This window comes from Vicugna pacos, chromosome 11 (assembly GCF_048564905.1).
Source record: "Vicugna pacos chromosome 11, VicPac4, whole genome shotgun sequence".
Classification (NCBI taxonomy): domain Eukaryota; kingdom Metazoa; phylum Chordata; class Mammalia; order Artiodactyla; family Camelidae; genus Vicugna; species Vicugna pacos.
The window spans coordinates 95,958,168-96,064,789 of record NC_132997.1 but is presented as its reverse complement, the minus strand read 5'-3'; the positions used below and the strand labels follow the sequence as shown (position 1 = coordinate 96,064,789).

The window sequence follows — 106,622 nt, the reverse complement described above, 5'->3', positions numbered from 1 at the left end:
GCTACACAATATCCCACAAACCTTCCTCTTCTAAGTTTTCCCCAGGACGAGGCCAATACAAATCCCACAGGAGCACCTCCCCGAGGCAACTGAAGACGTGGATCCAAGCATCTCAGGGTGGACGCTGATGGATACTGGGATACTGGGAGTGCCGTTGGCTGGAGCACCCCGTCCGTAACAGAGCAGCGGGAACCCAGCTCCGGGTTTCCCTGCAGCCTCTCTGGATCTTTCACTGGCAGAGACCCTTTCACTCCCCAGGAGAGCAGGAGCTTGTGTCCCTGGCCCAGCTGCCAAACAGCCTATTGTCCTTGTGACTCCATCAGGAAGCCATTTCTCTGATGAATAGCACTGCAGTTCCTGCTCCTGAGCGGGACAGTCAGCCTCTTCCCTCCCCGCCCAGGTTTTGGCCCCTAGGTCTCCACCTGAGATCCTGTAGTATCCGCATACCCCATGTCCACCTGTGGTTGTCATAGCAACAAGTGACAACTACAAGCATGACTGAGATGTGATACTTTTAAATATAACTATTCAGCAACAATAACAATATATAATAATTGATTATTACTTTATACTCCAAGAAAAGCTCCATTTCTATTATCTCGTCATTTAACAACAGCTAAGTGATCTGCACACAGCTACATGGTCAGGGAACAGCAGAGCCAAGTTCAAAGCCCAGATTGCCCCGTAGGTCTTGTAATAGTGTTTTCCAAGCTGTGGTGAAATTTGTGCACCATTTGTCCTCTTAATTAATTGATTATTTTTCTTTAAATCAATTACCATTTGTAAAATAATACGTTAATTTTAAAATTTCATGTCACTTCTGTAAATGGAAAATAAGTATCATTTGTCACCAACAGGAAAAAATAACTATAAAAGCAAATGCAGTCGGCACACAACAGGGTTATTAACATTCAGCTTGAAGCTGTTGTCGGCAGAAGGCTCTGAGCCTGGGGCATTGGAAGGGTATTGAAGACTAACACCCAACTGGGCCTTTGTTCCTGGCTGGAGCCAGAGTGATTCAAAGGGAATTGGAAAGGGAATAACTTCGTCACTATGTGAGTCCAGTGAAGTTATTGCCTATCTCGGTGCTGCCTAAAACCATCTCGGGCTTTGCACATGAGGCTCAGCCACCCTCTAGTCCTCTCAGAGCCCTGTGAGGAGGTGGGGGAGACCATCCTGTTGTGAATATTGCCATCTTACCGGCTCTGGGGCAGCGTGGCCAGATCAGAAGAGTACTGGCTTTGTGTTTCAAAGACCCAGGTCTGAGCCCTGACTCTTAGAACTAGTCCGATGGCCCCAGCCCTCTGTGTTAGTCAAGTTCTCCAGGGAAACAGAACAAGCAAGAGGAGCTGGCTTATATGACTGTGGAGGCTGAGAAATCCCACGATCGGCAGGGCCTGGGTGAGCAAGCTGGAGACCCAGGGAAGACGGTGACGTAGTTCCAGTCCAAGCTCCGAAGTCTGAGAACCAGAGGAGCCAATGGTGTAAATCCCAGTGCAAGAGCAGAAGAAGATGAATATCCCGGTTCAGTCAGTGAGCAGGAAGCAGAGGGGGTGAATTCCGCCTTCTCCCCCATTTTGTTCTTCTTCCCAGGCCCTCAATGGATTGGAAGACGCCCACCCACACTGGGACAGGCCATGTGCTTTACTGAGTCCACTGATACGCATGCTCATCCAGAAACACCTGCACAGATACATCCAGCAATAATATTTAATGTGGGCCCTCCGTGGCCCAGTCAACTTGACACATGAAAATAGCCATCTCATCCTCCGAGCCTCAGCTGGAGTCTCTAACAGGTGCCTCAGCTGAGGAAGCCCTGTGGCAGCCGCCCTGGTGCTGGCACATCTAGACCATGGGTGATGCTCACCTCGCGTAAGACATGCCTGAGGCCACACGCTGGCAGTGAGTGGGACCCCGTACTGGCACCCACCTATGACCCACTGAGACTGTTTTCCTGGTAGAAGTCCCACTTCAGCACCCAAAGTGTCCTGCATTGTGTGGGGTGAGGCCGGGACAAGCCCGTAACAGGCAAAATACGGTGCTCCCTCGGAGTCTCTGCAGTGGCCCTGGTGGTTTGGTTTCTGCTTGACAGGTACACGTGCCCTGATTGGGCGTCCTGCTCACGTGGCCTCAAGCAGTTTGCAGAGCTAGTGGGGAAGCACACAGGGGCACGCACTTCCACCCCCTGGCCAGCCTAGAGCCCCCGGGACATGCCTTCCGTCTCAGGTAGGGAGCGGGTTTCATTTGCTGCAGAGCTTTCCAGCACAAAGGCTGAACAACCAGTGCTCCCTCTTCGCCGTGAGTAGACTTCACCTCCTGAAGCTCAGATAAACAGCAGAGAAAAATATTTTCATGCATTTTCAAGGTCAGAGAAGAAATTGAAGAGCATAAATATGGAGCAGGCATTGCTGGAGTCAAAAGGACACTGGCATCAGATACCCAAGAGCGGAGATTAGCTGCACACAGCTGGTCGCCACCCGAATGCAGCTCCTTTTGCGGTTCTTGGAGGTTTTTTTTTCTCTGTGGAGCTCTCTGGATCTGGCTGGCATCCTCATACTTCTTGGCTGGGGCCAGGGGAAAGATATGATTTCTTAAGGATTTTGTTTTCTATGAGATGCTATCCGGCCCCCAGTTTATATTCTTAGACCCTCAACAAAATCTCAGAGAAAGTCACTTGTCCTCCCCAAGCTGAAGGTCAAGGAACCCCGCCCCCCCCTCCGAGGACGGCATGGCCTCTTTTCATGGGTCACTTTCCCTCGCAAAGCCTGCTCCTCCCCTCTGGTCATCCCCAGTTCCTCTGGGATCAGCAGTAAAGGATTCACTCCTAGGGCTTCAAACCCACCTGTTGTGTGAAGACACTGCCCTGAACGATGAGGTTTGGGAAGTCTGGGATGCAACACTTTTCATTCTATCTTAATGAAGTTACTGTCCAGCTCTCTGGGTTAGTGGGTAGGAGTTGGTTTGTGTTGATGAAAGAGCTGGGTTGGGTAACGGGGAGTCTGGCCAGCTGGGTCCTGGTCACACTCACCCCCATGGCCCCGAGCAAGTGGTTTATCTTCTCAGTGGCTTGGTTTCCCTTCAGTAAAATGAGGGTGAATTGTCCCAGCATCACTGCTGTTAATTCTAAAGTATAAGATACTATATTGAGAAGAGATTGGTAGCTCTTCCAAAAATGATGGCCATATAACAGCTTAGGATGGTGACGGGGAGGGATAGAGCTCCCAGCCACTGGAGCCTCCAGCCAGGTTAATGTGTGATGCTGGCCGAGCCAGCCCTCCCCAGGAAAATGGGACACTAACATGCACCCATCCGCACAGTCAGATCCTCAGCATATCCACAGCCCTCAGTGAACCAGAATTCATTTGCATTCAGTTTTTCAAACAAAACACCTTGGTGTCAGTCCTTTTCATTGAAAAGGAATAAAAATCAATGTCCCTTGACTCCCTGTGCCCGGTGCTCCCTTAGCAGATCACTCCCCTCTCAAGCCTCCATTCCCAGGGCTGCCCGCTGGCCTCTGATGCTCCCCGTGACAACTGGAACACCCACATGAGACCCAGCACTTCTCAGACTGCACGCCTGCGACCCTGAGATTGCTATCCATTTTTAAGGGCAAGTGCATGTGTCTGTTTGCTTTAGGAAGAGGAAGGGAAGCAGCCTGCACCTGATTTTCCAAGGGAACAATGGCCCAGACAAGGCTGAGAGCCACTTTTGCTCCCTTTGCTATGTTTTCTGAAGGAACTGGTGCTGGGATCCCCTCTCCCAAGGTGGAAGGGTCCTCCTGTGAAAAGCTGCTCTCTGTCATTAGAGGATGTGGTTGCACTGGGGAATGCATGTCATAGAGGGGAGCTTCCATGGCAAACGAGGGAGACTTCTACCAGCAGCAGTTGTACAGGCTGCTCCGCCAGGGAGAGAAGCGTGAGTCTCACAGGAGGTTCGAGTGGCTTCTGGATAATTATTTGTCGGAATGTTTGTTCTATAAGAAACTCCTGCCTCGAGGGGCACCTGAGCCACACAATCTCGGAGATCCCGCCTACTCTAGCATTTTAAGGCTTTGAAATTAACAGACAAAAAAATATTTGTTGAAAATGTGGCTAAGTTACAACTGTTGTCTCCAACATTCATCAGTGAAAAGCAAAATCTTTCTTCAGAATATAGATGACTGGTTTGTTCATCTTTTTCAATTTTTTAACTTGTTTTTTTCTCTACAACTTATTTTTTCAGAAGATTTTGCCCCGCCTCCCTGATAAATATTCCTCTGCACATTCACAAATGCATATGGTAGCCGAGAGTATCATTTCCCTGAATATAACAAAATTATGGACACTGTATATTCTCATGGCCTTTCTCTTTTAAACTTGAGAAAATACGCTCAAATACTGGAGTGCACAGAGTACAAAGAAACTTAAGGTCACTTTATCTACTTGGTGGTGACAGGTACCATTTTTACCTGTCAGTTAGTCTCATAGAGCCCATTGATAACCACGTGAGAGCTGACTTCATGAATAATTTTATTTCTTCTGTTTTCCCAGAGAAGCATAAATTGTAGTTATTTGGTATTATGTGTAATCATTTTCATAGAAAGTGAGCTTTAAAATTTTTATGCTGCACGTTTTATACATGTTATCTCAAAATGCTTAAATGTTTGGAAGGCAGGCATTACACAGGACTAGTGGCAAAATTATTCCAAGCCCAAATTTTCAGCTCTGACCTGATTTGTATTCATATCTAATGGCAAAAGGTGAAATTCCACCCTGGAAAGATAAAGCACAGTTCACTCCTAAACAGAAAACATACCTAAATTGACCTTCTACCCAGGTTTCTCAGCCTAACCCATCGAAGAGATTAGGGTTGGAGATGGTATTGATTGCTGAGGCTTTCTCTTTGCACAGTTTGAACAATGCTTCTTTGTTTTTCACTTTGACGAACATTCTTTCGGCAGCACAACCAGGAAGAAAACAGTCCTCGGGCCAGCTTCCCGCAAAAGTCTTCTTTCCAGAAGGGAGCCTCTGCTGGGGACAGCCCCTCCCCGTAGTGTCTCAGGAGAGGGGCTTCGCTCCTCAGCATCTGACAAATAAGGCCAACGTGATAGATCTCTCGGCTTAAGGACATCTTACATATTTATGGAATGACATCTTTCTCCATCAAGATTCATGATCTAGACTTTTAGCTACCAAGAGGGACCTCAGCCATTGTCCTAGCGAATGTCACATTAATAAGGCCTTTTCATTGTTCACTTTCAGAGGTGAGAGTGGATCAAAGTCAGAGGCATGCAAATATATAGTTAGAAGACACTGAAAACAACAAAATCTTTGTCTTTCGGATTTCAGAGGCAGCAAAGCATAGAACCTGTTTCATAAAACCAAGCTAACACAATTCAGGGAGAGTTGTAGAAACAGCACTTCAAATTATGACCCAATATGTTTCTTGAAGCCTGCATTTACAATTTCTATTCTTCTAATTATTGGGTAAACTTCTTCAAAAGGATCAATCTGTACTGTGTTACATAGTAAATTTTAAAAACATCATTTCCATGGTAGGTTGAAAGCTGAGAGACTAAATTTTGAGGTTAAAATGTTTAATATATAAGAATTCTGTGATAAGCCTTAATTGTGCACTTAGGTGCCTTATAGTATAGCACACGTTGTGTAAGTAACCAACCCATATCTCTTACATAAAAGTTAGGAGTTAGTACGGTCTCAGGATTTGTATCACGAGATGGCTATTTTTAACGCAAATTATAGCTTACACACAACTGTTGAGTTGCTGAGCCTGGGAGATTTGTTCGGTCTTATAACTGTTATTAGTAATTCATGGAAATTGATTACCTGAACAGCAGTCAGATCTTTACTATTTCGTGGCAAAGATGATAAATACAACTGTTTGTTGTCAGGGTGATTTTTTTTTTTCTCTTAAAAAAAAACATTCATTAAAACTGCTGGAAGTCCTGCTGGTTAGAACAGGAGTTTGCAATTTTCCGAGTACTTTATGCCTCTTGGAGGAGAATTCATTATAATAACAGAGTACTGGGCTGACTCTATTTGTGAGAAACAATGGCCTGTTTGGAAATGCTAGATGTGCAGCAAAGCGACTGTACACTGCCCTCACAGAGATAAAAATATTGATTGTCGGAGCACCACAGCCTAGAGACTACAGGTTATGGGAAAATAATGAAACCGCGTCTTTCTGTTCCAGCATCGTAACGCCCCTCATTATCACCAGGGTACTTATTTATCCAGTGAGCACATCTTCAGTAATGGGCAGCGTTCTAAAGAGGAACAATCAGAAACTTCTTATTTTATTTTTTTACTTGTTTTTTTCCCCGAAGAGGTTGAAATTAAGTGGCTTCCTCCCTCCTGTAATAAATTCTTGGATCAAGAATGTGAAGAAAACATGAAACTAGAGGTTAAGAAATAGCTTAGGAAATTCAGGCCACCTGGATAATTGGATTTAAAATATTCTTCCTTTCATATTAACCAGACACCTTCTTGGTTACTAAAACAATTCTCACTTTCCTACTAGTTTCCTGGTCCCATCTTGGTGTAATGTATTCTCTACTCCCAGTTGACTTTATTTAGCCTAATTCCACTGGATTAAAAGGAAAAAAAAAATAAGACCTAACTATTTGCTCTTTGTAAGAGTTTCACTTTAAATATAAAGGTTATAAAAGCATTTGTAGGTTAAAAGTAAAAGGATACAAAAAGATGTATTAAAATCTTGACCACTTATTATAAATTATAGGAAAGCTGGTGTGGCTCTCTTAATACTAGACATAGAATTAAAGACAAGGAGTACTACAAGAAATAAAGAGAGAGATTTTTGATAATAAAAGGATCCACTAATCAGGATGACCTAACAACCCTAAATGTGTGCTCACCAGATCACAGAGCATGAGAGCACATTAAAAAAACAAAATAACAAGTGAAAAGTAGGGGAAAAAATATAGTTCATGATTTTAACACTTCACCCTCAGTAATTGATGGACCAGTAAACAGAAATTGGACGAATAGAGACTAGCATTATCAACAAGCTTAAGTTAATGGATGTTTATGACAAAATTCACACAACAACTACAATACAAGTTCTTTGAAGTGCACACAAAGGACTAAACAAGTCTTGCTAAATTTGAAATTACACATAGTATGCTCTAACCACTATAAAATTGTATTAGAAATCAATACAAATGATATCTTTAAAATGCTCAAATATTTTGAAGTTAAACAATACACTTCTAAATAAACGCAAAAGTCACAGGGGAATGATAATGAAAATGCAACATATCAAATTTGAGGATTGACAGTGATTTAATAGTCAAGTTCATCCAGACATGCTACAGGTTACCCTCAAGTCCATGGTCTCTTAAGCTTGATGTTGAACTGAGAAAGCTACAGGAAGAGTGTTATATATTGGACTTCTGTTTCCTTTTTCAAAAAAAAATTTTTATACAATTTTTAAAGATTACAGTTATTAAAAAATCCTGGCTATATTCCCCCATGTTGTACAATATTTGTTTCCTTTACGTGTTTGGATAATGCCACTTACTCTGGCAAATCTCACGAAGCTTTTTGCTATGAAGATTAATGGTATACCTCCAACTTTTAGAACGTTTTACTGGGATGCTTTCCTGTGTGGTGTGCCAGCAGCTAGACTAGATGCATTCTTGATTCATATAATTTTAACAGTCATGTGAGTTTACCTATCATGTAAATATATGTGCTGTACAGATGGGAAAACTGAGAACCAGCTGTTAAGTAACATGGCCAATAAATGGTGAAGCTAGAAAAAAAAAAGTTGCAGGGGTTGAAGTTAAAGTAGGAGTCAGAGGAAAATGGATAACTTTAAATGCTTGTTTTAGAAAGGCGTAATAATCTAATCTTAATGATCTATGCTTCCCCTTTAAAAATATAGGACAGAAAAAAATTAAACACAAAGTAAATGGAAGGAAATAATAAAGATATAAATGGAAATCAATAAAGTGTTAAACGAATAGTAGAAATAAATCAATGAATCCAAAAGTTAGTTCTTTGAAAACATCAATAATATGATTAAAAAAAAAAAAGAAAACTCTAGCTGGATTGATCAAGTGAAATGAGAAGAGGCATATATTGTCAATATCAGAAATGAAAGAAAGGACATCACCGCAGATTCTACAGGTATTAGAAAGATAATAAGGGATGATTTTAAACAATTTTAAGCCAATAATTTTGAAAATTTAGAAAAAATGGACAAACAGTTGAAAGACAAAAATTACCAAAAGTATAGCCAAAAAAAAATAGAAAGTCTGCACAGTTCTACATCAAATTTTAAAATGGAATTTGTAATAAAAAATTTCACAAATAAAACTCCCAAGTTTAGATGGCTTCCCTCGTGAGTTTTATCAAGCTGTTTAAAAAGGAGTAATACCAATTTTGCACAAAGAAAATTAAAAAAGGAAAAATACTTGTGAACTTGTTGTATAATGCCAAATTACACTGATACCAAAGTCAGGCAAAAAGACTTACCAAAACAAAGAAAATAATAAAACAGCATACCTCATTAATATAGATGCAGAAATTCTTAACAAGATATTAGTAAATGAATCCAGCAATATTCACTTAACAAACCAGTAATAAATAAACAAACTAAGGACTTAATCTCAGGAATACAAGGTTGATATAACACTCAAAAATTAATGTAGTCACCACATCAAATCAAATAAAGAAGAAAACCAGATGATCACCTCAATATATTTAGAAAAATCATTTAAGGAAATTGAAGGCCCATTCATGAGGAGAACTTTCAGCAAACTATGAGTTAAAGGGAATTTTATCAACCTGATAAAGAGCATTTACAAAACCCCACAGCTAATATCATATTTAGTGCTGAAATATCAAGCATTGTTCTCACCACTTCTACTCTACTCAGCATTATGCTGGATGTCTTAGCCAGGAAGATAAAGTAATAGGATTACAATAGGCATATAGTTCAGAATAAAAGAAGTGAAGCTGTCTTTTTGCACCAGCGACATGATCATCTATATAGAAAACAATAAAAAGGGTTATTAAAATGAATCAGCAAATTTAGCAAGCTTGTGAGATACATCGTCAAGATTTTAATGATCAATTTATTTCTATATATCCGTAATGAAAAATTGTAAAGTAAAAAATTTAAAATACCATTTGCAATAACGTCAAAATTCATAAAATACTTAGCATAAATGTAACAAAATATAAACAAGACACATACACTAAAATCTACAAGACATTGCTGAGAGAAATTTAACAAGACCTAAATAAATGGACAAATATATTCCTGGATTGAAAGACTAAACGTTGTTAAGACTCCTTAAATTGATCTACAGATTTGATTGATTCTCGTTCAGATTCTTAGCCAGTGAGAGTTCATGCACACATGTATGTGTGTATAAATTGTCAAGCTGATTCTAAAGTTTATATGGAAATTCAGAGTACCTAAGATGGCCAAAACAAGGTTGAAAGGTGTACACTCACTTACTTCAAGACTCATTATAAAGTTACAGTCATCAAAGCAATGCGGTTTTAGTGTAAAGACATAGATCAGTGGAACAGAGTGAGTTCAGAGGCACGCATTTTATGGTTAATTGAATTTTGACAAGGCATCAAAGCAATTCAGGGAGAAAAAAAGTCTTTCTAACAAATGATCCTGGAACAACTGGATAACATAGATCTCCCTCGTCTTGTGCTTGGGTTTAAGTTGAAGATAATACATGAAAATGCATTTAATATGACTAACCTACCAAACATTGTCACTTAGCTTAGCGTACTTTAAATGTGCTCAGAACACCTACGTTAGCCTGCAGTTGGACAGAATTATCTAAAATAAACCCTATTTTATGATAAAGTGTTGAATAGCTCACGTAGTTTATTGAATACTGTACTGAAAGTGAACAACAGAATGGTTGTCTGGGTACAGAATGGTTGTATGTGCATGAGTCACTTCCCCTCACGATCAAGTGGCTGACCAGAAGCTGTGGCTTGCTGCGCTGCCCAGGATCTCAAGAGAGGAGTCTACTGCATATGACTAGCCCAGGAGAAGATCAAAATTCAAAGCATGGTTTCTACCAGATATATATCGCTTTTGTACCATTGTAAAATCAAAAAATTGCAAGTTGAAACATTGTAAGTCAGGGACTATTTATATATGAGGAAAACAATGCTCATCCTATACAAAAATTAATTTTAAGAAAATTCAGGGGAATATCTTACCAGATATTTGCTAGCAAGTACCCAGAAAAAGAACTAAACTATGAAAAAAAATTGATAAACTGCACTTCATCAAAATTTAAAATTTCTGGTCATCAAAAGATACTATCAAGAAAAAGAAAAGGCAGGTCATCAAAAGATTTTGGACTTGCCTTTTTGTTCTGATTGATTAAGAAAATAATCCTAGTACCCCCATCTCACTAAAGAGTTGGATCCAGGCTGTGCAAATAATTTCCACAATTCAGTAATAAAGAGATAATTAATCCAATTAAAAATAAGCTAAAGACAAAACAAATAATAAAAGAAGATATATGAATGGTCAATAAACACATAAGGTGTTTACATTGTTAATCATGAGGGAAATACAGATTAAAACCACAATAAGAAACCACTTTACACTCACTAGCTTAGCTAAAATTGAAAAGACCAACAACATTAAATGCCAGCAAGGATACAGAGCAACTGAAATTCTCCTACATTGGTGGTGGGAGTGTCAAATGGTATAAATACTTTGGAAAACACATTGGTAGTTTCTTATAAATTAAACATGAATCTGACTTCTGATTCAGTAATTTCACTTTTAGGGATTTACCCAAGAAAAATGAAAACATACGTCTCCAAAAAGACTTGTGAAAAAATGTTCTTGGAAGATTTGTTCATGATTATCTGGGAAAGGGGGAGAACCCTAAATGTCCATTAGCAAGTGAATGAATAAGCAAATCATGGTTTTAATTATACAATGAATATTTTTTGGTAATAAAAAGATGGATCTCAAAACACACTGAGTGAAAGAAGCCAAACACAGGAGTACATACTGCATGATTTCACTTACATAATGTTGAAGAAAATGCAAAAGTGATATATGGTGGTGGAAATCATAGTAGTGTTTGCCTCTCAGGGGGCTGGTGAAGACTGAGTGGAAACAAGTGGGAGGAAATTTCAGGGATCACAGAAATGCTCTATGTGTAGAGCGGGGTTTGGGGTACATAGGAGTATACAGCTGTCAATATTCATCACCCTGTACGCAAACATCATTCATTGCACTGCATGTCAATTATGTCTCAATAAAAACAAGTTTTAAAGATAAAACACAAAGTAAAGTAAAGCTAAGGTAAGAAATTGGAAAACAAGCTTACAGAGCAATCCAAACCAAATAAGAGGGTAAGAAATAATAAATAGAACATAATTTAATATAATAAAGAAAAATAAATAATGGAGAAGATTTGAAAAAGAAAACTACTTCTTTCAAAAGATTAATAAGTTTGATGGGCCTTGGCAATATTGATCAAGAGAAAAACAGAAATGAAAAAAGTTATTAAATAAATATTAGGGACAAAATTACTACTGGCACAATACATAGTTTTTAATGTAATAAAAAGTTTTTGTCTCAAAGTATTTTTTAATTTCTTCTTTGATTTTATCATGGACCCATTGGGTTTTTAGTAGCATGTTGTTTAATCTCCATGCTGTCATTTTTTCTCTCCTTTGTTTTTCTGTAATTGATTTCTAGTTTCATGGCATTGCGGTTAGAAAAGATGCTTGAAATAATTTCTATCTTCTTAAAATCATTGAGGCTTTTTTTGTGCCCAAGTGTATGATCTATCCTAAAAAATATTCCATGTGCACTTGAAAAGGATGTATATTCTATTTGGGGGGGAATGTAATGTTCTGAAAATACCAGCCAAGCCTAATTGTTCTATTGTATCATTTAATTTCTCTACTGCCTTATTAATTTTCTCTCTGGAAGATCTGTCCAGTGATGTTAATGGGGTGTTAAAGTCTCCTACAAAGATTGTATTCCCATCAATTTCTCCCTTTATATCTGTTAGTATTTCTTTTATATATTTAGGTGCTCCTATATATTGGGTGCGTATATATTAACAAGTGTAATAGCCTCATCTTGTATTGCAACTTTAATCATTATAAAATGTCCTTCTTTATCTTTCTTTATGGCCTTTGTTTTAAAGTCTATTTTGTCTGAAATCAGTATGGCTACTCCTGCTTTTTTGTCATCTCCATTTGCGTGGAATATCTTTTTCCATTCTCTCACTCTCAATCTATGTATGTCCTTCTCCCTAAAGTGGGTCTCTTGTATGCAGCATATTGTAGGTTCTTGTCTTATTATCCAGTCTGCCACTCTGTGTCTTTCGATTGAAGCATTTAGTCCATTGACATTTACAGTAATTATGGATAGATGTGTGTTTATTGCCATTTTGGACTTAGCTTTGCAGTTGATTTGGTATTTCCTCTTTGTTCCTTTCTTTTTCTTTTGTGGTTTGAAAGTTTTAAACAACGGTATGCAATTATATCTTAAAACGTCAATGAAATAAATGTTAAATTAATTGAAAAGATGTTATCTTCCCACTCCCCCCCAAAAAAAGTATCCTGATGGTTTTTATAAGTGTATTATACTAATCTTTTACAGACTCATTCATTCCTTTTTGTTTTTAATACACTATTTTTTGTTTGGTTTTGGGGGGTAGTAATTAGGTTGATTTACTTATCTTTCACTGGAGGCACTTGGGACTGAACCCAGGACCTCATGCATACTAGGCATTTACTCTGCCACTGAGCTATATATACCCTTCCCCTGAATAATTCATTCTTTTCTTAAATAAGTTGTTTCAGAAGTCAGAAAAAAAAAACTGCCTACATTATTTGATAAGGCTAGTGTATTCTGAGTTTTTTTCCAGAAACAGTACTTGGTAATGTTTAACTTTTTTTTAATTAAAATATACTCAGTTTACAATGTTGTGATAATATCTGGTGTACAGCATAGTGAGATATATATATATATATATATATATATTCCTTTTCATATTCTATTTCATTACAGGCCATTACAAGCCATTACAAGTTGTTGAATATAGTTCCCTGTGCTATACAGTAGGATCTTGTTGTTTATTTATTTTATATATAGTAATTAATATCTGCAAATCCCCAACTCCCAATTTATCCCTCCCCATCCTCTTTCCCCCCTGGTAACCATAAGTTTGTTTTCTATGTCTATGAGTCTGTCTCTCTTCTGTAAATAAGTTCATTTATGTCTTTTCTTTTATTAGATTCTACATATAAGTGATTTCGTATAGTATTTTTCTTTCTGTCTGACTCAACTCACTTAGAATGACAATCTCCAGGTCCATCCATGTTGCTGCAGATGGCATTATTATAATGTTATTTATGGCTGAGTAATTTTCCATTGTATATATATACCACAATTTCTTTATCCAGTCATCTGTCGATGGACACAGGTTGCTTCCATGTCTTGGCTATTGTAAATAGTGCTGCTATGAACATTGGGGTGCATGTATCTTTTCGAGTTAGAGTTTCCTCCAGATATATGCCCAGGACTCCTCCTGGGACCCCTGAATTGTATGGTAACTCTATTTTTAGTTTTTTAAGGAATCTCTATGCTGTTTTCCATAACTACATTCCCACCAACAGTGTAGGAGGGTTCCCTTCTCTCCACACCCTCTCCAGCATTTGTCGTTTGTGGACTTTTTAATGATGGCCAGTCTGACTAGTGTGAGATGATGTCTCGTAGTTTTTTCATTTGCATTTCTCGATAATTAGTGATACTGAGCATTTTTTCATGTGCTTATTGGCCATTTGCATGTCTTCATTGGAGAGATGTTTGTTTAGGTCTTTTGCCTGTTTTTAGATTGGGCTATTTGCTTTTTAGCTATTGAGTTGTATGAGCTATTTTTATATTCTGGAAATTAAGCCCTTGTAAGTCACATTGTTTGCAAATATTTTCTCCGATCCTGTAGGTTGTCTTTTCATTTTATTTATGGTTTCTTTTGCTGTATAGAAGCTTATGTTTAATTAAGCCCTATTTGTTTATTTTTGCTTTTATTTCTCTTTCCTGGGTAGACTGCCCTAGGAGAACATTGCTATGATTTATATCAGAGTGTTTTGAGGCTACTATATTCTTGATTCCCAAACTAGATTAAAAAACACACACAAGAAAAGAAAATTACATGTTCATTTCACTTATAAAGATAAATAGACAAGTGAAATATTAACTGAACCAAATCTAATAAATACATTATCATCATGTAGACTTTATATCAGGACTTCAAGGATGGTTCATCCTCAGAATATCTATCAGTGTAATTCATTGTATTCATGGATTAAAGGAGAAACTGCAAATGATTATTGAAGTTGATGGCTAAAAATTATATGATAAAAACAACACTTATTTGTGGTTTTTGCAATAGTTCTTAGCAAAGCAGGAATAGGAGTGCATTTTAACTTAGTAGAGGTTATGTATCAAAAACCCACAGCTGGGGGAGGGTATAGCTCAGTGGCAGAGTGCCTACTTAGTAAGCACAGGTCCTGGGTTCAATCCCCAGCACCTCCATTAATAAATAAATAAATAAACCTAATTACCCCCTCCCAAAAAAACCCTACACCAAAACTTATACTCAATTAAATAACTTTACAATCATGCTCTTTAAGAAAGAAGCAAAACAAGAATGCTAATTCTCACTGGTATTGTCTCACATAGCAATAGAGACATAGAATTAGAAGAGAAGGGATTAACCCGTCATTATCTAGAATGATTATCTATTCATCTATTTAAGAAAAGAGCAAAATCAGTGAGCAAAATATCGAATGTATAGGGCAAAATTACTACTTTCATAATAGAAATTTGAAATGTAATAAGAAAATTATGAATAACTATGCAACTAAATTTTAAAACTTTGATGAAATAATATTTTTATTTAAAAGTAATCAATAAAAGAACTAATAAAAGAGTTTGCTAGATTAGGCAACAGCAGCAATGACAACTAGAAGATACCATTAAAAAAAATATATTTTTTTGCAATAGAAAAAATGCAATGTATGCAGGAATTAACGGAGACTATTCAAGAGTTTTCTGGAGGAAACTTTAAAACTCAAGTGAAGTGTATAGATCGTAAATTGCATAAATGGAGTGACTTTCATGCTCTCGGGTAGGATGATTCAATATTATAAAGATGTCATCTGTCCCAAATTACTGTATAAATTCAAAGTAGTATCAGCTAGAGTTCCCTCTGGAAGTTTTTAGGAACTCAGTACACTTATTCTGACATATAAATAGGAAAAAAAAATCCATGATTAACTAGATTAATTGTGAAAAAGAAGAGTTAACATTTGTTTGAACATACTACAAAGAAATAAAGTGTGATGTAACACAATAGGGACAGATTTATGTATATATAAGAACCTAATACATGACAGAGGTGACACTGCAAATCAATATGAACAGGACAGATTATCTTATTGGATAAGATTGGGAAAACTTGCTCCCTATATGGAGGGAAAAAATCAAATTCCTACCTATCACCATATTCAAAAGTGAACTACAGATGAATCAAACCTGCTTGGAAATACAAAATCATAAAGCCCATACAATAAAGTACAGGACAGTGCATTTATGATCTAGGAGAGGGGAACGACTTTCTAAATGAAACTCCAGTAGCACAAATCATAAAGCATAAAGCAAATGAATTTAATTATATCAAAAGTAAGGATTTCTGGTCCATTAAAGACACTATAGACAAAGATTAAAGTAAGATGATAAAATATAAGTTATTTGCAGCGTCTCAAACCAACAAAGGTATCTGGGATAGTGAAGGAAGTCCTGCAAATCAAAAGAAAAGGACAACCCCAGTAGAAAAATGGGAGAAAGATATGGAAAGGCAAATTACAGATGGGGACTCCCAAAAGGCTAGCCGGTCAATTTAAAGATACTCAAATGTATTAATAATCAGAGAGTGACAAGCCAGCAATGAGACATCACTTTATATCTATGAGACTGGCTACAATTAGAAAGTGAGATGACTTCAAGTGTCAGAAGGGACATGGAGGTATGAAATTTTCATATACTACTGGTAAGAACTTAAGAAGTTACAACCGTTCTGAAAACAACCTCAGGTGTTCTTGGTCAAGGTTAGTATTACAAGCCTTATGATCCAGCAATCTCACCCTGGATATACCTCCCCAAGAAATTCTCAAAGAGATCCAAAAAGGGACACATACAAGTATGTTCCTAAAAGGGACAGGATTAAGGACAAGGTTATTCGTAGCAGAGGGGAGTCAGAGGTAACCCAGGATCCCAGCACTGGGAGAGTGGAGAGTCTACAACGTGTGGGGTGATTGCACAGCGTGGAATGTTTACTGCAGCCAAAGCAAGGACATAGATATACCTACAGCAATGTGGATGGATCCTAAACTTAGGGCTCAGTGAAGAAAGTAAGAAATGGGGAAGTGAGAATTAGAGATAAAAGAAAACAAAGATGAAACACCAGGAAAGAGAAAGAAAAAAAAGGGAAAGCAATATGCATGAAGATATTGTACACACACACACACACTCACACACACACGATTTAGACACAACATGCACTTATAGTCAAAAGGGAATAATCAGTTATGGTTCATCCACTAATTAATTATTAAAATTATATAAGACCTTTGTGAATGCTAATGATACTAAATGCTAAATTTTAAAAAAACAAGATACAAATTATATCACAATATAATGTGACCATTTTTTTTTTTTAAAAGAGCATGTACTTACATAGGCACATAGGGAAGATCAGCAGGGAAAAAATTAAAATGCTACAAATCGTCAAGTTAAAATGGTGAGATTATGGATAACTGTTTCCCCTGTTTCTATTCACTCTGTTACCGTTATGTTTATATGTATTTGTTTTCGTGTGCTCTGTTTCTTTGTAGGCTGTACTGTTACTTCTCTTTCTTTCAGCAGTGTACCGATCATTTACAAATAAAGAAAGAAAGAAAAAGAACAAATGTTCACCTGAAACTTGAGTGTATCTAGAAAATTCCCAGATCTCCAAACGGACTGAAACGCTGGTCAGTTCGTCAGTCACGACCAGCATGAACCCCCACTTCGATGCTGCACTGTGGCAGGCTTATGTCGTAGTGAGCTTGATGGCCAGGGGTGTCTTACTTCTCCTGCTTGCCTGGGGTGAAGGTCTTCGGAGTACTCTGAGATTTGGAATTGTGTTTATGCGAACCTTAAGGTTAGATCTTGAAATAATTCCATTAAAAAGTTGAATCTGCCTGCAGTTACTCGCAGTCGCTTATAAAGGACTCCAGTGCTCTCGCGGCCAGGTCAGAGTGGGCAGGGTGGGCAGAGTCCTTTGCGTTTTCTTCCTTTTTTCCTTTCTCTTTTAAATGTTTATGGTGATTTTCTGCCTATTTCCATATGGATGATGTTAGCATAGAGACTTATTTTGAGAAATTGTGCTGTAGCATCTTTGTTTTCATTCTTCACTGTTGATAATTCTGAAAGCGAGAAAGAATCATTTCAATGGGAAAAGCTTAGTCTGGTGTTAAGAAGAAAGTGATCAGGGATGACTTCAGAATAGTCAACTGTTCCAATTTTGTTTAGATCCACAGCCAAGATGATTTTGTCACTTTCTCGTTTAAATTCCAATGGTTATTTGCAGAGATGTATAAAGTATGTATTATGAATGAAGACAAAACCGTGGAATTTAATTTGCCAAGGGATCCTTTCACAGAAGCTATACATAGCTCCAGACATCAACTTTAGCCCAGCAAGGAATCCCCAGAGAGCAGAAATAAATCTCAGATACTGTCTGCAGATGTGCAGTAATCAGAAACCACCCATATAATATGAGACTGTTCCGTTTTTTCCTTTATCCTCCTAATTTTCCCCTATGTCTCTTTCTCCTCTACTCTCACTTATTCCTGTCTCCTAAGACACATAATGAAAGGATGTCTCTTGGTCTTATCAGACATCTGTGGTTTTCCTTTCCCTCCATAACTGTCAGAAAAAAGAAAGTGGATAGTAGTTATCTGCAAAGTATCCTGTATTTCACCTTTATTATCTGTATGCTACACTATCCTAGATCTAACCCCTGACAGTAATAAAGAGAAAATCTTTTTAAGAAATTGATCTACCACTGCTGCCTATTCTTCATGAGCGGATGTGATCCTTTCCTTTATTACAGAATAATCGTCCTCACGCCAGAGCGTGTGATGCAATATGCTAAAAGCGTGTTCTGAGACATTCGTCAGAATTGACGGCAGCGAAGCACGTGGAGGAGCTTTGGTTGCCCTGCATAGACAGTGGCCAGGGAAGGGCTTAGGTCAGCTTAGGTCCTGGCCACACAAAGAACCGTAATAGCGTGTTGCATTGGAACAGAGCACTCAAGGAGGAGATCAAAGGAATTGCTGTCATTTAATTCACCTTAGCACAGTGCTTTTAATGAAATATGTTGAGAGACAGGGATGGTGGAAAGAGTTTGAGCTTTGAAGTCAGATAGACTTGGGTTTGAATTTGGTACCATTACCAGCCAGTATGTGTGTTTGGGGAAATGGTTGAGTCTCTGGGTCTCAGTTTGCTCATCTCTAAATTGGGGGGGGCACGAGGTAATAATGCCAGCCCTGAAAGATTTAAGTCTGAAGACTTTAAGAGAGGGTCTAGCATAATGTAGACATTCAACAAACAGTAGAATTCCATTAAAAATTATGTTTGATAGCCTGTGTAAATAATATTAATAATAGTGGTAATGAGCAGTGGACCTCAATGTGTGTTTTGGGGACCCCTGGAGGTTCCTGAGAGCATGATAATAACATAAAGATGTTACTTGATTTTTTTCACTCTCATTGTTTTACTAATATATAGTACAGGTTTCCAGAGGCTACATGATACGTGACAATACCGTAGACTGAATGCAGAAGCAGCCAAGAGAGTCAAGGCATCTTGCATTAAGCCAAACATCAAAGAGATTTGCAAAAATATAAAACAAAGCCACTTTATTTACTATAATATTTTTGGAAAATACAGTTATTTTTCATAATATTATGTTATTTATATTACCGTGTAGGTTGCCAATTAAAATTAATATACAGATAACTTTTAATATAAAGCCAACAATCAGTTTCAAAATATGATTTAAAGAAACATAATGGAAAATCCACACTAATATCAAAAATATAATTCACCTAAGAATAAAGCTAGTGAAGAAAGCATAGGATGTACATGAATAAAATTATAAAACTCCACTGAGGGACATAAAAATGATTTTTAAGATAGAGAAACATATTTTACTCTTAGATAGACATACTCAATAATTCTTTCTAAATCGAACTAGAATTCAGTAGCGTCTCAGTCATAATGCCAGCAGAGCTTGTTTTGGAACTTGACAAAATAATTCTGCAGCTCATCTGGAAGAACTAACTTGTGAGAATAACAAGAAAAAACACTGAAGTCCTAGAAGAATGGAGCATTTGCTCTGACAAATATTAGAACTGATAATGCTGGTTTCTAAAACAATATGTGCTGGAATAGCAGTGACTAGACAAGTGGAATCAACACCAGCAAACCCGAGGTTACAAGAAAATAGTGTTTAAGGGTGATGCCTGAAACCAACGAGCAAAAGATGAATTACTTATTCGATGGAGATGGGAAAACTTACCTTACCTTTGTCCTTACACCACAATAAATTACAGGTGGTTCAGAGGGTTCAATGCAAAATTGTAACTATAACTATAAAACTGTTAGAAAAAAACAGTGGAGAATATTTTCATGCTCTTGGAAGAGATCCTTTCTCCATAAAAACACAAAGGCCAGAAAACTTCAGAGATGATTTAACATTTTATTCTATAAAAACACTTAAATTTCTTCATGTCAGAAAAATGTCAACATCAAGATTAAAGACAAACAAAAATATTTGTAAGCTATGTGACAAAGGGTTAATAGTGTTAATTTACAAATGAAACAATATCAAAGAATATCAAACAAAAAAGTGGGGAAAGGACTTGAATAGTTTATTCATAAAAGCCATTCACAAAACGGCTTTTAAACATGTAAAAATTCAGCTTACTAACACTTAAGGAAATGATCACTAACTCTACTGTAAACTATTATTTTCTACATCATGTTGACAAAGATTTAAAAGAGTGATAACACAGTATAGACAAGAGTAGGTTAACAGGCACTTTCATACTCAGTTGATGGAAGTATAAACTGCTTAAACCTTACTGCATGGGAATTTGGTGATAACTCTCAAATTGTAATATAGTAATAACCAGCACTCTTGTCTTTTATTGACTGTAGTGGCCATTGCTTCTAGAGTTCTATTAGCAAGCAGGATATTGGCTATTGTTTTGTGTTATAAAATACACACACATACCATACGCACACCTAAAATTGTATCTAAGAAGTATCCGTTTATTTCTGTTTTACCCTGGGCTTTTTAAAAGTAAGGAGTAGCTACTGGAATGCATCAAATGAATTTCTGGTATCTATTGCTAATATATGGTGGAATATATTAATGGAATAATTTCATCGTATTAACCATTTTTACTCTTGCGCTAAAAACTCCTCTCGCTCATAATTCCTTTAATATCCCATAGATTCTACACTTCAATAGCAGATTCTGATTTTGACCCAGGTGTTGAGTGAAATCATCCTGCTGCTTGTCTGTCAGCAGGTTGGTTGGTTTGTCGCATGCTCCCTCTTACAAATTGTGGCTTTCTAACCAGATTTTAGAGGCTTTTCTTGTTTCTCTGGGCTCTGACAGCGCTCACAGAGCCTAGGAATTATCTGCCCCTTGAAGGTCTGAATGAACTGCCCGTGCAGCCCTCTGGGTCTCGAGCCTTGTAGGCTAAGACTTCTTAAACTGCTTCCTCAGCCCTTTCTTTGGTCATCAGCCATCTAGATTTTCTAATTTTCTTTCAATTGATTATGGTCTTGGGTATTTTCCTTGGAAATCATTTGTTTCATTCTTATACTTCAGTAGATTAACATAAAATTAAGCCAAGTGCTGTCTTAGAATCCTTCAAATCTTATCAGCCTCTATGCTGAGTTTCCCTGTGTGATTCCTAGTTTTGTAAATTTGGTCTTTCTCTCTGAGCTCTTGACTAAGCAAAGTAGTAGATGAATGTAGTGCATCAAACCCCACCTCCTAAGAACTCTCTTGTGCTTATTTATTAGTTACACCATTTTATAATTCGTCAACATTAATTTTATGTCTCAGTTTTTTACTTGCATTTTCCTAAGAGTTATGGAATCTTTATTGAACAGATTTATTTTTTAGAGCAGTTTCAGATTCACAGCAAAACTGAGCAGAAAGTACAGATTATTTGTATTACTCGACTTGGATACTTGGGTTATGTATTTTTTCTTTTTTATTTAATACAATACTTAATAGAAAATGTCCTTAGAGTCCAACTTCCGCTATATCTCAAAGGTTTTAAAGTCACATTTTTATTGCAGTTATTTCCCAGATATTCTATAGTTACAAATTTTATTTCCTTTTTTATTGAAGAAATGCTTTAGAAAGCAGGGCCCTTGTTTGGTTCAGAGGCCTGGAAAACTGTTTTCTTGTCCACCTTTTGTTATTAGCTCCTGGAATATCTGGAAGAGACTGCGGTCCTTTCTCTCCTTTAGGGAACATAATTAAGTTTTGTTTTGGTTTAATTGGAAAAGTCTGTAACTGTACCATTGGCACCTGCAAAAGTATACTGTGTAAAGTTAATGCATCTAATAGACCTGCCTTGTTAACTATATTATTCATATTTCCGCATGCTCACTTTTGTTTCCTATTTGGTCCCTAAAGAGGAGTTGTGAAGTCTTCCAGTACAATTGTATTCCTCCCACATTTCTTGAGTTTTTCTTTACATATTTCAATAATTAGGTTTTATTTAGTTAATAAAGATTATGACAATTTTATCTTAATTGTGTACTATACTCTTTGTAGGTATATATATAACTCTTTATGTTGCAAGTGATCGAAAATCCAACTTGAACTTGCTTAAACAATAAACAGAATATACTGGTTTTTGTAACTAACAAAGAAGTGAGGCTCGATTTAGCAGCCCCAGATGATGCTAAAACAGCAGGTAAAACATTGACTGGCTTAAACTGGTTTTTCTTCCTTAAAACACGTTGTTGATTAATCAAACATGGAGTTATTTCCAGAGCCAGCACTGTACATGTGCAAGATGGGACTCCTGTCTCCAGGGTGACCCTGGAACCAAGAATCCTCAGTCTACGGAACTCAGAGAACAGAAACATTGCCATCAGAGCCCTTTATGAGGAGAGAACGCCTTCAGAAAGGAAAAGCTGGCTTCCAGCAGCCTGAGTAGCTTGTTTGGACCATTTCGAGACCAGCCAATCAGCTTCTGCCCCTAACCCCTTAAATTTCACCCCAATGCTTGGATCAGGGAGACAGGTAGGAGAGCCTTGCCACCTGTCCCCTTGTCGGTCAACCTGGCAATAAAGCTCTTTCTTTTTTCTGAAGCCGGTACCGTTGCACTGGCGTCTTTGAGCATCAGGCAGGGAGCCTTTGCTCAGTAACAATGCTGCTAGAATCTGGTTTCTCTCCTTTCTACTTTCTTTGGGGAATCTGTTTTCTTTTGGGGCCTGTCCCAGAGTTGAAAGTGGGTCCTTGCCACCTTAAGACACGTGGCTAATAATGGAAGACTGATACATTCCTCAGGGGGGAGGGAACCGGGGTAACAGTGGGCGGGTGGGTTCCAGAAAAACAGCCAGCCCATGTCCATTCACGACCTCCCTAACGGTCGCCTCACTCAGCGCCTCTTCCCTTGAATTCTCTGCTTCATAATCATCCTGTAGTCTGTTTTATTCTGCTTGCCTCATCAGTGCCTATCTCAGTATATATATGTCCTGTGGAAATGAAACTACAGCCATTGAGTCACCCTTAAGGATGACATGCCTGTCACCTCTCTTCACATCTGCCCTGCAGGAGAAGGTTGACCTTTTTCTCGTGGTAACTCCGCTGCTCACTGCTGGTCTTTTACCCTTGCCGTACGTAGAATGCTCACGCTTGTAAAGCCCCTAAGTCTCTACGTCTGTGTTCAGACAAGCCCCAGTTACGGTCACAGCCGTCACTGTCCGAGCTGCGTCAGCGCACCTCTGTGCCCCGCCTGCCGCGGAGGCCATCACCTTACTGCAGTTGCCCCACCACCACCCTTTTATCCCATTTGACTATCTCAAGGCTTCTTTTCTCTAACTTGATTCCCCAAAGCTAAATTCCGCCACTCCTGCCCACGCACCCACATCTCAGCTTTCTACCCAGAAGGACTCCAGTGTTCTGGCAGATGCTGTAGGTGTCCTGCCCACGTTCCCCCAGTTTTCCCCTCTGCAAGCCGAAGGAGGCTTACTGCAAACACCACAGCTCTCTGCCAGGGGGCTTTATCTCCAGCCAGAGAGAGGGCTGGGCTGTGCACAGGACAAGTCAGAAATTTGGAAGGGGGTCCTCGGGAAGCAGCCTCACCTGGTGACAGGGGACTGCCAAGCCCGGTGGTTGGGCTAACTCTGAGGCACATGTGAGCTTTCTGCTAGAGGCCACACAGGGACTGAGCCCAGCTCAGTGAAAAGCTGGCTGCGTAATTCCTCCTTTTGGGCTTCCCTCCCTTCCCTGTCTCACTTCCCCACACCCCTGCCAGTATTTCCTGGGATTACCTTGCAAATAAACTACTTATCCCTTCAATCCTTATCTCTGGATCTGCTTCCAGGAGAACCCAAATCAAGACAGCCCCCTAAAGAGATGAAAGACACTATTTAAGCTTTGCTATGAAAAGCATTAAATAACGTGAATAAGAGTGTCCCTTTAACTTAAGTACAGTCATCCTACTGATAGTTACAGCTTCTTTTATCTTAATTCAAACACAATAGCATGTGTTTAACGTCTTCTATAAACTACGTGCTAAGTGAGGTGCTGGTGGAGCCAAGAGGATTGTAGCAGCCCACAGATGGTTTAGGAGAGGGAGTTGAGCCATTTACACAAATCTCTCTGACTCTTGAGAGTTACTAGTGTTTACAAAAAATAAAGTGTTGGGGAGTATTTTTTCCTTTTCTTTTGAAAATCTTTTTTTTTTTTTGTAATCTAATTTGAGTCAATACAAAAGATTGAGCTACATTTAAGTTGTAAGTAACAACAGTTCAGTGATCATGTACCCATCACTCGGTTTAAGAAAAACTTTCAGTTACGTTTGAAGTCAATCCCCTTCGTGTTCCTCCCTGATCTGATTCCTTCCACTTCCTGCTGAGTAACTGTGATCCGCACTTCTGTTTATCTTCCTTATTTTTTAAACGTTTTATCATGCGTTTGTATCCCTAAACAAAATATTTGTAGTTTTGTTTTTAAAGTTTTTATACATGAGTCCTTCCCTTTTCCCTCTGTTAGTTAAGAATGAATCTCATTTTTACTGTTTTAATTGTTACCCTAGAGACTTCAAGACACACACTTAATTTACCAAAATATGTAACGAATGACTATCTTTGCTCTCCTCCCAGACAATACAAGACCTAATGACACTTTAATTCTGATCACACCCTCCAGACGTTAGTGCTATTTTGTAAGTGTTCTTATTTATCTTTTTCACCCCGGGGGAGTTGTTAATGTTGCTTTATTCAGTTCATATTTGTTAAGCTGCACATTCTTTCTTCACTCTTTGTTCCTTCTTGCATCTCAGACCTTCCATCTGGATCACTTTCCTTCTGCCTAAAGTCCGTCTCGTAGAATTTCCTTTACTTAGAGCTCTACAGACACCAAAGTCTGCTTTGGGGGGAAGATATTTTACTGGGTACATTACTCTAGATTGATAGTTATTTTCTCTTAGGATGATGACAATACCATTCAGTCCTGCTTGGGCTTCTGTGGTTCCTACTGAGAAGTCAGCAATCAGCCTAATTGTCATTCTTTTGAAGTGAATTTAACTCACTCTGGATTTTTTTTTCAAGATTGTTTCTGTCTCAGTTTCACTGTGATGGGTCTATGTGTAGGATTTTCTTTTATTTATCCATCTTGCTTGGGGTTCACTGGGATTGCTCCATCTCTGGGTTGGCATCTTTCATAAGTTGTGGAAAATGACTGGTCATTATCTCTTCAAATATTGCACTGGCACCATTTTCTCTTTTTCAGAAATCCCCAATTAGACATAAGTTGGACCTTCTTATTCCATCCTCTGCACCTTTTCATCACTCTTCTTTTCTGCATCTTAATCTCTCTGTGCTTCACTGTGAAACTGTTTCGCCCTACCTTTTATTTTACTAACTCTCATCTGCTGTGTCTGATTGTGTTCCCTTGAATTTTTGATAGTAGTCATTCTGTTTTTCATTTAGTAATAATTCTGTTTTTTATTTTTTAATTCTATTTTTCAAATATGCTTGGTCATTATTTATAATCTTTTTCTTCAATCATATTTCCTTTTACTCATTTTTTTCTTTAAATATTTACCTATCCTTATTTTGTATCCTCTGTGTTTTAATTTCAACAACCAAAGTCTTGGGGAGGCTAGTTCTCTTCTCTTTCTGCTGGCATTCACTATTGATACATTATTTTCTTGTCTTTTACTATGTGTGTGTGTTTCTCCAAAATGTATATGTATGGGGCATCTGAGGCTCAAGTTAAGGTGGATCTGCCCAGAGATGAGAGAGGTGGTTTGCTTCTGCAAAGTACCTGGGAGGACAGCAGGCATGTAACCACTTTAAATTAGCCTGAGGTAAATGAGCTAAATCAGTATCAGCTGGAAGGAATTTGAGGTGCAAATCTGTATAGGGGCAGCTTGTGCTTATGAATTCTCATGGAGACACACCACCCCAGCACCATGGTTCAAACACATAATTTTGCTAGCATTTGCGGGGATGAGAGAAAGGTGGTTTAATTTCTAGTTCACTCTTATACTGGTGATGTAAGCCTTTGGAGCAGGGTTTCTCAACCTCATCACTATTGACCTTTGAACCAGATAATTCTTTGTCCTGGGAGGCTGTCCTGTGCACTGCAGGGTGTTTAGCAGCAGCTCTGGTCTCTCTCCAGTAGGCACCAGTAGCAGCTCTCCGGCCATAACAATCAAAAATGTCTCCAGACATTGTGAAGTGTGCCCTGGTTGGCAAAATCACCCTCGATTAAGGAAAAAACATTGCTTTAGGGTACCAGCATGGGTTCTCCATTTAGACTCCATCCTTACATAGACCTTGAGTTTTGTCTCCTATTCCCATGGAGCTATGAAAATCAAAGTTCAAGGTTATCCTGTTCATCAGATGCTCTCAAGAAGAAAAGCAGCTTACCCGGTGCCCTGTTTTTTGTCACTGACACTCTTAAAAGGGATTTGTGTGTGTTGGAGTGTGTCTCAGGGTTCCTAGTCTTCCACATTACCAGGAATGGGAGCTCTTTTTAACACCGTTTATATTATGTCCTTTTTTATCTAGTCCTTTCTCCATATATTTTTTAAATTCTCATCTTTAACAAGAAAATAAGAGCAAAATGAAAAAAGAGCAAAATGAATAAAGAACAAAATGAAAATTATCTGTAATTCACTTTAATCAACATTTTTAAACCTCCTGCCGTTGTCAACCCTTCTAGGAATAGTTTTCAAAATACCAAAATTGAGCTTCAGTTTCTTCCTCTTTACTTCTCTGTCTTGGTCCCTGTATCAGTGGTGGTTTGGGAGCCAGCCTACACCTGCTCATGAGAGCGAGCTGCGGGTTTCCTCTCTACTCTGTTCAGTGACGTCATTTTGGTATGTTGAAAATGCGCCATCTTGGGAATATTTACACCAGGGAAATCAGCAAATGCTAAAAATCAGGTTTTTTATTTCTCAGTGTTTTGGCCAGACTTTACCAGCACACCACTGACAGACATGGACAAAAATACAGAGGAAAAGATAAGATTTGCTCATTTAGTCCTTTGTTATTGACTCAACCATGTGTCTGCCTCAGTTTTCTCTTCTTTTATGGGTTGAATTGTGTCCCCCTAAATTCATGGGTTGTGGTACTAAACCCAGGACCTCAGAATATGACTGTTTTTGAAGACAGAGTCTTTAAAGAGGTCATTAAGTTAAAGGGAGGTCATTGGGGCGGGCCCTAATCCAATATGACCGGTCTCCGTATAAGAGATTAGGATGCAGACACAGACAGAGGACCATGTGAAGTCACAGGGAGAACATGGCCACCTGCAAGCCAAGGAAAGATGCCTTAGAAGAAACCAACGCTGCAGGCACCTTGATCCCAGACTCCCAGCCTCCAGAATTGTGAGAACAGTCTGTGCTACTTGTTAAGGCAACCCTAGCAAACTCATTTTCTACTTTGATTTTCTTACATTCTTAGTGTACTTCATACTGCATGCAAATCTAGGTCATTGGTACCTATGATTAGAATATAATGCTGATGAGGCCAAAGTCATGGATTCAGTCATAGGGTGGAAAACATCTCCATCACTGCAGAACGCCCCTAATGCCAAGTGACCGCTAGACGTAAATGTTTGCCGAATCACAAGACCAACCTATCAGCCCATCAGTACTTCTTTAAAAACGCGCTTTTAAAATACAGGCCCTGCTGGTGATAATTCTATCTCCTTGGAGTCAGTATATTCCATCTTTCATAACTGTTACCCTAACATTTCCTGGCTAGGATCTCAAAAGCCAATTCTCTTGCTACTTTCTTTCTCAAACCAGCTTGATATCCCATTGAGGATGAGATTCTGGTCTATCACAATGATGAGGAGAATTTCTCAAAACCTTTATTTTCCACGAGAAATTTGGAACTCTTAATGTTAGTGCTCACTTAACAGCTAATTTGAATAAATCCTCCCTTGACCCAACTAGATAGGAAGCCTACACCTTGACTTCACTCATCTCAATGGGGGACCAAAGAGGGCAGGAAAAGGAGGTGTAAGAGGAGCTTCCTCATGGCGAGCTCTCCTTGGGCTTACTTCCATTTGACGCTCTTTTGCTGCTGTGTTTTTTCTTTTATTTTTCCTTTCTTTAGTCTTTCTGTTCTGATCGATAACTCACAGAGCACAAAAGGAGACTTGCACTGGCTCCTTGATTTGCTGTGTACATCACTTAAAGTGTTACATTTTAGAACCCAATTTTTAAAAATCATTTATACTTCAGAGTAGAAAAATAGCAACATTACTAGAAGATTCAATTAAATTATCCCAGGTTAATGTGTTCACTGTCAGCAATGAATAACCACAAGTGTATAGCCAATGAATAGACTATAAAGCTCTATTTCTTTCACAGATCTCATAGTCTATTTTGTGAGCATATTAAAATATATTTTCTAATAGAAAAAAAATGAGATGCCCTTTTGTTTACTCCTTTTTACAGCAAGTGAGTGCCTGTCATTCCCAGGACAATGGTTTCCTTAAAACTACAACAATAGCTTTTATCTCTTCAAGCCACAGAGGACACTGGGAAAATCTCTCACTTGGGTTAACTTTGCTGAATATATTTAACCAGTAAATTATTTGCCTTCCCAACTGGAAGAGCCAATATACATTTATGTTCTAGGAATGGTTTGTTTTACTAACTTTATGAGTGAAGACCTCAAGGGTAGCAAAGCCAAGGGACATTTAATTAAGTTATATTTGCTTTTTCATGATCTTTAGCTCTAGCTTATAAATCAAGAATCAATGAGTACTTAATTTCCTCTTATAGCATTAAAAGTAATTGCTTCATAAATTCACTTTAGTAATCCAAATATTTGCACACAGTACAGCACAAAGAGAAGTTGTTTCACTGATGAGATCCTAACTTTTATTTTATTAGTATAAAATGGAGCTTGCTCACTTTATAGCTTATGATTTTCCTGGCTGCCTCAAATCCCTTTTTGAAGCAGACAGGATATAAATTTAAAATAAATACAATTATGACTTTGCTTGAGAAAAAACAGCCAGTCTACTTACTTAAAATATAAAAAGAACTCAAAGTTGTAGATATATTTCTGCTTAGTGGAGTATAACTGTAATGAGTAAATTCTTTACCCCAAATTGTGTATGCTCAAAAAGCAACATGGATATTTTCAAGGCTGGTTTAACCTTTATTTTACCTGTGTATTTTACTGTGGGGCAGGAGAGGAAGCGGATAAGGCATTAGTACAATAGTTACCTGGACTGCTAGGCTACCGACCGCTGCTCTGCTCCGGAGGCTGGAATTCTTTACCTGCTGTGTTCACAGTATTTCCCTATACATAGATATGACATTGACATTCACAAAAATAATTTACAGTCGCTGAGTCATGCAAGTCTCCATGAACCAGGGACTGCCTCCCTGATGGTACAGATGAGCGCTGAAGTGAGGCGGAACGAGAGCCCAGGGTGTGTGGCCGAGCTGGGCGGGGAAGAAACCCAGGTCTTCTCAGGGCAAGTCCGGATCCCTGGCTGCCCCACCGCCACTGAAATTGTTTCATTCAGCATTTGTGTTTTAGCACCGACTGTGTGTCAGGTACTTAAGGAGCTTACAACTACAACATGAACGAACCTAGAAAACGTTATGCTGAGTGGAAGATGCCAGTACAAAGACCACAAGTTATGATTCTACTTGACTGTGCAAAATGGGCAAGGCTATAGAGACAGAAGGAGTAGTGGTTGCCTATGGCTGGGAGAACGGAGAAATGGAGAGCGATGGGGTGGGGAGTGACAGGTCAGGGGTGTGGGTTTTCTTTTGGGGGTAATGAAAATATTCTAAAGTTGACTGCGGCATTGGTACACAATTCTGTGAATATATAAGAATTGAATTTGTGCACTTTTTTTAAGGTCAGCATTTTTTTTTATTTGCATTCCTTTTTATTGATGTATAGTCAGTTTACAATGTTGTGTCAGTTTCTGGTGTACAGCACAATGCTTCAGTCATACATGAACATACATGTATTTGTTTTCATTGAATTGTGCACCTTAAGTGGGCATATTGTACAGTGTATAGATTATATTTCAATAAAGTTATTTTTTAAGGGAATAGTCTCAGTGGCTTGAGAAGCCACACCTCCTGCCTCAGAGCGAGTGGGTGCTAACCTCCTCTTCCCCAGCTGTGCCCTGTGCACTGGCCACCAAATTCCCCGAAGTCAGGACCCACCCTGGCTCTAGGAACAGCCCTGGAGACAATGTGAAGCCACCACGTTGTTCCCCCCTCCTGCCTCTGCCACCCCGCAGCATCCACCACTCCAGCCTTGAGACTGTAGGGCACACTGGGACATGCGTGCATCAGTTAAGCCTGAGCATCACTTCAGTGTCCTTTCATTGTCAGATGTCAGCGTCCTTTAGGACCAGCGATAGCAACCCCAGACAAAGGGTGTGTAGCCCTGGGCCCTTGGAAGAGTGCCCCTACTTGGACAGATGTCCTTCAGTCCCCCAGGATCCCGATATGTGCTGACCTCAACCCCATTGCTCCTGGCTGCGCCCAGCTTCAGGAAGTTCCTGGAGGTCTTCTGCAAGGCATGCTCAGAGCCATGCAGATGTACTTGGCTGATCCATAGTTTAAATGACTTCATTCCAGATACTTAGTAGAAGAATGGCTGTTACAATTTGTCTTGCCTTAATGAGCCGCCCTCTCTCCTCCCCATCTTTGTGCAGTCAGATCAGATCCTTCTGCCAGCAACCTGGCTCCTGCGCCTTCCCTTGATGAAATCATATGTACATCTTTGCAGATGCCACTCAGGGTCACCTCCTCTGCAAACCAATCAATGATTCTCTTCTGTGTTCTCAGAGTCCAGGGGCACTGGTTTTGTGATGTGATTGGTCTTTTACGAGTCTGGGGCTCCAGGTCCAGGGGTGCCTGCTTTTACTTCCTGTGGCCCCAGCCCAGGGCCCCGTGCCCGTGGAGGCACTATCCCACTGGGTTTATTCAACTTGAATTGAGTTCAGTCATTTAACAAGCAGAGACTTGGATGGGGAGCATGTAGGCAGAAGCATCAGAGTGCTACTTCCAAAAGCCTGAAAAGAAAAACAAGCATGTTTCTTTAGTGATATCAAATGAGACAAAGGAAGGAAGAAACTGCCTGAGGTCACAGACAACCGTCAGAGTGGAAGACTTCCATTGGAGCGCGATGGAATAATCAAGATTTATTTTTAAAATATTGTTATTAAATAAACATTACAGAAACTTTTGCATATCCAACTTATTTATAGCTTAAGGCATGAAAACCCACATTAGTATGTTGAATTATAAGAATTCACTGCAGCCTGCTAGCTGACAGCACGTCAAATTATTTGCAAATATTTTTCTGGAACAGTAACCTTGAAGGATGCCAGCCCCATTCAATGTAACCTTATCACAAGACAGGATCCGAGCGTGGAGATGAGTTCCAAAGCAAAGGATGCTTTGGTTCCTGCAACCACTGCTGGCTGTTTGAACAAGGAGTTTATCCCTCATCTCAGCCAAAAGCCTCGCTTCTATCTCTTGGGCATTTACATCTCTCTCCGCTGCACTTTAAAAAGATAAGTATGCAGGAGGCTCCCTTGAGAAATTCTGCTCTGGGCAGGAATTTGTGAGTACATTAGTCACATTTAAGAGGCTTTATATCCTCCAGTCCGCAATAACACAGTTCTGCGAAAATTATGTAATCATTCTAACAAAGAGTCTCTAATTGACATGAAAAGGCAAAATCAAAATAAAAATGAATTTCAGGGTGGGCAGTACAGGCTCTTTGTTTCCCTTGCAACCCCACAGAGCGTGGTCCGGGAAGGCAGTACCCCAGGACCTCGTCCCTAGCTCCTGGCCTTGTGAAAACTACCATGGCAGGTTCCTCCAGGGAGTGATTTTTCTTTAATATCCAATATCTCTACCTTTCAAATGCCTCAAATGTGTTCCCTTTTTTTCTAATATTCAACATTATCTTCAGTACTTTAAATATCTATCTTTCCACCAAAGAAAATATCGTTCTTTTGATGAAAAGCTATTACGGCCCATTTAAACAATTGTGAAGTGGTTGGGTGATTTAAAAATTATATCTACATCATTTAGCAAGGCTGACACAACATCTGACTTATAAAATCAGCATTTTGCCAAATATTTTAGCCATATCACAGTTGCTAAGCTAACGAGAAAATGCTAATCACTTGGCATAAATGTGGCCATGTTAAAATTAAACAAAATTGATTGCCTTCAAAGTAACCTTTTGTTTTTGTCTCCAAAAAGCTGCTTTGCACATTTGGTGTAGGTAAGAACTCATTGCTCATCCTGACACGAGCATCTTTCATGTCTTAAACAGGTTCTGTGTTTTTCTTTGTTCTCTCATCAATAACAATTCCATATCACACCATTACTCAGTGCATTCAGCAATTGTGTGAGCACCTACTGTGTGCTCAGTGCCGTTCTGTTCACTGCACTGTACTCTGCGGTGTGCAGGCACTATCACTGCAATACACTGTGCCACCAGGGAAGAGGGAACAGTGTTTCTAATGTGTCTAGTGCATTGTTACTAGATTATAACAACAGTTCCAAATGACATTACAAATCGAAATAAGAGCAGAATTGTTTCATTTAGTTTATCAATTTTAATATGGTCTCAACAATATCTATTTTAAAAAGCATGACCCTGTGGTGAGCATAAAAGTGACAAAAGCCATGGGTCCCTCCTCTGAAGGAGTTCATGAGCTAGTTCAGTAGACAAAGCATACAGCTCATAGCAATGTGAATAATAATGAGCTTCATAAAAATCATACCAGAGGCACAAGAAATGTATCAAGAGAAAAGGAACTAAAATTAATTGAACACCTGTGTGCCAGGAGGTTTCACACCTATTAGTACCAATCCCAGCACATGTGGCTCCCAGTGACATCCAGGGCACACACGCAGGAGGTGGGGGGAAACGTCCACGCCATAGAAAATGTCTGAATCTGTTCAACACCGGGGAGAGGACTTTTATCATCAGGGCTTTGTAATTTTAACATACACTCGTATTTTCTTTTCAGTTAAAGCTTCTTAGTCAAATGCACATGCACATGCACACACCTGATCTACTGCATCGGAATCTCCCACATTCTTCAGTAAGCGTTACTAGCATACATTGACTATGCTAGATATGTTAACTGATTTAATTCTTTACCACCGAGGAAACTAAGGCTCAGAGCTGTCAAGGAATTTGCTCAAGACAAAAATCAGTGAGTGGCTGAGACAGGATTTGGACACAAGGTTTCTCTTCATCTATTGAGATAATCATGTGGGGTTTGTCCTTTAGTCCATTAATACGGTGTTATTACACTGGTCTTTCATATGTTGAACCAACCCTGCATTCCTAGGCTAAGTTCCATTTGGTCATGGAATATAATCCTTTTCATATGTTGCTGGATTCAGTTTACTAGTATTTTGTTGAGGACTTTTGTACCTATATTCATAGAAGGTACTGGAGTGTAGCTTTCTTGTGAAGTCTTTGTCTGGTTTTGATATTAGGGTGATATTGACCTCTAGAATGCTTTGGGCAGTGGTTTCCTCCCCTTTTGTGTTAGAAAGAGTCAATGAAGAACTGATCGATCTTCTTTAAGTTCTGGTAGAAATTACCAGTGAAGCCATCTGGTCCTGGGCTTTGCTTTGCTTTGCTTTGCTTTGTGGGAAGTTTTTTGATTGCTAATTCAGTTTCTTTCCTTTGATTCAAATTTTCTATTTCTTAAGTCAGTTTTGGCAATTTCTGTCTTTACAGGAATTTGTCCATTTCATGTAGGTTATCTAATGTATTGGTGTGCAATTATCCATAGTGCTACACTGGCATCCTTTGTATTTAGTGCTAATATCCCCTCTTTCAGTTCTGCTTTTAGTAATTTGTGTCTTCTCTCTTTTTTTCTGATCAGTCTGAAGATTTTTCAATTTTTTATCTTGTTGGTTTTCACTGATTTTGTCTATTTTATTTATTTCAACTTAAATCTTAGGTATTTAGAGCTGTGAGTTTCATCTAAGCACTGTTTTTGCTGTGTGCTGTAAGTTTTTGGTACATGTGTTTTCATTTCATTCAAAAGATTTTCTGATTTCACTTGTGATTTCTGCTTTGACCCCGTTGGTTCCTTAGTAATATGTTGTTTAATTTTCACCTATTTGTGAATTTCTCAAATTTCGCTCTGTTAACTGATTTCTAGTTTCATTCCATTTTCGTTGGAGATCATGCTTTATATGACTTCAGCCCTTGTAAACTTACTGAGATTTGTTTTGTGACTTTACGTACGGTCTGTCTCAGAGGATGTTCCGTTTGTACTTGGAAGACTGTATTCTGTTGTTAGGTGGGGTGTTCTTGCAGATGTCTGTTAGGTCTGGTTGGTTTATGACATTCCTCAAGTCTTCTATTTCCTTGTTCATTTTCTGTCTGGTTGTCTTTATTATTGAAAGTCAGGTGTTAAAGTCCCCAACTATTTTTGAATTGGCTATTTCTCCCCTTTATTCTGTCAGTTTTTACTTTATGCCTTTTGGAACTCTGTTTTAGATGCATAAGTGTTTATTATTGCTATATATTCTTGATGTCTTATCATTATATCCTTCTTTGTCTCTAGTAACAATTTTTGCCTTAAGGTCTGTTTTGTCTGATATTAATATAGCCACTCCAGCTCTTTTCTGATTACTATTTGCATGGTATGTCTTTTCCATGCCTTGATTTTCAGCCTATTTTTGTCTTTGAATCTGAAACATGTTTCTTATGGAGAGCATATAGTTTTTAAAATCCACTTTACCAATATCTTCCTTTTAATTGAAGTTTTAATCTGTTTACATTTCAGGTCATTACTGATAGGAAAGATTTATGTGTGCTGTTTTTATTTGCGTTGTATGTCTTATGTCCTTTTTGTTCCTCTGTCCCTTCTTTACTGTCTATTTTGTGTTAAATGTTTTCTAATGTACCATTTTAATTCACTGTCACTTCTTATGCTTTTTTTTAATGTAGCTGTTTTCTCAGGGGTTGCCCTAGAGATCACAATTAACATCTTAATTTACAACAATACAATTCCGATTAATACCAACTTAATTTCAGTATTATACCAATCTATGTTTTTCATTTTCTCTCTCATTCTTTGTGCTCTTACTGGAATACAAATTACATTTTTATACATTGTATGTCATCCAGCACAAATTTATAAGTATTGCTATCTGCACTTGGCTCTTAAATTAGATAGAAAGGAAGAATTACAAATAAAAGTACATTAATATTGTCTTTTATATTTACGTATGTAAATGCCTTTATTGGTTTTCTTTATTTCTTCATATGGATTCCAGTTGCTGTTCAATGTTCCTTCATTTCAGCATTAAGGACTCCCTTTAGTATTTCTTGTAGGGTAGATCTGTTAGCAACAAAATCACTCAGTTTTTATTTTTCTGGAAATATTTTAACTTTTTTATTTTCAAAGGACAATTTGCTGGATTTAATTCTTGCTTGACAGCCTTTTAGCACTTTGAATATGTCACCACACTGTCTTCTGGCCCCCATAGCTTCTGATGAGAACTCAGGTGTTAATCCTATTGAGGATCCCTTGTATGTGATGAGTTCTTCTTTCTTTCTGCTTTCAAGAGTCTTTCTTTGTCTTCGTCTGTCAACAGTTGCATTATGACGTATTTAGATGTGAATCTCTGTTTATTCTACTCGAAATTTGTTGAGCTTCTTGAATGTGTAGATGAATGTGTTTCATCAAATTTGGGAAGTTTTTGGTCATTATTTCTTCAAATATTTATTCTGCCCTTTCTCACTCTCCTCCATGTCTAGGGCTCTGAGTGTACACATGTTAGTATATTTTATGGAGTTTCACAGATCTCTGTTTATCTTTCTTCATTCTTTTCTCTTTCTGTCCTCAGGCTGGAAGAACTTAGTTGACTTATCTTCGAGTATTCTGATTCTTTCTTCTGCCTGTTCAAGGCTGTGATGGAGCCCCTGTAGTAAATTCTTCATTTCAATCATTGTACTTTTCAAATCCAGAATTTCTACTTGGTTCTTTCTCATAATCTCTGTCCCTCTATTGATACTCTCTTTTTGGTGAGACATCATTCTCATACTTTCATTTGGTTCTTTGTACGTGGTGTCCTTTAGTTTTTGAACATATTTAAAATCTTTGTCTAGTAAATCCAGTGTCTGGGTTTCCTCAGGAAGAGTTTCTATTGAAATTTTTCCCACTGTGTGTGGACCATACTTGTTTATTTGCAAGTCTTGTGGTTTGTTTTTGTGTTTTTGTTTTGCTGAAAACTGTATTTAAAATAATGTGGCAATTCTGGAAATCAGAGTCTCCCTCCATCACTGGTTCCTTGAGGGCAGACACTGTATCACCAGAAGGCTCTGTGTCCTGGCCCAGCAGGTAACTGGACAGCCCCTGGGACATAGTAGCCACTCAATAAATATTTGTTCAGTGAATGAATTCACAAATGACTGAATGGATAAAGAAGGAGGGGAAGAGATGTGGAGAAAATCAAGAAAATAAGCATTTACTTTTGATATTAGTTTTGCCAGTCTTTGTACCTTTACAACACAATTGACCATTAAAAGTGACCTTAATTTGTCACTATCTTTAAAATTAGAAATTAGCTTATTGCACCTATTGGAAAGCCAAAATTGGACACCTTTCAAGCATGCCACTACCAAAACAAATATGTGTATTTAACAACCAGAGAAATGCAATAAGACTTTTCAGGCAATTAAAAAACTTCTAACCCAACCTCTCACCAACAGATGGTCTTGTGAGCAGAACAAACATTGAGATTAGTCAATGAAATTTGCTCAACAAAGGAGAAAAAAACAAAAACATGTCTTTAAAATCCTTGTGTGCACAAAACACATGTATCATTTACTCAACCTAAAGAGGTAGTCCTCTGTGAAATAATTGGATAATTGTATGTTTTTAGCAGCTTTGAAAATCCACTTTGGGGATCAAAAGACCTTAAAATATTTGTTTGCAACAGTGATTTTATCTGTTTTGCATTTATTAGAGAGAGAAATTAATACTTTTATTACTTGGAAGTGTTATAAAGCACCTGTTAATCTGGCATCGGACAAGGGAAATATACTCACCCCCAAGTTATCCAACAAGATACACTACAGAGAGATGGAAAAGAGGACCAAGCACTGGAAAAAGAAGAAACACAGAGAGAAAACTAAGTGATTTCTATAATAAGCCTCCCGAGGATAGGCGACTGTGGGGAGTGGAAATTTGTTTTCAATCCACACATAACAGGTCTCTTAAGTTTAGGACACAGGATTCAAACAGAGATGGTCTCTAGGCTAATGAGGGCAGCAGGTCATCCAATATTCATCATAGAGCCCAATTTGAGACCAAAGAGGCAAAGCTGATATACTAAAAAACCCAAGTTGGGGAACCGGAGGATTGGAGTTTTAGAATGGCAGTGCTCTTACTCCCTGGGAAGCCCCTGTTTTGTCTGTACAGTAAGTCTATATGGTCAAACGTTCCAAAGTAGATAGGAGTGTTTGGGTAAACTGTATTTCAGCAATGCATTTGCCTGAAGGTACAATTTTGAAACATTATTCAACATATCTTTCCTTCTGGATGGTTGCTGTGCTTCCCCTTGAGTTTCCAACAGACTTTCAAAAGTCCATGCCTCGCCGCTGTTTGACAGCCAGCCTTGCGTTTGGTTTGCACACGCCAGGCCCTGGAGAGAAAAGTGGCTTTGGGGATTTCTAAAATCTTGGCTAGCCCATCAAAACTGAAGCCTGGTGAACTGGACATGAACTGCAGTGGAGGGAAGAATGTGTCCCCAGCACCCTGGTTCTCCTGCCACTCCAGGAGGCTGAGGAAAAGGCTAGTAGAACCAGAAGAGGAGGCTGGGGTCCAAACGCCAGCAAGGCGGCCCTCTTCTATCCTGGTGCCCAGGCATCTGAGATGCTCCTGATGGGTCAGGAGACCCAAAACTGGTCCCCATTGGAACTCTGAGAGGAAAGAGCCTTCAAGAGAATCAGAGGACAGTGATGACTATGGCAACCGTAGGCAGAGGGGACCAGCCTGTGCTTTCTCAGGGCATCAGAGGAGATGGGGAAGTCACCTCATGCCTGAGTAGAGGCCAAAGGTGGCCAAGGTTCAAGGACGTGCACACTGCCTGGGGCCCAGCAAGGGGCTTCGGGGCGAGGCTGTGAGGTTGGCTTCCCAGCCTGGTTGCAGGCAGGACACAACCCTTCCCAGGAGGAGCACCCCAAGAAAGCTGGATGGAGCGGACGCACGTCGGGAGACTGACGCTTCTCCACCCAGCCCAGCCACAGAGGACGCAGCAGGCCGGAGGCTGGCCCCCTGGAGTCAGCCATGGGGCGGGGGGAAATGCTGTGTTTCCTTGTATTGCCAGGATGGATTGCTCTGTCCTAAGGTGGAACGAGGGGTTTGGAAACAAGTGAACTCCCAGTATACATAAAGTGATCATCTTTGCACATCTGAATCTGTGACTGAGAAATGTGCCTGCAACACAGGAAAATATATGAGTATTATGGGTCTTTTTGTAAATTGTAATACAGGTGTGTATTACTATTATTATTCATTGCTGCAATCAAGTTCTATTCACTTATTCAGTAAATATTTATTGCCTACCATGTGCCAGACACCGATGAAGGTACTGAAGAGTCTGGAGAGAACAAAGCAGCAGAATTCTTACCCTCAAGGAGGTCACAGTCTGTTCTGGGGAGATGCCATGAACAAACCCACAGGCCGGGTCCCCAGCACGTCAGCTGGTGTAAGTGCTATGGAGGGAATAAGGCAGGGGTGCCAAGGACAATCAGGGAAGCCCTCCCGGAGAGGGTGACATCTGAGCCGAGCACAGGAGGTGAAGGACCATGTGGCTTTGTGAAACAGCAAGTGCGCAGTCAGAGGTGTAGGAACAGATGTCTGTAAGGAGGGGTCATGCCGGTGTGGATGGGGGCATGGGGAGACGGGTGGCTGGAGCAGGATAAGAGGGAACATACGGGGCAAGGAGGCCACACTGTAAGAGACAGGAAGAGGGGTGAATCTGTGCAGGGCCCCAGGCCACTCTGGGGACCCATTTGGACTCTGTGTAAGATGGGGGCCATTGGAGAGTTTCAGCAGAGGGACAGAAGTGAAGCGTGCTCAGGGAGTCGGTGGGGAGTGTGGACACCTTCGCAGAGGCTGGCCTTTCGGCAAGGATGCAGATGAACAGGAAAGCGTAGAAATGTCCCCTTCTTCAGAACACAGTGAATTTTCTTCTTGATTATCCTAAAGTCTCTCCACTTTATTACATTCGGGAACAACAAAAGATCTGGCCTGACATCGCTGTGAGGGGAAAAGGGGACACCATAATTGGTCCATTTTATAGCTCAGGACACACAGAAGAGCCTGAGAGATTTGTCCACTGTCATAAAATGAAACAGTGGGGAGAGAAGCCAGGTGCCAGGCCCCGTATTTCACCTGACAGGTGCCACCTCCAAAGGTGGGAGGGCCCTTCCAAGGGAAGCCAGTCCCCCAGCCTACGCAGGAGGCGTCTTGCGGAGGCAGCAGCCTGGGACAGAGTCCTTCCCTCCCTCTCTCCTCCTGTCCTCTCCTGTCCTCTCCTCTCCTCAACACAGCGGAGAGAACAGCGAACCTCAGGAGAGTGAGAAATAACAAACAAACAGCAGGGAAGTGCTTTATGGATGGCAGAAGGATGCTAAATAACGGTAATGCAGCGGGAAGGTGCGGCATAAATGATGATGGAAAGAATTCTGTCACCATGACTCAAGTTTTACAAGGCCAGTGGGGAGCCCTCACCGGCGCCCCGCCCGCCTGCCGCCGCCGGGTGATGGAGCGCATCCCTCCTCACCCAGCCTGCAGAGAGGTGCAGGGCTCGGCCACCACACCCCTCAGAACCACATAGCATCAGCAGCAGCCGCTCAGAGCAGAATTACAGATTAGGAGACAATCACACTGGGGAAATGGATGCCCACTGGCCCCCTTTCCGCCGTGTCTGCCTCTCCCAAGGCTAAGCAGCGCTAAGGAAGATCAGCTGGTTTATACTTCACAGGGAAGGGGCAGCTTTTCCTTTCCTTTCATCTTGTTACCGTTTGTAAATTGCTTTTCATGCCCACCCCCCACCCCGCCTCCAACCCTTGATTCTTCATCGCCACCCTGTTTTTACACAGATCCCTCGCCTGACCCTTATTCTCTCTCCCTTCACGTCTCTGCCCTCAGCCAAAGCCAACTAATTTATTGATTGGCTCCTACCTAAGGCCAAATGAAGTTCTCCTTTATTGAGACAATTTCTCAAAGTCTGTAAGTTGCAGACAACGGCTTCACCTCACGTTCCCTTTAATTAGAGAACCGCCACTCACCAAGCTGGTCCACCCGCTACGTGCACCGCGCATCTGAATTCCCTTTTTACCTGCCGGCTGCCTGGTGCGAGTTCTGCCCAAAGGCTAGAGACACAGAGCGCCGGCCACGCAGTTGTTCGCGCAGCAAGTCCGTATTGCGTGAATAAGCACAGCTCCCCTCGCGCTGAGAGAGGGTCAGTGGAACGCGGACACGGCTGGGTCGTGGATTTTGAGCCATCCTTCTCTGTGTTGCACACAATAAAATATGAAATCATGTTACTTGTCCAGAATTATTTTTACCTCGTGTTTGAAATATCCAGGTAATTGAGTAGAATTGGAGCACGCTGAATTTTTCGCCCGACCATGCATCTAAATATCCCTCCTCTGTCTCTGCCTTCGGAGCTATGAATGCGTGATCCCAAAACACTTCTGTGGTTGTACTTCCTCAGTTCTGCCCTTCCAAACCTGTTTTTTAAGATGAAATCTCAAAAGTAGGTTGGGCCACACATTTAAATCCCTTTTACTTCACTAAAAACCATTGTAAGAAAACATGAGTCCTCGATTAGTGCGTATCTGCTGTTTGCTCTTCTATTCATGGAAAGACTCAAACCACAAAAGGACATAAATTCTCTCTCGCTAATCTTACTTTGCCAAGTCATCAGTTTAAGAAGGAGGCAGGGCATTCTACCCAAAACTCTACCCGTGCAGGCTGAGATGTGATACTTCATTTCTTGGTTTTAAATTATTTGAATAGCTAATATATTCACCAAGATCAAACACCTCTTAATATGCAACTGTCATCAGGGAAAAGTCCGCTGCCTACTCAGCCTGCACCCGCCTCCGCCTCCCTATGCAGGTACCTGTTTTGAGACTCTGTAGTTAGTCCTCCAAGCTTCTTTACACAAATCAAGCAGGTACAGATAGAGATTCTTCTCGTGCCCCCACCTGCCACTCATGCCTTTACGTAAAAAGTAGCATCTCCTGTACACTGTTCTCCCTTGCTTTTTTTTTTTTTCTGCATAACGGTGTATCTTGGAGATCTTTCTTTATCTAAATAGATTGTGTGGTTGCATCAGCCGTTTTACCAGTCATCTGTTGATGCATTATCTCCAGTCTTCCCCCGTTACAGTGTTGCAGTGAGTAACCTGGTACAGACGTCACTTTGCATGTGGGCTAGTGAATCTACAGTATGAATTCCCAGAGCTGGAATTCAGAGTCAAAGGGGCATACCTTTTAAATTGTACCAAATAGCCTTCCAGAAGGGCTGCACCAATTTACATAGCCAATAGCAAAGTGTAAACACGCCAGTTTCCCCACGACTTCACCAACAGAGTATTAGCAAACCTGTTTTTGAGTGAACAAAAAGTCTCATTTTGATTTGCCTTTCTCTTGTTCTGAGAGAAGTTAAAGCATCTTTTCGTATGTTTAAGAACACTCTGTATTTCCTTTTCCATAAACCATGTTTATATCATTTGCCTGTTTTTCTCTTGAATTTTCGGTTTAGGGTTTTTTTCTTACCAGTTTTTAGGAGCTCTGTACATATTTGGAGTGTTAGCCCTCTTACTATGATGTGAATTAGAATTTATCTGTTCAGTTTTCATTTGTCTTTTGGCTTTGCTTTGTAAATTTGTTTGTTTGCTGTCTTTTGTGTGTATGATGTGGCTGTGGGTGTTTTGCCATACAAGAGACTATTATCAAATTTATCAGTCTTTTTCTTGGCTTTTGTCACAGAAAGTTCTTCTCCGCTGCAAGATTAAAAAAGAATTCTTTCATTTCTCTTGTGGTAAACTTATGGTTTTCTGTTTTGCATATAAATCTTTGATGTGTTTAGAATCCATCCTGATGTACAGCGTGAAGTTTAGATTATTTATTTTTGCAGATGGCTACTCTCCGGTCTTATCTGGTGACAAGCCTTTCGCTATGTCATCCAGAAAAGAAAACAAGTCATTACTGTCAGAGACTTTGTTTTTCATCCCTAGATACACATAGACACTTGAAAATACATTCTTGATGGTTCCCTGCTTCCCTGCGTCTCTGCTGCGTATTCAAATATTGTGAATTCCTAGTCACTCTGTTTGTCAAATCCATCCTTCCAATCACCCAGCCAGTTGTGTCTCTTGTCTTTTTAATGAAGCTTTTTATTCAAGTGTGACATCATGCAGAAAAGCTCACAGGTCACAAATAGCTTTATGAAATTTTACAAAGTGAGCTACCCAGAGAACCACCGGGTTCAAATCTAGAACATCGCAGCACCCAGGACCCCTTCAGATCCCTCCCAGTGTCTACCCCGCAATGATGACCGCTCACAGTTTCTCTCACCACGGGGTAGTTTGTTATTGTTGAAATTTATCTCAATCAGAAACACTACCTGTGCCCTTTTGCATCTGGCTTTTCTCCCTTACGTTGTGCTGATGAGATTCAACCATGTTTTTCCTGTTGCGTTTCTGCGTCCGTTCCCCGTGCTGTGTAGTGTTCTGCGTGGATGTAACACCATGCACTCGCCTCTTCTGAGGCTGACATTTGGATTGTTTTCGATTTGAGACTGTCATAACTACAGATGCTATCAACATTCTTGTCATGTCTTTTGATGCATCTGTGTGAGCTTTTCTAGTGGGTGAATACCTAGGAGTGGGATTCCTGCGCCTTAGGATATGCATGTGGTTGGCTCTGGTGTTTGCAGCTCTACAGTTTCTGACTACTTTTAAACTCAATTTAACAGACATGTAGCCAGGTAATTTCTTGGGTCTCTGCTGCATTCAGGTACCTTACATACGTGATCTGTCTAAATACTTCCCATCTCTCTGAGATGTCATTTCTGTTATTGCCCCATTTTACAGCTGAGGAGCACATGTTGCCTCAGTGAAGAAGTTTGACTGATGGATCTGTAAAATTCTGAAGCTATCAAGTCTAACAAAGCTATTTGTTCAACAATTTGAGTTTCACTCTTCTGTTTTTAAAACAAGGATGGGCTTTATTTATGAATACAAGAAGAAACTGCAAAGCACTAAGAAAGTGCGTGATATAATTCAAGACAACGTATATTATACCTAAGTTATTTAAATTGCAGTGGGTCTTTATGTCTACAGGTGGTTGAATAAGAAGAATCAAAAAGATAAGAGGTCACCAGTGTGCATTCATTCATTCATATTTTTCAACAATGTTCCTGAGCCCATTCCAGGTGTCAGGACTGGAACAAAGCTATGGTAAAGCGGTGCAGTAAAATGTGGTGAAAGATTGTAAAGGTCCTAGACACTGAAAGCTAAGATTCTATAGGATCCACAAAGCAAAAAAAGAAAAAAAAATCCAAAGCAATCTGACAAGTACTATCAAAGACCACACAAAAAGAGCTGTTAGAATAAAGGAGGGAGTTGGGGAAGGCTTCCCAGAGATGGGGCGTTTGGGCTGGGTTGTGAAGAATAAATAGGGATCTCTACATGAATAACTAGAAGAAAGAACTCATTTCTAAAAAGGTGCACATTGCAGAAAACAGGAAATGTAATTCATGTGTGATTCAAGGGACATGAAGGGAAGAAGTAAGAAGTGACAGGGAATGAGAGACAGAGTCGATCAGGTCAGAGAGAGGCCTTGAATGCCACACCAAGGATTTAGATTTTATTCTGTGCGTACTTGGGGGTAGGGCAGTGACTCACATTTATTGGCAGCAATGTTTAAAATGTACAATTTGTGCAATTTTAAACACTACACTGACATTTAATAGCAAAATACTGTTTAGGACATTGAGGGATCCTCATTGGAATTCCTGGTCTCCAGGTTCTCACCTGGGGAAGTTCATAGTGGAGGCCAGGGAAATTCTCTCATTCAGTTGGATCAGTTGATCACAGTAATTCAACCAGAGAATCAGAAAAATTCATAAGTACCTTAAACTTTATATTTGAATTAAGACGAATACGTTTAGATGTATTTGACAATGTTCTAATGTGGGTGCAAGACCTCTTTGAGTGTAAAATGCTCAAGGGCGTTTCAGGTGTCCTTTTTACACCAATCACACTGTTAATATATTGATGTACATTTTTATTTTGAGATACTGTATATGGAGCAAGAACTAAAGGATATTTGCAAGTAATCTCTTGAATAATCTAGATTATTGTGGTTTTCAATTTTCAGTGACTGTGACTCTTGAACTGTTGTCTTGACCACTTCTAATTCTATAGCAATTTTTCAATAACTCTTCTATATTGAATCTTTTCAATGGCATTCAACTTGTATTTTATAGACACATGTATTTTTCTTCACCTCCTCATATTTCATCAGTTCATTCAACATTTAATTAAATTACCTGATTGCAGTAAAACTACAACAGACATAAGCAGGTTTGGGAACCAACACAATAGACTCTGGGTAAACACACAACCCAGATGGTGGGGAAGATGCCCAGATGTTCTGAGCGAGGGATCTCTAGGCCAGCAACATGATTCCACATCACCTGAGAACTTGTTAGAAATGCAAATTCTCCAGCCCACCCCAGACCTATTGAATTAGAAACTCTTGCGGTGGAGCCCAGAAATCTATGTCTTAACATGCCCTCCAGGTGATCCTGGTGTCCCTAGCATTTGAGAACCGTCACTGTAGAGAGCAAACTGCTAGTCCCAAGTGTTCTGCACAAGCATGGACCACATTTCATCAAGGGAATGGAGGGCATCAGTTAACTTGATCACAGTAAAGAGAGTTTCTCATGCATATCTCTCTGTATATAGGTAAACTATTTCTTTTAACCAGATGGAATCATTCTATTGTGGACTCCTATGGTACCTCAGATCACATCCCCTGGACCACCCCTGGTTTCAGCACTGACTCGGGTAGGCAGGTCTGTGTGAGAGACAACTCCTCTCACCTGTGTTGTCCCTCTTTTTACCCTCTGTCCCAGAGGCTCTGTCTCCTGTCCTGCAATCAGGGGACAATTCTGGAGCCCTTCCATACTCTTCTCAGAAGATCCCAGTTGAATCACACCCCTGCTGCCCACGTTATGTGATGATACGTCACCTTTACTTTTCCTTCTTCCCCGTCTCATTCTCCCTGCTTCCGCACTCCGGGATCTCATCCCAAATGTGGGCGTGTGCTTGCACCCACATCCTTGTCTCAGGCTCTGCTTCCAGGGAAACCCACACTAAGACATACCTTTCTTCTCTTAATCATATGTCTTTGATACCTTTTCATCTCAGCACATGTGTTCTACCTCATTTTATAAGGGTGATTGATACTGCTTTTCATCATATGCATCTACTGCAATTTCTTTAACTAGTCATCTACCAGCAGACATTTAGAGTATTTCAAGTTCTATGTGGTGAAAATTGTTTTTAAGAAGTCTTTTGTACTCCTAAACAAATACATCTATAGGGAAATTTTCAAAAGTAAAATTCCTGGGTTTATATATTTAAATTTTAATTAGTGATGCTCGATTTCCCTCCAGAAAAGCTGTGCCATTGAACTCACACCCAAAGCGTGTGATACTTCCTGTTTCATTATATCTTTATATCTATATATAGATAGATAGGTAGATAGATAGATATAGATATATATACACACACACGTATCTTTATATCATTATATCTTTGCCATCACTTAGGGTTCTCAGTCTTTGTAATCTCATAAGTAAAAATTGGTATCGTCTGGTAAAATCTGGTCTCATTTTATATGACTTCATGAGCTTGTCTGAGTATGAAAAATTTACGTTTGTACAATAGCCCGTCCAATGAATGGATCCCATTTTATCTTTTTGTATTTTATTTTTGTTTCCAGTCTTGTGCTATTAGAAATAATGATATTGTTATAGACTTTGACCCTATCCCTAATTGTTTTTAGCATGGATAAAAAGTTGGGTTACATGGTCAAAAATTTTGAGCACTTTAAATGCTCTTGATACAAACTAACACATTGCTTCCCAGAAATGCTGAATTATTCTACACACACCCAGATTCGGTAGATAAGAATGACTGTATATCATTTAATTGTAATCATCCTTGTAATCTTTGGAAATGGAAGAAATGTTACCTCATCATTTTTATTTTAATTTGTTTGATTGCTAGTACACTGAAACATTTTTATGTTTATTTTCCAGATGTATTTTTCTTTCATCAAGTTCTTAACCTTATCCTATTTTTCTGTTGTGTTGAGTACTTTTCTTATTAAGTAGTAAGAACTATTTCTATATTAATTATTTTAACATTTGGTCTCTTTTTATTTTATATCTTTAAATGGAAATCTACCAGAAATACATGAGAGCTACAATGAAAAACATTAAAAAGCCTTTTAAAAAGAGATATTAAAGAATACCCACATGAAGAGAAAGCTTAGTTCATAGCTAAGACAATTTCTCTTTTAATTTGCTCTTTTACTTTCATAATATCTTTAGAATGTGAATTTTATTACATAAGTAAAACAGTTTTGCTAGGAAAATATAAAAACATGCTTCTACTGTGTTCTATTGCGTTGGTTATCTTTTTTAAGGATTAATAGGAGTTTTTCATATTTTTTTGACACACGTACTTTATCACTTGTCTCTTTTGCAGATACCTTCCAGTTTGTTGGCTTTCCATTTCACTTTTTTAAAAGCGTTTTTTTTTTTGATTAAGAAAAAAAGAGAATTTTATTTTCATTTAATCAAATTCAGCCATCTTTCCCATTATGATGAACTTGTTGGTGTTTTATTTAAGAAGTCCGTCCCGGCTCAAGATCAGAATGATAGTCAGCTGTATTTTAAAGTTTTATTTTTGACGGTTAAGACTTTTAATTCTTCTGGAGTTTACAGAGACCCAGTTTGATGTTTCTCATGGATACCCAATTTCTCAGCTACTGAGTAGCCTCTCTCTCCCCAGTGCTTTTCTCACGCCACTGCTGATGTAGTTCAAAGCTCCACATGTGCAAGGATGTGTTCTTGGTCTCTCTGTTCTGTTCCAATCAGTTTGCCTCTCCCTGTACCAATGCCACTATCTTAATCACCATATGTTTAAAACAAGACTTTAAATCTGATAGGGGAAGTGTTCCTTACTTTTTTTCTTTTCTGAAATGTCCTAACTGTTAATTCTCTTGGTGCTTTTACTGCTCCATAGAAATGGAATAAGCTTGTCATGTTTCACAGAGACACAGAATAGAGTTGCGCTGAAATCCTAACGTGAACATTGAATTTCTCTCTATTTAGGTCTTCCAAATATCTCACTGAAGGATTTTATAGTTTTAAGATTTTGTCTTGCATCTTTTTACAAGTTTAATTGTGGGTGTTGTGTAGTAGTGTTTTGCTATTATAATAATGACCTTCTTAATATTACATTTTTTGTTTATTGCTGGTGTAGAGAAGCGCCATTGCCATTTGTCTGTTGATTTCATACTCAACCACCTTGCTGAAGTCACCATTAATTCTAAAAATTTACAGGTTGTTTGAGGTTTTCTATATATTCAGTAATATCATCCACAAATAACAATGGTCATATATTTCTTCCTTTCAAGTCCTAATGTCTTTAATTTATTTTTCATGTCTTTATTAATCTTTGACAGGGACCCCAGGACAGTATTGAATAGCAGCGGCATTAGCGAACATCCTTGTCTTATTCCTACAAATCACTATGACAAAAACAAACAGTTGAAAAATGGAAAAGACCTAAGCCCATAAATTCATAGAGGAACAAGATATCGTCTGTAACTATATGAAGATTTTTCAGTATTATTAGTACTGAGGAAATGCAAATCAAGACCTCAATAAAATGCCATTTTATTTCCATCCAATTGGCAAAAATTAAGAAGCCTGACATACTAAATGTTGGATAGGATTTGGCGTAGGCTCTGCTGGTAGGACCCAGGAGATGGTGGGGGCAGGGCTCAGCACACAGGAAATGTACACGAACGTGGTTGTTGAAGAGCCTGGGTTGGGTGGTGGGCATAGACGCTGACTGCAATCATCTAGCAAATATTCAAATAAGCAAATAAGAGGGACCAATTGGGTGTGTGTCATAAACTAAGGCACATAATTAATCCTATTCTGGGCATCAAAAGTGCAAAAAGTAAAAACAAAAACGGAAATGAAACATAAAAAAGAAAGTAAAATTCACTCATAATCCCACAACCGAGGGACACCTACCATCAGCATTTTCTGGACACTCTTTGCATCCATTTCTATGCACGTTTGTAGGTGGAATAGATCGGCAGCTGAGAGACAGAGGCACAAACAACACAACAAGAACAAAACTGGGGTCACACTGTATACGCTGCCTTACAAGCTAATGGGTTTCTTTTATTTACTTACAGGTTTTTAAAATTGCTGTTGTCTTTTGTGACTTAATGCTTTTCTGCACAGAAATATTTTGAAAGAAGAGTCAGAAATGGCAAGAGCAATCACTTACATGTGGGACCTAAAAAAAAAGACACAAATGAACTTATTTACAAGACAGAAACAGACTCACAGACATAGAAAACAAACTTAAAGTTACCAGTGGGGGAAAGGGGTGGGAAGGGATAAAATGGGAGTTCAAGATTTGCAGATACACACTACTATAAATAAAATAGGTAAACAACAAGGTCCTACTGTATACTGCAGGGAACTATATTCAATATCTTGTAGCAACCTGTAATGAAAAAGAATATGAAAAGGAGTGTGTACATTTGTATGTATGATTGAAACATTTTGCTGTACACCAGAAACTGACATAACATTGTAAGCGAACTCTACTTCAATTAAATAAATAAATAAAAATGGTAAGAACAAATGAAAAGGCAGTTAAAGAAAATTACACTTGACTTTAATATTTCCTTTGTAGATAATTGAGAAAATGGTGCTATGGATGGAGGCAGGGGAGGGGGAAGAAACTTCTAGTAGGGGAGCTGGTTTGGGGGAAAGATGATACATACCACATTAGAGATTTTGAGTTGAAGGTGAACATCCAAGTTGGCTATTTGGTTGAAAATTCAAGCTAGAGGTTTGGATACGAAAATAACAAAGATGTCAGTTTGGGAGTCATCAGAGTGAGGATGTGATTGAAGCCAGGAAAATAGATCTGCGTGATGCCTAAACAGCAAGAAGGACTTGAAGAGACGGTTGATGCATAAAGAGCAATATTCTGAGGAGATAAATGAGCAGAGATTTTGTGAAAATCCATTGTTGGAGAAAGAGAAGAGACAGAGCAAGGGCTCCAGGAGAGAGGAGCTGAGAGAGATAAGAGGACAGGACGGTGTTGAGGGGAAGGCAGGCAAGACTTTGAGGGCTCTTAAGGTCTAATGCAGCAGCAAAAGCGGAGGAGGATAAGAAAGCAGCACTGGTAGAGTGTACGGAATAGAAATCAAATTGAAAGGGGTCGAGGGGCGCAAAAGAAAGAGAAATAAGCCAGGAGCGTCCTGAGGGCTGCAGGAGCGTCCTGTGCCTCGAGCCAGCAGTGCGTAAACCAGTTAATCTCCCAGCTCCTTGGGGTGTATATTTCCATCCCTGCCAAAGAAGGGCTTAGGGAGGTTAAGGCCGCGCCCCTTGCAGGCAAGCCCGGGAATTCTGGCCGCGCCCTTTCTGCTCTGCCATTTTACCTGCCATCCTGCCGGCCTGGAGAACCTCCAGCACACACACTTCCTGTTTCCCCAGGGCTGAGCGCGGACCTGGCACCAGCAGGTGCTTACTCACTGTTTGCTGAGCAAGTGGAAGAATGAAGACGTTTTAAGAAAAGTTCTCAGAGGCTCCTGGTTACACCCTGGGGAACGGTGTGTCTTTCTCCAGCGTGTATTAGCATACTGTCAAAGCTTAAACACCAGGCTGCTCTGGCTCTGCTTAGAAAGTAAATAAATGTGTTTTGGCATTTAGGGAGCAAACCACGAGTGGCTAAGTTTTTTTAATTTTTAATAAGTACTGGGGGACTTGAGGGATGAAGGACGAAGGCTTTTACTCTGAACTTTAGCATCTTCATATCTGTTATTTTCTGCAATATATGGTACAAAAATACTGAGTGCATATGTATCTGCTCATGTTCCTGAAATGACTTGAAAATGAAAAGCCTGAAGAAATCACATTTGCTATTTTCCAAAAGAAATAGAAAAAATGTGATATCTGTAGCTTAGATTACACGAGAGACTTATGTTTTCTTCTTTCTTTTTTTAATGTGTTTACTGACAGGAAGGAAAAAATAACAATAATGGGGGGAAAAAATCTGCTTTCCGCCTAACACATGACATGGCTGACAGCACAAAGAATCAGATAATTCTGCAGAAAACTGACAAGCTAGATAGTGATTGGGATGAAACTGTAGAGTTCTTCTCTAAATATCCACAAATATTACTGTCTGATTCTTATTATTCACAAACCATTAGATCCAACATGTATATGTACGGCTTGATAATCAGCTGTCATTAACAAATGAATAAACAACATAATGTTCATGTTTAGAAGGAATATACAACCAGGAGAAACAGTGCCAACAACCCAAGAACATTTACCTGGTTCCCCTCCGTGAAAAATAAAGAGAAATGAATCTCTATAATTTTAATAGTTATACCATATCTGATACTCTGTCTTAGTTGGCAGAGCTTCAGACAGATATCTTTTTTTCACATGAAGTTTACGACATCAGCCTATCTCATCATTTAGGAAAAGTTGCATTAAATTTACTAGATTAGAGATAATCATTCTATGGCCATGTCTACATAGTCAACCCACAATACAGTCTATGCAAATAAAACTGTTCAACAATGTCTTTCAGGATGACAGAATTATTTAGTAGTTTTAGTTGTATCATCTACTAGCTTAGGCAAGTCACTTCACCTCTCGGTAGCTCTAAATCTTTGACTGTAATGCAGAAATTATGCCATCTGCTTTTGCTACCTTGTGAGTTATGATAATGAACCCAGAAGAGGTATGTCAAGTAAAACTCTATACACTGGGGTATCACATAGGTGACAATTGGGTGATGAGGATGACTTCATCCCAACACAATGGGAAGGCTGCACACAAATTCATCTGTTTGACTGGCTGTGGATCCCCTGCATAGCAGCCCTTTCAAAACTCAGCAGTGTTTGTGCACCCATGTTCATAGCGGCATTCTCCACAATAGCCAAAAAGGACCCATGTTCATAGCGGCACTCCTCACAATAGCCACAAAGGTAGAAGCAACCCAAGTATCTGCTGATGGATAAATGGATAAATAAAATGCGGTATGTGCATGAAATGGAGTATTATTCAGCCTTAAAAGGGAAGGCAGTTCTGACATATGCTACATCATGGGCGAATCTTGAGAACATTATGCTAAGTGGAATAAACCTGTTACAAAAATACAAATACTGTGTGATTCCACTCACATGAGGTATCTAGAGTAGTCATATACAGATAGACAGAAAGTAGGATGGTGGTTTCCAGGGAGTGGGAGGAGGGATGGGGAGCTGTTTAATGCATATGAAGTTGCAGTTTTGTAAGATGAAAAGAGGTCTGGAGATGGATGGTGGTGATGGTTGCACAGCAGTGTAAATGTACTTCGAACTGCACACTTAAAAATGCTATGTGTATTTTACCACAATTTGAAATTTAAAGAAGAATTTAAGCAATGATGCTATCAAAAAAGAAAAAACCCTCACAGTAGCTTTCCAGGTCCTGATTGAGCCCCAGCATTCTCCTTTCTCCTGTGACCCCATTAAAATAATTAAGATATTGTAAAATGTAGGAGCCCACACCAATAAAGGGAGCCAAAGAGAGCTGGAAGGACCCAGAGAGTCTCTAGACTTGAAAACAGTAGGTCTCCAGTGGGCAGCGGTGAGAGGTGGGGCTGAAAACAGGCATTTGTGAAAAGGCTCTGTTCTGAATGGTCAAGTCCCCACACACGCTCACACAGCCCTTTCTCTGCAGACTCATCAGGAGTCAGCCAGGCATTACTACCTAAGGGGGAGAAAACACAGTTCTTCCCTAAATCAACTGATTTAACAAAAGTCTAGGGTGAACAGGGGCAGCTGGTGCGGGCGCCCTTGGCCCAGAACAAAGCGCTCATTCTGGAGCCCATGGGGCTGGGGCAGTCCTGTCGCGCTGACTCTCGGGCCCCTGCACCCTAAGGAATCCTACACCTTCGGGTCAACAAGCCCCAACTCAGCCTCAGGCCCCCAGGCAGGCATTTCTAGCGCCTCTTCTTTAAGTGCATCAGACATTTGAGGAGAATCTGCAACATGAAAGACAAACACGAATAACAGCAGCAGCAAAAATGACTCTGCAAGGAACAGGCGGCTCGAGAAGTAGAAGAGGACTTTCTGAAAAAGCTCTGTAATATCCTCAGAGAGATTTGAGATTATATTGCATCACTAAAATAAGAATAAGATGCTGAAAAAAACCGGGAGCAGAGAACAAGAATTGAAATATATAAACGTAATCAATCTGAAACACATAATAAGTAAAATAAAATTAAAAGGGTTGGAAGATGATGTCAAGGAAATCTTACAAAACAAAGGCAAAAGGACAAAGAAACAGGGCATTTAGCAGAAAAGTTAATAAATGTGGTAGATTAATCCAGTAGGTCCAATTTTCATTTAAAAGGATTCTGGAAAAAAAAAAAAAACGAAAGAAACTATCAGATAATGGGGGGAAAACTTTCCCAGAGTAAAAGGAAAAGTGAGGCTGTAAATTAAAAACCTGGAAGTAGAAGGGCCGCATCTAGACACAGGAAGCAGACGTCTTCTGCAGCCTAGCCCCGAGCAGCTTCCTCTTTCGTCCCCGACAACAGTTCTCCGATTTGGGGGCCGAGGTAGCAGGCAAAGATCCTGTGACATCAGGAAAGAGGGACTGAATTCTGATCGGTCTTAATCAACTAAAATTACATTCGTTCTCTTTCACCAGTGAGTGTTGTCTGAGTCCGTTCGGGGTGCTATAACAAGGTATCACAGTCTGGGCTGGGTGGCGTATAAGCAAGCATTTATTCTGCACAGTTCTGGAGGCTGGAAGTCCAAGGTCAGGGTGGCAGCTTGTTCGGGTTCTGGTGGAGGCCCTCTTCCAGCTTGCTGACCGCTGACGTGTTGCTGTGTCCTCAGGGGTGGAAGGGGCGTAGGAGCTCCGCGGGGTCTCTTTTATAAGAGCGCTAGTCCCATCCATGAGGGCTCCACCCTCATGACTGAATCGCCTCCCAAAGGTCCCGTCTGCTGATCCCTAATCACCTCCTAATCATCTTGGGGGGTGGGACTCAACACAGGAATTTGTGGGAACACAAACATTCAGCTCATAGCGGGTGTCCAGGGGGCCCCATGTGGCCAGGCTCTGGACAATGAGTCGCTGAGGAGATGTCATGGGGTGGCGGTGGAGCTGGGGCTGCTCTTTCGCAATAAAACTCAGAGCCTCATAAAGAGAAGTGATTTGTCCCTGCTGAGTTTCAGGGTGTGGTGTGGAAGCGTCTTTCAACCCTGAGTCAGCAGGCAGGGGTGAGAAGAGTCCTTTCCATCCACACCCTTGGTAAGGCAGGACAGATAGAAAGGGCCCTTGAAGGTACCGCTGAATTGGTTCCTCTAGCCTGGCACCATCTATTTCTTAAGTGTATTGCTTAAGCCACTGTTAATTGGATTTTTTTGGTGTGGGAAGCAGGGAGATTTGTTTTTCCACTTACAGCTAAACATATTCTCACCAATATAACATATTTTAGTAAACTTTTCTTAGCAGCAAGAATTAATAAAAGAGCCTAATGTCTTCCAGAGAGAAAAAAAAAATTACCTGTAGATGAACAAGAACTGGATTGACATCAGACTTATCATCGCCAAAACTGATGCTAGAAGGCAGCAGAGCAAGGTCTTCAGAGTTCTGCAGGAGTATTATTTCAAACCTAGTGCACCGATCAGGGTCCCAGCCAGGAACAGATGGCACACTCAGAAGGGATCATTGAAAAGGGTCCAACAAAGTTGTTTGAATACAAGGTGGAGAGAATTTATTCCTAATCCACCCTTCTGAGAAGATTACTTGAAGATGTAATTTCAGAAGAAAAAATAGAGGAGGTAGTTAAAACCAAAAATCAGAAAGGAGTGAGATATCGTCATTAATGGAACTAATCAAGAAATTTCAGAGGGACGCTACCTGGCAGGTTTGGAAAGCAGTCAGTCTAGATTATATCTTAAATCAACATTCTCCAAGAAGAATGCTTTAAAGGAGGAAGATTGAAATAAAATTCCAAACAGTAAGTTAGAGTGGAGGTGTGGAGTTACAGTAGAAGAAGGAAAGGCAATCAGAAACTTAAAGAAAACAAACAAAACTACACAAGAAAATCACAATTCAAATATGAAGCAAAGTGATTATCCTCCTTTTAATGTCTCAGGGGTCATGACATTGGACACTTAGAGAAGGGAATGTCATCTCAACTCACTATCTGATCAGGCATTGGACAATAGTTACATCATCTTAACAATGTAAATGTTGTCTACAGATTTTGATAATTTGAATCAATCTATAGTCAAAGAATAGAAGACTTCCTTATGTAAGCAAGTACATATTTTTAAATCTTGACATTGGAAAAGACACAATGTAGAGAAGTTCAACAGTAAAATCAGGAGCATGTGTTAGGTCGGATTCCCGGGAAGTTGACTCTGAGCAAGACTTTGAACGCAGGACTCTGGGATGAGACCTTGCTGGGAGTAACACCTGCAAGAAAGTGGGGGAAGCAGGTTTGGACGGAAGAAGAAGATGCAGTCAAAACTAAAGCCTCAGCTGGCCTCACAAAGAAGCTCTGGAGCTGGGGCAGCCCTTCGGAGTTGAGGCAAGAGGCCAGACTTATCATCGCCTTCCTACCCCGACAGTGACCGCACACTGGACATGGGTTACGCTTAAGAGCGTCCTGGGAAAGACAATACCTTTTCACCAAGGATAGGCTTGAGAGGGACAGAGCTGAGCCATCAGCAGCCAACTCATCCTGCAGCTGCAAGGATGAATGCTTTGCTCCTCACGGGAAGCTGGGCATTGCACCACTGTATCCCCTGCACTCCATCCCTTGACTGCTTCCTTCTCATACTGCTTAGAAATCTGTCTGGCACACAACATGCTGTTGGTAACTACTTTTGTTGAATGAATGAATGAATGAGTGAATGAGTGAATGAACCAACAAATGGCAAAAGAGGAGATGGGTAGCCCCCCTCCATGCCTCTGCACTTCAGGGTTCTTGCAGGTCCATGAGGATGGGAAGACTGAAAATACTGCAAAATTTCTTAGTGTCTTTGCCGCTAAGAAAATCTCAGAGACTTAAGGAAGGGAGTGGTCCTCAATCATTACTAACATGGAGCTTCCTGCCAGCCTAGCAGGAAGAGGGGCTAGAATTCAATTTAAGGAGGAAAAAGAAAGTAATAAATATCAAGTGCTCATCTAGATTTGTCATCTGACTTAATACTTAGAGATTGTGAAACAGGTGTACATTCCCATTTGACTTATAGGAAAGTTGAGGCTCAGAGTTATCAACTAACTTGCCCAAGGTCATAGTGAGTGACAGAGCTGGGCTTGGAACTTGCACCTGACTCCAAACTCCACTGCCTCTTGCCTAACACTCTGGGAAGTTCTGTTCTGGACTCAACTCCACCAATGTTTATTAAACAAGCTCTTAGAGGCACCCTGGGGATATCTTACAAAGACAACATTGTTTTGCCGGAAAAATGAATTAGAAGCACTGAGTTTTTTTAGTGTTTTGGCTCCCAAGACAGGGGTGGCCTGTACAAAATTTGGAGAAGCTGGTTCTGTGGGGTCCTGAGATCTGGCTCGAGGTCCTGTGTCTTCTGACCCAGGTCTGCAGGGAACAGAAACTAAGGACAGCAGGGACTCGGAGAGCAGGACATTCACACTATGGAACAAAAATTCCCAAACGTCACCAAAAAGGACAGGAAAAGAAATGCCCTTTCTTTTGCTGACCAGGGCACTTCCTTTGCCAAGATGGCAAGTCCTCATCTGCTGGTCCCAGGCACAAGGAGTCCAAAGTTCCCCGGCAACAGCCTCAGCTTCTCGTTCAGTGAGACCCTTGCTGTGTCCCTGAGCAAGCGTGGACTCCCTTTGAGAGCAAAACCTTTCTTTTAATACTTTATTTTAGCACAGTTTCAGGTTTACAACAGTTGTGAAGATGGTACAGAGAGCTCCCGTATACCCACACCCAGTTCTCCCCATTGTCAACATCTCTCATTTGGGGGGCACGTTTGTCACGATTAACAAACCAATATTTATACATTATTATTAACTAAATAAGAATGCATTATTTCTTGACTGATAATTAAAATATAGTTAAATTATAACACATACCATTATTCAGATTTCCTTAGTTTTCCCCTAACGATGTCCTTTCTCTGGTCCAGGCTCCCATCCAGGATACCACATTTTGTCAGCATGTTTCCTTAGGCTCCGGTGACAGTTTCTTGAACTTTCCTTATTTCGGATGATCTTGACATTTTTGAGAAGTACTAGGTCAAGGAGACTGTAGGATTTCCCTCTGCTGGAATTTGCCTAATGTTTTCCTCATATTCGACTGGGGTATGTATTTTGACAGAGATGAAGTTCCACCCTCATCACATCTTCTCAAGGGTACATGCTATCAGTGTGGCATCATGGTGAGGTTAACCCTGATCACCTGACTGAGGTAGTATTTGTCAGGTTGGAACTTTTTTTTTTCCAGAGTCCAGAGCTGTGGAGACAGGAAGTACAAAATCCCCCAGTCAGTCCCTGGGCATGATGGTTAACAGGGACACACCTGCGTCCACACCTTAGATCCTGGGACCATGCATTCTCCCTCCTGGGGAGACAGGGCCGGCTGTAGAGAGGGCTCTGATTTAGTGCTGAATAGGTGACTGATTTATTGCCTGAGGCAGCTGACCAGCCAACACTGTCTAGGGTAGGAGTCTGCAAACTACAGCAGAGGGCCAAATCCTGCCCGCTTCCTGTTTTTATAAATAAAGTTTTATTGAAACACAGGTGCACCCATTTGTTTACATACTGTCTATGGCTACTTTCACTCAGTAATATCAGAGTTGAGCAGGTGCTACGAGACTAGATGGCCCACAAAACTGAAAATACTTACTATCTGGCCCTTTCCAGGAAAAGTCTGACATCATTTCTGGTTGTAGGACTGGGCACCAGGGAGGCAATAAGGAGCCAGTGACCAGGAGCTATTGAATCTCAAGATCGGAGCAGCGCACAATGGGGAACAACTTCTGAGCCCAAACTCTGTTTAGTGCACTGCCCCTGCACGGACCCCAGATGATCCTGAAGAAGCAAGTTTTATTCAGAAGGAAACTCCTTCACAAGGACACCTTATCCATGGGTGAGGATAATGATGCCATCGGTGGGTAGACGTTTTATCTGAGGAGCTTCAGGGGTTTCTCAGCTCATTAATCCTGGTGACTTACATGGTAAAGAGGTGCCTGAAGATACTTATACCCAAAGAGGTTCCATTTGCCAGACTTCCTGGGTGGAGCAGAGGAGGACCGTGGCCGTCCTGTGCTCCCACATGCCCTCTGCTCACCAGCACCCTCTTCTTCTGGAGTGACCTCGGGCCGCAAGCTCAACCATGAACCACATTCTTTCCCCTCAGTTTTGGACCTAGAACCACAACCTTCAGCTAAAGTATTTAATGTTTAGGTCTAGCAAGCTGAGGAATATGGAGTGTAAGGGAGTTTAAACTTCCAAAGAACCTTCAACATGGCAGGATGAGGCAGGGGAAGCTCCTCACTGCTTGAAGCCAGCAAAGCCCGTAGAAGTGGCTGCTTCTACACTCCTCATGCCCCTGCTGGTCCTTCATCAATCATGCTTAGTCTCCCTCCCCGAAAGGCATCTGTAGTCATCACTTTCTGTAATGAACTGGATGCTCCTGTCCCCTTGGAACCCACATGTTGAAGCCCTAACCTTTGGTGGGGGGGTTGGAGGTGGAGCTTTGGGAAAATGAGTCCTGATGGCGGAGCCCCCCTGATTGGGATCAGTGCTGTAAGACTATATGGCCCATAAAACTGAAGACACATACTGTATATTCTCCGCCACGTACAGATACAAGAAAGTGGCTGCCAACAAGCCAGGAAGAGGACACTCACCAGAACCCAGCCATGCTAGAACACTTACAGCCTCCAGAACTTTTAAGAAATAAATGGCTGCTGTTTAAGCCCCCTGCCCCTGATTCTATGGCATATTTATTATAGCAACTCGCGCTGACTAATCCTTCCCATCTCGGTGGGGTTCCTCCCGCCTCTAAAATCCAATACTACGTGGCTCTCCTCTCTACAGAACCCATCAGAGCAACCATAGACATCAGCCACACCGAAACTGGAAGCACTCAGAGACACATTCTTTGCACCCATACAGTGGCTTATTTATACCCCTTGACTGCCTGGACACCGGCAGCCAGTCATTTGCATCTGGGATCATGCAGCCAAAATGAATAACTGAGTCCATACCAATGGGAGCAAGGCTTTGCTGATACAGCACTTTATTCACATCTCCAGGTGAGCCTTCATTGGGGTGAATAAATTATCCTCAAGGATTTCAGTACCCCCCTGATCAATTTATGTGCCTGGGGAATGCACACATATCATGCCGTGTAAATTGTGGTTCTGCTTACCTGCAATCAATACAAACATGTTTGTAAGCACAACTTACTAGTGGAAGCTTCTTTATATGGCCAAATATAGCCCTAGTAATATTATTAATACTTCATTTGGAGGAGCCAAAGCTGGGAACAGAGAACTCATTCTACCCACCACTTCTCAGCACACACTTCCAGAAAATATGAAATAGTTCAGACAGATAACTTGGGGTGACTTTATTGTAACCTCCACTAGTCTAGCTTCATTTCAAAACATTCTATTTTTGATAACCTTTGAAGTACAAGGCCTGTGAAAAGGTATTTCCGGCACTGGGGGGGCTGTCTGGTTGGTTGTTGTAGTAAGTGTTTTAAGACACTTGGAATGAAAGCTTAAATACTTACATAATCGAGGGAAATGTACTCACATCTGTGTGTAAAATAGGCAGATAAAATGGTGCTCAAATTAGATCTGATTTACCCCCTAGAATTGGCAATGTGTAAATGAGGCTGGCAAGTGCCGGCAGGCATCAGATGACAGCCGGGGGAGAATGGCAAAACTGCAACGCCAGCTTCGTCCCCGCGGCCACTGTCAGGTGATGTGCCCATCCACGAAGAAGCAAATGGAAAAGATGGAAAGAGCTGGGATGCTGAGATGGCAGAACAGTGATCTGAGGAGTGCCAGCCAATCAGTGTTCAATCAACATAGGCGTTTGAAGTTCAGTAGAACTGCAAGTCCAACATTTAATTCACGCACGCCAACTCCACCCACCATCCCAGACAGGCTAGCTATAAATAAGATTGCCCTGTTGAGACGTGTCTCTCATAAAAGACAATGACCGTTCCTATGGGTTCCATTTTACCAGTCACGGAGGAAACTGATACTGGTACCATTTTGGAAAGTTGAATCCAACATTGGCCACACTGGAATGAAAACAGAGGTGACTTCTTGAAGCTACCACTTGAGGGAAAATAAAATAAAAAATGTCAGGAAAAAGGAAAAAGCCTGGCTACTCTGTGGGTGTCAGCTAACACGTGTAGTCAGCCTTGCTCAGATTTGGACTTACGGTTGGTTTGTTTGTTTGTTTTAACACTGACATCTTGGCCCTGAGGACAAATGTTTGTTCACTTGTTTAGAATAAGACATGGATTGTGCTGGTTTGGAAACTCAGAATGCAGTGGGATTTTTTTAAAATTCAGAATGTCTCATTTACCAATGCAGTTTGAAGGGAGAGGGTCTGGTTGAAAGCAGAAACAAGCGTCTTCCAAGGTCAGCTCAACGGCCTTCTTATGCACACATGAAAAAATAAGAGAATTGAAAAGAAGTAGGTCTGTTTAGGTTTCTCACTGTTCAGAAAACAAAGCATAGTTTCCTCTTCAGTTTTCTCTTTCGTAAACAATTTGGTTCAATAATATTGCCTCGCGTTTTCATTTGACTGACTCACAGTATGAGGTCAAATTGAAAAGCTAAAAGGAAGTTTTTAGGAGGGATGGCAGTGAAAAAAGTTCAGCATTCAAGATTCCCCCAGGAGGGGTTGAGGGGGGCAGGAAGGGTTTGCTGACCACGGGCTTGGAGCACAGGCAGAGCGGGGAGCCGTCCGTGGTCAGGCTCCTCTCTGGCAAAGCACTGGGATGACTGGTCCTCGGTGGTTACTGAAAGCAGACCCTGGCCGAAGGAGGAGGCCCTTCCGAAGGCACTGGTCAGGGGGGCCGTCAGCCTGCCGGAGAAGCTGGGCCTCTGAGCACAGCGTTTGATTCTGAAGCAAGAGTGACAGGGAACCAAGAGCCAGAAGCTGGGGACCCTCTCTCTTGCCAAAGTCATTTCTGTGGCAGTGCCTCAGTTCTGCTGATACCTGCGTCCAGATGGACACTTTGACCTTGGCCGCAGCCACTCAGGATCTCTTTTGTCCGTGCCGGGCCTGGGCTTGGCTGGACTGCACGGAGGGCAGGAGGGGGCGGCCATCTGGTGTGGGAGGTGTTGGCTGACAGGTGGCGCAGCGGCGGGAGAACTTAGCAGGCTGAAACGAATCTGAGGACGGCTGGGAAGCTCTCAGAACCTCACAGGTCAAGGTGGATGGTGGAAAGGGAAGGTCAGCGACCAGGAAATGGGTCACCCCCCCCCCCCACTGCTGCCTTGATGCGACCCTGAATGAAGTCCCTGGACCACAAGCTTGCTAACACCCCAAGGGGAGACGAGAAGACTGGGGCCATGAGGAAGAGAAGGGGCCCTGTGGGTGGGGCCCCATATGTGGACCACTGCCCACAAGCTCTTGTGTCCCAAGTCATGTTCAAGGTGGCCTTGTTGACCATTCCATTGGCTTCTTTTGGAAGATGACTAATCCAAAGTGACTCTTGGTGTTGAGGATGCCATAAAGCGGGGACAGTGGCACAAGGGTTTCTATCCCTGGTGCTTGGGGACCTGCCTGCACCAGCCTGGCCTCACCCAGAGCCGGATGCGTTGCCAGTGGACGCCAGCTGGCCACATCCCAGCATGGAAGACACCCGGGGCAGGAGTAGCCCCAGCTGCTCAACACACTCTTGACCTTGGCAAAGCCATTGAGCTCACATTTACTCACCTGTCAAGTGAGGGAAACAAGTCTGGGAGGTCGTCTCTAGATTCCAACGAGGACTTCGGAGCCTTAATTCTGAGGTTGGGTCCTGGCTCTGTAACTTACAGGTCACATGATCTTGGGAAAATTACCTTCCTCACCTGAGCCTTCATTCTCTTATTGGAGAAGTGGTATAATAGTGTCTCATTTAATCTGAGGATTGAGTGAAATAAAGCCCTCAGAAGAATGGGTGGGACATAGTGGATTAGTCTCTTTCCAGTTGTCCTCTCTCCTAAGGCCCCTTCAATTTAAAAATTCTGTGATTCCATGTATACTGGAAAACCCCATCTTCATCTGCAACAACTTTGGGATCCTATTCTGGCAGGGCTGCCTTCACTGGTACAGGTAGGGGAGTCCCTAAGGAGAAGGTGCAGGCGCCATGCAATCACCGGGACTGGATATGCCTGGGGACATCACCTGTCCGTCCACAGCCACAGATGAACCCCACCAGCAATTTCCCTTCCGGCTGTGAAGCCTCTAATCACCTCCCCACAGGCCTGGGGTCCTTCCTAGCTCTGGGCTTCTGCCAGGGAGGCCAGCCTTCTCGGAGGTTCGCATGGCCTTCACATCAGTGGCTCTTGACCACGGGAGCGCACCAGGACCACCCCAGAAGCTCTGCCAAGGAGAGGGTGGCCAGCCCGCCGGGGGCTCTCGTACCAAAGGTCTGCAGACGGGTCTGGGGGGTTTGCTTTTCCAAAAGCTAAGTTTTCATGGGAAAAAGAAACTGAAAACTAGGGCACAAACAGCATCAAAGGAAAATGTTAGACAACAATGGAGAATTCGCTCAGAAAAAGGACGAACCTGTCTAAGGCTTTGTTCTGAGGTTATCTTGGCAAAAAAGGCCAGATGAGTCATTCATGCTGTAGTTCAACAGCAGTTTTTGACAACCTAGTAGTCACACCATATGCTGGAGGCTCAAAGTCCTAAAGCTGAACCATTCTTTGAAGATAAAATCTCCCAGACTCATGACTCTCCAGATGAGGAAAATGAGGCCAAGAAGGGACATGACTTGGCCAATGTCACACGGTCAGTGGCTTGAGAGAACTAGAAGCCAAAAGTCCACCCCTCCCCCAGCTCCCGCCCAGTGGGGAATGCCGACAAGTTTTGTTTCATCTATCAACATTCTTTTGCCTGTTTCAAGGAAAAATCCAGATGTCCATCTTCTCCTGTTAAGACCTGACCACCGCAGGCCCCTGGGCCTGTTTTCCAGGGCCAGGAGTCTGCTGAGTCCTACCTCCCTTCAAAGGGAGCCAGGGCCTCACTTGGTCACAGGCCTGCCTGCCACTTGGCCTCCCCTGAGCCCGCGAGTCCGCATCCCTGCCTGAGGGAGCAGAGGCCAGAGCGAGACAAAGCCCGCTGAGCCCCCAGACCCACGAATGGGGAGGGGCGGCCAGCCAGGTCCCCAGGGAACCCTGAGGGGCCAAACCTCAGTGAGATGTTCCAACACAGGAGAAGAATGGTGATGTCAACATGAAAATTAAGAACTATGATTGACATATGGACATTTACATTGTGAACATGTCCGATCCGTCGGGTTTTCCCTGAGTTGGAAGCCACGAGCCCCAAAACACGGGGATTCTTTCTCGGAGGTCCTGGAGGGCCCCAGCAGACCACAAAGGTTTAAAGGGGCTTTTGGACCCATGGCGTTGTCCCACTCCCCATCCTGAGCCAACTGCTCACCACCCTCCCCTCCCCTGCCACCTCCTGCCCTCACAAGGGAGCCCATTGCAGGGAAGGGCCTGGAGCGAGCATTCAGGTGCATTCGTTGGAAGCTCAAGCAGGAATTTACCCTGAGCTCCACCAGGAAAGGGGGTTCATTCTGCAAATTAACCATGTTAGCCAAGCAGAAGGTAAATGTTTAACCTACAGAGAAGAGCGCTCTGAAAGCACTTAGCCGCCCGTCACTGCAGACGGTCCGCAAGCTGAGTGTAAAGCATTGCACTGGTGGGAGACAGCGCCAGGGCCCTGATCTCAGGCAGGCTTCAGTGTTTACTCTGAATGGGTCGGGTTTTATAGAACATCTGCAGATAGGAGCAACAGCATCAAGACCGTTTAGGTCATTTTCTTCTTAAAGGATGATAGAGCTAGACTAGGGGTGATGGTGACCTCACAGGCAGCCATTGACTGGAACCCAGCACTGTCCCACCCAGAAAGGCAGAGGCCCGGACCCAATCTGAAGGACCACTGAAGCAGGACCTCTTAGACACCATTTTCATCTGATCCTTCAGAGGGGATGGGTAAGGGGCTGAAACAAGAGAACAAAAGGACAAAGGGCAATGTCCCCTTGCCCTTTGAGTATCTCGAATGACAAGGTCATGGCTGTACATGAGGTGTTCTCTCTGTCCTGTCCCCTCATTGTTGCTGGTCAGAACCCCTTATCCTTCAGGCTTGCACAAACTGGCCCCCTCCACAGTTTTCTCCTAACCCCTGAGTTCAAACATTACAGCCCCCAGCCCCTTCGGCAGCCCCACCTCCCACGGCGCGGGCTCCCATCCATCCCACGCCCAGAACCTGCTCTCTGCTACCTCACTGTCCACAGAGGGCTGCCCTGCCCTTTGCTCAGCTCCTGGAAGGCAGGGACCACATCCTGCTCATCTGACTCCCCCGCCCTCTCCCCACAACTCCCTGAGCACCCTGGACAGTGCTGAGCCCAAAGGAGATGCTCAAAAACATTTGCTGAAGTGGAGAAAATGTCAGAGTTTAGAACCACAGGGAAAGACGTGTGGGAAATGTACAAGAATAATGTGTCAAAGAAATTTCCATACAAAATATTCCGGGGCCAGGGATTCCTATGGAAATTACCTTATTTGGAAGTTGTGAATTGTACCTTAATTGATTCAGTAACTGTGGGTCCCTAAGCTCCGTGCTGGGCACCACAGGTGATTCAATTCTATAGTGCTGGGTAAAAACTACCCAAATCGAATGGCTGAGAACTAGGATCCAGGACTAAGGGAGGCCCCGAGGGCACCAGGCTCAAGGAGGCATTCACTCTCCAGGTCCAGTAAGCACAGGTGGGCACCTCCTTATACTTTGTGCTCTTGGTGACTTCCTCCTCACCCCAGTCCCCACCCTCCTTAAAACAACAGCCGTTTCATCTCTCCTGGTGCTGTGGGCTAAGAGGCTCAGCGGGGAGATCCTTCTGCAGCTCTCACCTGAGATCCCGTGAAAAATGCAGCTGACTGGCAGCTGGGACTGGAGTCGTCTGGGGGTTCTACTGAAATGCTGGGACAGCTAGGCCGCTCTCCCTCCCAATGTGATACTGCCATGTGAGCTCTCCAGGAGGGTCGTCAGTCTCACATGGCACCCCAAGAGTAAGTGTTCCAAGGGGGAGGAATTCAGAGTCACCAGGCCCCTGGGAGGCTGAGCCTGGACCTGGTCCAGCATCACTTCTGCAGCACCCTTGTCAGGACCAGCCCGGATGGGAGGAGTGGGACGTATGCACCACCTCGCAACGTGACAAAGAATTGGGGGCCATTTTAACCCACCAGGATGAATCAGAGAATGAGCTGTTCCATGATTCCAAGAAAGATTATGGAAATAGAAGGGTGGGTGACCTGGGCTGGAATCCAGGCTTTGCCACTTTCTCCAGGTTTCATTTTTGTCATTTATAAAATGGAGATACTATCACCTGCCCGACAAGTTAGATGCCTGCTGCACGCCAAGCACTATGACTGATGCCGGAAACATGGTGGTGAACAAGCAGGTGATGCTGCTTCTAGTGAAACAATGTTCTAGTCAGAGAAAATGATCATTTAAAAAGGAAACGTATCAATAAATTGGTTACATTTGAGTAAGTTCTATGAAGGAAAAGCAGAGGGTGCTGAAATAAAGAACAGATTGGGGAGGAGAATAGGGGATCACCCAGGACGATGGCATTAAGCTGAGACCTGGATGCTCAGAAGGGCTTGGGACGGAAGGCAGCCAAGCACCAGGGGAGATGGGGCAGGGGAGGAGGTGAGGGGTAGCAATACTTCAAACTGAAGGAGTGGGAGAAGGCTCTGTGAAGGGAATGGGTTTGTTCATCAGCTTAACCATTAACCCTGATACGTTAAGTAAAACAAAACACTGAATAATCAATTTGTGAAAACGTTATGAGCACAGAATGCTAAGCAGTAACAGCTCTGGGACTGAAAAGTATTTGGTATTGACTATTTTTGTTGAAGGCTTGAACGATGGAGCAGAAATAATTCCCCTAATTTTTTTAAGAGTAATAAAGCTGAAGCCTTGTTCTCCCCAAAGCCCTGATCTTGCGGGAATGTTGATTCCCCACATGCCAACACCACAAGGACAAGGATGCTGGAGGAAGACCTCAAAACAATCACTCCCTTGGAAATGTTAGCTGTCTCGATTGTGGTAGTGGTTTCATTGGTGTATACATCTATCAAAATTCATCAAATTGTACGTCTGAAATATGTGTAGTTTACTATACAGGAACCATAGCACAATAAAGATGTTAAAATTTTTAAAATAAAAGTATAAAAGCTTTTTAAAAAAACCGTCACTCACTTACCTTCATGTAACCCCCATTCTCACGGGGCTCTTACCATCCAGCGCAGTCCTTGGTCTTCTCCCCTGTGTCCACACTCACTGTCTCGATCATCTCATGACTTTAAATTTGTATGCTGACAGTCTCAAAAATATGCATGTTTCCAGCCCAGCTATATCTCCCAAACTCGGACCTCGCGTATCCAGTGGCCTACTCGGCAAGAATCTCAAACTCAACATGTCCCAAAGCGAACTTCTGATCTTGCCTCCAGAATCTGCATCATGCCCTGTCTTCCCCAATTCAACTGGTACTAACGCTGTCTCTACAAATTTCCAGTTAAAGCTCCTTGGAGAAAAACCAATTTCTCTCAAGCCCCACATTCTGACTTCAAAATATATCCAGTTATGGTTATTGCTGAGAAGTTCCAATCAAATAGATTCAAGTACAGATAATAAAGTATAAAGTATAACTACCTAAATGCACCAGAGAGCAACCCACAGCAGACAGATTCTGGAGGGGAATGAAGACCTGGGAGAAGGGAAGGACTCTGGACAAGTTTCCCATTTTTACTGGGTGTCATATAAGGAAAGGCTCAAATGAGGAGAGGAAGGTAGGAAAGAAAAGAACAATAAAAATGAAGCTCCATATTCTGGGTGTAAACTCAACCCGAGTCTCTGGCTGACGCCAAACCACACATGAGAAGGCAGATTCCAGAGACCCAGCTGAGGCTAGAACTGAACTGATACTCGAGCAGCTACCACCTGCAGGGCAGACAGTTTACACTTGGAACCCAACCAGGTTAAGTGCCTGATTAAAACAATAAGCATTCTTCAGAGGAATATAATGGAACCCAGTGTCTCACAACATAGCATTCACAGTATATATGATCCAAAATTACTCAATGTACCAAGAAATGAGAAAATGTGACCCATGTTTCAAGAGAAAAGACAATGTTAAAAAGACTACTTTTTTCTGAATTTTAAAAATGTTTGTAATAACATATGGAAAATATAAAAAATGGACATTTCCAGAATTTGATCACATTTTACCACCTCCATTATTATTCCCCTGTTAAAGTGGCAGATGAGAACACTGCACTAAGCCTCCAAATGGATCAGTTTTCATCTGTGTCCCACTAGAGGCTACTCCCAACACAGCACCAAAGAAAACCTCTCAAAATATAAGTCAAATCATAATGACATCCTGCTCAAATTCCTTCAATGACTACGATCTCACTCAGAGTAAAATCCAAAGCCCTTACAATGGCAAATACAAATGTCTCAGTCCATTCCAGCCTCTGTAACAAATCATAGACTTGGTGGCTTATAAACATCAGACATATATTCCTCACAGTTCTGGAGGCTGGGAAGTCCAAGGTCAAGGTGCCGGTAGATTCTGTGTGGTCATCTGCTCACTCTGTCCTCAGGTGGCGAAAGGGCTGCAGGAGCTCTCTGGGGTCTCTCATTTAAGGGCACTGATCCCATTCATGGGGGCTCCACCCTCATGACCTAATCACCTCCTGGAGGCTCCACCTCCACAATTAGTCATACCACATGAGGTTCAGAATTTCAACACATAAATTTAAGGGGACACACACTCAGTCTCCCACAATAACCTTGTATGCTCTGGCCCCCTGCCCCGTCCTTAACCTCTTTGGCTGTATCTCTCCCCTTCATTTACTCTGTGCCCATCACAGCCACCCCCTTGCTGTTCCTCAAACACTCAGGCAGCCTCCAACCTTAGTGTCTAGTATTCCTTCTGCCTGGACACTCTTCTCCTGGACACCTACTTGGATAAATCTCTCCTCTGTCAAGTCTTGCTCAGACTTCACCTTTTCACCTTCCCTGGCACCCCTACCAAATACTGCACCTACCTCCACACCCACCACCTGGGACCCCCTCAGCCCACTCTAAGCCTTTTCTCCATGTGACTTATCACCATCTCACTTACTATACAATTTTTCTCTCATTATGTTAATTATTTATTGTGGGCCTTCCCAGCTGCAAGGACAGGAGTCTTTGTCTGTTCTGTTCACTGGTATCTCCCAAGTGCCCAGCACAGGGCCTGACTCAGTAACTAGTGAAATAGATAAATACCTTAAGTATTGCCAAAGAAACCCATACAGCTGTGAGAACTGATGTCACCAAAATCATGGCCAGGCTAAGTACACAGACCTGTCTGTTTCCTTTCAAGATTCTGTTGAAATGAAAAAGAGGAAATTTTTAAAAAGATTTTAAAAAGCAATCTTGAAGCCAAGCAGAGAGTTTGAGGGAACTCTGAAAGATAAGCTGCAGGTAGGTAGGGCTAGATGGATGGTTACTCAAAGCAGGTTCTCAACAGACATGTCCCCACGCCCTCTATGATCAGGCACTGTCCTGAGTGCTGGGTACGGCAGGCAGCTACGCCCAGCCCTCAGGGAGTCAGGGGGAGCCATGCAGTCTGTGTCACAACCACTAAACCCTGCCCTTGTAGCCCAAAGCAGCCAGAGACAATACGTAAATGAGTGGGCGGGCTGTGCTGCAGTAAAACTTTATTTATGAACATGGAAATTTGGTAAATGCATTCTCTTAGCCAATGATCAGTTAGGGGTGGGTGTGTGATTAATTTATGGCTTGTGAGATACTGAGGGAAACTTCTAGAAAGCTCTAGAGCAAGCTCGCCCCTGCTGATAAAAGGAAACATGTGAGAGAAGGCTCTCCCTCTGCCGCTCACATCGTATGTCTGCCTGAGTTGCTGGGCACTGAACACCTGCTTGTAATGTTAGGTAACAAGGCTGAGAACAGCAGACGACAGGAGGGTAGGACAGAGCGGAGAGCAGAAAGCAACTGGGTCTCTGAGGGTATCTGAGCTGCTTAGCTAACCCAGCCTGACCAGTCTACCGCCAGAATTCCCAGTTCATGGGATAATAAATGTTCTTTTGTTAAATCATTCCTACTTGAGTTTTCTGTTATTTCCAACCAAGAACATCCAATGTGTATAAAGTGATGAAATGAGACTGGGCAGTGTTTACCCGTCTGCAAAACTGTGCCTCTGGGACCTAGACGAGGCTGCCCACGGAAGGGCCAGAGAAATGATGCTGGAGCGGCTGAGGAGGACAGGCTGCAAGCTCTGGGCCTCTTTGGTCTAGAAGAGCAAAATCTGAGTGAATGTGGTCAAAATCCATTAAGGAAAAAGCATCCTTGATAAGATCAGGGTGGACTTGGATTCCAGATCCCAAAAAGCTGGGGCAGCTGAAGCATCAGCGTGCACGCCAGCCCTGCGTGAGGGGGCTGAGGGCGCTGGCTGCCTGAGCTCTGGGGACGCAGTCTCTCTGCATCCCTGGGACCTCTCAGGACTTAGGAGCGTTTCCATCCAGCCGGGACTTGGAGGACAACACGCATCTCTGCACACCGTCCTGTAAGCCCCTGGGGGACTTCCATGCGCCTCACAGGAGCTACGCGTTCTTGGACCCTGCAGAACTGGCGTCAGGTGAGTGCCAGCCCGGTGGCCTCAGGCCACTCCTCTGGGCCGCCCACGAGCAAGGGTATGCGTAGGCCCGTGGATCAACATCAAAGCCATTTCCTCAAGGGTCTTCTAGTGACCACTGACGTCATTAGAAGCATTTTCTTGACAGATGAGCTTTGATTTTTCAGTGATGCCCCTTGAAGACTCACCACAAGGCATGACTCATCCATCACCATGAAGTCATCTTGTGTTTGTACCCGAACTCCAGCAGAGATTCTCAGCTCTGGAGGCACATTAGAATCATAAGGAGATTTTTATTTAACTCATCTAGAATGAGGTCTGGGCAAGGCCCATCTGGTGAAACTGATGTGTTTCACAAGAGAAAATCCCTTTGCTAGGAAATAGGTCGTGTGCGTTAAGCGTGTGGGCCCCGGGTACACTGAGGTTAGGTCTTGCCGGGAAGGCTGGGCCCGTTGGAATTCCTGCGGTTGCGTGGTGAGAGTGGAGACCGGGTCTCAGGTCTGTTGGTTGTGGAGGCCGTGGGCTCAACAAGCAGGTTACACTTGGTCCTTGCATCTTCTTCAAATCCTCTCTGTTTTGTCATTGTTTTTGTTATTGTCTTTATGTTTTACTTGGATTTGGAAACAACCCCCCAAAATCAGGCATAGCTGAAAAATATAAGCAGTCTCCCTCTTAGGAGCAGCTGTTTTCCGGTATTTCATTTGTAAGCTGGTTATCTGTTGTGCACAAAGGGTCAGCTCGCGAAGACCGCTTTTTCTTCTGCTTGTTTGTCGCTCTCTTTTTCTGCTACTCACAGCTCGACCGTGGAGCAAGCCTCCCACACTTACCTTGTCCGTCGTTACTCGTTGTGCAGTTCACACGGGGTGTGCTGGGTGTGGCTTGTACCAGCTCACCGGAGCCAAGTGTGTGTCTCTTCCCAGCTCTGCGCTCGGTGACATTACATAGGGAAACCGAAAGTGGCCATGGTGGCCGTATTTGCACAGTGGACATCAGCAAATCCTGACACGCCGGGGCTTCTTCCCCAGAATGCCAGGTGTTCGGCATTCCCCGGCACACCGCCAAGTTCACGTCTTCATATTTCAAGAAGCACAGAAGGCAAATGACGAGGACACCCACCATCCGTGGTGTGTAGCCACCACTCGGATTGACTGCGAGCATTCGGCTTCTGTCTCTCCTGTTGCTGCATCTAAATCACAGTAAACAACACAGAAGAACAAGGTTTAAGTCAAGGGTGACAAGAGAATGAAAGGCAGACCATCGGCCAGAGCCGCGGGTGGGATACTTTGTAAGCTGGTTATCTGTTGTGCACAAAGGGTGCACAGGCCCCCTTGTTCCAGCCACAGTGGCACCAGCCGGTGCGGGGAGGGCGTAGGCCAACTCCCTGCAGACGCCGCCGGACCGAATCTCGCCTCTGCCTCCGTCTTCCCTATGGATGCTGAGCATGCGATCCTGCCAGGCCCCTCGGGCTCTCCCACCCCGGCAACCTGGGAGTCTCATGGGATAAACCTTTGGCCAACGGGAGATGGGAGCCACTAGACCCTCACTGGATGGTCCTGCGAGACCAGTCAGTCCATTGTACTTACCTGTCACCACGCCCTCCTCCCCTGTGTCACTCTCCTTGTACGTGGGGTTGCACTTCCCTGTAAAGGGGTACCCTTTAGCCTCTGCTGAGCCTAGACTAACACAGAACTCATGGAGGGGAGAGAACAAATGGCGAGGTGGTCGCTGCTGGGGCCCAGCTGAGAGCTACAGCGAAGAGCCAGCGGCCAGAGTGAGAGCCTGCGGGGAGAAGGGCTGGCCCACCCCCGCGGGCCCTGGATGCCCAGGAACAGAAATGTGCATGATGGCGGCTGGGACAGAGAAACCGTCACCAAAAAATAGACCCAAAGCTTTGACCCAAAGTCGGCGCTCTGCTCCAGGCAACTCTGGAGATAAACACGTGGTCAAAGGAGGCCAGGGAAGTTTAGCCCGGGCTCTGCAGAGACGTTCAACTGAACAGCTAGCCGGGTCTCTTCCGGAGGTCAGGGTAGCGGGGAAAATCTAGAAATGAAGAACCCGATAAACCTACGAGCCTAACACAGTTGGCCATCGTCTCTGGGTCTTTGCAGCAGACAGAGCGAGGGAACGAACGACCGAGCACACCAACACGCCCGGCTGTGGAAGTAAACTGTCTCACGGACTCATGTGAAATCACGGAAACCCCTGGTCTTCAAGGCCATCGGGAATGAGAAAATTAGGGTGCCCTAGAATTGATCGTTTGGTTTTTCCCACATTACACACCCAACCACCCCAGAACAGTAGTACCGATACTACCACCGACACACATGAACATTTACTCACGTGCCCCCTCACTCCCCGACATTACGATCGCTTTACTGCATCATCAGGATATGCGGACTTCATGCTCTCGACGAGCTCCACGTAGCCCTCATTTATTCTACGTTCTGCGGGTAACTACTTACTGCTTGCAGCCAGTCCGTGTGCTGATGACTCGAGGCATTTGGGGTGTCTGGAGCTTTCGTCCTCGTGGCTTCCTCAGGAGGGGCTCATGGGAGCAACAGTCCAGTTTGCCCACAGTCCTCATGCCGGAAAGTTAGTTTTGCTCGCTTTAAAACCCTTGACTTACATCCTCTTTCCTGGGGTGCCGTTTTGATCTGTTTCTTGAGGATGCCTTTCTTGCACGTATCTGCAGGGCTGTTTTTCTGCTCTTCAGTCTCTCTTTTTTTTAATAAGAATAACTTTAAGAATATGGCCTCGATACTTTTCTGTTATTCATTTTTATGGGAAATCAGGTCTCCTGAATTTTAGGATGAGGGAGGATTCAAAAAAGCTTCCCTAACTTCACAGAGCTCCCTCTTCTGCTGTTTGTCTGTGGTGCCCCCAACACATTACGGCTTATTTCCTAGGCTTTCCTGCCACGGTTCCTCCCCCCACTTCTGACCTGGATTTGGGGTTTTCCTTTCCCTCCTTTCTCTGTCCCTGTCCTGCTCAATGTGTATTATAGTCCCCGCACTTCCTCCCTCCTGGGGGGTGGGCAGAGCTCCTTCAGGTCTTACCATGGGCCCTTGCACTTGCCTCGTTTTGAGAGAGGGCAAAACCCCTCCTGGCTACGGTTGCAACCACCTGGCTTCCCCACCCTCTCTCCCATGAGATTCTCATGTTATTTGAGGTCTCCTGCACTTAGATTCATCCAATGCCACTCCATTTCCTCCTCCACCTCGCTTCTGCACAGACACTGATAGCATGCACGTCTTATGGCTCTTGGTGTTTCTCCCACCCACCTGTCCTTGGGGATGGGCAGAGACAGTCTAGTATTACCTCACTTTGTTGTCAATGTTGTCCATGGATTTGGGGGGTTTTTTTAGCTATATATTTTCTCTCTCTATTTTTACATAGATTTAGAGAGATTCAAAAATCATACTGTATCCATGAGTCCATACTAATAAAACTGAGTGATTGAATAAACAAATGGCAGAGAATAGACAAAATTCCTGTGCAGAAGAATTCCAGGTAACTTATGTCATGTAAATGTCCCATCTTCAAAGAGGTAGAGCCTAACTCCCACTAGTGTTACCCAAGGCTGCCCAGGGTGACTTCCATCCAAAGAGGACAGCAAGGGAGGTGGGGAAGTCACTTTACAGTGGAGGAAGCTGACGACGCAGCCAGCACCAGGTGGTCCAGGTCAACGTCAGCAGAGCTAAGTCACACGGACAGTCTGTACCCTTGATGCAGTGTAATACGCATGTGCTTTACCTCGGTGACTGTCCTCCCCAAAGCCCATTGCCCCAGTCTCATCATGAGAAAACCATCAGACAAATTCCAGTAGAGGGGCACCCTACAAAACACCCCACCAGTCCACCTGGAAAACTGTCAAGGTCATCAAAACAAGGGAAGTCTGAGAAACTGTCACAGTCAGGAGGCGGGGAGGCAGGATGACTAAATGTACTGTGGTTTCCAGAATGGAATCAGAAGAAGGACATTACATTAAAACTAAGGACATCTGAATAAAGGATGAACTTTAGTTAATAATGGCATATCCATATTGATTCACTGATAATTCAGTTAGTGACTAATGGACTATCCTAGTGTATGATGTTGATAATAACAGAACCTGGGTGTGGGGTGTATTGGAACTCTCTGTACTGTCCTCACAGTTCTGTAAACCTAGAACTATTCTAAAATAGAAGGTTTTTTTTTTTCAATCAAGGGGCAGGGGAAGGATTCAAATGAATAAGAGAAGCATTGCTCAAGTATGAAGAAAAAATAAACTGTGACATTATTTTAATGGACTGATGGAATGCAAAAATGCAGAGTCCATTTGCACATTCTTTTTCAAGTAGTCCAGGAAAAATAACATTGGAGGCGTTGAGACGGAAATGCAGTCATAATTTAAGTTCTTTTGCGAAAAATATTTGCATAATCATATTATTATAAACGCTGGTAATTGCCTTTAACGCCACAGAGTTTACTTGTAGATAAACAGAATGAAAGGTTGGCGTCCTCCACAGAACAAACGTATATATACAACTTGGAGGGTTGGGAAGTGGACGGGGAGAGACGAGGTGGGAGATGGGGCAGTAACGTCTCACGTCACAAAGAAGGAAGTAGAGGGCACTGTTTCTCCTTGATGGGACAAGAAATAAAGAATGATGTCATTTTTTAATATTTTAACAGCTTTCTTGAGGCATAATTTACATACCATAAAATTCAGTGTTTATTAGTAAGCTCACGGGACTGCACAACATTTCCGTAGCCTCAGGAAGAGACTTTGTGCCCATTTACAATTACTTCCTGTTCCCATCCCCAGCTCCTGGCAAACGCTAATGTTCCTGTCTCCATAGATTTGCCTTTTCTGCACATTTTCCATACATGGAATCATGCAATGTGTGGTCTTTTGTGTCTGACTTCTTTCCCATAGCCTAACGTTTTAAAGATGCATCTATGTTGTAGTGTGTGCCAGGACTTCATTCCTTTTTATTGGTGGATAATATTCTTGGATGGATATAGCACAATATATTTATCCATTCATAAGTTGACCTGCATTTGGGTTGTTTCCATGATTTGGCGATCGTGAGCGTTGCTGCTGTGTACATTCTCGTGAATGTCTTCAGGTGGACATACACGTCTATTTCTCTTGGGCAGGCAGATACCTAGGTGTCAGTTATCACTAGGACACAGGGTGAATCTGTGTTTAACTTTTTTAAAGAAACTGTCAAACTATAGATAGTTAAGAATAGGTATAAACTATAAAAAATACTGAAATAAGGATTATACTTAAGTGGAAAGGGGAAAAGTGGGAACATAGAGTTAATACATGATGATTTAATGGTTTACGTGATTACCCCTGAGGAGCAGGACTGGGAGGGGAACGTGAGACAGGAGACCCATTGTAAGTCCCTCCGTGCACCTTTCTTTTCTGATCATGTACATGTGTTACTTTGATTTGAAATTTTTTTAAGTGAAAGATAAGTGACTTGGCTTAAGAGGGAAGCTATGGGAAGTATACAGAAGCAAGATAATGGGTTGGATGTTCGTGGAGGAAATTAAAAGAAGCTGGATTCTAGTGATCTAGAGGGGAAATCTGAAAACAAAAAACAAAAAACTGGGAAGTCCGGAGAGTCAGTCCATGTCAATTATGTCGGAACCACACACAGTCCCTGTGACAGCTCACAGTCTGTAGGCAATACCAACACACAGAAACCTCTAGGCTGAAGATTCAACTTTCTAATGGCCAGAGTTAATCACAACTTCTCTAGTATGGTACCATGTGGAACGAAACTTTTCAATAGATTTAATTTGTTGTTGTTGTTGTTGTTGTTTTAATCACAGTATCACTTAGCATATTTTAACCCAAGTATGTATATTCAAGTACAGTGGCTCAGATATGGAGTTTACATTTCTCAGATCCCAAAGAGTCCAGGGATGGGCTGTTTCCAGGGTTGGCCTGTGGCTCCACAGGGTCAGAGCTCTGGGGCCACACCCTGGAGATTCTCTTGGCCTTTACCGCAAAGGGTCCTAAGATGCTGCAACAACTCCAGGCTCCACGTCCTCATACGACAACATTCGACAGCAAGACGAGAGGGGTGAAGGGTTCTCCTCATATGTCTCTCTCTCCTCTCTCTCTCATCAGGAGGAAAGTCTCCTCCAGAAGCTCCCAGGAGACTTCCCTACATCTCACTGGCCAGGAGTGGGCCACATATCCATGCCCGAGCTGCAGGGGAGGCTGGGATCGCCTGACGGGCAGGTGTGTTCACCTGCTACGGCTGCTACAAGGAAGTGTCACAACCTGGGGAACTTAAGCAACAGATTCAGTCAGCTCTGGGAGGCGGAAATGCAAGATTAAGGGGCAGCAGGATCGGCTTCTGGTGGGGACTCTCTCCCAGGCTTGCCGACGGGCACCTTCTCACTGTCTTCACGGGGCCTTTCTCCATGCATGCACTCGCCTGGTGTCTCTTCCTCTTCTCAGAAGGTCACCAATCACCTTGGATTAGGGCTCACCCTTTGACCTCATTTAACCTTAACTACTTCCTTAAAGGTCCCACCTCCTAATATAATCACATAGAGGGTTAGGTCTGCGGCGTGTGAATTTGTGGGGACACGATTCAGTCCGTAACCATAGACAACCAGGAGCATCCGCCCACAGTCAGCAGATGATTCTGGCCGCTGTTCCTCTGTAAATGTCCAGGCTTTACGTGTACACACACACTTGGGTTGTTCTTTATTTTCATGTTATAACAATAAAGATCTGGCTACAAGAGATTTCCTGGAGAGCCAAGGGCAGGCAGCGTTTCTGGCTCTCACCACCAGAGCTCTTCCCGTTGTCTGCTCCACCCCAGAAAACACCCTCTGCCCATCACTTCATACTGCTTACAAGGGTCTTGACTTTTAAGCAGGGCGACATTCAGTGTGTATTTAAATGCCATCCATTGCCATCAAATGGTGACATTTACTTCATTTGTAATTCAGAAAAAGAAAACACATCTTCAAATACAGCGAAGAGACACTCATATCAAAGATAATGGACCAAAACAATTGTCATCCCTTGTATTTCAGGTTTGGAGAACAGCGCTAATAAAAGATTAAAGAGAAAGCCCAGGAGCCGCAGGAACAAGTTTGAGCAATCGCTTGTCACTTGAGGTTAGCGCAGAAGTTATTTTAACAAGATATTACTTGCAGAATTTCCACCATAAATCTTTTATTAAGTCCAAGAATCTCAGTCAAGACATTTCCCATGCAGGGTTGTCAGAAATAATGTTCCTTCCTCGCTTCCTTTAAAACCTGAGGATGAGAGGAGCTAAGTGCTGAACCGACTGACCTTCACATAAACCTAATATTATTATTGATTTTCCTCTACTCAAAGAGGCGAAATATATTTTTTGGAAGCGACCATTAACGAGCCTGTTTAGATAAGCCTGGGAAAAAAAAAAAAACAATGAGTATTTATTTCACACTCGGATTTGCTTGGAGCGGAAGCCCCCGGTTGGGCGTAATAGCCTGGACACATTTGACTGCTCTGCGTCACCCCTGGGCACCATAAAGCAACAGCAGCAGAGGCAGCCTACTCAGAGGGTGAAAAATGCTGTAAAATCCCAGCAACCTTAGCCAGCCGCGCTGACCTTCCCAATTAGGCAGGATTTCTTGCTCTTCGAGTTTTCAGGAAAGACGTCCTCGCTCCCCTCGGTAGCCCTGCGCGGGCGTGTCGTGCAACATTTCCACTTTCCACTTTCCTTTTCTAGATTCTTTTTTTTTTTTTTTCTTTTTGCATGGATGTCCACTTGGTCCCCCGTTTGTTGAAAAGACGATCCTTTCTCCATTGTTTGCCTGCGCTCCTTTGTCAAAGATCATTTGACTCTGTTCATGAGTCCCTGTTTCTCCGTTTCTGCCTTCAGTCTCCTGGCGTACTCGCCTGTCCTGTCACCAGCGCCACGCCGTCTGCGGCTTTGTAAGAGGTCTTGAGTCCAGGAGCGTCTTCTGACTTTGCTCTTCTCCTGTGACACTGCGTTAGCTTCTCGGGTCGCTGGACAAACCTTAGAATCAGTTTGTTGCCACCCAGAACATAACTTGCTGGGACTTGACGTCCCCTGCAAGTGGAAAGTTCTCTCTGTCCCAGTTGTGCTTTTTCCTTTTACTTGCATCCTTCTCCGTGATTTTTTTTTTAAAAGTCACTTTCTTCAAAAGACCCTTCTCATTTCTTACCAAAGCAAGAATTTTTATTGGCCTTGATTTCGTACAACTCTGGGGCTGAAACTGAGTCCCCAAAGGCCATTGTATGGCTGTTGGTTTCACTCTGACAGAACTGGGCTCGTGGTTTATTATTGGTCAACTGCCAACATCTTATACATTAAGATCACTCTCCTGGAATCTAAGACTGACTAAAATAAAAATCCATCAGTTTAGACAACGAGGATGCTTGAAATGGAGCAGAAACAAACACTTAAAGAAATCGTATGTGTAATATGTACTTGATAAATTTATCCTCTAGGCCTTTGGTTTTTCTAAAAAAAAAAATACTGCTAAATAGGTTGTTAATGTTCTGATGCATGGCACTTTTTTAGATCTTCCCAAACCCTTTAAATTGGGTGACTAAAATATACGGTATATTAAACAAGGCAATTGTAAGAGGGGGAAGGATTTGTTAAATAAGCTAACGGTGACTGAGTGGGTTATAGGACGCTTCTGTTATGCCACATAAAGTGATTTTAAAATACTTTTATGTTTGAGCAGTGCAGGTGCTCACTGTGGACTCGAGCCCAACAGGAACACAATCTACCATTGGACCTAAAATGCGCCCACCAGTTCTAAAAGCAGACACATGTGATTCTTACAGGTCTCTGCAATTCCTGGGACTCAGAAGACTTATGGATTGTTTGAGTTCTTCTATGTTTCAAATTTTTTAATATAAAGCCTTTGCATCTATCCTATCGATAATGAACAGTGTCTCATACACTGATGGTAGATCAGACAGTCTCTACTGAAGACAGTTTGGTAACATCCATCAAATATGTAAATTTGACCCATGCCCTTTGCCCTAGCAGTTCCGCCTGTAGTGATTTCTCCTCCAGACTGAGTCATACATGTATAAAAAGATGTGTGTATATACAAAAAAAATGTGTAGACCATGGTATTTGCTGAGACACTGTTTTCAGTGGCAAATGATTAGAAGTAAACCCCATGTCCATCAACAGGGGGCTGGTTTAAAACATTATGCTCCATTCATAAAATGGAGTACTGTCAACCGCTTTTTAAAAAGTGAAGAATCTTTGTATGTAGAGATGGAAGTACCTTCAAGAAGCTCTGTCAAGTTTAAAAGACTAAATTATAAGCCAGTGTGCATAGAATGCTACCATTTGTGCCAAAAAAATACACATGTATTGACTTAGACGCTCTCTCTGGAAGGATTCTTAAGAAACTGGTAACAGTTGTTTAACTGTAGGGAGAGATCAGCAGTGGGAATTTTTCATCCTGAAAACTCCGTGGCTGGAGGCAGGGTGGGAAAAAGATCTGCCCTTGTATAATGGTTTGTAGCTCTGAGTCTGTGTAGTGTGCCAGTTTGCCTGCTGGGAAAAAAAAATCGTTTGGTTAATAAGATATAATTTGTTTTCATTAAATTGACAAATTTATAATAAATTAAATAATATAAAATGTAATATAAAAAATAAATTAAATGTAATAAATAAAATAATTACCACCCATGTTGGAATACTAATTATTATTACACACAGACAGCGTTCCAGGCATTGTTCTATGTGGTTTACGTGGATTTTCTCGTTTAATATTTACAGCACTCCTACGAGGTGGTGCTCGTACTCGTCCCACGCTGCAGGTTCAGAAGACAAGCCGCAGAGAAGTTTAAGTAGCCTGTTCACAGTCACCTGGCTGGTAAGTGATTGATTGTCTCTAGTCTTTTCAAGGACGCATCAAGGTAGACATCATTCTCATTTTTCAGGTGAAGAAGCAGAGGCTCAGAGAGGTTAAAGAACTCCCCCAACCAAATCACTTGACTAGTGTTCCGTCCATCTCTCCCTGAGTCCCCACTGCCTCCGGAGTCCAGGACACTCGCCCTGGCATTGATGAGATCAGGCATGGCCAGACTTCTCCCATTTCTATGTCTTTAGTCACATGGCCTCTTCCTTTTGACTTGAGCTTTTTTTCCTCTCTTCCTGTGAGTTTCATCTTCCAAATGTCTTTGTAGTGGCCCAGGCTTTTATTTGAATGACATTTTGCATGCTGTACGGCCCTGAACCTCTGTCTACCCATAATTTCTCCCTCTGCAGAGTCATCTTTGTGTCTTTTTGTTACCAACCTGGGTTCTTGGACTCCTTGATCAATAGAAACTGGTAAGAGGCCAGACCAGACATTCAGGCAGGGCTTTTTTTGGACTCGGGTTGCAACACCAGAGAGTGAAAACAAGTTAACAGGTTCCCTTGCCCGCTCCCCTGAGTGGGAGTGAGCTGGTCCCTTTAATGAAGTGAGGGTAGGGGCGGGGCTGTGGGCCTGTGGGTGGGGCCAGAGGGGTGGCTTAGATGGTCTGCCCACCCCCCTGGTGGTGCCACCTGCAGGGATCGTGCTCAGTCCCCTGCAGGTGGTGCCACCTGCAGGGATCCTGCTCAGTCCCCTGCTTCTGCTCCTGACACCTCAGAAGCGGCAGCTGGGTTTTTGGTCTTTTAGTATCTTGTTATTCATAATTTGACCTGACTGCACATGCCCACAGTTATTTTTAGTCCCTTATAGTTTCTTTGTATTCTGTTGCTCAAGGAGATGTTTACCCAGGTGCAGGCACTGCAGTAAACAAGTCCCAGCCTGTCTCAATTCCATAGTTAGCCTGCACCATCCACGTGATTCTAGGGAATTGGTACCAAACACCCCCCTGAGCCCCAAAATGGGCACACTGGACCTGGACTAGTGAGGACACTTCTTACCCCAGCCACAGTTATTCATTCAAAGATGAACACTTGATCCAAGTCTGGCCAATTGGTCTTTCCCAGACTTTTCTCTCTCTCTGGGATCTGGCGCTGTAAACACAGCTGCCGTTCACCACATGGGAAGAACTTGCTTGGGAATAAAAGCAGCTGGAGGAGAACAAGCTGAGATATGGACAGACTGATGAACTCTGATAACATTATTTGAACCTCTGGATCCAGCCATGCCTAAATTTTATCCAGAACTTCCCAGTTACACATGTAAATATATTCCCTTTTTTCAAAATTGTGCTTTGTGACTTGCACCCCAGAAAGTCCTGAATAGTTCATACCTCAGTATATAAAATGGATATTTTAAAAATTCACTTTTTATCACATTTCTTTTGAAATAAAAACAGCAAGCCTTTTATAATAATTACACAAAAGCTAAAACCAGGAGTTATGGATGAAGATTGAAATATTAACATCAGTAATCAATTGATTTCTTTATTTTTCATTCTCAATATCAAGAGAATCCTGAGTCAAACAGGTAAGTAGCTACAAATAGTAATACTTTTAAGCAGTTTACGCAAACACCTCCTACCTAATTGATTTTAAAAGCTTGAAAGCGGAGTAGGTCGGTTTTGTGTGTAATGTCAGAAGCACAACATGATTATTCTACCAATGGTGGAACAGCTCCTTTACTAGTCATACCACACACACACACACACACACACACACACACAAAATCACTATTCTGACCTCCCTTATAGGCTTGTTTTGTCTGTCCTTAAATGTCTTACAAATGGATACATTGTATATATTCTTGTGTCCAGCTTTTTTTCATTCTTCATTATGTCTGTGAGATTCATCCATGTTGTTGTCTATAGCAATTGCTTATTCTTTTTCATTTCTGTGTAATATTCTATTGTGTGAAAATACTGCCATGTATTTATCTATTCTGCTCTTGACAGACATTGGGTTGTTTCCAGTTTTTAAATAAAGCTGGTATGAGCACTTCTGTGCATTCTTTTGGAGGGCATGCTTAGTATTAACAGCCTTCTCAGTGTTACCCATTCTGGAGAATGAGCAATGATGTCTTTATTATGATTTAAATTTGCCTTTCCTGATAAGTAATGTCAAATATCTTTCACATGCTTATTTGCCACTTGAATATCCTTCTTTTGTAAAGTGCCTGTCCAAGACTTTTGCCTGTTTTTATTGGGTTGTCTTTTTCTTATTGACTTGCAGGTGCTCTTTATATATTCTTGATTCAAGTCCTTTGTTAGATATCTGTGTAGCAGGTATCTTCTCTGGTCTTTGATAAGCCTTTTCACTCTTTTAACAATGTATTCTGATGAGCAACAGTTCTTAATATTAGTGAAGTCAAATTTGGCATCTTTTCTTTTGTGGATAGCATTTGTGGGAGCATGTGGATCCTATTTAGGGTATCTTTGCCTAGCCCACGATCATGAAGAGAGTCTCCTCTGCTTTCCTTTAGATAACATTGTTTCAGCTTTCAGATGCCTCCATGTTTTATCAAATACATGTCAGATGTAAAAATTTAAATTTCACAAGTTCTAAAACCACCATAGGACAGCATGATCTTAGCACAAATGTATCTGTCCACCTGACTGAGTTTGTATTACGGGAACAAGTGCTAGGCAGATGCAGTTGAATTTTTCTAGCCTTTAATCAGGCACATCCCCGGGGTTCAGTGATTAGGTGTACACACCTAAATCTGAAAAAGAGGGTAGAACCACACTCCCCCTCACAGCAACACATTTATTCAAAGTTCATACCTATGCACAGAGATGACCCCAGGAGCCTTATTTCCAGGGTCAGCCCACGTGACGGGCCCGGCAGCCCCACCTGGTGAGAATTGGACTCTAACATATTGGAATGGATATCTTTTTTTAAAAAATTACAATCCTAAAAAACTAGTCACTAAAGTATTCTAAAGGTAACATTTAAGTCAAATATTTGATATACCGCTGGTGATTCTGATTTGAAAACCACAGTCCTGATATTTAAACAATTTCATAAAATTCAGAAGGAATCTGCTGCAGCCAGTTACCCTTGGAAGCTCCTGGACTAGCCTGGGAACCCCTGATGATGACAAGGCAGACAGTAGACTCCACCCTCCATGACCAATGGAAATCGTGCCTGCCTCCAAATCGTGGGGAGATCTGTCCCCCTCCTTCACCGTGCTGATGCACAGACATTTATAACGTTCTATAAAACATGCAGCAGCAATCAATACAGATTTACAGCTGCGTCCTCAATGAGTCTTTAAATATTTATGCCGTTGCTTTACTTAAGTTACTCGCTGAATTATATTGTACGCGATCCTTATGCATTCAACAAAACGTTGATTAAATATCCACTACTCTGTTTAGTGTTCTGTACTGGGAATTACATTCTCCGAGACAGCAAACAGGCAGCAGGCAAACCCACCCCAGCGGAGGCAGGATAAACTGACGCGCATCTCGTGCTGAGGGCACAGAGCTGTAGATAGAAAAAGAAATAAAAGTAAGATGTATTGAGGAAAAGTAAGATGTATTGACCTACAGTGTGCTAGTTGTCATTTATTATTTACCCGATCTTATGAGGAGGATATTTCACTCATGAGGAAACGGAGGCTTTGGAGAGTTTGAATAACTTCTGCAACATCACACACATCTGTGTGTCAGGAGGTGGGGCTTGGGAATCATACCCGAGCCTCTTTCATCATGTCTTTGCTTTGTGCGCGGTGGCCACGGGCTGGGAAAGGGAGCAGAGCCAGGGCTGCCTGGGACAGCTTGCTTTATGTTGGCTGTTTCAAGGTGGATTCAGGTGGATTTAAGCCTGAATATACCTAAGGAGCTTTTGCTCGTGTGCCGGGATCCGGAGATGTCTCTCTTGCTGAGTTTTATGGCTGAGGCTAGTGTTTCTGCTGATAAATGGGCAAGGACAGGCTCTTCAATTTCCTTTTCATTCCTGGAGATATTATTTAGTACATTTCTTTGATGGCTGGTGATGCACAAATCGGTTTTAATATCAATAATGTACCATTTGGAAAACATTCAGTTCCTAGGCCCGCCAAAAAAATATCCCTCCCTCCCTGTCAAGATTTATTGAATCCAATCCTAGGAGTCTGCGGGAGAGTGGAGTTCCTTAAGCAGAAGAGTAAACAGATGGTCTTTGGAAAGTGCTTGTGTTCTTAAGCTCTGAATTAGTTTTGGACAGAATGGAGTCGCATATGCCAGTGCTCGTTGGCCAGCAGAGTGGTGGCAGAGAGGCATCAAAACTATCATGGCATTCTTCAAACCTTTGGTCTTGATTTGGGGCTCATTGATCCAATAGAAATGGTTACAAATTGCCAGGTGCCCCCTTGGTTGGATAACACAGGGAAAGGACACACTATTGGCAGACAGTAATGAGACGTCCCAAAGGAGCTCAGCACAGCTGAGAGTATCTGATGCTCAACACATCCTTCAGGGCCACCTCCTCCAGTCAGACATCAGTGGAGCTGGGATTCCAGTTACTGGCTCTATCCAAAACAGTAACCCCCAAGGTGCGCCCACTGGCACTGTGTGAGCTGGGTTCAGAAGGCTCTGGCTGCCACTCATTCAAGGGACCCCTCCCCCACCACCAAAATCAACTCTTCCCTCTCTAGCTCCTTCACTCTCTCCTCTCTTCAAGATCTCTTCTCCTCCATCTCCAACGATGCTCTGCATCCAGCGTCTGAGCATGAACATCCTCACTTGGCCCTGCACCCTGTCCAGCATCTGGCACTTCCATTCCCTCTCTGCACGTTCCCACCTCCAATACCTAAGACCTGGCTCCCTCCCCAGCACACCACTAAAGCCGCCTCCTCAAACAGTGCTGCGACCCCTGACCCAGCACGGAGCCTGGCATATCTCTGGAGTGCAGTTAAGATGTGGAAAATTAAGCCACGTGACCTTCTGGACAGCTTCTCTTTCTTCAACTGCTCCACCACACTGAGTGCCACCGGCCACCTGCTCTCCAGTCACACCTCCCTCCCCAGCTCCCGGGGCTGTGAACCTCGGGGTCCCCTTCTGCCTCCCCGGCCACCTCCAGATCCCTGCCCACTTCTCCATGCTCCTTGACAGGAGTGTTCTTTCCCCAGCCAGGATTCCCAGACTCCACCCCCTTTTAATTTTTTGGAGGGGGGGTGAAATCCACACAATATAAAAGGGACCATTATAAAGTGTACAGTTCACTGACATTTAGTACATTCACAGTGTCATGCGCCCGTGACCTCTGTCCAGTCCCAGAACATCTTCATCCTCCCCAGAGAAGATTCCACACCCACTGAGAACCCATTCTCCATGCTGTCGTCTCCCTCACCCCCGGCAACCATCAATCTACTTTCTGTCTCTATGGATGCCGAATTTTTTTTTAATCTGAAGCAATTTGACAAATATTAACACTGAACATCGAGGGTGATAAGCACCAGGTGCTTATGCCAGCCTTTATATTTCCTGCACACTCAAAATACATCACAGTAATCATTTTTTAAAGAAACCAAACTATACCTCAAAAAAGGGTGATTATGTAAGTTTGAGAAACACTGGAGTGAACAAAGTTAAACTGAGTTGTTTGCGGCAATCCTTCTCCGGGCCTCTGGTATTCGAATGTGGGCTATGAGTTTCCAAAAGCTGAATGTCACAGGCAGCGATGCTCCAACCTGACCACAGAATCCTTCATCCAGATCCGAATACTGATCAGCCTGGACCAGTGTCTATCTTCTCAAGGCTTTACCCGTATCCCCCAACATCTGGGGATGTTGCGATTTTAGGCACATTCTTGTCCGCAAGAATCTTAGAATCTGTGGGGGAGCCAGGGAGACTTATTAACAAATAATGAAAATGCAGAGTCCTTTGAGATCCAATAAAGACGTTTGACTTACCTGGGGGGAGGGTGGAGCTCAGTGGTGGAGTGCATGCCTAGCGTGCATGAGGTCCTGGGTTCCATCCCCAGTACTGCCATTAAAATAAAGTAATAAATAAATAGACCTGATTACCTCCCCCAATCAAAAAAAAAAACTAAAAAAAAAAAAGACGTTTGACTTACCTGGGAGCAGGCTAATTACTTGGCCCCTCCTTCAAAGCAACACATTTTAAATATTTGTGTAACAGAGGGATAGAAGAAATTCTTTTTCTGTTAGTAAGAAGAGCATAGCTTTTCTATGGTTGAAATAAGCAGTTGATTGCATGTACTGAACACAGTGTTACAGCTTATCTGGCAATGCCTTTCCCTGGGCTAATTGTTGAGATCGCAAGCTGGAAAGCATCAGTCCCTCACGCGCACTAGGGAGAGAGGTGTTCTACATGGAGAGGGCACCAAAGGCTTGCTCCAGACGCACTGGAAAGTTCTCGTCCGGGCTCTGCTGCCAGCAAGAGGGACATTCTCACGTTGCTGTCATGTACATTCTGTTCGTTCCGAGATTTACCAAACCAGGCAAGTAGCGCGATCCTATTAGACTGTGTAAGATGTAGAAAATGAAAGAAATCTCTCATTCGCAGTAAATAGAACTATGCCATGCACGATTTCGGTCTCATAATTTTGGTGTCCTGAGACCGCCACGCCCTGGACCTGAAGATGAGAGTGTGGCCCGAGGCTGCTCTGCGCCTTGCTTGGGTCGGGGGCACAGCCCCTCAGTAGGCTGGCACTAGCCGGGGATTTTCTGTTACACTGGCTTTCTTTCTCCTTGAGCAGGAGCAGGACCTGCTGGGAAAGGAGTCCTGGGTGGACACATGTGTTAACTAGCCCCCACGTGTTTGATGTCGGTGATATTCTACAGAAACTGCAAGGGGCCCCTATGCCCAACCCCTCTTCCTTTCACTGTAGTCGAACTTACAGCTGGACGCACAGCCCCCGAGAAGACAACGACCGCGTTTCCCAGGTTCCCTTGCAGCTAGCTCAGGTTATTTAGTTACGTTCTAAGCAGTAGGATGCGAGCAGAGGCAAGGGCACATCCTACAGGGAAGGGATGAGTTCTCCCCTTGCCCTTTTCCCCCTCCTGCTGGTCGACGTGAGGACATGGAGGTCAGCCCTCTTGGACCATGCAGCCGAGGGCAACGCGTGAGGGATTGTGACACCACAAGACCGAAGGAGCAGGGACCCTGTCGACTTCATGGAGCAGAACCACATTCCAGCTTAGACTTTCACGAAAGTGAGAAATAGATATCTGTCTCCCTGAAGCCACTGGTATTAGACCATTGTCACACACAGCTGACACCGTTTCCTAATAATGCAGATCCCTTAGAAGCTGGCTGGCCAGCCCCCCGTTCATCAGTGCACAATGGAGGCATAAAGGAGGGTGTGAGTAAGCCCCTCCCTTGGGAGCCAGAGAAGACGGCATTTGAAATCCATCTTGGAGGCTACAAGCCCAAACAACTCAAACAGGGGAGAGGAAGAAACTGGGAGACACGGGAAGGAGAATAGAAGAGACAATTCATTCATCAGCCTTTTCCAGCAGTTCTGGGCAGACACGCAAGTCCCCGGAGAATGCAGGAAGGGATGGTGGAGGAATTCATGGCGCGCCGGGGGGCGCCTACTCAAGGTACACAGGGGAAAAGAAGCAGGGTGGGGCATCGGCTAGGAGGCTTTTGGTTTCAGAAACAAAACCCCTGCACAAACCAGAAGTCACTGGACACCAACCTCCAGGTAGATGGGACCCCAGGAATACAATTATCCAGGGTCTTCCATCTCTATCATCAGCTTCTTCCTCCAGGGGTACACTCCTGGTTCCAGGACAGCTGAGTGTGGCATTCAGAGCATCCTTTTCTCACCTCCAGAGGGAGGAAGAAATCCTGGCTCTCTTAGAAGTAGGAAAGAACTTTCTCAGAAGTTGCTGGAAAAAAACTCTAATCTGACTGACCAGAATTGAGTCCTCAGTCACTGCAAAGGGGACCCGCTCACCCCCTACCCATCTTGCTGTGATCTGAGCCTGTTCCCGACACCACCTGTGGTCGCACCATGTGCAAGGGCAGGACAGGTAGGGGTGAGTCACCCCAATGCGCCCCTAACATCCACTTAAGGGATATGAGGCCAGAATTTTGAAAAATCCAGCTCAGGTCCCCTGAAATAGGAGAGAAAGTCTTCAGCTCAGAATCAAGACACAGAAGCTTAAAGATTCACCTACCCTTTTCTCCCTTCTTCCATTTCAGCTGAAAATGTCAGCTCAGGGAGGGAGGGAGGGAGCGGAGCATTAAATGAGTAAACAAGGAAGGCCTCTCCTGGGGCCCAGGGAGGCGCAGGTATTCGCCCGAAGGTAACGTTGGAGGTTAAACATAGAAAAAATAACACAGTACACAATTAGAGTTGTTCATTCTTCTGCTTAAAATGGGGAGTAAAGGTCACAAATCAAATCACCACATTAAGTTCAGGAGTCACCTGGCTCCAATCACCGCAGTCCCTTTGTTCCGGAGGCTCCAGGGCATCCCTGTCCCCGTTCATCAGAAGGCAGGGCCCTCGGGAGGGCGGCCGCGGAGCCAGCAGGCGAGCGTCGCTGGGCCTTCGGGTTAATTGCCCCACTGAAGCCAGGCGCTGGGCAGCCGCCCCTCCACGAAGTTCGCACTGGTTGGAAGCAAGTAAAGAAGTAAAGACGCGCGTTCTTGCCAAACGGAATGAATCCAGTGTAAAGCGCTGTGCCCCGTTCTGGGGGGTGGTCCTTCCTACTTTCATGATGGTGGAAAGTCTGCTGTTTGCTAAAATGGCGGTGAGCGGAGAAGGTGAGTTTGGGATTTTTAAATGACTTCCTGACCCAAAGAAAGGAAGAGTTGGCAACTCAGGGTCAGTGCTCAGTATTTTGTGTTCTTGTTCAGACTAGACTGTGAACACCACATGCCTGGGGTCGTTAATGGAGTCGACCCTCGATGCCGGAGGGGCTTTCTGTGTCTCTCTGTCCCCCGACAGCAGGGACTCTGAATACTCACCTTTGTTCTCCGCATCTAAACAGGCCAGGCTTGCGCATTGGCCTGTCCAGCCAAATCCCACACTTAACCTCTTCTCCAGACTAAGTAATTCCGTGCCCAGGACCATTGGTCCCGGTTCTTATTTTCCGGCTCTCCCTCCAGGTTCGTTCACCCTTTGCTCCTGGGGGAGCCAGAACGCCCGCTGAGCCTCCCAGTTTTCCTGCCCCCAGGGTGCTCCTTCCATACCACCTCCCCTGCCCTCACCATCAGCCTCGCTCCTTCTTTGCCTCACTCCAGCCCAGTCTCCCAAACGCGTCCTCAACGCTCCGAGAGCACCCCTGGCCCCTGAATCGTGCCCCGTCGCCTGCTCCTCTCTCCACCCCATATTCCCAGGCATCCGGACCGCAAGGAGAAGGCCTGTACAATTGAATTCTGTTCTCCGCAGCAGTTCCCTTTAAAATGCTTAAAACGTAGGTACAGTCTCTCAGTTTTAGAAACAGCCCCACTAACCCAAGAAACCGTTGCTGTGAATGTGCTGTGTGTTCCCAGTAAGGATCCAATTTACCCCAAGGTGAGATGCACGTGGATTCTGGACTTCCTGCTCCTCCTCTCACACCTGTCACCTGCCAGCCGCCCACTGCTCTGGTGCAGCTGTAAATCACACTTCTTTCATTAATCTTAATTCCGTTCCATGTCTAGCAAGCAGAAGCCTTTCTGAGGATCATATCCACAAAACTCAGGATAAAGGGGAGCGGGATTATTTAGTTAACTGGCTCAGCATAAACATCTACTGCGAGTAAGTGAAAACATAGCCAGTATGTGACTCAAATCTAACCATTGGGGTGATGTCTTCCAGAACGACCACCTGAGCTGATCAGACTCCCTGGAAAATGGCCAAGGGTCTGCTTCTCTTTAGGCCACAGCCTTGGGTTTGGTCACAGCCAAAAGTTTGCTTTCGGATAAGTCAAGGCTGTGTTGACAGAGTATGAGAGGAGATTAAAGAAGTATTAGAAAGCACGCTAAGCCCTCTTTCCCTCTGAAGCCCATGAAATTTGATGCAGAGATGTTGCTATGAACCTCCATTCATATTACAGACCGTAGGCCCTGGCAGATGCTAAAGCCTGTCCCCCAACCCTGGACCACTCTGGATAAGATGCTGGATTTCAACACAGCTGGAGAGGGTGTCGATCTCCTGGCCCAGCATAAAAAATAATCTTTTATTTTGAAAAATGCCAAAGCTCATAGCGTTTCCTTCCAGGATATTTTGTTTTCTGGGATGGATTACTTCTTTTCCGTGACTGTGATAACACAGTGATGCAGCGGTGTGCCCCACTTTCTTTTTATTTACCGACATACTATAAGCATTTTTCTATCTTATTATAAACTCCCAGTAAACCCAGTTTTAACAAATGTGTACGATTCCTTCAAGTGAGTGGGACCTAGCATAACCCTTCCCCGCTGGGCACCTGAGTTACATTCAAGGGCATTAACGACAACGTGGCACAAACGATGGCACGAGTCCACATCTAGTATCACCTTGCTTTAAACACATGTGACAATAACTGAAGAATCAGTTAGAAAGAAGCGGCTCATTGAGAGATGCTGACCCCTTGGCAGACAGTCAAGTGAGGCTATACATTGGTCACATGTAACTTTTCTCGCCACACCAGTGGATGCGATCTTGAGCATCTTCCAGCAGGATATTGCCAGCATCGCAGGGCCCAATGCTGCAGGCCAATAGGTTAAAGTATCTCCTGGGGGACTCCCACTGGGATCCGATGAGCAGCCCTGCCTCTGCACACAGGCGCAGCCACCAGACCGTCATGAACCCCTGTGCTTGCTGTGGGTGTGATCAGAAGGAAAAACAAACCCTCCACCTGGTTTTGCAGCAACTCCTCATTTTGTTTATTAATGTCTTTGGCAACTTTGACTTTCCAGATAATCAGCGTGTTACTTTGATGACAATCACTGGGTCCAGGTGCATAACCCCACTTTGCAGCCTCTGGCTCCTCTAGAAGCATGCTAGTGGGTGGGCCAGAGTAGATAGGGAGGTGGGATGGTTGTGAAAAATGGCCCCTAACCACTCAGCATTGTTTTCGATGTGAAAAATTTTAAATGCATGAGCTGAAGAACGTAAGATAGCTACAAACAACTAATAAACATAAGAAAATTGGCCAGTCTCCCCAATAACCAAAACAAAGAAAAATAAAACAGTGATACCTTCACATCTCCTGTCAAATCACCAAATACTAAAAATGTATTTTGTGCAGTGAAATGGATTCTTTTCTTATGTGAGATGTAGGCGAGTCTGAACCTTTCTTTTTTCTCAATCAAATATTTTTATTTAAAAAAATTTTTATTGCTTTATCAGCAACTACTTAGATATGAATGAATTTAATGGCAATTAATATGAAAGCTGAGTGGCAGCCATAGAGCTTGCTGTATACTGGGATGGGAGGAAGGCTCCCGAGATACGACAAGATAAACAAGTCTCTGGGTCATTGTCTGGCTCCAGCTTCCCTGAGAATTAAGAGCCCCCTTTAGGGATGTCAGTGAGAGAGGCCATAAGTAATTAATGGAAGCAGCACTCACTTCATCTGGGGCACTGGGCAGGGTGTGGGCACACATTGGGGATCCTGCAGGAATAGGTCTGAGGGAGTGGGGTGTTCTTTGCTTTCTGCCCCTGAGTTCACCATGACTAACCCCTAGCTATCAGGAGAGATCAAAGGAGGACACCTCTGTGAAATGCAATGAATGTCCTGAGCTGATGCACTTAAAAATGGTTAAAGTGGCAAATTTTATGTTATATATATTTTGCCACAATTTTAAAATTATTTGCAGGGCAGAAAATAAAAAGATAGCGAAAGAGGAGATGGCATCTTGGTGATGAGAACCTTGCATCCTTGTCTCAACTCACACCACTTCATTCTGTTGTCATACATGTTTGGTCCTCAGATGGGTCCAGGGTTCATCCATCTCCATCACTTTGGGGGACCCTCTCACCTCTCTCCTTGGTGCTTCTCCAGTTTCTTGCCTCTCAACCTTCCTTTATGTTAACTTTGTTATTTTGGTAAAATGTAACTGTAGCAGCTTCCTGAGAAAGGAGTCTTTAGGATGTAAAGTTTCTAAGACTTTGCAAGTCTGAAAATAAGTATATTCTACTCTCAGATTTGACTGATGGTTAGGCCGAGTAGAATTTGGGGGTGGAACTCATTTTCTTGCCATATTTTGAAGGCATCACTCATTATCTTTTAGCTTCCAGACTGCTTCTCCACTGAGAAATCCAAAGCCAGTCTGACACCTGTCCTTGTGAATGTGACTTGTTTTCTTGCAATGGGTTTATTTTATTTCTATTCTCTGTGACAGCTCATGGCTTGCTTGTTCCTCAGTGCCTTGAAATTTCATGGTGTGGCTCTATTTTTGACTCATGGTAAATTCCTGAGTCCTTTCAATCTGAAACCTATGTCATTTTGCTTGGTAAATTTTTCTTGAATTAGTTCACTTATTATTTTCTCCTTTCTATTTTCCCTCTTCCTGCTTTCTGAACTGGTCTACTAATTTTTAAAAAATGTTTCATCCCTTAGTCTTTTCACTCTGTTTTTGTGAGATTTCTCAACTTTGTCTTCCAATCCTTATTTACTTCTAGAAGGCTTTTAGTCTTCAAGCATCTTTTTTTATTGACTTCTTTTTTTTTTTTTTTGATTATGGATTTGTAGAAGTTCTTAGTATAGTCTGGATAGAAGCCCTTTGGCTAATGTATGAATTGCAAATACATAATCCCACCCCATGACTCACCTTTTCATTCTCTAACTGGTGTCTCTTGTGGAGCAGAAATTCTAAATTTTAATGAACTCCTATTAATTAATCTTTTATTTTATGATTAGTGGGTTTTTGTGTTCTGTTTAAGAAATCTTTGCCTACCTCAAGGTCATGACTACATTCTCCTATGTTTTCTTCTGGAAGTGTTATCATTGTATATTTCACATTTAGATTTGTGATTCATCCCAAATTGACTTTTGTGTGTGGTATGAGGTAGGGGTCAATGTTTCTGATAGTTTGCTTTGGCCTCTTTCTTTTGATTCCTGGTAATCCTTGGTTACCTTCACATGCTTATACTTGAGAAACTAAAAATCTGTTTAGAAACCCTGAGTGTCAAACATGAACTTTCCTATCAGTTCATCTGGAATATCTGCTCCTTAGTACCTTTACAGTCTTTCCTCTTGTTCTGAACAAACTCTCTAAAGAAAATTTCTTCAGTCTCCATCCTGGAGGTCCCAGCCTGGCTGTAAGTGTTCCAGGAGTCTGGGGAGGGGAGAACTGGGGGTCCCAGCAGCCACCCTGCTTCAGTTCACTTAGCCCGTCAGGTGTCATAAGCTCCCCCATCCTAGCTGCTCCTGATGGCCCAGCGCAGAGTTGCTCAGTTTTACCTTCTCCAGAGAATAATGTCTGAATTTATGCAAGGGAGAGGGGTGGGAGGATTCACTCTACGCCCAGCCAACGGAGTAGGGGGGAGATGGAGGGATCTCACTGCTTCTGAAACAACTTCCAGCTTCCCTGAGACTCACTGGTGCCACCTACTCCCGCGTGTTTTGAGGATTTGGCTGCGTACGTTGAGTTGATGTTCTGTTTTTTCCACCACCGGCTGGGGATTCAGTCTTCTAAAATCTGCTAAAGCAGTTACCACTTGTCCATCTGTTCGCCAGATTCCCAGATTGTGCTGCTGTTCTCCTTTCGTGTTCTTGCAAGTTTATGCCTTTAAAAAAAAAAATCCCCTTTCTGTAGTTGGGGAGAGGGGGCAAAATTAGTGTGTTCAATCTGCCATCTTTACCTGGAAGCTGGTACAAACTTTTTTTTAAAGATGGCAATTAATGATGTGTATCAAGAACCTTAGAAATATTCATAGCCTTTAATTCCACTTCTAGACTTCTAGGAATTCATCCTAAAGAAATCACCAGAAATAGGGACAAATGCTTTTATTTTGGTGTTCATTGCAGTGTTTTTTATAAGGCAAAAAACTGAAGAAAAAAAAAGAAAGAAACCAAGACCTAAATATTCCATAGTAGAGAAATGGTTTAGAAAATGATGGTACATTCATACGATAAAATATTAAAAGTCATTAAAAATAATATCTATGAGGAATATTTAATGGCAAGGGAAATGTTCATAGTATAATCAGTAGGTGATTAAAGAGGATATAAAAGTATATGTTCAATTTCATCCCAGGTCTGGAGTGAGAGGGATGGAGAGGTGAATGACTAGAAGGAAGCACAGCCAGAGAAGAAGTGGGGGAGGGAGGAAGATGTGGAGAAAGAGCATGTACAGGATTTAGGATTTACAAACATTCAGCCTTAGTTACCTTTATATACTTATTACTACAATTAGAAAAACATAATTGTTTTAAAATTGAAAACAGGGTCTTGCCTTGTTTCAGCCACCCCTTATTTCTCCTTAAGTCATCCTTATTTCTCCCAAAACTTGCAGTTTGCTTGCAAGCCACCACGCCATGACTCGTGAAGCCCCCCTGCCTGGAAGAGACTTCTTTTCCTAGCTCAGGCATCATCCTCTCTTAGAGTCTCTTAGCTGGCTTGGGAGTCCACTTTCTAATTCCTAAGTCCCGTGTGCATGTCTTTATTAGAATGCCTTCCACACTATTATAACCAATGGTTTTATTTTCTATGAACTTCTGGAGGGAGAAGCATGTCCCGTTCACCTTACATCGTCAGCCCCAGGCTGGGCGCTGGGCACCTGGCGCAGAACTGAGTTTCGTTCATGGTAATCATCAGTGTTTGAATGGAACTAAATTGATGGGATGGAGCGAAGGAATGAGTAAGATTTTCATGGACTATCACTGGGGGCTTGGTTGTGTGTAAATCTGTGTTCCCCTAGTTTTCCATGCCTACAAAAAGCCCAAACTGCTGGACCTATAACGCCAGAATCAAGAGATCTGTGTTCATCTGGTGACACCTACCCAAATTATAGTTACAAAGTTTAAGAGGAAGTAATCTGCAGACATCTGTAGGCCGGCCTCACTAACCAGTCTCAGAAATGGCAAAGCCCACAGGCCACAGCTGCAGTTGACAAGAGGAGCTCAAAGCCCAGGGCTCTGTAATAATTATCATTATTTTCCATCATTCCACAAGGAACCATTAGCGGAACAAGGCTTGAAATTAAAGTCAAATGTTTCCCCTTTCTCTTCAGTCTACACACACGAGACCCCAGCAGCACAGCACGATGGGGTGGGAAAGCTGTGCTCGGCTATACTGCAATTATTTCTAACTCTGTCCCCAACCCCAAAATACCATCTTGTCACATGGCTTGTCATTTTTGCATGGCTCAGTCTATCGTAACGTGTCATATTTTCTCAGCTCTTATTGCAGTGTTCCTGGTAGAATAATGGCTTCTGCTAGAAGAAATGTTTTTAAGCTGCTGAAACATTGTCCTGCTGTTGCTCCTGCAAAGGCTTGGGAACAGGCGTCTCCTGTTTGACGTGGGTCTCGCGCAGCTAGGATGCGAGCGTTCTACGCTGTGGGGGCACTTGAACTGAACGGCTGTTCCCAGAGCCACAGGCCACGCATGAGGCACGTGGACACTCTGGGGGTCACCAGGACAAAGGACAGCCCGTCTCTTTTGACAGTACTCTGGGAACCAGGTGTGGGCCACAGCCTTTCCAACCAAGTGTTCAGCTCTGGTGGGCTCTGGTGCAGCTCCCGGCCCATCCCCTCCCATTTCTAATGGCATTCCGGTCTCCTCATGGGAACGCACTACACCCGTGGCATTGTAGACAGGGCCCTCCTCCCCCAGCCAACAGGCAGACATGGGGCTTGTGCGAAGCTCTGAGGCTGAGCCCTTGCTGAGCACAAGGCTTGAGCAGGTAGACCAGTTGCCCAGGAGTGATGGCCATCCCAGCATTCTCACTGCAAGTCTATTCCTACTTGTTAGTGTCCATCCTCCCACCACCCCAACCCCAGCAAGCTTCCTTGGTTTCTGCCTATTTCTGAGCCAGGTCTCCAGTCTTCCCATTGGTGCTGATTACTTTTACAATAAATTCCCTCTTGCTTAGGTTCAGGGTTAGTTTCTGTTGCTTGCAATCTGAGCACCCTGGCCAACCCATTTATTCCTTCCTTTCCCCAGGGTCCTCAGAGATTGCTGAGAAATCCTGAGCCTGGCAATGGCTATGATACAGCCTTTTCCTCCTGGATCAGAGCTGCAGGCCCCATCCCTGAGATGAGCACCCCTCCTCAGGACCCCCCAGGTCACCAGTCTTTACCAACCTCTCTCCCTCCTCCCCTATCTCATCAGTGCCCACTCTCTCTGCTGGATGACGCTCACCCCATTTGGCCAATGAATCTTGCTCAGGCTGCTTCTGCTAATAGAATGACCACCCTGATGCTGAGGGACCACCTCACAGAGCCGTTCCCTTGGACCCCAGAGGGAAACACCTGCGCCCCCTCCAGCATTTCACATTCCCCTTTCAGGGTACTTAGCACATTTAACCTCTGTTACAGCTATGTCTACAGCTGTCCCTTAAACTTTCCGACAGGAGTGATGTGTCAGCAGACTGTTGGAGAAGCCAGAATCTCCCCACATTGTCCTGCTGCCTGCCAGCCGATGCTGGTGTGCGGTGATTTGGTTATATCCATAGGCAGACTCAGCCAGGCACCAAGTCCCTGAAACAGAAGCCAGACCTGTCCACCCCCGTTACAGGATAATCTCTGCAAGAACATGTGCTCATCTCGCTCACCTTCTCTTGCAGACCTGCGCTGCGTTTTCCATTAAATGTCAAGTCCGGTGGTCCATCTTGATCAGAAAGGGCAGGCTTCCACTGCCATTTAAAAACATCTTATTAAAAAGACGGACAGACTCGATAATAGAGAGTTGAAAGGTGGTTTAGGTTTGGAGTCTGCACCTGGGAGATAGTACTGGTTTCTGCAGAATAAATCTCAAAAGGCTTGGCCGGGATTTCAGCCCACTCTGTCCCCCACCAATACACACACACACTCGTGTGCACGTGCACACACACACACAGGCGGCACCCAGCTGCATCCCAGCAGGACCACTGTTCCTCCCACACGCCCTCTGCCACTGCTTATGCTCCATCCAAACCACCCTCTTCCCCCTCCACCCAGAAACATTCTTTCGGTCTCTCACGGCCCCCTGTTTAAACCCATCACTGCCAAAAAGCCTTCCCACCACCCCTAATTTAAGTGACTCCCACCCCTTTCTCCCAGCACCCTGTGCAGCGCCCTGAGGGCACTCACCAGCCCGCTCCTAGTCACAGGAGCTGGTGTATGGCAGTGCCTCGAACCAGATCGTTAATTCACAAGGGCAAAGAGAAAGAACACCTGCCCGTTAGTTTCTCTGTGCGCACAATGGGTATGATCGCAGCCACAGAATTGCTGGGGGCGTTAAACGAGTTAATACGTGCACAGCACACGGCACCGCCGCGCAGCAGGGCTTTGTGGGCCATGGGGTGCCTGAGCCACGGGCCTTACCTGCCTGCCCCCGGGCAGTCCTCTCAGCCTTTAGACGACGAGGAAAGCGAGGCACTCAGAGGTCAAGTGCTTGCCCCCCAGTCACAGAGCTGCCGAGCAGAGTCGGGGGGCTGACACCCAGGTCCGGCTGGCTCTGAAGTCCACGTTCTCCTCGATCCACCCCACGACCTGGGCTAAGACTGCCTCTGACTTACTCAGGGTCAGGCCCTCGAGTGTTGCCTTTTTGAATTTTGAGGGCAGAAATGACCGTGCCAATCCACCTTTTTCTTAAAAGAAATCCCCCCACTTTAGGGGCACAGCTTAGCAGGGCTCCATTCAATTTCAAGCACTTGGTGGCCGGGTCTAATCCACCTCTGTGGCCACACAGCCGGCAACAAGCAGGTCTTGGGGCAAGACGGGACAGAGGGGAGCCAGGCAGGGGGCAGAGGTCAGTGTGGTCAACCGCAGGCACAGTGGTACTCTCCAGAACAGGGTGGGAGGGCGCCGTTTCCCTGCAGAAGGAAGGTTTTCTCCAGGAGCTAGTTTCAGGAATCCCCAGAAGGCTCGTGCTAAGCCCCTCATCCAAGAGCTGTCCGCCCTCAGCACCCAGCGCCAGGGACCCCACGGCCTCTGCAGAGCCCGAAACTGCAGGGACCTGCTGTTCCGTGGCCTCCTCACTCTCCTCTGAGTGGCAGCATACGGGACAGGTCTGACTTGAAGCCTCAGGGAGCGTTTTCCCCGCATCATCTCAGGGAGGGTGAACCAGGCAGGTCCTGCAGACAGGTAGATGTCCCCGAGGGCCAGCATTGCCAAGCCCCTGACACCTGCTGACCACCCAGCAGGGTCCTGCTCTCGCTCAGTACAAATTACAGACAACTGGACAGGGGAGACCTCGTGTGGGATCCCCACGTTCACGGACTCTTCATGTCGACGCAACGGGGCAGATGAGGCAGCAGGACCAGGGGACGTTCAACGTCATCAGCCTTCAGGCTCTTGCATTTTGGAAACTAGAACCTGACAGTGCCAGACCCAAGTGCATGGGACGTCATCAGAGCCGCTCGGATGTGTGGCTCCCAGCAGCCCATGCAGAGGAGGGAGCCCATCAACAAGGGATCCCATGGTCACGGCCACTAACTCAACACACCTGTCCAGTGAGCAGGATCTTGCTGGTCAGTCGGGCTGCCACGGCGAGAACAGCTCGGTGTCCATCTGATGAGGCAGCTGCAACCTCAACTCCTTCAGAATTTTTGTTGCTTCTATTCCAGAACTAAGACATAACTTCTTTCTCTCCCCGCCCCTCCCTCTCCCCACCCCCTACACTCACAGAAACATTAATTCCTAGGACGTGGCTGGCAGCTTCTTCACAGAGATTGCTACCAAACATTAGGGTTACCAAAATACAAGATGTTCAATCAAATTTGAATTGTATATAAATAACAAATAATTTTTCAGTCTAAGTATATCCCAAATATTGCATAGGATACACTGAAGACTACAAAATTATTCATTGTTTTTCTGAACATGAAATTTAACTGAGCAGCCTAGACTTGTATTTGCTGAATCTGACAGCCCTACAAGAAAGCTGTAATTTCAGGCACAGGTGGCCCTGGAAGAGGGCAGGGGCTGGGAAACTGCCCTCTGCAGCCTAAGCCCATTGAGAAATGTCTGCCACCCTGTCATAGCCTGTCCATCCGAGGGCCGCCAAGCCTTGGTAAAAATCAGGATAGGAAAGTTGTCATGGAAGGGTGGACAGGTCCTGTCGCTAAAGTGCCCCATCCTCAGCCATCTTCATCTCCCCCTTCTTTGGCCCCGCCTTCCCCAGACCCCCTCCTCACCCCTACCCCACACTGCCTCGTGTGTCCAGGCCTTACCCATTTGGAAGCACCTTGCCCTCCCCACTCCAATGACCCCATGCTGCCCCCAGGGGTCTTCCCTCTCATCCCCTCCACTCCTTCATCCCTGGGCATCTCGGCCTCTTCCTGTGGGGTCTCCCTACTTCCAGCCTCACTGCAGTCCTCCTGTCCCACCCACCGCCGCCCTGCTGTGCTTCCTGAAGCGCAGCTTGTGCTCATTACACCACTCTCTTGCTCAACAACCTGCCTTGGCTCCCCACTGCCCACTGGATAAAATGTCCACTTCCCAGCTCCAGTCTTCTCTCTCTTTCACAGCCCTGTGTTCCTCCCATGCTTGTGCCCTCACTGTGCCCTGCTTGGAGCACCCACCCTCCTTTTCTGGAAGGACCCTGTGCTACTCATTTGTCTTGACAGGACGTTTGCATTCCCTGCACTTATCACTCTCTATACACTATCCCTTCTACCTGCTTCTTGGCTTATCCATTGCCTGCCTCTGTACCTCACCCCCACTATTATGTAAGCTTTGTAACAGCAGGAACGTTATAGCCCAGAGCTTATGACAGTAGGGAGTCCTAAGAGAGATTCTCAGGAAGTGCTTGTTGTTGAATGAACACAATTCCACCTCTTTCAAGAAGCCCTCCTGGATTTCCCCCAGCTGCCTACAGTCCCTCAGTTCTCAGAATTGTTGCAGTACTGGAGCAGCCCTCTCCAAAACACCAGTCATTTCTGACTTGGATTGTAGAGCGTGTCTTATTCCTCCCACGGGACCCCAAGTTCCTGGAGGGCAGAAACTGAGCCTCATCCAGTGCATTCTGTGCAGACTGTAGGGACCCCATGTTCCGAACAAATGCATCTGTGAAAGCATGAACAAGTAGAGGCCATTGGACTAGGTCTCTGGGAGACACAGGATACTTTGTGCAAGGACATCAGGCTAAAGCTCTCAGCCTTCACTTTCATCAAACAAATCCCTGCTTCCCCGTCCAGGCTGGCCGAAGTCCAAACCTGTCAACCCCACCTCCCAGTGCCGCCCTGGGCTGTGTCTCAGCCACAAGCAGCAGCCGTCCTCTGGGAACAGGGAATCTCCCTGCACAGCTGAGCCCCTCGGGGGAGGAGAGCATCTGTGTTTGAGGGGCTCTCCACCTGATTCATAGACAGGAGCCTCCTCAACCCCAAAGGTCCTGGGAGGAGCACAGTGTGGGTGGGAGGGAGAGCGACAGGGTTGGGAAGCAGCACTTGCCAGAGCCCCCGACAGGGTTCAGTGCCCAGGGAGGGCGAGGGCTTGGTGAGTGGCCGCTCCTTGTGGTGAAAAGGAGGACTCCAGGCTTTCTCTGTTACCGTCCTGCAGCGCTGACGGAATGTACGTGCAGGTCTGTGCAAATCCACACCCACAGCCCAGACCACCCAGCAGTTCTACTGCTGGAACAGTGCAGTCATCACAACCACTCCAGTCAACGTGCCCCGGTACTGGGAATTCAAGGGCAAAAGCACCCAGAGGTGCCCGGTTCTCTCTCCAGTCTTTCACTCAACAAGCACTTACTGAGCAATGACCCACTGGGGATGGAATGCCAGCATCATCCCTGTATCATCCCTGATTCACACCCCTGCTTGTTCCAAAGGAAACTGAGGATGGAAATGTGACGCGTGCCCAACGTCACAGCCAAAGTGTGTCCCAGTCTGTCTGACTCCCCACGCTTAATCAGTGTCCCCCATGCCTCTTAAAGAGTCAATTTTCCTTTGTGTTTATGTTCAAGAAAAACGTGTGCTTCTCTATGCTCTCCAAGTATATCGAGACGGAGGTTTTAAACTAGAAGGAGAAAGCTCCTTCCTGTCAGATATTCAATTAGCAAACAGCTCCTGGATGTCAACTTAGCCTCAGGTCCCGGGAATAACCTGCCAAGAATACCCCAGATGTGAGCAAGACCTGTCCCGTCCCCATGCAGCTGGCCGCCCAGCGAGGATCAATGTGGAGAATGGCAATCCAGTGACCACATCCCCAGGGTGGCCCAGGAGCCATTGTTCCGGCCCCTGGACTCTTCCTCTAACCTATCTGTAAGGTTAGAATAAAAATAAGTGGGTGAACTTCAAACCCACACGCCCCCCCCCCACACACACACAAGGAAACATACCCCGTTGCAATGAGCATCGTCTTGTTTTCACCCCTTGTTTTGTTTTTGCTCGTCTCAGCCTGGGGTTTTCCTGTTGTCTTTCTTTTCCCCTCTCCATCCCTTTCCTTATTTCCCTGATATGACAGCCCTGTTAGGAAAGCATTGGGATAGCTGACTGGATGAGAGCTACCGTTAGAAGTGCACTGGTATTATTTAAGACAGGGCTCATTAAAACAAAATAATAAAAATCCAGATGATGGCGGGGAAAGCAGGTTGTCTGGGTGCCACGGCACAAAATACTTCGTTAGTGTTCCTAATTAATACTAACAACTGTCATGGAATAAAAATATCACACCCTTTGCGATCAGCCTGCCTATCAGGCGCTGTTCTAGCTGAAAAGCCCCCATGTCGGCTTCACTGTGATCCCTTTCTGAAATAATTGGTGTGGTTTGATTGATAATGCGGATTCCTCTTTAAAAGAAAACACACTATTTTTCATAATCAGAGCCGGAATGCGTAATGAGCGGGCGGGTGATGCCTTCAGCATCAGGTCTGTCAAAGCGCGCGGTTATTTCCATATTGATGCAAACTAAGATATTACACTCCCTCATTACGTTGACGTGGCACATCTTTCAACAGTCAGCTCCGAATCATACATTCCTTGCAAACAAAATTACCTTCATTTTCTCCTTTGGTTCAGCGGAGCTAGCAGTTAAAATGTGCCCTAACAAGCTAATCAACTAATTTTTAGAATATGTTGGAACCGTTTAATATTCTAAAAGAAAACAAGAAAAAGTTGCTAATGGGTCTGCAGGCATAAACAGAAATAAATAGACAACTGGTTCATTGAGCATTAGCATACTTCAGGGTGAGCCAGTCACGGTGGAATTCATTTTGCAAGTCAAAAAAGCAGTATCTATTTGTATCCATAAGCCAAACAACCTCATTTACTCGGTACATACTTGAGTAGATAACCTTGGCGTGAAGGTAACAAGGAGAAAGGATTCTTTGAGAGAGAGGTGTGTTCTCCGCGGGGGGTGGGGGGGGCAGCCCAGGGAGGGAGCTGAGCCTTGCAGCCCCAGGTTGGCCTCCTTTATCTGGGGGAGGTCCAAGAGCTCAGAGGAACCCCAAGGCCAAGTGCATCCCCAAGGAGAGGATGAAAGGCTCTTTCCACGGTGGTCATCAGTGAAGGAGCATGGGGGACCCCTGTTGAGGGCCTGCACCTGGGGCGGCCCCAGACGGGCTGAGAAGAGTCAGCAGGCCCAGACAAACCTGGTGTATTAGTCAGCTCAGGGTGCTGTAACAGGAGACCACAGACTGGGGGCTCAAACAACAGACATTTATTTACCACCGTTCTGGAGGCTGGAAAGTCCAAGCTCAAGGTGTTAACCAATTAGGTGCCTGGTCAGAGCCCTCTTCCGGGCTCACCTTCACACTGTGTCCTCACATGGTGCAAAGACAGTGATCTCCACTTCCTGTAAAGCCACTCATCCCATCCTGGGGTCCCCACCCTTGTGAACTCATCTAACCCTAATTATCTCCCAAAGGCCCCATCTCCAAATACCAACATGTTGGGTGTTAGGGCTTTAACATACGAATCTGGGAGGGACAGTTCAGTCCGTAGAACCTGGGCTTACATAGCATCACTGGTATCTCACCAGCTGTTTGCCCTTGGGCAGGTGCCTCCACGTTCTCACTGCAAAGTGGGGGAAGGGGATAAACGGCTCCCCCTCACAGGGCCAGAGTGGTGCTTCAGAGTAGTAATGGATACAAGGGGCTGAGCCCCTGGTGTGGCCCACCTGGATGTCGGCCATTATCTCCCACTCCTCCCTTATAGGGACCTTAACACCCTGCTCTCCAGGCAAACCCAGCTCCTCTCTGGTCCCCAGACGTGCCCAAGGGGTCCCACCTTCCTGCCTTTGCTCATGCTTCCTCCTGGACTGTCCTTCCTTCCTTCCTTTACCATCTTCCACCCACCTGAATCCTGACCACTCTCATCTTTCCAGGCCCTTCTCAAAGACTCAGACTCCCCCAAATCCTTCCCCAGTCCCCACTTAACATACTTGCCAACAGGCAGTCTCCCCTGACTTTGAGCTCTGATGGCATTGTCATCAAGCTCGCATGAGTGACTGTCACCATCCACTGAGCTGTGAGGTCTCAAGGATGAGGAAGGAGTCTTGGTTTTCTGGTGTCACATCAGACGTGGTGCCCAGCAGAGTAGACACTCAGCCCACGTTTGCAGGATGGACAGATGAACGGATGAGCAGACAGATGGGTGGCTGGATGAAGGGATGGCACCTTACATTTTTACTAGGTGCTCCCCATCTTCCCGTTGACTGACAGTCAGTGGTGTATGTACTTTCATCCCCTTCACTATGCTGTCCTCAGGAGGCCCCTCCCACCCCACCCGGTCTTCACCTGCTATCCCCTGGGTCTACACGCTCCCCTTTTCCACTGGGTACCTGACAATATCAGAATGTGGCGTTACCTACATGCACAGTGATGCTTATCATCTTGAACACCCCATACGACACCCATCTGGACAAATGGGACAGAAGCAGGCAGATATGCCAGATAGAGGCAGACTGGCTCCATGCCAGCCCTGCTTCTGTGTCTCTCCCCCAGAGGCCCAGCCAGGCCCCGGGGTCAGGCTTGCCTCTGTCCCCAGCACAGTGCCCAGCACAGAGGAGGTGACACTCAGCGGAGGCTTGGTGGCACTGAGCTGCCCCAGGCTGACCAGGCCAAACAGAGGTGCCAAGTGTCCTTGCCCCTCCCATGGGCACAGTGCCCAAGGCCACCCTCAGACCACACAACACACACTTCTTGTCCCTAACTAGCCCAGCTTCCCTCGACAGTGAAGACCAAGGACTGGCATTTCTCATTCTGTCGCTGATCCCAAAAGTTACTTTAAAAAAAAAATCTGAAATGAAATATATCTGCTAGGCAACAGCTCATCATTCTCCCCAGAGATCTTAACGATGGCTTTTGACCTGTGACTCAGTTACCTGAGAGTAATTAATGCCCCCACCTTGGAATGGCACCTTGCCATTGGTTCCCATCGCTCTCCACATCAGACCTGGGGCTGTCACCCCACTTTCCAGATGGGAAAGCCTGATGCTCCTGGAGGCTGAGCGATTTGCCCAAGAACTTCACTAGGAAGAGCCAGGGTCCGGACTTGAACTCAGGTCTTGGGCCACGAAGCACATTTTCTTGCCTGTGCCCCATGGGCTTCCCTAGGGTCTAGAAATCCTCTGGCCCCTTAGCAAAAGGTTCCTGAGAATCCAGCCGGTGCCAACCCCTGTTCTGAGAACTGAATGGGTAGAAAGAGCCCCTAAGACAGGAAGGAGCCTACCCGTTCAAAGAGAGAAGGGGGTTCGGGCCACTGGAGCAGGGACTATGGTGAGACAGGGCGTGAGTAATGGGTAAGAACTCAGGTTGACTTTGAGGTCAGAGGAATTTTAGGAAGTTTGCATAATTCATTTCCTTTTGAAAACCGCCGTCTACATTTATAAACACAGCCATGAATTTTCCTCGTTTGAAGAAAACCAATAGGCAGGAATTGCTAACCCATAACCCACAGTCAAGGAGAAGTAAGAACATCACGCACTGGCTTGATAAAGAAATGTTCAGAGCCAATCACTGCAACCACAATTTAAGAAAATGCTAGTTTTTACAGAGCTACACTTTCAAAGCTATACAGGTATCATTTTTGACGATCAGATTGCAAAGATGATGAAAAAGTGAGAACATGCCATTAGCAAGGAGGTGGGAAGTTGGTGGGGGTGGGGGTGGGGGCAGGGCTGAGGTGAGGTAAAAGGGAAGCTGAGTCTTCCTTTGGCAACGACAGAGCCTTCCTTCCTCACACTCGGCACAGGAATAGGTGCCCACCGGGGAAACCCGGAAACAGTATTTCGAAGGTAGAAATCTATTCCCTTCACTTAACGTCACTAAGGTAGGGGATGTCATCCTATTTTCCTTTTCTGATTCCCTTTTTCAAATGACCATTAAAAATAAGATATTTAAAGGACAAAACTTCAATTTTCTAGAAAGGGAGACATAAGAAATTGTTATGGGGGGAGGGTATAGCTCAGGGGTAGAGCGCATGCTTAGCATGCACAGGGTCCTGGGTTCAATCCCCAGTACCTCCATTAAAAAATTATAATTAAATCAATAAATCTGATTACCCCCCCCAAAAAAGCTTGAGAATATTACAATGTTATAAATAGACCCTCTAAAACTGCATTTAGAGGTCAGAAGACAGCTGAAGATGGCTGGGCTGCAGCACCAGCAGACACTTTCGGATGTTCCGGCAACAAAACCGCAGTGTTAACAGATGATGAAAACACACGTGTGGATGTTTCAGGCTTCCTCCGTCCTTTGTGCAGGCATGACCTCAAACACCCACATGTGAAAGGGTTGTCATGGAAATGGCAGCTCACCTCTGGACCTGGGAGATAAAATGGCCCCAGGTATCTGAGCCACCAGCTGGATGGGTGAGCACGAGGAGAGGCAGAAACGGGGCGGGGACAACGTCACCCGCAGTGCCCACCAGAACACATCCTTCCTGGGTCCCTGTGTGAGGCACGGAGCGATGGGGAAGGAGAATGGGGCTCAGCCCCAGCTGGAGTGAGCGTGACTCAGCCTACTCGAGGGGCGAGGCCAGTGCCAGGACAGGTGTGGAGCAGGATGGGCGGGGTCAGCGGAGGGAGCAAAGATGTCTGCGAGCTCAAGGAGGTCTTTCTCAAGGGTAGACTTTCAGTTGGGGGCCAAGGGAAGGGTGGGACCTGCATGGGGACAGTCAGACAGAGGGACCCGTGTTCAGAATTCTGTTTCACTGCAGTGGACCGTGCTCTGGGGAAGAAATGAAAGGCACATCTGGAGAGGCAGGTGTGCAGTTCAACATCAATAAAGAGCTTCAGTTAAAAAAAAACTACAGATTTTTGTATCGCTGATAAGATTCCTGTAGAGGAAATACAGGAATTTCTTAAAGATGCAGGTTGTGCCTTTTTGAGGGGTTACTATGAAGTTAGATTATAAAGATTCTGATGTGGAATGTTTCTAAATAGGTTACTGGTTTCTTTACTGCCTTGGCTTGTGTATGGTAGCCCAGCAAACTCTCGGAAATTGGCATCCACAGTAAATTTAGAGAGTTTTAGGATGCTGCATTTTGGTGGGTTTTGATTTGTTTTGCAAGCAAATTACGTGTATTTTTCAAAATCCAGATGGGGAGGAGATAGGGTGTTATTGCAAGAACCATTAGTTCGTTATGAAAGGAGCGGCACTGGATTTGGCCGTTATGGGAAAGTTCACGTCCCTCCCCGACGCCCTAGCTGTGGGCCCATCAGCCACCCGCCCCCCACCGATTGTATAGACACTCGCAGTGACCTTCAAGTGCAGCCTCCATAGCCACGCATGTGTCTTTTGGTAACAGTCATTCCAGGAAACTGGAAAATATTTGAGCTCAATCCGAATGGCACATCAGAAAGAAAACAGGACTGGATGCCACATAAATCAAAGTGAAAAGAAAGCAGGTCTGCTCTGGGCTGAGCCCTCCCAGGGGCCTGATTGAGTTAAGCTGCAGCCTGGGTGAGTTTCAGGTTGAGAGCTGTATGGTTTGGGGGCAATCTGGAGCTGGTCTTGGGGCCCCATTTGGAACCTCCAAACTTTTGCTGCAGGAGATGAGAAAAACATGCTCCGGCGGTCAGGGCAGACAGGTGTGGGGGTCCCATCTGGGGTACAGTGGAGAGAACCCCAGAAGGTGCCAGGTGGCGAGCAGGGCTCCCTCCTTCCGGACACCAGGGCTCGTCAGGTAGCCACTGGATTAGATCCACTCAAAGCATCTGCAAACTCGCCAAGGACTCCCGCCCCAAAGCACTGTGGCTGCTTTGCTCAAAATACACTTATTGACTGTGGCATTCCGTCTTGTTTACTAATTAGTTAATATTTTCAAAATGCTTTGATGATAAAAAGAGCTGCTTCGGAGTGAAGTTTCCACTGTGATGTGCATAATGCCACACAGACAATGCCCCGCAGCCCTGCGGGTGATGGTGAGCTTTAAACAAAGAACCAAGTCCTGCCCCAGCAGAGCTGGAAGATTCCAGCACAATAGCAAAAACCAACCCAAACAAAACACCACCAAAATGACT

The 106,622-nt window shown here is 43.6% G+C and overlaps 2 long non-coding RNA genes across 3 annotated transcripts; one reads left to right on the top strand and one right to left on the bottom strand.

Annotated features, from left to right (window-relative positions):
- Positions 1-22,318: 22,318 nt before the first annotated feature.
- Positions 22,319-49,998, top strand: LOC140699469 (uncharacterized). The gene is made up of 3 exons (XR_012077658.1): positions 22,319-22,432; positions 48,454-48,530; positions 49,772-49,998. It is a non-coding gene; the product is annotated as an uncharacterized lncRNA (long non-coding RNA).
- Positions 47,974-53,176, bottom strand: LOC140699468 (uncharacterized). Of its 2 annotated transcripts, none has more exons than XR_012077656.1 (6): positions 52,787-53,176; positions 49,054-49,115; positions 48,731-48,770; positions 48,452-48,557; positions 48,287-48,354; positions 47,974-48,108 (listed from the first exon to the last, which is right to left on the bottom strand). It is a non-coding gene; the product is annotated as an uncharacterized lncRNA (long non-coding RNA). The 2 variants fall into 2 exon arrangements; XR_012077657.1 differs by lacking the exon at positions 52,787-53,176 and adding an exon at positions 49,717-49,767.
- Positions 53,177-106,622: the final 53,446 nt, after the last annotated feature.